The 144,179-nt window shown below is 35.0% G+C and overlaps 4 protein-coding genes across 5 annotated transcripts in view; all 4 read right to left on the bottom strand.

Annotated features, from left to right (window-relative positions):
* The window catches only part of LOC129748237 (probable cytochrome P450 313a4), a 33,860-nt gene extending 26,548 nt beyond the window's left edge, over positions 1 to 7,312 (bottom strand). The window contains exon 1 of the mRNA XM_055742763.1: positions 6,788 to 7,312. Coding sequence (XP_055598738.1) covers positions 6,788 to 7,145 — 358 coding nt within the window. The 5' untranslated portion in view covers positions 7,146 to 7,312. The remainder of the gene's footprint in view (positions 1 to 6,787) is intronic.
* A 10,652-nt stretch (positions 7,313 to 17,964) lies between these two features.
* LOC129741468 (uncharacterized) lies at positions 17,965 to 20,440 on the bottom strand. The gene is made up of 3 exons (XM_055733207.1): positions 19,320 to 20,440; positions 18,446 to 19,067; positions 17,965 to 18,108 (listed from the first exon to the last, which is right to left on the bottom strand). The coding sequence occupies exons 1-3, from the start codon at positions 20,438 to 20,440 to the stop codon at positions 17,965 to 17,967; spliced, it is 1,887 nt and encodes a 628-aa protein (XP_055589182.1).
* An 18,057-nt stretch (positions 20,441 to 38,497) lies between these two features.
* Positions 38,498 to 141,727, bottom strand: LOC129748101 (protein Star). Of its 2 annotated transcripts, none has more exons than XM_055742578.1 (5): positions 141,040 to 141,727; positions 87,721 to 88,217; positions 49,131 to 49,564; positions 48,895 to 49,068; positions 38,498 to 40,030 (listed from the first exon to the last, which is right to left on the bottom strand). In XM_055742578.1, exons 2-5 carry the CDS (start codon positions 88,208 to 88,210, stop codon positions 39,404 to 39,406), a joined length of 1,725 nt encoding a protein of 574 aa, XP_055598553.1. In that variant the 5' UTR covers positions 88,211 to 88,217; positions 141,040 to 141,727; the 3' UTR covers positions 38,498 to 39,403. The 2 variants fall into 2 exon arrangements, with proteins under 2 accessions (XP_055598553.1, XP_055598552.1); XM_055742577.1 differs by lacking the exon at positions 141,040 to 141,727 and adding an exon at positions 121,798 to 123,218.
* A 337-nt stretch (positions 141,728 to 142,064) lies between these two features.
* On the bottom strand, positions 142,065 to 143,154 carry LOC129747808 (WD repeat domain-containing protein 83). Its single transcript, XM_055742163.1, has 2 exons — positions 143,009 to 143,154; positions 142,065 to 142,939 (listed from the first exon to the last, which is right to left on the bottom strand). The coding sequence occupies exons 1-2, from the start codon at positions 143,073 to 143,075 to the stop codon at positions 142,086 to 142,088; spliced, it is 921 nt and encodes a 306-aa protein (XP_055598138.1). The 5' UTR covers positions 143,076 to 143,154; the 3' UTR covers positions 142,065 to 142,085.
* Between the last annotated feature and the right edge of the window lie 1,025 nt (positions 143,155 to 144,179).

Here is a 144,179-nt window from a genome sequence, read left to right as displayed (position 1 = left end):
AAAAAGAATTTTGAATATTCAAAAAAAGAAAAAATCAAATTGTTTTGCTGGATTTTGCAAACTTGTTCAATGATATTGTTTTTCAAACTTTCTTCAGTAATGTCAATAATACTAATAATGATGTGTTTTCCAAATTTTGAAAAGTTGTAGAATTTAACTTTTTAGATTATTTTTCATTATCTTCATCAAAATATTATTCCTTAATTAAATGAAATAAGATAAACAAATTCAGAATCAATTTTTTTATGCAGATTTGAGGCCCTTGGAGCCAAAGGTTTTTTAAAAGTGCATAATTTCGAGAAAACACGCTTTTAATTGGATATGCCTGACCATTTATTTATCAAAAATTTGTGTTTTTTTAGCGTAATAGTGTATATCTAAATAAAATTCTAAAAATTAGAAGAAGGATCTGAGGGCTTCATTTGATAGTTCATCTTATCAATGATTGATTTCATCCAAAACGCAACTTTAGTTCATTTTAAACTTCATAAACATCATATCAACAAAACAAGAGGTGACAGACAAAATCTGACAAAAGATTAGAATTCAGGGCGCTAAAGTCTACAAAGCTTTAAAAACATAGGCTGCAAAATGCTGTTTCATCGGGTGGGCAATTAAATTCATCAATAAGTTTTAAAAACGGTAAGATGTTTTTATTGAGAAAAATCCTTCTAAAAGCTCATTTTCATATTTTGTTTTAATTTTCAAATAAATTTTACGTATTTTACAGATTCGTTGTTTTAGTTTTACTAAATTTTTAAGTCAAACTGTTTGAATAATAGTGATATTTTAAAAAAGTTTTTTTGTGTTTTTCAATCTTGAATTTGTGTGTTTTAAAATAAATATCTTCTCGGAAGACTATAATTTTAAATTTTTTAAAATTAAAATATAGTTTCTATATGTTGTCTATTCTCAATTTATTTAGAGCTTAAAATTTTAAATTACTGAACATTCGCTCGAAAATTAAAAATGTTTTACATATTTTTATTATGAAGAAAAATAATTGAATCGATCATAATTTTTTTTAATTATTCTATTAAAAAAAGTTCTAAAAATATAAGGAAAGCAGCAACTGTAAAGCTAAATTTTCATGACCAATGTTTACTAAATTATTATATTTTTATTATAATTTTAATGGCATGTGCGGCGGAATGAAAACTAGAGAGAATTTATTTTATAGAATTTGAAAGAAAGGTGGATAGACAGGCATTAGTGCGCCAATAGAAAAAAGCTTGATAGGTGTTGAAATTTTAGGCTAGAGGGCATGTTGATGAAAAGCTCCCATGAATTGCTCCCGCCTTTGCTCTGCATTAGCTAACTAACGAGCTCGTTTGAAGTGTGCGTAAAAACACGCTCTCAAACCATTGGGCTCGCTATACATGGGAATTCTCTTTCTGGGTTTCTCATGTATAGTTAGCTAATGCAGAGCAAAGGCGGGAGCAATTCATGGGAGCTTTTCATCAACATGCCCTCTAGCCTAAAATTTCAACACCTATCAAGCTTTCTCCTATTGGCGCACTAATGCCTGTCTATCCACATTTCTTTCAAATTCTATAAAATAAATTCTCTCTAGTTTTCATTCCGCCGCACATGCCATTAAAATTATAATCATACAAATTACGGCGATTAAAACCATATAACATTATTATATTTCACGTGCTTTCGATATTTACAACAAAACTGGGAGTTTCTTATTTTCATTTCTATCAGTTCCTTATTGATCATTCAAGAAATCACCCATTACCCTAATTTTCAGTTTATGCTTTCAATTTGATCATGTTGTTTTCTAAACCATTCAACAGAAAATGAAGAAAAGAATTTTATATTATGATCAATAATCAACTTTTTTTTTAAAACTGCTGAACAATTTATAATCATGGTTGATTTCTAACCTGGTCTTAAATTTTATTTTCGATCGGGTTATGAATCCTTTTTGAATTTGGCAGGACAATTCGAAATTTCAATTCACATTCTATTTCTGATGTTTCAAAAATATTGATTAAAAATTTGTAAGACTGCTAATTTATTTTTAAGCAAATTTCTAGTTCAGAATAAGGATCATAATTTTAAATAGTTTATTAATGACTTACCAGAGATCGCATTAATTGAAAACATTGATTCTTATTGATTTTAAATCGTATTAGTAAAACTTATTATTTTTTCGAGCATTTGTGATGGTCACACATGAGTAAGAAAATAGTTTTGGAAAACAATTTGCTTATTTGTTGTGCATTTTTGGTATTGTTATTATTTCTATCTGAATTTAAATTTCGAAACGAAATATTCTCAGGAGTTCGAATCTGCTATTAGATTATTTGACTCGAGATCTTTGGAAGATCGATAATTTCAACTCAGATTTTCGATTTTTTGGATCGGGAGCATGGAAAAAATCGATTAGATCGGTTTATTTCCGATTCGATCTTTCGATCTTTTAGATTAATTTTCTCCCTGAACTAAGATATTTAGATCCAATATAGATTACCGTTTTAACTTCAAATAGTGTCAACTGTTGAGCATCTAGTCTTAGCTTGACATATTTTTGCTCAAATATTTAATATCCAATTTGTAAATGGTGCGGTCTGGTCCGGATTTCACGGATTTCCTTAAAAACGGCCGATTTTGCCCGGATTTATTCACCTTATTTGCAAAACCTAACAAAAATTGAACTTTTCTAATGTTTTATTTTGCGCCTAAGAAACGAGGCCTATAGCACGACTCAAAATGTCTGCTGATGGGTTTCGTTAGAAATTTAATTTTAATTGAATAGCATCTGAGATCTACACAAATTTGCCCGGATCTGTCTTCGGAGTTTTAGATAAAATAACCCGGCCTGGATACGCGGAAGAAAAATTTTGGCAACCTTAACCAAATCGATATTGGAGTTTGAATGGCTTTTGTGGAGTTTTTGTATGCAGATTTCGAAACATCGTGAGAACCTAAATTTAAACGTCAATAAAAAAAAAGCTGTCGTTTCACTTGTTAACACTGGAAAAGATCGATCTATCAGAGATTGATCCTCCAGGCCAGTTTTTTAGATGGATACGACCGTTTTACTGAATCGATCTTGGAGATCGATCTTTTCCTGAAGATCGAACAATTCTAATCTGAATATAGCAAAAAAAATTGAAAAAAAATAGTTAAACTGTTTTCAGGAAACATTCAGATGTGCTATGAAATTTTCATTGAGATTAATGAAGCGTTACAGAAGTTATAAGTCTTTTAAATGAGACCTCTCTCATAATAACGGCTATTTTGATCAATTGATACTTTGAAATAAATTAGTCGACCGATCCAAAACTTTCAGTATAGTTTAATGCATTTTCAAGCATTAGTTTAATGTTCTTTTTGTCGAAATCGATTCAGGCTCAAGTGTGATATGAATACTCGCTCATTGAGATCTTCTCATCTGTAGATGGTCCGTTACAAAAAAAGTTAATTATTTAAACATCTTTTAGCTCATTTTTCAAAGCTGCAATGAGCTAAAATCTCATGTTGTTATGACATTTAAAAAAAAGCAAAAAAATTTTAACACCCTAAACCATAGGTCGCCAACCTGCGGCTCGCGAGCCGCATGCGGCTCTTTGGATGTATAACTGCGGCTCTTTAGCTCAATGGGTGAAAATTTTGAAAATCCTCGAAATTTTCTAGAGTAAACGGACGCAACATAAGTTCCTTCAGTTCAGATAATATTTTTCAGGATTCCAAAAGAAGCCGAAAACCTACTATAGAACAAATTAACAGCATCTTGTCAGTTTGCAACCAAGTTGAGATTTAGAAATCAGTTAACGTTCATCATAAAAGTCTGATATAGCATTTGGAATCCTGGAGAAATTTCTCTCCGCTGACACGGGAAATTTTCCGTTAAATTTGATTTTCTGATTTAATCGGATAAAAACCAAACATTTTTTAATCGTCAAATAAAGTCCTCACTGTTATGATTATGAAATTGAATTTGTTTTTCTTGAATTGAATCTTTTAAAAATAAATTTGCTTTACCATTTTACCAATTTGCTGATAAAATATGAACATCAGATGAAGATTTTTATAATGCTTTGAATACTGATAATAATGGTTTTGTGCATTAAAATTTCTTTCTTAAAACGTTTTGTTTTAAAAATTTTCAATTATTGAATTCCAGTTCTCAATGTTTCTTTCAAATCCATGAAAAAAATCAAGTTTTTCGTTCTAATTTTGAACATGAGTTCAAGTGAACAAAATTTTCAAGTTTGTTAAAAAATATTTTTGTAAACCGGGAGATGAGTGCTGGTCTAATTTAAGAATTTCTTGTTCATATTTTTAGGTATTCATTTGAAAGAGAAACTCTATTTGGTAAAGAAGCATTTTCTTCCATAAACTTTAATATTCTAACAACTACATCTACATCTTTTTTTATTATTTTAAACCAAATTCATAACCCTACAATTATTTTTAAAACGTCGTAGCTGTTCTAAAAGTTTATTTTGGTTTCTAAGTCTTTATCAGATTTTTTTTATTGGTTTGTTCTATGAAGTGATCACCAAAATAACGTCAAAATACTAAAAGTTTATAAAATCGATTCGTTGAAAAATGAAATACAGCGAAGCAAAGTCAAAGTTTGATGTCTATTATTATATATATAATTTATTATTGTTACGGAGATCCGAGATAGCTATCAAAACTTTCATTGGACCCCAGCATATTTCTACATCATTGGAAAAATCTATTCTTGACGATTCCTAAATTTCAAAATTCACTGAAATACAGCAAATCTGTCAAGAATTAAAAGTATTTTAAAAATATTTTATTGACTGTTTGAAATATTTGAAATTGTTTTGTTTTGAAATATTCAAAAGTTAAAATAAATTATTCACACAACGAATCTTATATCATTAAAATTGGTTAACGTTTTCGACCAGAAAACCGCCAACAAACTACTATAATGTTTAACATTACAAATTCGCAAGTGAAAACTGAGAATTCATTCAACAAATTAAAATATCTGTTTGAAAAAATCAAATAGATTAAATTCCAAATCACTTATTGTATAAAACTTCAAAATATGAATTTGTGATTAGAATTCATAGAAACTTTGACAGAAGGATCAATCTGAATCCATGATATATTTGAGGCTCAGAGGTTTAGACATTATTTTTAAGATTTCATGAATATGGAGAAGAAACAACTTGGAAGGGTTACGATTTCGAACAGAATTGAGAATTTAAACTTAAATTTTCGCTATCGGAAATATATAATTTTAGAAACTTTTTTTTAATTTTATCAGAAATCAAAATGAGAACTAGAGAGCTGAATCGGAATGCTTGTACATATTGAAAAAAATTTAAAAGAAATTTTATAACCACATTTTATAAACCACATCTCGCGACCAATTGTTAAATTTTGTAAAATTTTGACTAATTTTTTTCAATCCGTAAAATGAGTATTTATGAATTCAAATTTGTTGGTTTATTTATTCTAAGTCCCGGAAAATATTTATCGAATTAAAATGATAGTTTTATGCGCATAACAAACAAATGAACCTCAACGGATTTAAACGGATGTTCATAACCCAAAAAATTTAAGGCTTTTTTGTACAATTTGAGGAAACAATAATTATGACAAACCTTCGTATAATTTTTTTAATATTAATTAACATCTTGTAGTATGCATTTTTATGATATAAAATTTTCAATGCTTCTTTTTAATATTTCAACAGAACACATCGAAAGTCTATTTTTTTTTAACCGGGAGAAAGTGTTAGGAAAGAATTGCACCAAAGCTTAAAATGATAAATTTTATCAGGTCACAATGGTAAATCGCCAATATTTCATCGTTATTAAGCTTTTCCCGTTATGAAAATGTATTGATTCAGAAGAAAGAAAATCGCTTCCGTTTGCCAATAAAACTACGAAAATCTGTGACGTTGTGAAAAGAATAATAAAACTGAGTTAACATCAGGATGCAATGTATCTTTGCGATCACCATTATTTGTAGTAAGGATAAAATTAATTGCGGCTCTTCGAAACTTGGACATTTCCTTAATTTGCAATTTTTGGCTTCTGTCTTAAAAGGTTGCCGACCGCTGCCCTAAACACTTATTTGATATTTCAATTTTCAAGCTTGTGATATAGCTCAGTTGGCAAGTCTGTTGTCTCCTGAGCCGATGTCCGCAAGTTCGAGCCCAATAGCAAACATCGAACACAATTGTACAATTTTTCATTAACTATCGCCAACTGCACCGTTGATAAAGTCGCGAATGCCATAAAGATGGTAAAACGACTATAATCGAAGAAAAAAAAATATTTCAATTTTCATTTTTCATACTGAGTCAATTTGTTTATGGAAAATTTCAATTTTTTAAATCGAAGATTTGATAATTTTTTTTTTGATTTGTTGATATTCTTGTACTGTACTGGACTTTTCACACATTTTTGCACATTTTACAGGATTTTTACTTTTTTTGAAAGCCATTCATTCTATCACTATATTATACTTTCAAGGGTTTCGCACTGCCATTTTCCATCACTAAGAATTTGTCGAGATGATTATGCATTGGCCAGGATCAAGTTTGTAAACTATTTTTTTAAATGCGAAAACTAAACCTAGCTCGAAATTTAAGCTTTATCTCACCAATTGCCCAGAATCACATTTTCGACGTTTCTGGAATAGTTTTTCATTAATTTTGAACATTCAAATTAGAAACACTAAATATTTTTGACACCTCAGTGAAACACCCGTGGAAACCCGATTTCATTTCCAAAAATTTTACAGGCTTCCGCAAATTTCTCTTCTCAAACAAATAATTTCTTACACTTGGCCGTAAACAATCCCTGCTCGAATCCAGCGAACCGATACAGGAACGGTTTCTCCAAACAGATCGGGTCGGTCAGCAGCTGCTGCACCAAATCCGGATGCGTCACCAGCAGCAACAACTTGGGTCCAGCCCAGGCCTTCCGGATCCGGTCCGTCGAGGCGTACGTTTGCTTAATGATCTCAAACCGCTCGGTGTCACTTTTGCCCATCATCACCGGTCCATTTCCGACCAGCGGATAGGTCGATTCCATCGTTGGCCACTTATCCGCGAATGCATAACGAACTCGATACCACCAATAGATCACGGCACTCAGAATCGAAACTGTGCTCGTTAGCACCAACCACAGCCACCACATGGTGGAAAAAATGAGCCAACCCAACAACACAACACAATTAACGTTTTTGAACAACCGCGCTCAACGCGAGAAAAAGCTTAGGAAAACACGCGACACGCTAAGCTAAACTGCTCGAGGAGTTGTACGCTTCCAGTTAGCTCGAGATCTGATGGCATACTGCTGGATAAGCACTTCCAAGCGATCACAAACGATGGCACCTGTCTATGACTGAATATGAGGAGACCCATCCGATTCGAGCGCGCGCGACCACAAACTGAAAGGAGCATTCAGTTTTTTTTTTTGGTTCCCCGCAAAAAAACGCATCCACCTCCAAATTTTCAGTTGCAAATGTGATAGGTATTCACAAAATGCAAGGATCACAACATTGTTGCAGCCTTAATATTCTACTTCCGAGTGACGGAAGTCCAATTTTTCATGGCGGACGATCTTGATTTCCAATGTCTGACCCGAACTCATTAACTTGAGAGAATATAATGTCATCCCATTTGAAACCGAATCGGAATCAAATCTGTTGATACAACAATTTTGATAAATTTTTAACGACTGTTGAACAAAAAATTAAATATTCAGCAGCCAAAAAATTAAAGACTAAAACAAATAAACGGTAGCGGCTTATTTGAGAATCTACAGTAGATATTCTGATCGGCCGCCTGCCTCCTGTCGATCTTTATTGTTACCAATCAAATCGTAGCTTATCCGAGTTAATGTTTGGGCAGCCAGCCCCTGGTGCGTATGAATAAATGGGACATTTATTGGTTCTCACTGGTTTCCGATCGCATTAATTTATAAGATCTTTTATCTGTCGTGTTGATACTGTCGTATCAGGATTGAAACATTAGAATAAGATATATGTACATATGCATGTGGCTTCAATCTTAAGTTTTAATAAAGTGAAGAAAGTTTAAATTCCAAAATTAGCTGAGTTTAGGAATTCGACATCTTAATACTCAAATAAGGAAGACAGTTCTACTTTGTAACTTACTGGTACTTTAAACTATGTATACCTAGCCTTTAGAAGACTGCCCAATAGATAGTGTCAAACTTTTTTAGAATTTTAAAACGCCTCTTTGAAGTTCCCGTTTTAGCCCGAATAAAGGTGTGGAGTATTTCAGTTTTGATTTAAAGTTTATTGGAAAACTCTCTGTCTTCAACTTTGTTGAAGACCACGAAGCAATCGCAATGGAACGTCAGAAAAACGTCATAACATTCCAAATTAAGTTCTTTTTTTTTATTAAAAGAATCTACCAAGCTAATTTAATAATTTTTATAAAAAGTGTAATAATAGGAGAAATTTATTTTACTTGTTTTTTTGTAGAAAATATTATTTAGCAAGCTTGAGAACAAGTTAGTTTAATTTAGATTACTTTAGTGATCAAAAGCGGCGTAAGATAATTGTACAATTGTATGCCAAAATGGCTTTTAAGTATTAATGGAATGCACTATCAAATTTACATTGGTTTGCGTCTCTATTTTGGAATATTCGTTGATTTTTTTCTTATTGATGTTTCAATTAACTAAATAGCATTGAACATGTGCTTGCATGATTAGGTAAGACATAATTTCTCACCCTGGTCCCACTGAAGCGATGAAAAATTTTAAACAGGTATAAATGACATTGAGTATTGACGATTTTATGGAACATGAAACATGATCTAACTTTAATCTATATATATAAAAATGAATGTTTGTCTGTCTGTCTGTTACCTATAGACTCGGAAACTACTGAACCGATTTGCGTAAAACTTGGCAGGTGGGGGTATTGGAGGTAGGGAAAGGTTCCTATTGTGGTTTGAGACCCCTCCCTTTCTCATGAAGGGGGAGAGGGGCCTACCAAACAAAAGACAATTTTTCGCATAACTCGAGAACCAATGAAGCAAATGGTATCAAATTTGGCATGGGGTGGTATTCGGGAACGAGGAATATTTCTACGAATATAAGGTACCCCTCCCTCCTCTCAGTGGGGTGATAGGAAGGAGGGAGGGGGGCTACCTTAAATTTTTTCATATAACTCGAAAACTAATCAAGATGTCAGAACCAAATTTGGCATGGGAAGGTATTTGGATACGAAAAATATTTCAATGATTATTTGGGACCCCTCCCTCTTTCCAGTAGGGAGATTTAAAAAGGGGGGGCCTTTTTTATATTTTTAAATAACTCAAAAACTAATTAAGCAAATGGAACCAAACTTGGCATGGGCGGGTATTTGGGAACGTGAAATGTTCTAATGTTTGTTTGAGACCCTTTCCTTCTTCCAGCGGGGATAAAGGAAAGAGGGAGGGGAGTCTCATACAAGTTTTACTGCATAACTCAAGAACTACAACAGCAAATGGAACCAAATTTGGCATGGATCGATATTTGGGTACGAGAAATGCTTTTGTGAATATTTGGTATCTCTCACTCCTTCAAAGAGGTGGATGAAAAGGGGGAGGAGAGGTCTCCCTTACAATTTTCAGTATAACTGGAGAGCTGATCGAGCAAATGGAACTATATTTGGCATGTGAGGATATTTGAATACGAAAAATGTTTCTATTATAAATTGAAGCCCCACTTCTTTCAGCGGAAAGACATAAAGGGGGAAAGAGGGGTTCCATACAATTTTTTTTGCATTACTCGAGAATTAATCGAGCAAATGAAAAAAAAATTTGGCATCAAAAAGTATTTGAGTACAAAAATACTGTTTCTATGTGAAACAATTCCTTTCTTGCAGAAGGATGATAGAATTGAATGTATAAAAAGGGAAGAGGAGGCTTACATTTAACTTTTTTTTTTACAAAATCCGAGAAATGGACATAACAAAACTCAAAAATCAATTTGGTATGATTCTATGATTATCCGACACACCATCCTCCTTTCAGTGAGTAGGTATATGGGAGAAGGGAGGTGAGCTCAATACAAATTTTATTAGCATAAGTTCTCAATTTATGCTAACGAAGCCAACAAATGGAAACAAATATGGCATGGGAAGGTACTTGGTTACGAGATATGTTTCTACGATTGTTATAGACCCTTACGCTTTACAGTGAAGAAAGGAGGGCGCTCCATATAAATTTTTTTGTAAAGCTTAAAAACTTATAAACCAATCAAACTATATTTTATATAAGAGGATTTTTGGGAACGAAAAAAAATGGGTATAATTATTAAAGACCACGACCTCCATTCAGCAGGGGGTGAAGGGAAAGACAGGGGGGGGGGGGCTTTTTTATCAGTTTAGCATAAATCCAGAGGATATCAAGCAAAAACAACCATATTTTATAAGTTAGATTGTCTGCGCAAGATCAATTTGAGACCCTCCAGACAAATTAAATTATCAGATCTTTAACACAAATTTATAGAGCAGGATTCAGAATATTAGTTTAATTTATGTATCTTTGTGTTGCAATTCGTTTTATAGCGGTTGCTTATGAATTATGTTATAATTTGATTTAAAATAATGCCAATAAAACAAAAAAAAAATGTGAATATTTTTTGAAAATATCATTTGATTTTGAAATGTGTAGCATAGCACACCGGGTCAGCTAATAAAATAATAAAAAGAATAACCTGGCAACTTATGTTGTAAATGAGTAACTCGATCTAAATGATTTTACCTTAAAACAAAACAGACGAATGAATTAAGTGCAATTCTCATTCTGTTAAGTGCTCTTTAATACTGATAATGTAGTTGGAAGGAAATTACACGCGATGAAATATTGCAAAATGAATATCTTAAAAATTTGATGTTCTGGTTAAGGAAACGAAACATGAGCTTTAAATTTATAAGCACTCCGTAAAATTTACTACACTAATTGGACTATCCCAATCAAATTTGTTGTTTACCACAAATCCTAAACTAGTAGCTTTTTCCACGAAAACTATTTCATTTCCTCCTTACTTCAAATACGGCGTTTCTGTGCAAGGTTTGAGTTAACAGAAGGGTATTCGATTTATATGCGTTCAACGTCATCAAATTGTGCTTCACCCATTCATTGATTGATTGTTAATCAAGGTTCACAAACCGACAGGTTAGACAATATTACGTTCTTTGTAGCCTGCTCTGGTCGGTCCCCTTTAAGCGTATAGCTTTTGCGCCACTCCGTTTCCGGAGACTACACACCACGGTTTGTTTGCCCGGCTGAGACTCTCTCCTGGGCAGGTCCCGAAGATAGTCCGAAATGTTATAAGGACCGATTCAGATAGGCTGACAATGAATGTGGTGTAAAACTCAAGAAAAGATCTTGGACTCACTTCATTAGAATGCCTAAATCACCCCAAGATTCCTAAAAAATATACGGTGAGAAGTCATTCATACCTGAGTTACTCATCATTGGGCCTCAGAACACTCTAAACCAACACGCTATCGGTCGTGGAACCAGGAAAGCCCAATTCAAATAGACGCACGTGGCGTCGGGCAAGGAATTCGTTACGCGAAAGTGACGAGACATCAAAATTCTTCTACCAAAAACATTTATTAGGAGGCATTAAGAATTGTATTTAAGACGTTTTAGTGTGATTACATCGATGTGTAGATTTATTCTTAATGGTAAGTTGATTTCAAATTGTGTCGTTCATAATGCATGTGTTATTATTCGTAGCGTGTGATGTACATCGAATAATCTTATTAGATCTATCTTCCTCTTACTCTAACATTTTCCTCCTATTCCAGTGCGTGCAAATGAAATCTATCTAGCTTGAACCGTTGGTGCTAACGGGCCATATCTTATCCGGCAGAAAAGCGTAACGCTGCCGGCACTCGAGTGAATAGAGTTGGGCTGTGTGGGCGTCTATAAATTCTGTAATGTATGCATACTTTATGCTCCACACAGCCTAAAATTCGTTTTAAGTTCGGATTTTAACAATTCCGGAAAATCATAATTTTAATTATGCGCAAATTCTAGATGGCGTCATTCATGGACGCTAAGAAAACCCCACGCTGCACCATATAGAGAGCACAGCGTGGTCGATGTCTCGCAGTACGCGCTGCAAAGCCCAAAGAGGGAAAAAAGAACAATGCAATGGTCATCGACTCACCAGAAGATGTCTTATTCTCGGCTCTACTTACAACTCCGGCTCTCGGCTGATCGAATGATGACGTAGCCGACCGGCGGCGATTCGCTCTCGATGATGATGATAAGCTGTGGTAGAGCGTGACGTAGACGGATGGCTAGCAGAACAAATGCTGCTTGCTGATGCTGCTACCCTGGTTGCAGGGCAGAATGTGATGTCGGTTGGATGGTGTGGACCGCGGCGTGGACGATAGCGTGGGTGGCGGCGATAGCTTTCGTCCCGTCGATTCTTCCGTTGATCATCGACAATATCGGTTGACGTATGGTGGAAGGCCTCGTTAGCTGTAGTTTAGGGCGAAAACTATGTTTGGCCATACGGCATAATGGTTAGCCCACGCACGGTTAATGTTCAAGCATATGCACGACTTTACCTGGATCAATTTTCGTGAAATCACGCACTGGTTAACTATGCCCTAATCTAACCAGCTTTATTGGCACTAGCTGGGAGAAAATAAACGAAATTAGCTTCGGAATTAAAATGTTCGCCACTTATGTTACCGTTCAAAAAACTCTAACTTTTTTAAAAGAATTCTAAACGCGATCAACTGACCTCCACTCGCGATAACTGCCGAGATCAAAGTGAACTGCAGCGTGTATCCTCAGTTCAGGGCCAATGACCTCGGACCTACGACCTCAGCGGAAGTACGTCATTTCCCGAGCATTCTTTAGAAATCTTCGGGAAATTTACGAATCTAACGAGCGGCGCGTTTTACATACTTTCTTTGGTCCTATCCGTCTCTTTCCAAAACTTTTCGAACAATTGTCGAAATCGACTGTAAAGAGAGCCATCCTGAGCCACAAATCGACCGACCAGTTGATCGGATTGAAAAAGGGATCGAAAAGAGAGTACATTAAGGCGGATCCAATATAGTTTGGTCGATTTCGAGAATTGGATCTTATGTTCTAAAATTTTCAAACGAGCGACTGCTACATAACTCCAGACTTGATTTACGAAAATTTGGTTTTTGGAGAAAAACCAAATTTTCGTAACGGAAAACATTGAAAATTTTGGCTTATGCACTTTATAAAATGTACTTTGAATAAAATAAAACTAAATACTACTATTTACAATTTCTATAGGCTCATTACATATGACAACAAACGAATTCGGTTCTGACATTCCTCTCACTGTATGCTCACTTGGTCGCTTTATAACGTTTAGCCCAACAGATTAATCTGCCATAAATAAATCCCAATTATTTGGTTAACATTTTCAGCATTTAATCGCAATACTTGCGTATATCCCAATATTTTTGGTTAAATCGCAGCTGCACAAACATACTCCGTAACTTTCCTAACCATAACTGCGAGAGTGCTTCTAATTCCATAAAATCTTTGGACAGCGAAACCTCTTAATAGTTTTCCACATCTTCTCTTGATGTGCAATCATCTTGCCTTGACCCGATAACAAATATTTATTTGTCCGCAACTAAATGTAAAAATCACTTTTACATTACTTATTCAACACCGAAAGCAAAAACTTTTCGGCCAAAAAAAAACGTAACGCTCCAGCGACTACCGCCCAACCCTAACGAGCCGCACGCATACAACGAACCAAAGCGAGCCGTGAGCGAGAAAACAAACGTCAAAACAACCAAACCGTCGCGCAAAGTTTTAGAGATTTTTCTGAGATTTCAAAATGACAACAATTACATAGAGTATAAAGCAGCAAAAGCAAAACTAAAGAGACAAATTAGAATAGAAAAGAGAAAAGCATGGAAAGAAACAATAGATAGTATAGACACAGATATGAACAGTAAAAATCTATGGAATACTGTTAAAATGATAGGTGGAGGAAAACCGGCAAAAAATAACAATTGGCTTCTGAACGATCAAAGCTTAGCAAAAACATTCCTTGATAACAATTACCCAGAAATAGAAGAAACAATAGAATACGAAACAAAGAATACAGAGAAAAAGCTAAAAATAAACTACGATGATTTCAAACAAATAATAAAACATAAAAAAGATCATTCCACTCCAGGACCGGACAACATTTCGTTCTACATTCTTAGAAATCTCAAAATAGAACTGCAAATCAAAATTTTAGACCTTTTAACGGAAGTCCTTGAAACTGGTCAAATACCAAATGACTGGAGAAAAACTAAAATAATCCCAATCTTAAAAGCAAATAAAGATCCTAACCAACCAAGTTCATACAGACCCTTGTCAATGATATCAGTACTATTAAAATTGAATAATTTTGTTGCGAAAAATAAACTGGTAGACCACCTTAATAAAAACAACATAATACCGAACACATCATTTGGATTTAAACAAAATACATCAGCCATAAACTGTATCAATGCAGTGGTTTCAGAGGTCCACGAAGCAAAGAGAGATGGTGGAGTCATAATCGCCACCTTCCTAGACTTATCAAAAGCATTTGACAACGTAAACATCGAAATACTATTGAATATACTTGAGAAAGAAAACACACCACAACATATAATTAATTGGATATATTACTACCTAAAACAAAGAACAACAATCTTAACACTTAGTAACGGAGAACAAATTATTAACACAACAAATAAAGGCTTACCTCAGGGATGCCCCTTGAGTCCGATTCTCTTTAATATTTACACGAAACAACTGCACAATATCACACAACAAGGAACACTCATACAGTACGCGGATGACTTCACACTATTGGTCAAAGCCATAAACGCAACAGTTGCAACTAGAATAACAAACACCATACTTAACAAACTAACAACTGCTTTCAGATCCTTAAAACTTGAGATAAACCCGTCAAAAACAGCATCGATTATTTTTACCAGAAAGATCCCACAAATCATAAATTTGAAAATCGAAAATCAAGAAATAGAGGTTGTGGAAAAACACAGGTTTCTTGGAGTCATTCTCGACCACAAATTAAAGTACAAAGAGCACATACAAGAAACTATAACCAGAGTTAAACGTAAAATAAATATACTTAAAATGATCAGTAGGAAAAAAAGTGGAGCACACCCTAAACAGATGCTTCAAATAGCCAAAGCCATAATAAAATCAATTATTGACTACGGGATAACGGTATATGCCGCAGCCACTAAAACTACATTCCAAAAATTAGAACCAGCTTACCTCTCAGCCTTGAGACTTTCTATGAGATTTCTGAACTCTACACCAAATCACGTAGTATATGCACTAACCGGCGAAATTCCACTAATGCTCAGAGCAGAGTGGCTAGCAATGAAAGAACTAACAAAAACGCTCTATTTCAGAAATAGCCCAATAACAGAGCACGTATCAGAGATAATGTCATACAATACAACTCCCAAAAACGTAACCTTTTTAGAAAGAATAGCAGCAGAAAATAAAAACCTTCTAAAACAATTAGGCCCTAGAGTAGAGGAAATACGTTGCAACAAGATTAAAATAATAGATAAATTACCGAACGTATACAAAAAAGAAACAGCTAAAGATAAACAAAAAATCATTATCACAGAAATGACAAACAATAAATATAAAGATTTCTTTAAGATATTCACAGACGGTTCCATTATAAACAATACAGTAGGCTACGGGTACTACGACCCACAGGAAAGAATATCGTACAGTGGAAGACTAAAGTCAGAATTCACGATAATGAACGCGGAACTCATAGCCGTACTTCAAGCAACTGAATATATAAAAACTAAGAACATAACAGAAGCCGTAATACTAACTGACTCACAAAGTGCATGCACCTTGATGACCAGAAAATCGACAAACAATCATATTGTGGCAACTATTAAAAACGCTATCGAAAATAGTAGCATAAATAAATTATACTTACAGTGGATACCGGGCCACTCAGGGCATATCGGAAACGAGCGAGCGGACTACGCCGCTAAACTCGGAACCACACGCCCACACATAGAAAACCATCTGCTAACGAAAGACGATCTACTAATAACAGCGAAACAAAACACTTTAAAAAAATGGCAAAATACTTACCAAACAATTTCAACTGAAAAAGGAATATTTCATTACGAACACACACCAATAGTAAATCTGAAACCTTGGTTTCACAATATAGTAATCAGCACCCTTGACACCATAATCCTCAATAGGATTAAAACAGGACATACAGCCACCAAGGACCGACTAGCTAAATGGAATTTAGTGAGCTCAGACCTTTGTGAAACATGCGGAACTACTGAAGACCTCAACCATATTCTGTATACCTGTAATAAATTCAATCAATTAAGATCCGATTATAGTATACTAAACAACAACAAACAACTTATTGAAATACTTAAAGATAAAAACACCACAGAGCTTAACCAATTAGTCGAATATCTGCGTAATACAAAAAGGAATATTTAGATACAAAACCTCATACACCTTTTACCCCCTCCCCAAAAAAAAACCACAACAATTCATTGAAAATTGATTCTGGATTTCTAACCCCACACTATGAGAACGAACGGTCGCTTTAAAATATACGCGTACTGTTTACAGAAACAGACAAAAACAAAATCCACAAGACTTGGCATTATGGGCCGATAGGTTCGTGCCAAAAGAGAGAGAAGAAAAAAAAAAAAAAAAAAAAAGTTTTAGCAAGATGCGGATTTCAATAATTCTGCCGATTTTATTGTGCCAATTGGGATGGAGCTGCTACAAATCTACGAGGGAAAAGCGATGCATACTACAGGTAATTGAAAAATGTACTTAATCTGCTTGAATTTCTTTTTTTAGGTGAGCGAAAACGAAATGAAAATTCCGAACACCGAAAATTTGGCTGAACCAAGGCGACCGATATTCCGAATCACCTGAAAATTATGATGAGGTTGGTTTTTCGTTCTCTGGTAAGTTTTAACTACCTAACTAATTTCTATTTTAACTATTTTAGGAGCAATACAACAAAAAAAAAAAGGTTTCCAATTGATGCCGAGTTCCCTGAGGAAGGCAATGACGGAAGCTAACAGCATGAATACCGCAGATGCCAGATCGGTTTCCTCCCAAGCGAGGTCCTCCTGGCAACTGAGTACCCACCCGATCAATTTCCTTCACTACGGATCCCCAGAAAGGTTTGGCATGTCCTCGAGGAAAACAAAGTTTGGGCTACAAGGACTCCAAGTGTTGTTCCCGATTACAAGGCCTGTGCTTCTTGCTCTGTAAAGCTTCTAGCCTTAGCAAAAATGTCCTATATGGCCCTGGCGAAGTATTTCCGCCGTAAAGGAAGGAGTGTTTTTTTTTTAATAATCGCTCAACCACTTAAAAAGAAAAACTGTTAAATCCAAATTCGACAAGCAAAACTTAAAGGCTTGTTTAATCAAAACAAAACTAAAATTAAATTTAATATTTTACTTATAAGTACTCGATGTTAATCTTAAGGAAAATTTGTAAAACTAGTTTTAATTAGAATAGGGAAAAAATATTGTACAGAACAGCTAAGAAAAAAAAATCAAATTGTTATATTAAGGTAAATTAAGCGAAAAATTACAAAATTTTAAGTACTAACATAGTATGTAAGAACTATTGTGCACTTAAAAACTAACATAAATTGAATAGAATTTGAAAGGAAAATAATGGGAAGAGCTAAATGAATATGTACAGGTTAAGATTAGGGAAAATATGGCTTCGGCCCGATTTGCGAGCTCTTCTCATTTCTATTTACACTATTTACATGGTTTTAGGTGCCGTCATCTTATGTCGTTTTGCGTAGGAGTGGTATTAAGAATAGGGAACTGCTAGTCTTTCCGTCTTAGCTATTTTCCAGACATTGTTGCACTGGCCCGATTAACTATGGTTGCTCAACATTGCTCTCACTCGAGGGCTTCTGAGTCTTAGGCGATCAGCGTCCGGATTTCCCCACACTCGGACTCACGCTTTTCTTCCAATAAGTACTGCTCATCAACGCACTCAGGCTCCGAGTTTCTGGATAGGTAGGTCATCGTCCTTCGGATTAACCGTCGAACTCGCTCTTGCTTCTGGTCGGGGGGAAGGCATCTCGTCAACGATGAATGGAATTAGATAAGATTTCCAGATAATTAACTGATCGAATTCCAGCAACTTAAAAGGCTTTCCTCCAGTAGATTGGAATATTTTGTGGTAGGATGTTAGGACCTATAAGTGTGGATCGATATTTTGAACAGTCCAAAGTTGTTTCACTAAACCTTCGTCATCCTAAGATTTAGGTATACATAGCTGAAGTAAAATCTAATTAGTTGAGGCAAATTTCTTAAGGTATTTGCAATTGAAAATTCCCAATCTCTTGCCCTCAGGACTTTCCAAATCATAGCAGTGACTCCCAACCACTCTTCTCACAATTGCTTGGACAAATTTTGGGGCCAGTTTCCCACAGAAACCCTTCCCTTTGTCGGATTGCTCAGTATTTTTTTTAAGAACTGTTTCTCCCACGCTGTAGGTTGCGCAGTTAGAATTCGAACGCAGATTGTAGTAACTTGCATGTTTCTCGTACGCAGTTTTTAGGTTCTTCCGGACGTCGTCGAACAATTGGTCCCTTTCTTCCTTACCCAGTTGACCATCGTTGTTACCAGGAGCATCTCTTAGCTGCCGATATTCTTGTCCATTCGACACTTTATTCCTCCCAAACAGTAGGAAATAGGGGGTGTAGCGAGTGGCCTCGTGCACTGAATTTCGAACCGCGTTAGCAATCGCCTGAATGTTGTTCGCCCACTCTTTATGCTCCTTCTTTATAGAGGCTCTTATAGCTGTCGTTATGACTCGGTTGACTCGTTCCGAATCATTCACCTGCGGATGGTAATAGGGAGTCTTCCAGTGAGTTACGCCGTACTTAGTCAAAAGGTTTTCAAAGGTGCTCGAAACAAATTGAGATCCGTTGTCGGTTAGAATGACCTCTGGGACTCCGAATAAAAGGAATATGAATGTTTCTACGAATTGGCTTAAGGATTCTGCTGAAGCTTCCCTGAAAGGTTGAACTAGGATAAATTTACTGAACAGGTCGGTGATAACTAGGAGGCATGTATTTCTGTTCTTCCCAGAAACAGGTAGAGGTCTTACATAATCCATAGTTAGGAATTGCCAGGGGTATTCTGCTATTTTCTTCTGGCCTGCCATAGGAGGAGTAGTATTTTGATTAGAGGCTTTGCTAGTTTGACAAATCAAACATGTTTGACAAAACTTCTTTATGTCTTTCCGCATTAAGGGCCAGAAGTACCGCTCTTTCACTGCCGCTAGTGTCTTTTCAGTACCCAGGTGAGCTTGGTCGTGAATCGATTGAATGATCTCCAGGTGTTCTGTTTTCTTCGGATACCTCTTCCATTGGAATCTCGGGTCTTCAATACGTCCTTCTACCTTCGCATACTTCAAAATTGTTCCATCGACTACGTGAAAGTGAGGATAATCTGCCGGATTTTTGCAAATTTTCTCCAACAGTTCTTCATACTTTTCGTCTGTAGATACAGAGTTAATTGCTTCCACCGATCTGGACAAGCAATCCGCAAGGATGTTGTTACGTCCTTTCCGATATTCCAGCTCTATATCGTAGGACTGGATTTTAAGGGCCCATCGCAAGAGTTTGGCATTGCCCGTCCCTACCCCCATTGTGAAGAGCCAAGTTAAACTTCTCGCATCCGTGACTATCTTAAAACGTGTCCCTTCCACATAATGACGAAAGTGCTCTATAGCAAGCAGCACTCCGAGGCATTCTTTCTCAACAGCAGCATATTTGCGTTGTGTACTACTCAGTTTTTTGCTGAAGTAGGCAATAACGCGAGGTTCTCCTTCAATGTGCTGAATCAACGCCGCTCCGACCGCATTGTCGGAAGCGTCTGACTCGATGACAAACGGATGGTCGAAACTAGGATTCCCTAGAATCGGAGCTGAAACTAAGGCTGATTTAAGTTCGTTAAAGGCTCCTTCCGCGGCTTCGGTCCACACGAACTTCTGCTTACTTTTCTTAAGAAGATCGGAAATCGGTGTTACTATCCGGCTGTACTCTTTTATAAAACGCTGGTAAAAGCCTGCAAGACCCAATAGTCTGCGAATGTCTTTTACACTGCGTGGTCTAGCATAATCTAGAATAGGAGCAATCCTGGAATTATCGATAGCTACCCCCTCTTCGGTTAACAAATATCCTAGGTACGAGACTTGCTTTCGACAAAATCTGCTCTTGTCTAGCGATATGGTTAGATTTCCCTTGTTGAGTCTCTCTGCTACTAATTTCAGTAACCTCAAGTGTTCAGCGAATGTCTTTGTAGCGATGACAATGTCATCCAAGTAAACGAATACCTGAGGCTCCAGGTCAAAACCTATGACCCGATCCATCAGCTTGTTCATGCTGAAAGGAGCATTACAGAGGCCAAAAGGACATACCTTGAAACGCTACAAACCCTTCGAAGTTCGGAACGCTGTGTAGTCACGCGATTCCTCTTTCAGTGGGATTTGAAAGTACGCGTTTTTCAAATCCACAACTGAAAAGAATCTCGCCTTTCCAAGTTTATGGAATATGTCTCCCATCGCTCTCATTGGATAGGAGTCCTTTTTCGTCCACGCGTTAACTTTACGAAAGTCCAGACAAACTCTGAGCTTGCCATTAGACTTTCGCACCGGAACTAGCGAACTTGCCCATTCGCTTGAGCATTCTTCTATCGCGTCTAACCGTTTATACCTCTCGATCTCAGCATCCATTTCCGCCTGTATCGCTGGAGAACATTTGTAAGCAGGCTGACGGTGTGGTACTGCTTCTGGCTTCAAAATGATCTCGTGGTACAACACTGAAGTCCTTCCAAGGCGATTTTCAGTGGTCACAGGAAACTGATGAATAACCTTGGCTAGCTGTGCTCGTTCTTCTTCCGTTAGCTCGTGTTCAATCTCCAGTGTTTCCGGGGTCGTCTTCGATGGTTCTGGTAACTCTAAGGCCGGAATATCTAGAGTCTCGTCGGGAGTTGTCTGCTTCAGGGCTGGTAAAGTCTCAATCGGTAATATTGTACGCTGAATCCTGTCGTCTGCTGGAATGTCTTCGGTCGTGGATACTGTAGCTACCTTCTCATATCCCCTATCCCCCGCCATCATCGGTTGTATACCAAACGATCTCCAAAAGTCGTAACCGAGAATTAACTTTCGGCACACCTGAGGCACGACAAGAGTTGGAACAACCTTAGTTATCCCCCTGAACTCTATCGGCAGCTGTACATAACCAAGACACTCGTGCGTAGTCTTGTCTGCTGTAACGATCTTTAATGGGCTTGGATGAAGCTTAAGACCGTTTTTACTAGCAATGTCAGCAATGCTAGTCACGCTGACGCTTGCTCCCGAATCTAGCAGCGCATCGTATGATGTATCGAAAATCTTAACCGATATGTATGGGCAAGTTTCTGTATGAATCCGAACTTCGCATACTTTAGAAAAAAGGTCTTCGTGAATAACCTCGTTGGGAACTATTAGGTTCGCTGGAATGCTTTCGTTCCCCTCTGAGCATCCCAGTGTTAGTTTCCCGCTGTTGCTCTTGTAGAACGTGGGTGTTTATCGCAGAATGTAGATATTACCCCAGGGTTCCCACAGACATAGCAAAAGACCTTCTTTTCCTCCCTACATTGCCTCCACAAGTGTCCCTGCTTCCTACAATTCCAACAAAAAGGACCTTCAGAAGCTCTTGGTGCGTGGTGTTCCTCACGTTTCGATGAAAATTCCTCTCGCCTTGTTGAAATTTCCCCTCGTTTTAGTGGAGTCTTAGTCTGATCGTGCCTCGATCCATATTTCTCGTATGATCGACCAATCGCGTTAACTTCCTCCTCGACCTCCTTCTCCGAGTACAATGAATCCGGGTCCTCTTCCACCTCGATATTGTGGACATTAGGCCCCTTGGATCCGATCTCCCGAAAATTTCGCAAAGCTGGATCATTCGCATCGATGCGGCGTGCGTAATATTCCAATTTATTCAGGTCCTTCACTACTCTGCACGCTAAGCGCGATCTGTAGTGAGGACGCATGTTTTCCCACACCACTTCAAACAGTTGCTGTTGACCCATTGGTTCAGAGAGCATGTTGTTGAGCCTTTCCAACTCCATTTTGAACGAAAGAAACGATTCATTTCGTTGTTGCTTACAGCCATAGATCTTAAGCTTTTTCCCTCCATCCATGCCGGGGTTTCCGTACATGTAACGTATTTTTTCTTCAAACTCGTCCCAACTTCGAAATTCGTGGGAGTAGCACAAATACCAATCATAAGCATCCCTTCGCAAAATCGTATGAATTCTTTGCAAAAGGATATTTTCAGAGATCCGGTCCATTCGCGCTAGCAACTTAACCTTATGCAAAAAGTCCTCCAGAGATTGGTGGCGTGAAACCCCGTCGAAGTTTAAGTGCCACTTTTTCATGCGTCTGTCGGCGTTTTGAATTTCCGACTCGCTGACCCTTGAGTGAAATCTTTCCCGTCGACCACGCTGCCCTTCGAAAGTTTCCCCTGTTGACGATACTGGATACCATGAAACGTTGTTGCTAAACCTGGAATTCTCGAACCCTACGTCCCTCTGCGGATTAAAAGTTCTGTCGAACCCTGAACCTCGTCTCCGTTCCTGAGTAACCACCCTCTCTCGTCTTTCGTGCGCGCCCACGTGTCGAGTCTGTCTACGCCTCGGCCCCCATTCATCGTCGTCTGAGTCCGATGTCTCCTCATAATCTACTTCTCTCGAAGATCGATGAATCGGTAGTTTCTCGTAGCGACTCGCCACCCCTCTGACGCGTTCTGTTGAAGCTCTTGGTATGCGGTTTATCATCTCCCTCCCCTCCTCAATGTCACTCTCCTCATTTCCCTGCCTGTTCCTAGCTGACCTATGTTCCCTACGAATCGTAACATTCTCAAACCTATCTCTCTGCTCCAATTTGCCCCAGCCGTCATCGAACTCCTTCCGTCTGAACTGCTCACGTGGCTGTTCCCGCCTCGTACCCTCTGCGTTTTCTGGAGGAGCCTCTGGGCCTCGTTCAGGATGCTGCTGACTAAGTTTCATCCTCGATAACTGCTCTTCCAGTTCTGCGATGCGCTTCAGCATAGCCGTGGACGATTCAGCCTGGTTTGAGTCCATCGTTTGGATCGGTGCTTGGTTGAAAAATGGTTGCTGGACTAGACTGGTCATAGACCTTTTCCCTCTCGACGACATAAACGGAGTTTGTGGTGGTGGTGCTGCCCAAAAATTCGACGCTGATGGTGGAGAAACAACGTGAACCCCTTGTGCTAACCCCACAGAATCCCCTGTGGGGTGGGGAATGATGCGAGTCCTGGAGAAATACATCTGTCCTGATCCTCCATCATCGACCTGTCCGCCTCAACCTCTAGCTTTGGGAGATTTTTCTTGACCGCTCCACTAGACTGAGACTTGTTCAGAACCTCTCGAATTTCGTTAGCCAATTCCTTTATCATGTCCCTAGATTGTTGTTCTGGAGCCGAGCATCTTAGCGTTCGCAATAAATAGTGCTTCAAACGCGAGATGCATTTCTCGTCTGGACCATGCTCCAATTTTTTTCGAAGTTCACCTACTACACCCGCAATTCGGTCGAACTCTTGATCAATAGTGTATGGGGGAGGATAGTTTCTGTCTACATTACTATCTTCCAGAAACAGCTTCCCAAGTAATTTGATTTTCTTATCGCGATCCAACCTCGTCTCACCCGTTTTACCCCGCAAAATTAATTCATAATCCAACTCCTCGTTCGTTAGATGATCGACACGAGGGAATTTCGACGTCATTCTAACGGAAAAATTAATGCTTTAGTCCGAAATGTTATAAGGACCGATTCAGATAGGCTGACAATGAATGTGGTGTAAAACTCAAGAAAAGATCTTGGACTCACTTCATTAGAATGCCTAAATCACCCCAAGATTCCTAAAAAATATACGGTGAGAAGTCATTCATACCTGAGTTACTCATCATTGGGCCTCAGAACACTCTAAACCAACACGCTATCGGTCGTGGAACCAGGAAAGCCCAATTCAAATAGACGCACGTGGCGTCGGGCAAGGAATTCGTTACGCGAAAGTGACGAGACATCAAAATTCTTCTACCAAAAACATTTATTAGGAGGCATTAAGAATTGTATTTAAGACGTTTTAGTGTGATTACATCGATGTGTAGATTTATTCTTAATGGTAAGTTGATTTCAAATTGTGTCGTTCATAATGCATGTGTTATTATTCGTAGCGTGTGATGTACATCGAATAATCTTATTAGATCTATCTTCCTCTTACTCTAACATTTTCCTCCTATTCCAGTGCGTGCAAATGAAATCTATCTAGCTTGAACCGTTGGTGCTAACGGGCCATATCTTATCCGGCAGAAAAGCGTAACGCTGCCGGCACTCGAGTGAATAGAGTTGGGCTGTGTGGGCGTCTATAAATTCTGTAATGTATGCATACTTTATGCTCCACACAGCCTAAAATTCGTTTTAAGTTCGGATTTTAACAATTCCGGAAAATCATAATTTTAATTATGCGCAAATTCTAGATGGCGTCATTCATGGACGCTAAGAAAACCCCACGCTGCACCATATAGAGAGCACAGCGTGGTCGATGTCTCGCAGTACGCGCTGCAAAGCCCAAAGAGGGAAAAAAGAACAATGCAATGGTCATCGACTCACCAGAAGATGTCTTATTCTCGGCTCTACTTACAACTCCGGCTCTCGGCTGATCGAATGATGACGTAGCCGACCGGCGGCGATTCGCTCTCGATGATGATGATAAGCTGTGGTAGAGCGTGACGTAGACGGATGGCTAGCAGAACAAATGCTGCTTGCTGATGCTGCTACCCTGGTTGCAGGGCAGAATGTGATGTCGGTTGGATGGTGTGGACCGCGGCGTGGACGATAGCGTGGGTGGCGGCGATAGCTTTCGTCCCGTCGATTCTTCCGTTGATCATCGACAATATCGGTTGACGTATGGTGGAAGGCCTCGTTAGCTGTAGTTTAGGGCGAAAACTATGTTTGGCCATACGGCATAATGGTTAGCCCACGCACGGTTAATGTTCAAGCATATGCACGACTTTACCTGGATCAATTTTCGTGAAATCACGCACTGGTTAACTATGCCCTAATCTAACCAGCTTTATTGGCACTAGCTGGGAGAAAATAAACGAAATTAGCTTCGGAATTAAAATGTTCGCCACTTATGTTACCGTTCAAAAAACTCTAACTTTTTTAAAAGAATTCTAAACGCGATCAACTGACCTCCACTCGCGATAACTGCCGAGATCAAAGTGAACTGCAGCGTGTATCCTCAGTTCAGGGCCAATGACCTCGGACCTACGACCTCAGCGGAAGTACGTCATTTCCCGAGCATTCTTTAGAAATCTTCGGGAAATTTACGAATCTAACGAGCGGCGCGTTTTACATACTTTCTTTGGTCCTATCCGTCTCTTTCCAAAACTTTTCGAACAATTGTCGAAATCGACTGTAAAGAGAGCCATCCTGAGCCACAAATCGACCGACCAGTTGATCGGATTGAAAAAGGGATCGAAAAGAGAGTACATTAAGGCGGATCCAATATAGTTTGGTCGATTTCGAGAATTGGATCTTATGTTCTAAAATTTTCAAACGAGCGACTGCTACATCTTTACTATTTAAATAGCTGGATATCGTCAGCAAATAAGTGTAGTGCACATTAACTTACAACAATTCTAAGATCGTTGATACAGTGAGCGAAATAAGAATAGCACCACTATGTGTTTTGCTTGTTAAAATATGAATGATTGAAAATTGCGAAAATTTTCTTCCACAGATTGTACTGAATTGCTTAACGGATAAATCAAGCATAAGTTTACTTTTTTTGGACGTAGCAATTGGCGCCGAGGACTAATAATGTGAAAAAGGGGTGCGAAATAAGAATAGAACCACTTGAGTTTTTCCAACAAAAACTAGATTATTTTCAAAAATTTACTGTCTAAAAGTGCTTAATAATGCTTCTATGAGTTATTTGAATAGATAACTACATTTTAGGAGTTTTCCAGAATTCCAAAGGATTTCAAAGGTTTTAAAATGGGGGTTTTAAGAGATGCTCCTCTAGCGTTGAGGAATTAAATATTTGAGCTGTAATTCTTTATCAAATTACTAACTTTCGTCATTAAAATGACGTGAAATGTTGAAACAAACATTTGGGATTAATTTTTAATCAGAAAAAATAGGTTGGAAATCAAAAACTAAGATTTGGTTCAGTAAACCAAACTTTTTTAAAGTTTCAAGTCGTAGATGGCAGCACTATCTTGCAGTTAACACCAAATTTTGTCTCAATATTGATTTTCCAGGTTTATTTAGGCTCATATTCATCATTTTAGTTATTTTCCCATTACAGTTTTGTGGAAGTTCACGCTGCAGAAAGCTTTTCCGGATTTGCAAAAGAATCACCAGCACAAAAATGTACAACCGCCAAAATTCCTGCACATCTCAACTTCCAATTTAATTGCAAATCATACCAATAATACTGCTAGCCGTCTGATCCATCAAGCTGCCTGCATCCCAAAGTATAACTTTATTCTGATAATCGGTCCAAAAAATTCACTTTTAGTGGCCTTGATGCAATTATATATATTTTTTTTTTGGATTTAGTGATCTTAGAATTTCCAAAGCGTTCACACGGTACATATATTTATTTCTTGACCAAAATCGTCCAGCACTCCTTAATTAATCCCAGATATTCGAAAATGGGCATGAATTTGGTTTAATGGCAAAATAGTGCTGCCATCTATGACTTAAAACTAGAGAAATAGTGTTTGATTATTAAAAAACCTTAGTATTTTTGAATTTCAACCTGCTCTTTGGATTCAAACTTAGCCTCAAATGTATGTTTCATCATTTTGCATCATACTAATGAATGTTAATGAAGAAATCAAGCAGTTTTATAAAGTTCTATAGCTCAAATATCTAATTCCTTAACGCTAGAGGAGCTCTTAAAACCCCCATTTTAAAACCATTGAAAACCTTTGGAATTCTGGAAAACTCCTAAAATGCAGTTATCTATTCGAATAACTCGTAGAAGCATTATTATTCACTTTTACACAGTAAATTTTTAAAACTAATCTAGTTTTTGTTGGAAATACTCAAGTGGTTCTATTCTTATTTCGCACCCCTTTCCCACTTTTTTGGTCCTCAACGCCAATTGCTACGTCCAAAAAAAGTAAACTTATATATGATTAATCCGTTAAGCAATTCAGAACAATCTGTGGAAGAAAATTTTCGTAATTTTTAATCATTCATATTTTAACAAGCAAAACAAATAGTTTTGCTATTCGTATTTCGCTCACTGTATAGATTGTGAACAATATTGGCCCTCAAACGGATCCTTGTAGCACTCCAGAATTCACGGGAAAACATCTTGGAAATTCTTCGTTGCTGTAAATTGGTTGCCGTCTGTCCTCCACGTACGAAAGAATTAAGACAACGGCTAGTGGCTTGAATTTAAAATTTCTGTATATTTTTTTACATATTGTTCTGTGAGAAATTGTATCAAACGCTTTTGAACAATCGAGGAGAACTTAAACAAATTTACAACTTTCTTAAAATGATTTTGGTATATCATTACCTATTTTTGGCGTTGCTGTTTTAGTGGTATGACCTGTTTGATATCCAGATTGATGTTCTGTAATCAAATTGTTTGCATTTATATTTGTATTGATTTGTTTTTTTTTAACGATCGAATACTTTTTATAGAGCACATAAGAGGTTTATCGGATAAATATTTTATGATAAGTGGCAGAATTTGATTGATAAATTTATAAAAATTTCGTACAAAGCATTGAAAATCTCATATTCTTGATTGTAGTTGAATTCAAACCCTGATGAATTTGCACGATAATGCTCATAAGATCCAACATGGTCTACAGTAAAACTTCCATGAAACTTATCGTTGATTATATTTGGATGAAAATCATTTTCCGTACTAGATTTACGCTTTCCTAAGCCAATATTCTGAAGCATACTCCCAAACTCTTTCTGTGTCATATGTTGACTAAATTTACTATTGTAGTAGTCGTATTTAGCTTTCAATATTTTCTTGTTTGCTGGATTTCCCCTCGATTTCTAGCGCCCTTTGATGACACCGGCGATGCAGTTCCTCATTTGAGATCCAGTTGCCAGGCCACCAAGCGCGGATGATATATATAATATGATATATATAATACTTGCAGTTTTTGCGTCGTTACCGCATATTGCACCAAGTTTCGTACCCGTTGAATGGTTGAAAATTATTTGATTGGGCAAAATCAGCTCTACAAACATGTACTCAAATATATAAGAATGTCTAAGGATAAAATTTGCTTAAATAAGTTTGCACTTGTTATCAGGGATGCCAACTGTTTTTCAGAAATGTCTGGAAAAGTCTGGATGGCGAACTTTAGAGGTGACGACTTTTTTTTTGGTCGCCAGATTGCAATATTTATTGAAGTGTAGGAAATAATACTTATTACTTGATAATAATCATACATTCTATACACTATTAATGCCTGAAGTGGTGGTGTCGGTACTACTTCGTTCTATGCTTATCTTCCTATTTTACAACCTTCTTCGTGCCATTCCTCACTTTTCAATTACTAATTCTAATCATTTCCTGCCATTTTGCAACGAAAATTGTGGATTTTGATTGTTTTTTCAAAAAATTTATGTCCAAACTCAAAAGTCTGGAAACGTCTGGAGGAAATGAAAGTCTGGATGTCTGGAAACCTAAAAAAATGTCTGACAAAAGTCCAAAAAGTCTGGAAGATCCAGACAAAATCTGGAAGGTTCACATCACTGCTTGTAACGTTTTCTAACATAGAGAAGTTTTACCTACTGTATCACTCCAAAATGTAGAGTAATTATCTGTAGTAATTAAACTTGTATCCTTGGCATGGTTAAGCAAAGTTGCGCACACTCCTGCAACATCGACAATGCCTTAGTAGAGTTTAGTTTAATTAGGAAGCTTTTGGGAAGTTTCGGGAACTGCCGTACATTTTCTCCTAGCTAGGCAAAACGTCAGAAATTTACTTCGCATCGCGGATTTATAGGCTTCATTTTTCCCACATCAGTAAAAGTGAGCATTTGTAGAGCAGTTGATTTTTAGGGGATTCTTACGACTGGAACGAAAACGGAGGGCTAGAATTTCTTGTCCCATGATCTAATATGGCAAACCAAGGATAGGACTCTCCAAGAAATTCAATTTAATTTCAAGATCCTCTGAAGGAAATGACATTTCTTATGGGGACTCATTATAATTTATAGATTTATTAGCTGCTCATCATCATATGTTGCTCATCTTTCATTCTTGATTCGACTTAGTCAAAAAACTATCGATCGGAATCGCGAGGCTTTGAACTGGTTTGGTTTCCAATGCAAGTCGCGTCATTTGCCTAGTAGGGGTAGGAGTAGGAAATTTGCTAATTTCGCATATTTTTTTGACACTTTGCCGATTCAGCAGGCAGTCCGATTGCTTATGCTGATTTTTTTCTCTCTACTGAATTAAACATTGACGATTGTCCCAGACTAATGTCAATGTCAAAACCCAGCGTGTTGATGAAAGGATGCGCATTTTTTTCTGTTTTGGATAAACCTATGAGGTTTGGGTTGAAAAACTGCAAAATTCTTGCAAACTTGCTGACCAGAAGCAACTTTCGTGGAACCTGAGCGATATGAGAATTATGTGAGGCGAGCTTTTTTTAAACGGCTCAATTCTATGGAGCTCAAGTTTGTTTTCGTTGTGCAGGTTGTTTGTTTTCTCGAACGGTCGAAAAAAAACCTCTCCCCCAGATATGTGAAGGTTGAGATGGACTTGAAACTTTTTTTTTCACTCTGTGTTGAGAAAAGTGTCACTTACCTGCCATAAACAGCATTGGCTACACATTATGCGGTATTAGCGTTTTCCAACGTGTTTTTCCTAAGCTCATCGTTTTGTCAAATAGACCTTTACTTCGAGACACAAATCATCAATTGATTGGGAAAACGTTGCATTGTGAGGTTATGAATAATTCATGCCGTCAAATTAGTTTCGTTGTAAAGCTCATTAAAATGATCACTCCAGTCAATAGTAACTACACGCATGATAAGTAAATATGTATTTTGGTGTAGGGTGTGTGTAGCTTTAAATAGTTGAATCAAATTGACCCATAAATGGTTCTACTGAAGGTAAGATGTTTCGAAATGTGTACACAACAATGGCAAACATTGTTTATTTCAACTAAATTTGAAGATCCAGGAAGGAATTCTCATTTCAGGTAAAGACTTTGTAGCTTTAGCGCAAATAAATGAAATTTAACTGCTGAATTTGAAGCTGGGTAACACAAAAAATACGTTTAAAAAGTTTTTTTTTTGTTTCGATTATAGTCGTTTTAACATCTTTATGTCATTTGCGACTTATATCAACGATGAAGTTGGCGGACAAGTCATTGAAAAACTTATCCGGTACAACTGTGATCGATGTTTACTCTTGGGCTCGAACTCACGGACATCGGCTCAGAAAGCAACTGACTTGCCAACTGAGCTATATCACAAGCCCCTAGTTTAAAAAGTTACAAAAAAAACGCAAATAACTCGACATCGTTAAAAATATGACAAAAAAACCCCAGGTAAATGACAAAATGAAGAAAAATGACCAAACGAAAAAAAATACAGAAATGGCAGAAATGACAAAAATGGCAATAATTACAAAAAATTACAAAAATAACAAAAATGATAAGAAAGCAAAAAATGAAAAAAAAATCAAAACTTAAAAAAAATCATAGTTTACAAAAAACGGACATGAAAAATGACATAAATGACATAAATTACATAAATGACATAAATGAAATAAATGACAAAAATGGCAAAAATGATAAAACAAAATATGACAAAAATAACAAAAAAAAACAAAAAAGAAAAAAAAAGACAACAATGGCAAAAATGACAAAAATTACAAAAACGACAAAAATGACAAAAATGAAAAAAAATGACAAAAACGACTTAAAAGACTAAAAATCCAAAATGAAAAAGTAACAAAAATGGCATAAATGACATAACTGACATAAATGACATAGATGAAATAAATGAAATAAATAAAACAAATAACATAAATGACAAAATTGACAAAAATGACAAAGATGACAAAAATGACAAAACAAAATATGACAAAAAAGACAAAAATGACAAAAAGGACAAAAATGATCAAAATGACAAAAATGACAAAAATGTTATAAATTACAAATATGACATAAATGACAAAATTGGCAAAAATGACAAAGATGACAAAAAAAACAAAACAATACAAAAATACAAAAATGACAAAAATGACAAAAATGACAAAAATGACAGAAATGACAAAAATGACAAAAATGACAAAAACGACACAAATGACACAAATGACAAAAATGACAAAAGTGACAAAAATTACAAAATATCAAAAATAACAAAATAACAAAAATGACAAAAATCACAAAAAATACAAAAATGACAAAAATGACAAAATAGGAAAAAAATGATAAATATAACAAAATGACCAAAAATGACAAAAAATGACAAAAAGGACAAAAATGACAAAAATGACAAAAATGACAAAAATTACAAAAATTACAAAAATTACAAAAATTACAAAAATTACAAAAATTACAAAAATGACAAAAATGACAAAAATGACAAAAATGACAAAAATGACAAAAATGACAAAAATGACAAAAATGACAAAAATGACAAAAATGACAAAAATGACAAAAATGACAAAAATGACAAAAATGACAAAAATGACAAAAATGACAAAAATGATAAAAATGACAAAAATGACAAAAATGACAAAAATGACAAAAATGACAAAAATGACAAAAATGACAAAAATGACAAAAATGACAAAAATGACAAAAATGACAAAAATGACAAAAATGACAAAAATGACAAAAATGACAAAAATGACAAAAATGACAAAAATGACAAAAATGACAAAAATGACAAAAATGACAAAAATGACAAAAATGACAAAAATGACAAAAATGACAAAAATGACAAAAATGACAAAAATGACAAAAATGACAAAAATGACAAAAATGACAAAAATGACAAAAATGACAAAAATGACAAAAATGACAAAAATGACAAAAATGACAAAAATGACAAAAATGACAAAAATGACCAAAATGACATAAATGACAAAAATGACAAAAATGACAAAAATGACAAAAATGACAAAAATGACAAAAATGACAAAAATGACAAAAATGACAAAAATGACAAAAATGACAAAAATGACAAAAATGACAAAAATGACAAAAATGACAAAAATGGCAAAAATGGCAAAAATGACAAAAATGACAAAAATGACAAAAATGACAAAAATGACAAAAATGACAAAAATGACAAAAATGACAAAAATGACAAAAATGACAAAAATGACAAAAATGACAAAAATGACAAAAATGACAAAAATGACAAAAATGACAAAAATGACAAAAATGACAAAAATGACAAAAATGACAAAAATGACAAAAATGACAAAAATGACAAAAATGACAAAAATGACAAAAATGACAAAAATGACAAAAATGACAAAAATGACAAAAATGACAAAAATGACAAAAACGACAAAAATGGCAAAAATTACAAAAATTACAAAAATGACAGTAATGACAATAATGACAAAAATGACAAAAATGACAAAAATGACAAAAATGACAAAAATGACAAAAATGACAAAAATGACAAAAATGACAAAAATGACAAAAATGACAAAAATGACAAAAATGACAAAAATGACAAAAATGACAAAAATGACAAAAATGACAAAAATGACAAAAATGACAAAAATGACAAAAATGACAAAAATGACAAAAATGACAAAAATGACAAAAATGACAAAAATGACAAAAATGACAAAAATGACAAAAATGACAAAAATGACAAAAATGACAAAAATGACAAAAATGGCGAAGATGGCGAAGATGACAAAATGACAAAATGACAAAAATGACAAAAATGACAAAAATGACAAAATGACAAAATGACAAAAATGACAAAAATGACAAAAATGACAAAAATGACAAAAATGACAAAAATGACAAAAATGACAAAAATGACAAAAATGACAAAAATGACAAAAATGACAAAAATGACAAAAATGACAAAAATGACAAAAATGACAAAAATGACAAAAATGACAAAAATGACAAAAATGACAAAAATGACAAAAATGACAAAAATGACAAAAATGACAAAAATGACAAAAATGACAAAAATGACAAAAACGACAAAAATGACAAAAATGACAAAAATGACAAAAATGACAAAAATGACAAAAATGACAAAAATGACAAAAATGACAAAAATGACAAAAATGACAAAAATGACAAAAATGACAAAAATTACCAATACGACAAAAATGACAAAAATTACAAAAATTACAATAATGACAATAATGACAAAAATGACAAAAATGACAAAAATGACAAAAATGACAAAAATGACAAAAATGACAAAAATGACAAAAATGACAAAAATGACAAAAATGACAAAAATGACAAAAATGACAAAAATGACAAAAATGACAAAAATGACAAAAATGACAAAAATGACAAAAATGACAAAAATGACAAAAATGACAAAAATGACAAAAATGACAAAAATGACAAAAATGACAAAAATGACAAAAATGACAAAAATGACAAAAATGACAAAAATGACAAAAATGACAAAAATGACAAAAATGACAAAAATGACAAAAATGACAAAAATGACAAAAATGACAAAAATGACAAAAATGACAAAAATGACAAAAATGACAAAAATGACAAAAATGACAAAAATGACAAAAATGACAAAAATGACAAAAATGACAAAAATGACAAAAATGACAAAAATGACAAAAATGACAAAAATGACAAAAATGACAAAAATGACAAAAATGACAAAAATGACAAAAATGACAAAAATGACAAAAATGACAAAAATGACAAAAATGACAAAAATGACAAAAATGACAAAAATGACAAAAATGACCAAAATGACAAAAATGACAAAAATGACAAAAATGACAAAAATGACAAAAATGACAAAAATGACAAAAATGACAAAAATGACAAAAATGACAAAAATGACAAAAATGACAAAAATGACAAAAATGACAAAAATGACAAAAATGACAAAAATGACAAAAATGACAAAAATGACAAAAATGACAAAAATGACAAAAATGACAAAAATGACAAAAATGACAAAAATGACAAAAATGACAAAAATGACAAAAATGACAAAAATGACAAAAATGACAAAAATGACAAAAATGACAAAAATGACAAAAATGACAAAAATGACAAAAATGACAAAAATGACAAAAATGACAAAAATGACAAAAATGACAAAAATGACAAAAATGACAAAAATGACAAAAAGACAAAAAAGACAAAAATGACAAAAAAGACAATAAAGACAAAAAAGACAAAAAAGACAATAAAGACAAAAAAGACAAAAAAGACAAAAAAGACAAAAAAGACAAAAAAGACAAAAAAGACAAAAAAGACAAAAAAGACAAAAAAGACAAAAAAGACAAAAAAGACAAAAAAGACAAAAAAGACAAAAAAGACAAAAAAGACAAAAAAGACAAAAAAGACAAAAAAGACAAAAAAGACAAAAAAGACAAAAAAGACAAAAAAGACAAAAAAGACAAAAAAGACAAAAAAGACAAAAAAGACAAAAAAGACAAAATAGACAAAAAAGACAAAAAAGACAAAAAAGACAAAAAAGACAAAAAAGACAAAAAAGACAAAAAAGACAAAAAAGACAAAAAAGACAAAAAAGACAAAAAAGACAAAAAAGACAAAAAATACAAAAATTACAAAAATTACAAAAAATTACTTAAAATGACAAAAATGCCAAAAATTACAAAAATTACAAAAATTACAAAAACGACAAAAATGACAAAAAATACCGCAAAAAATAACATAAATTTATTAAAAGAAAATCAAAAATTACAAAACGACAAAAAAAAATGGACAAAATGGCAAAAATGACAAAAATGACAAAAATTGCAAAAATGACAAAAATGACAAAAATGACAAAAATGACAAAATGGACAAAAATGACAAAAATGACAAAAAAGGTAAGAATGATAAAAAAGACAAAATGATAAAAATGACAAGATGACAAAAATGAAAAAAAAATGATGAAAATGATAAAAATAATAACAATGATTAAAATGACAAAAATAATAAAAAAATAAATGATTTTAATGACAAAAATTATAAAATTCACAAAAACGACAAAAATGATCATTTAAATGATGATGAAAAATGATAATAATGATAAAAATGATAAAAATGAAAATAGGGTAAGAACACTATATATTGACCACATCTTTGGGATTCAACACATTTGTGGCCAATAAATAATAACGAAAGGTTTTTCTGATAAAATTTTGATAGCGTAGCTTAAGCTTATTTCTCTGCTTCGAATCGATATATTTTTTTCGTGGAAATATGTTTTAAAATTATTATTTAAGCCTTTTTATTCAAAATTTCTTTTGTCCCAATGATTAAACACAATGATTCAAATATTGAACAGGCAATGTTCTAATTATTGAACACGTAAATATTGAATATCATTGCATGTTTTAAGGGTATTTCGCTTGATAGTATCCCTTGCAGGGGCGATTTTGGTTGAGCTAGCAACCAAGAAACAGTTTGTTTATATTTCCAAACACCAATCGATGTTTGTTCAATAACTGGTACATGCATTTCTTTACGAAACGAGTACTGCCAGATTGAACGTTCAATAATTGAAACATTGGCGTTTTCTGTGATTCAATGATTGAACACTTTAATTTGTTAAATTTTAAGAAAATAACGATAATAAAGGCTGCCACTCTTCCAGAAATCATTCAAAAAGACTTAGTTTAAAACACTCATATCATTATGTTAGACGTTTATTTGTCTTTTATTCAATTTTTCCCCCAATAAAAAATAGGCTGTTTTCTTCATCCAGTCGAAAAACCAAGCCAAAATTTGAACACATATTCAAGTTTCGGGGACTGTGGCTTTAAGAGTCCGAGATTCTTGATAAAAATTTGAACATAGGTATAAAATGCTTCAACAGTAGCACAACGATATTTGATTCATTTTTCTACTGTATATTATTGTTTTAATCGGTTAATGTTTTACTTGTGTTCAATATTTGGTACCTGTTCAACAACTAGTGCTTCTACCCTATTACAAAAGAGACAAAAATTACAAAAAATACAAAAATTGCAAAAATGATAAATATGACAAAAATTACAAAAATTACAAATGGCGAAAATGACAAAAACGAAAAAATGAAAAGAAATAAAAGAATTACCAAATACCAAAAAATGTAAAAATTCCAAAAAAATTACAAAAATTACAAAAATGAAAAAAGTGATAGGTATATGACAGCAAAATTACACAAGAATTTAACTCAAATTACCAAAACATGATATAAAAAGAGCTAAAACAATGATAAAAAATTTCAAAAAAGAAACAAAATTTGACAATAATATTATAAATGACAATAATGATTTAATTTTGTAAATTTTCATGCCAGCTTAAATAAGATCAAATATTTGTCATCATTTTGGCTCATAATTTTTTTCTCTTTTTTCCTGGGATGATATCCAATAGTAATAACAATTTTTCAAGCTCGATCCTAGAAAATAAAAGATACAGGCAGTGACAAAAGTTAGTAATCAAAAACAATTTCCACCATAATTTTGCTTATTTGCCCTATTAAGATAAATTTACGAAAAAAAAATAATCTGACTGAGTCCATTCCATTTCTCATCTCCAAATTGAAAGGGACGAAAGTAAGTAACTGTATGAGAAAAAGAGATAAATTCATCAAATTTTAGAGGGAAACAATTCAAAACATGTTACACAAATTGCCTAATAACTTCAAAACAGAAACATATTTGGTAATCCGTTTTCCACAAAAGATGTGCATGATTATTATCTAAAAGATTGCCTAACAACTATTTGTGATAAAGTATCACCCTGAAAATATATAACGAAAAAAACTGTTTTTGTAGGACCATCTTATGAAAACAAATTGTCATAAAACTTTTATTTCAAGTGACAGATTTTGGATTTCTTCGACAAAGTTTCATGTATTATTAAGTTCTACAGTATTGTAGAACAATATAGTCCACTATCTTTTCACAGTTAGAAAATAATTTCCATATCTCAGAAACTTTAGAAACCACCCTAAAATTAATTCTTTCAAAATGACCGCCTTTAGTTGCTATATAAGTTTGCCTAATCTAATATATTAAATGCATTAAACTTAGAGGAAAGACGCAATTAATTGTTTAACGCTAAATTTCCTTTCTAGACCACTGTGAAGTGTAGGATTTCTTTTATGAATTGTTTTTATCTTATGAAACTTTCTTCAGGGATTGATCTCGAATAAGTTGGAAAAATTGGATTGGACAAAACAGTAACATCTGTTGGACGAAATTTTCAGAATTGATTGATGAAAAAATAATTAAAATCACGAGATACGAATACTATCCCGACAACTAAATTATTATCGTACTGACTGAAAATCAAAACTATAAATTTCAATAAAAAAAACTGAGAAATATAGAGCTTACCCAGCGAAAGTAAAACATCATATTTTAAATTAATTTAAATATCACTGTTCCTCATCCTTTTCGGGTGTCAACAAATCGCAGCGGCTAAATCCTTATCAACGAACGATCAAAAAGGCTAAAGGAAAAAGAATCGTCACACCTGACGAGAAATGATCTCTTTTGTGGTTGCATGCATATTCAGAGGAAATTAAATTGTAGTTACCTACCCAAGTAATACCTAAAAACACTTACTGCATGCGTGCTCTTGCACTTGAAAAATGACCAATGATCATCCACCGATGTGTAGTTAAGTTCCGTTCCGGGTGGGTGATTTTCGCGAAGGTTAGTTCAATTACCACAACCAAAACACAAGTTGTATATGATTTTCGCAGGGATTTTCTTTCTGTGAAGATAACTTAAAACTGTGTTTTTTTGTTTAAAATTTTATCATACATTATTACTATCTATTTGTTTAGATAAGACCTCTTTTCTTCACTTGTCGGGCAAACCGATGCTGCCGGCAGTTTTCAATCAGTTATAAAACGGGGCGGGTGTTTCTAATTATTGGTGTCATTTTGATAATGTAATAATAATAATAGTAATAATTCCTACTAAGATAATCAGTTTTTATTTGTTGTCTCCTAGGCTGGAGTTGTTTGCCTCGGCAAAAACTCAACTCGTTCGGTTGTTTTGTTGTTCGGTTCGATTCGATTGATTTTTTTTCTCACTAACAGATAATAAATGTATAAAACTACATTCAATTAGGTAAGAAAACTCTTTTGTTTTTTTTTTTTACTCTGGTAAGAATTCATTTATCAGTTACAACTTTTTTTCAGTACATTTGAATTCGGTTTAACAGTAAATTGCGTAATCCTAGGTAAAATAATGTAGCTCTAGCTAAGTAGAAAAAATAATACATATTAATAGATTCGATTCGATACATATGCAAAAATAATTGATACTTGTTACTTCCAATAAATGCTTCAAAATATTTGATTGCTTTTCATTTCATCAAAATTTGTAGTTTTCTTTAACTGTATGTTTCAAAATAGTTGTTTGCTAAATAAGGGGTACGAATCCACGATTTGTTCTACAAATTATAGTTCGATAGTTTTATTGAGCAATGCCCTTCGGCGATCAAAATTTAGACGGTAAAATTTGGTGCTATTTGAAACCGATCCTGCTGTCGTCATTCAACGATTGCGAAGGGGGGAAAACTAACCTTCTCAAAAATAGTTAAGAGAGCAACTGATGATTACTTAAAAGCTAGCATGTAGTGTTCGTTTCAATAAATATGAATAATTTGTTTCGTTTCTTTAGCTTTTTCTTAGCTCGATCCTGGTGTTGAATCGCTATATATGTAGGTGAGTTTAGTGAACTTTTGTTTCAACTTGTAAATAACAAAATAAGAGAGAGAGAGCTTTCTTGGAATATCTGAATATTCTTTTTTGCTTTTGGGTAAAAACTGGGATACTTTTCAACGAAACATATAAACCCGTTTTCCTCTAGTTTTCGTAATCAGGAATTATTGATTTTGTTCTATCTACAAAGGAAAATATTTGTCGGTGTGTGTTCTTCTTTTTCTGTAAATGCATAACACACCAAAAATTTAAGAGCAATATTTTTAAAAAATCATTAAAGTATAAGCCGTTTCTGGAATGATGAATTGGTAGCCTTTGTTTCGATAAAAAAAAATTTTCGACATGCTGCAATACTACAGCACAAATCCGGCATATCTTTCAAAGTGGCACAGTCCGTTATAGGGATGTGACCATCGGAGGTGAACTGGTGGAGCTCGTCGTTCCAACAACCGTCTCCTCGTCCTGATTGCTTTCTTCTACAACGATCGCACCACGTTCGGTACTGACGGCACTGATTGGACCGAATGCAGCCCCGGAAGAAGCTCCATCATCGCCTAGCAATTCCACGGCAATCGCTGCCAGGGGTTTCAATGTGGAAACTGCTGCCGGTGGACTGGTTGTTCCGGTAGCCTTCCGTATAACTTCACTCTTTTCGCTATTGCTAATTTTATTGCTACTCAAAGATTTAGAGCTACCACTAATACTGCTAATGCCGGCCGAGCTTCCGCTTCCTTCCAGGCCGCTTCCAGCTCCAATGACGGAACCCACCAGTCCAGCACCTTCGGCCACACTATTGATCCGGCTGATACTGCCGCCTCCGGCTCCACCCACGCTAACGTACTGGTAGATAAAGTTGCGATCGTAGCTGCGAACCATTTTGTACGATTTACCCAACAGGAACCGGGTGATGTTCTGCACATACTCGTCCACGTCGATGATGAATTCGTCTTCCTCGTAGTAATGGACCAGATGGATCGAGATCACCTTTACGTGCACCTTATCGAAGGGAATGGTTTGGAGGATCTGAAAATGAAGAGAAAAAAAACGCAACGAAGTGCACACTTGGATTAGTACCGGGCAAATACAACAAAGAAACCGCCTTCGCAAAATTGCCACGAATGTGGCTTGGACGGTTTTATTTTATGAGTGCAATTTTACTAAAAATTGAACCAATTTTATTGATTAGTTTTTCCAAGGTCAACACCATGAAGAGCTTCATGAAGATCAAGATCGCACCAAAACAATTTATAGATTGATTTTTTCGCTAATGTTCCTTTGGAGAAGGCTTAGTTTATACCTTCATATGTTTTTATGATGCGCAAATTAAAAGTTAACGCAGCGTGAGTAAGTTATTTACAGACCGATTTTACGGTGGGCACTTTAAAAAAATATATGAGGCACTTGGGATCAGAGGGGTGCAAGTGATTTTTTATCAAAACTGAGATAACCTGTTTTTTAGAAATTTAAAGCATAGATTAACACTAGAAGACACAAGTCGAAAAAAAATAATATTTCGATGTTTTTAAGCTGTTTTAAAAATAACGTGTTAATGAAAATCCTGTTTCGTTTGGTGTCAGAAGGGTGCAAGTGCACTTGCATCCTTCTGACACCAAAGGATTAATCATTTACACTGAAAACAAGTAGTGGAAAAACAAACATGGAATCATCATCTAGCTCCGCTTTTTAAGATTTTCTACTGGTTCTGACCAGGATAATCCAAAGTCCTCAGATAAAGTTAAGAGAAGTGATGAAAATAGATTCAGATGAAACTTCGTCGGCAGGTTAATAAACATGAAAAATCTCAATGTCATGTAAACGAAAAATTCTAAAAGGATTGTTTTTTATGGCAAATTTAGCTTATGCTAGTGAGGATAAAAGGCAGACACAAAACGCACGTAACAACAATTTTTTGGCAAATATATCTAAGAAAAATCTCTCGGATGAAAGCTCAAGGGAATCAGATTTTTCTGATCTTGATGTCTGATCATGATGTCACATACTATTCCACGGAACAAACTGAAACTTCAGATCAGTTGTTGTCGGAAGGTATTTTACAAAAAATAACATTAAGTCTTTTAAGGAATATTTACATAACAGGGGCATGGTAGAATTGGACCAAAAAAAGAAAAATGAAACATCCACGGTTCTTTTGGAGAATCAGAAGTTGCTGCTGCTGCAGTTGCTAACGAGAATGAGTCCACTTCTGGAAAGTCAACTGGCCATTCCTCAAGACCCCGAAAATGCCAACGAAATTAGACAGTCTGGAAACTCAACTTGCGAAAAAAGCTACGAAACCAAGGGGAAACGTTAGTTGATTCTATCGGAAAAAGCGACCAGTTAAACAGTTGATTCCAATGGATTAACACATAAGCAGATATTCTTCTGTATCCATTAAGGAAAAAGAGAGATTGGAAGTTTTCAACAAATTATGGGAGTTAGGATCGTGGAACTGGTAAACCTCGTTCATTATGAGTTGCATGGAAATTTGTAGCCCGAAAACGCAGAAAATCAAATGTGTGAACAAAAACAAAACATACAGTGTTCTTTACCAGGCGATTTTGGCGGTAGTTTGTGTTAAACGAAGAAAAAGTTATTTAAAGGTGTTATCATGTTTCAGCTTGTGGGTTGAACGGGACAGATTTTCTGGTTTGCAGCAGGGAAGATTAAGAAGTCGCACTATCCGCAGTAACCGATCTGCCTTGGGATTACGATGGAATTTTCCTTTCGCCTAAATGGCGAAAGCGTAATGTAAGTATTTGAAATCGTAGTGCTGTTCTATTAATGTTCTTTTATTTAAAAACGCGAGAGATAATTACCTAGAAACATACTTAGAAACTCAGATAAATTTCACTCAAACGTCATAGTGTAATTCACTTGACCGGTCACTTAAGTGAATTCACTTGACCCATCACTTAAAATTCAAATGAAATTACGAATGGCGAGAATTTACTACATATGTCACTTATTTTTTAAGTGAAAATTATTTTGAGTGTAGATTTCTCATCGACATCACTCAGCAAAATTCTGATTTCTCGAAAAACAATATCTGTAATTCTTTGATTCAACCCTGAAAGTTTGTAACGATTACACAGGGGAACAGTATTTTTGGTGTTTACGTTTAAATAACTGATTTTGTAAGATTTTGGCGCCCTGAATTAAAAACATTTCACAGATTCGGTCTATCACTTCTAGTTTCGGTGATATGGCGGGTGGAAATAATTAAGTGGATCAATTTTGGGTACAATCGATCTTTCATAACTGATAAACCAGCTGGTTTTCAAACAATTAACTACCCTTCATTTAATCAAGGACTCCGATATTGCCAGGATATTTTTGTATCAAAGATACAACGCCTTAAAAAATGAATTCTACAATTTATAGAAATTCCAAATAATAAGATTATAAGCTTTGAAGAAGCTTTTTTGAAAGGAATCGATTGGGTAATCTCTTAGGATGTTGAGGATACCCTGGCTGCATAAATATTTATTACAATGATTTTAATTATAAATTTATTGAATAACAATAATAGTAATAATAATTTATTATTATACAACATTGCAACAGTAAAGAACAATGTACCCAAAATAAGTGATAACTGTTTAACTTTTAATGACTTAAAATTATTTTGATAATTTTTAAGATGACCAAGCGGGCCGCATATAGCTTTAAATTACACCGGGGCAAGAGCAAACGGATTTCACCATAGTTAAACTTTCACAATTCCTAGAAAAATAAATACCGTAAACTGGAGGAAATTTGATCACCGGGGTAACTTTGATCAATATGAAATTTTCCCACATAATCATCAACAACTCAGTTAAAAGTTTAAATATCAGAGGACTGTTTACTACGCTCGAATGCCTATAAATTGAGTTTCAACTGCTATTTAGTAAGATAGTAATTTTGAAATCTTAAAATAACATTATGAAGAGATTAATCACGGTAATTTTTGTTTGTTACTTTGATTTATCAGCCTAGCGGTGAAAAGTGATGTCCTTTTAAGTAGGGACATCTAAAGATTATGAAATTTTTATATAGATGGATAGAAGGTTAGAAGAAATGAAAGATGGTGAAAATGAGCGCTTAGCCTACTAATGTGTGGTGGTAGATGCAACTCTATCTGTATCTACCGCTTCATAGTAGTGGGCTCGTGAGGAACAAAAATTTGATATGTGATGGTAATGCTTCTAAACAAATTTTCAGATGTCCCTACTAAAAAGGACATCACTTTTCACCGCTAGGCCGATAAATCAAAGTCTTAAAATAACTTTCGAAGGCTCGAAACAAACACCTGACATGACATCCAAGCATGTAGAACCAAACGGGCCAATCTATGTGAAAGTTCAACTTTTTTCTATGTAGATATGTGTTTATTTTAGGTAATATTAATAGTCATTTTGTGGTAAATTTTCGATATTTAAAAATAGGAGTAATTTTCAAGAGTAAGCCTGTCTAGGACAAATGGCTATGAACCCTATCAAATGGTAATGTTTGAAGGAAAAAAAAATGGGAATAGTGGGAGGGCAGTGTTTATAATTTTAGCCCCTAAATGTGTGTAACATCAATGTACTTTTTTCGGTTATAAATGTTTTTGAAAAAAATCGTAAAAAAGCACTTATCTCTTAGAAAAAAAAATACTGTAATTGATGTATTTACACCTTCTTTGCAAAATGACAACTAAATAAGATTTTCGGAGACGTTGGGATAAGTTAAAATCATGCTGATCAAAGTTACCCCGAAACATGGAATCTGGTTATGTGATAAGCAACAAATTGTGGCCACTAATGTTGTTTAAATATTCTGCAATCAATGATCATGTTTTATACTCCTTTTCTCGGTATGTGTTTCAAAACTTTAAGGTGTTACAAAAAAGCAACTCTTTCCAAAACACTCAATAATGAATGAAAAAAGTGAATCAAAGTTCCCCCAGTTTACGGTATATCTTCAAAACTTATCAGTTATCGTTCGTTGCATCACTAAAATAGTTCGGTAGAAAATGAAAAATTGTAAAATGTTGGAAAAAAGAAACGGTACAACCTTCCATTTTTGCTGACTGTTGGTTTAACCAAAAGATTGTCATTTACCAAGGCATTTCAGAATTTTGAATATTCGTTCAGATAAGCAGTGTATCGAAAATAAATTGTTAACATATTTGGGCCTACTAACGCGTGAACGCGCACAACTGTGCTCACCTGTATGTAGCATCTTGATCTATGACGAGTGAACCAACGCTTTGTTTACGTTTGAAACATTCGTTTCTCCCTAAATGTCTCAAATTAAAAAAGAAGTTAAAATTCGTGTGTTGGACACTTGGATGCGAGAACAGGGAATCTCGATGAATGAAGTGGCAAAACGTTTCGGCATTTATCCGGCGAGCGTAAAATCCATCATCTAAAAGTTCGGGGAACACTCTACGTTTGATAATTTGCCAGCAAGAGGCAGAAAACCAGGACCATCTGACCCAAATCTGGACCGTAAGGTAATCAACCTCATCAACCGAAATCGATCGATGTCCATACGGGATTTGGCGAAAAAAGCTGAGACATTGATCGGAATGGTACAGCGGATCAAGAAGCGGAACAACCTGAAGACATAAGCCCGGAAGCTGTATCATCGGATTTTGCAGAAACCAGATGCGTGCATTCTCATGGACGATGAAATTTATATAAAAGAGGATTCCAGTACTCTTCCGGGACCACAATTCTACACTGTAGCTATTGAGGAGGATGTGAGTGAGCACGAGAAGTCGATTGAGGTGGAAAAATTTGGCCAGAAAGTGTTTGTGTGGCAGGCAATCTGCTCCTGCGGATTGAAGTCGGCAAGTTTCTTTACAAAATAACAATAAATGCCGATATCTACCAAAAGGAGTGTTTGCAGAAAAGGTTGCTGCCACTATATAAGAAACATACGACACCACCATTATTCTGGCCGGATTTGGCGTCAGCCCACTACGCCAAATCCACTCTTAGATGATTTGAGGATAACGATTTCGTTGAGAAAGATATTAACCCACCAAACTGCCCCCAGCTTCGCCCCATAGAACGATATTGGGCTATTTAGTGGTATGAATAAGGTTTAGCAATTGCTTCGGTAGCTTTTACTTAGCTCGAAATCAATCAAAGCAAAAGTCCAAAGCATTTGCTTAGTTTGGTATGAATAAACATTTGCTTAGCGGATGTGTACTAAAGTCTTAGAACATAGCTTTTGCTTCGAAAAATAGAGCTATCCAACCAGCAGAGTCTGAAGTTTTCTAAAGTAAAATGAAAGAAGACGATCAGAAAATTGAAAAGTACGGCTAAAGTAGCCTTGAAGTCGACGAAGCGGGTGGTGCGTGTAAGAACGACCGGATTTTTTTGTTAATGCATGCTCGTATGTTGATGTTTAAAGAAAAATATTCGAATATTGTCAAACAAAAAATGGCCTAACTTTATTATTTATCATAAGCTCTCCCACATGTATTCGGATCGGGATAATCCGATGTATAAAAAAAATAGGCAATAGGCGCGCATTTTAATTTAAATTTTTTTTTTCAAATCTTAGGATTATAAAAAATTATATAAAAATGAGAGATCTGTATAATGTTTTAAATTATTACAATTTATTTCTTACTTTGAGCCAATTGGGACTTCTTCCACTATAGCCGGATTTTTTTTTATTTGAAATATTTACTAATTGATTTGTTTATTGTCATCTTAGACGAATGATTTTATACAACGACAGGAATATGAAAAAAGTTGGGGTATCACTTCGACTTTTCTTTATCCATGTTGAAAATATCTTTTTGAATTGTTTTGAAGTGAAATATTGCTAATTTGATAAGTTCATGACGTTATTAAAGAATTTTTTATTGGAAAAGTCTGCTACCGAGCATGCTTAGAAAATAAAGCAATTGCTATGAGATTTGTCGAGCAATTGCTTCAGATTTGAGCTTTATTCATACCAAACTAGCTTGTTCTAAAAGTAAAAGCTCCTGACTGAGAAAACAGCTGTCAAAAAAAACTTTATTCATAACAACCGAAGCAATTGCTTTAAGCGACTGCTCGACTGCTCGATTCAGTTTAGCAAAAGCAAATACTAAGTTTTTTTCATACCACCCATTGTCAAGAGAGTTTTCAAGAAGGATGGTAAGGCCAACAGGACCATGGCGGTTTTCAAGAAAAATTGGAATGCTGCGGCCAAGAAGTGTGATCAATCAGCTGTAAAAAACCTAATGAAACGTGTCAAGTCGAAAGTCTGAGAATACCAATAATTACTTTTTTACTTGTATTTCTTTATAAACTGTAAAAATAAGCCTTTTAAAACACTTCCGAACTGTTTCTTTGTTTGAATCATCAATCAAATCAATACAATGAAAAAAAAATGTGTTTATAACTTATTTTCGATACACTCCTTAATCGAATCTGGAAAACGGAACAGTTTTCGTCATCCTGGCGCCACTGCATTGTGGTCGCAATTCCTAAACTGGACGAACGCTTCTCAGCTGTATGGGAAAAATATTCGAACGAACGATAAACCGCCGTCTTATTTTTGAACTCACTTGTCGGTTGGATCGTCGTCAACACGCTTTTCGTGCTTTCATATGGAGCTAGTGTCTCTCGACATTTCGAAGGCATTCGACACTACGATCAGGATGCACATTTTGAACACGTTGAGACATTTGAGAATAAGAGGTCGTATGCTCAAAATTTTATGTAGCTACCTTGGAAAATAGAACTTTTAAGGTATTCGCAAAATGATCGTTATCTCGTCTACAACATGCGAGAAACGAAGTACCCCGAAGTTTCCACACAAATCAAAACTAATGCATGTATGTAGGCTAAAATACAGAAAACGTGGCAGATCAATCAAACTAATTGGAAAATATGAGAATATTAGAAATGAAGTTTGACTATAAAATTAGCTTTCCTGAGCACTATGTATTTCTTAAACAAAACCGCTCTATTCGTATTAGAATCTTGATGATGCTAGGTTATCAACTAAAAAGAAACCAAATCCCTCCTACCGGTTGGGAACTCTTTTTTTGTTTCAAAACTACTGTACGGAGTAGCTCTTACTAGCTGTAATATCGATACAATGGACTAGATGCTTGCACCGACATACAACGAAGCCGTCTGGAGCCTTTCGTACAAGTCCCGTGGAATCTGTTCTAGCTGAATCCGGATCTATTTCGGCTCTTACTGGCCCAGAGACTCAACTAGGAATTCGAATTGCGAAGAAAGCCACTGAACGATTTTTTTTTATTTTAAGAAGAGAAATCACCATGAATTTGTTTTATGAAATTATTTTGCGGCTTTATCGGTGAGGGTTAAAGGGTTGAAATGAAAGACGGATATAAGATCAGAACAAAATGCTGGAGTAGAAGCTTGGCCACTTACTAAATTCTTTGTCTAACACCAATCAACTGTATTGAAGAAGTAGTACCCAATAGAGGAGGCACTACATTTTTCGATACAGTTAATTATGGATGGTTCGACCGTCACGTGAATGCACACGTGCCGAACGGACAATTTTTTTTAGCAGCAATCACATGTAAAAACAAATTTTGTCCGTTCGGCAAGAAAACGTATTGGACCAACTAGACACATTAGATTGAGTCGATTTGGGGTCTTTTTTTATAATTTCTCAAACCATGCGGTCTTAAAAACATTTGGTTCAAAACAAATCCATGATTGTTACCAGAATTTGTAGGTAACATGAGTAAGTTTTACCTTTTATGTTTGTATGTGAAAATTGAATATTTTGTTCTAAAAATCAACATTATTTTTGTTTGTTTTGTATAACTGAGCCTTTGTGCCAATTTATGAATTCTTTAAAGGAATTTTTTGCTGAACAACTTTGTCCAAGACCGTAACTTCGTATATAATGAGAAAGAAAAGTTATTAGCTGTAGAAAAGGGACATGTCTTTTGGCATTAAAAAACAATCAATTCACCTGACATCACTGCTTGTCCTTATAGAAGTATTCCTTGAAAAGTAGTCATTCAATACCACGAGAGACACTAGCAGTGATATCAGTTGAATTGATTGATTGATATGCTTTAAGGCATACCCCTATTCAACAGCTAATAACTTTTTTGCCTAATAATATACGAAGTTATTGTCTTCGACAAAGTTTTTCACCAGAAAATTTCCTTTAAAGAATTTTTAACATGGCACAAAACGCATTGCCAGTCTCGGTTTCACAAAAACAAAAATGATGTTGATTTTTTAGAACAAAATATTAAATTTTCCCATACAGACATAAAGTCCAAATTTACTCATGAAAACATTGCTTAAGAATTTCTTCAAAAAAAAAACATGGATGAGTTTTGAACCAAAACGAAGCTTTTTAGACCCTAGGGTTTGAGAAATTCAAAAATGACTCTAAATCGACTCAGTCTACTGACACATGCTCATCTGTTTGAAAAAAACTTTTACACCGATATACCAGTTTTGCGGAGTTCAAACTACAGTGCAGCATATTCTGATTGACTGTCAAGGATATAAGGAAGCTCTCGAGGAATTCAACATGAAGGAATCTGTGTTCAATATTTTGAAAAAATAAAGATCATACGGAAAAAACACTTTTCGAATTTCTAAAAAAATGTAATATCTTTAAATCACTGTAAATCTCCAAAAAGACACGAATTCCACAAGTATGGTAATGTGTCATTTATGAAACCTTAAAAAAAAGTACGTCCATCCTGATTTATGGGCTGGAATCCCAAAAGGCCGTTTTCATGACGGCTAATATGAGTGCTCGCGGGAAGAGCTCGTGTATTGAACTTTCGCATATGTGAAGCCCCCTATACAAACGTCAGGACTAGGACTCAATATCAGAATTCAAATACCAATGGAATAATCGTCCTTTGAGATCATTTTCCAAAAAGAGGAAAATCCCAATCTTACCTGCAATTCCTGTCCCTGACAGCCAAGACTGAGCAGATCAATCGAGGTCCTGTTGACGGCCAACATCAGTGTGTACACCGGAAAGCACTTGACCCGCGGATGGAACCATTCCGTTTCCTCATCCAACACACTGTTGATCCTCACCTCACTATCGTCGTCATGATGTAACGTCACCTACAAATTATAAATATGGTTTTAGAGTCTCTTACAATCAGAAATAATTTCATCTAAATCACCTCTTTGGGATAGGTGTTCGGCGAAAGGCACGCATGGATGACCTGCACGTTGTCCCGGAAGGCGTTCTGCTTCCGCAGCGAGAAGTACTTGCGTGGGTCCGGTTCCACCAGGTAGCCGCCCCAGTTCATGGTTTCCGCCAGCCAGGGCGCCGTCATCATCGAATCACTGATTCCGGTCAGCGATTGGAAGAACGTCCCGAAGCGCTTGTTCCCCAGCAGTTTGGAGATGAACTGGGCCATCTCCGGGGTCAGTTCGTGCCGATTGGTGAAGTTCAGATGCTCAACCGGAGCCGGAGCGTTCCGCATAAACGTCATCGGGTACTTTTTCATGTGGATATCCCGGACGTACTTGACGAGGGCTGGATTATCCTGAGGGACCCCGAGCAGGTCGTAGTCGCGGGACATATTCAATCGGAACTGCTGATGCCGGATTTCTGGAAGAAACAATTTAAAAGGAAGGCGATTAGAAAAAAAAAATCGATTCAAAAGTAGGGGGCGAAGACCGAATCGGGTCGGTCACGTGGGCTCTGTGGTAAATTTCGAGAAACTCAATTATGGCTTTCGTGTGACCGGGCCATCAATTCCGAGCCTCACGCGTTCGTTGACATTAAGCAGCGTGGATGCTGAATTAATGTTATTCTGGATTGAACAATCAAATCGGTGCCAAAGGTGCTAAAAAAAATTACCATACAAATTTAGCTCGCACAGTTCGATTTATGATGCCGCTCGCAAAAGGTAGAGAGCCACAAAATAATGAAAACTTTATGCTCGCGATTAGAAAATAATACCACCTTTTGAAAACATAATCTAGGAGTACCCAACCAACTGTTTACTCCTTGTGGCACCCGATAGTAAAATGCTCGCCGGTTGCTTTTCTAGGTTAGACGGAATAATTTATCAAATTAACGACAACCGTTTCGTGTAACATTTTCTGCCCTCGCCAGCTAGCCGGTCAGTAATCTTGAGCGTTGATCAAGATTCGATAAATAGTCGGAATTAAGTAGCTACCTATGTTGAATTCTTTCCTTTAGAATATAAATGTTAATAATGAATCGAATTGCAACCAATCATGATTATATGAATTGACAACGGTGTAAAAAAAGTCAAGGAATTAAAATCGTTATTTTAGAATAAGCCTTGACATTGAATTTGAATTTTAAACTCCTAAAAAAATCGATGTTTATTTAAGATCTTATTCTTTGGGATTAACAAAAAAGAACGCTTTTGAAAATTAAAAACAAAAAAATATTGAACCTTATCAGAACTTGAACTAGCAGACTATCAGAACTGTCTTCTGTCTTCTGTCTTCTGTATTCTGTCTTCTGTCATCTGTTTCCTGTTTTCTGTTTTCTATCTTCTGTCTTTTGTCTTTTGTCTTTTGTCTTTTGTCTTCTGTCTTCTGTCTTCTGTCTTCTGTCTTCTGTCTTCTGTCTTCTGTCTTCTGTCTTCTGTCTTCTGTCTTCTGTCTTCTGTCTTCTGTCTTCTGTCTTCTGTCTTCTGTCTTCTGTCTTCTGTCTTCTGTCTTCTGTCTTCTGTCTTCTGTCTTCTGTCTTCTGTCTTCTGTCTTCTGTCTTCTGTCTTCTGTCTTCTGTCTTCTGTCTTCTGTCTTCTGTCTTCTGTCTTCTGTCTTCTGTCTTCTGTCTTCTGTCTTCTGTCTTCTGTCTTCTGTCTTCTGTCTTCTGTCTTCTGTCTTCCGTCTTCTGTCTTTTGACTTCTTTTTCTGTCTTCTGTCTGCTATCTTCTGTCTTCTGTCTTCTGACTTCTTACTTCTGTCTTCTATAATTTTCTTCAATGAACTGTATTCTGTTTTTCTTGTTTTGTCTTCTGTTTTCTGTTTTCTGTCTTCTGTCTTCGGTCTTCTGTCTTCTAATTGCTATCTTCTGTCTTCTGTCTCCTGACTTCTTACTTCTGTCTTCTCTCATTTTATTCTTTCAACTGTATTCTGTCTTCCTTGTCATTGTTTTCTGTCTTCTGTCTTCTGTCTTCTGTCTTCTGTCTTCTGTCTTCTGTCTTCTGTCTTTTGTCTTCTGTCTTCTGTCTTCTGTCTTCTGTCTTCTGTCTTCTATCTTCTGTCTTCTATCTTCCTATCTTCTGTCTTCAGTCTCCTGTCTTCTGTCTTCTGTCTTCTGTCTTCTGTCTTCTGTCTTCTGTCTTCTGTCTTCTGTCTTCTGTCTTCTGTCTTCTGTCTTCTATCTTCTGTTTTCTGTCTTCTGTCTTCTGTCTTCTGTCTTCTGTCTTCTGTCTTCTGTCTTCTGTCTTCTGTCTTCTGTCTTCTGTCTTCTATCTTCTATCTTCTGTTTTCTGTCTTCTGTCTTCTGTCTTCTGTCTTCTGTCTTCTGTCTTCTGTCTTCTGTCTTCTGTCTTCTATCTTCTGTCTTCTGTCTTCTGTCTTCTGTCTTCTATCTTCTGTCTTCTACCTTCTGTCTTCTGTCTTCAGTCTCCTGTCTTCTGTCTTCTGTCTTCTATCTTCTATCTTCTGTTTTCTGTCTTCTGTCTTCTGTCTTCTGTCTTCTGTCTTCTGTCTTCTGTCTTCTGTCTTCTGTCTTCTGTCTTCTGTCTTCTGTCTTCTGTCTTCTATCTTCTGCCTTCTGTCTTCCGTCTTCTGTCTTCAGTCTTCTGACTTCTGTCTTTTGTCTTCAGTCTTCTATCTTCTGTCTTCTGTTTTCTGTCTTCTATCTTCTGACTTTGGTGTTCTGCCTTCTGTCTTCTATCTTCTGTCTTCTGTCTTCTGTCTTCTATCTTCTGTCTTCTGTCTTCTGTCTTCTGTCTTCTGTCTTCTGTCTTCTGTCTTCTGTCTTCTGTCTTCTGTCTTCTGTCTTCTGTCTTCTGTCTTCTGTCTTCTGTCTTCTGTCTTCTGTCTTCTGTCTTCTGTCTTCTGACTTCTGTCTTCTGTCTTCTGTCTTCTATCTTCTGCCTTCTGTCTTCCGTCTTCTGTCTTCAGTCTTCTGTCTTCTGTCTTCTGTCTTTTGTCTTCAGTCTTCTATCTTCTGTCTTCTGTTTTCTGTCTTCAGTCTCCTGTCTTCTGTCTTCTGTCTTCTATCTTCTATCTTCTGTTTTCTGTCTTCTGTCTTCTGTCTTCTGTCTTCTGTCTTCTGTCTTCTGTCTTCTGTCTTCTGTCTTCTGACTTCTGTCTTCTGTCTTCTATCTTCTGCCTTCTGTCTTCCGTCTTCTGTCTTCAGTCTTCTGACTTCTGTCTTTTGTCTTCAGTCTTCTATCTTCTGTCTTCTGTTTTCTGTCTTCTATCTTCTGACTTTGGTGTTCTGCCTTCTGTCTTCTATCTTCTGTCTTCTGTCTTCTATCTTCTGTCTTCTGTCTTCTGTCTTCTGTCTTCTGTCTTCTGTCTTCTGTCTTCTGTCTTCTGTCTTCTGTCTTCTGTCTTCTGTCTTCTGTCTTCTGACTTCTGTCTTCTGTCTTCTGTCTTCTGTCTTCTATCTTCTGCCTTCTGTCTTCCGTCTTCTGTCTTCAGTCTTCTGTCTTCTGTCTTCTGTCTTCTGTCTTTTATCTTCAGTCTTCTATCTTCTGTCTTCTGTTTTCTGTCTTCTGTCTTCTATCTTCTGAATTTTGTGTTCTGCCTTCTATCTTCTGTCTTCTATCATCTGTCTTCTGTCTTCTATCTTCTGTCTTCTGTCTTCAGTCTTCTATCTTCTGTCTTTTGTGATCTGCCTTCTATCTTCTGTCTTCTGTCTTCTATCTGCTGTCTTTTGTGTTCTGCCTTCTATCTTCTTTCTTCAATATTCTGTCTTCTATCTTCTGCCTTCTATGTTCTGTCTTCTATCTTCTGTCTTCTGTCTTTTTATCTTCTGTCTTTTGTGTTCTGCTTTCTATCTTCTAACTTCTATCTTCTATCTTCTATCTTCTATCTTCTATCTTCTATCTTCTATCTTCTATCTTCTATCTTCTATCTTCTATCTTCTATCTTCTATCTTCTATCTTCTATCTTCTATCTTCTATCTTCTATCTTCTATCTTCTATCTTCTATCTTCTATCTTCTATCTTCTATCTTCTATCTTCTATCTTCTATCTTCTATCTTCTATCTTCTATCTTCTATCTTCTATCTTCTATCTTCTATCTTCTATCTTCTATCTTCTATCTTCTGTATTCTATCCTCTATCTTCTGTCTTCTATCATCTATCTTCTGTTTTCTGTCTTCAGTCCACGGTCTTCTTTTTTCTGTCGTCTGCCTTCTATCTTCTGTCTTCTGTCTTCTGTATTTTGTCTTCTGTCTTCTGTCTTCTGTCTTCTGTCTTCTGTCTTCTATCTTCTGCCTTCTGTCTTCCGCTCTTCTGTCTTCAGTCTTCTGACTTCTGTCTTTTGTCTTCAGTTTTCTTCTCTGTCTTCTGTTTTCTTTCTTCTTTCTTCTTTCTTCTTTCTTCTTTCTTCTTTCTTCTTTCTTCTTTCTTCTTTCTTCTTTCTTCTTTCTTCTTTCTTCTTTCTTCTTTCTTCTTCTTCTTCTTCTTCTTTCTTTCTTCTTTCTTCTTTCTTCTTCTTCTTTCTTCTTTCTTCTTTCTTCTTTCTTCTTTCTTCTTTCTTCTTTCTTCTTTCTTCTTTCTTTCTTTTCTTCTCTTTCTCTTCTTTCTTCTTTCTTCTTTCTTCTTTCTTCTTTCTTCTTTCTTCTTTCTTCTTTCTTCTTCTCTTTCTTCTTTCTTCTTTCTTCTTCTTTCTTCTTCTTTCTTCTTTCTTCTTTCTTCTTTCTTCTTTCTTCTTTCTTCTTTCTTCTTTCTTCTTTCTTCTGTCTTATGTCTTCTGTTATCTGTTTTTCTATCTTTAGTCTACTGTCTTCTTTTTTTTGTCTTCTGTCTTCTTTCTTCTGTTTTCTGTCTTCTGCCTTCTGTTTTCTGATTTCTGTCTTATGTCTTTTGGTCTTCTATCTTCTGTCTTTTGTGTTCTGTCTTCTGTCTTCTATCTTTTGTCTTCTGTCTTCTATCTTCTGTCTTTTGTGTTCTGCCTTCTATCTTCTATCTTATGTCTTCTGTGTTCGGTCTTATGTCTTCAGTAGGAAGTGTGAAATATCAATCTAAAAATTGATGATTTAGTATCCTGGTTTATCAATAAATGATCAAATAATAAGTTAAAGATTCTAACTTCTAATTTAAAATTAGTTTCTGACTTTCTAGCTGTTCTAAATATTCAGACTAACTGCCTTTTTCTTACTTTCTGATACTTTGACTTTATGAAGTTCAGATCCTTTCTATGTTTTTACTATCTCATTTTCTAATTTTGATTCTGATATTCTGTTTTTTCTGACTTCATTTTTGATTTTTTTTTTTCCCACTGTCCTTAGAATTGATGGTTTTCTATTTTTTTTTACATACATTTTTATCATTCTGTTTTTTTCTGACTATCTGAATTTCTGATTATCTCATCTTTCTGATAATCTAATAATCTGATTTTATTTATACTTTTCTGACTTTCTGTCAATCAGAATTTGTGGATTTATGACTTTGTGACTTTCTGTCTGACTGATTCCAGATGACAGATTTTTCAATTCACAATTCACAAAAAGTACCTTTTTTCCTAATTGAAAATTTACAAAAAAAAAAAACGAAATTAAAAAAAAATTAAAGCTGGCTGAATTCTCCGGAGATAAAACTTGAAATTTGAACTCGTTGAGTGCAGAATCTTAAAATCAAAATCGGAGGGTAAAAAGACGAAAAAAGTTCATTCTCAGTTCAGTTCTTAGTTCTTAGTTCTTAGTTCTTAGTTCTTAGTTCTTAGTTCTTAGTTCTTAGTTCTTATTTTTAATTCATCTAAGAGCTGTTAATTCTTAGTTCTTAGTTTCAAGAGGGTTTGGGTATTGAGACTTCAGATTTGAACTTAAATGTTGGTTTTAATCATTTATTTTCCCCCAAATCTTGGAAACCACCAACTGTAGGATTTCAGCTGAAAATTCTTGTGAATCATTCTATCCGAACATGATGGATCGAATTTCTGCTTCCAACAGTAGCAGGGGGAATGTGCCAACAACCCCGTGAAAAACGGGGTCAACTAGCGATTTCCCGACAATTTGTTCCGTCGTCTTCCTGCTTTTGTCGCATATCCAAACGAACGACAAGAAGGATTTCTTTTTCCCACTATTAAAGTGCACCAAGTTCCTCCTTGAAGAATATGTACACAGCCACAACACCCATAAACATCCGATACGTTTTTTTTTTCGTGGGGTACCCTTTTTTCTTTGGTTTTTCTGTTCGAAATTTCGTTCCCGGCAACATAAATATTTCGGGGGAAAGAAAAGTGCACTCGCTCCTTTGACCCAGTACTTCTTTTTTATTTCTGGCTCGGGGCCAATTCTACTCTATCGTGTGTTCTATTGCCGGTTACTTACTTTTTGATCGATTTTTTATGCTTATGCTAATTTATGTGAGTTTGAACAGACCCACCTTCTGCTTACTGGCAGGGTTTTCCCCAATCATATAGTGCTAGCTTAAGTCTGGGGAAGATACGGGGAAGGTTCTGAATCAGCCAACCGGTCATGGTGAACAAGTTCCTTCAATGTCTATTGACAAGCCTTCGGTAAGGTAAGGTGCCTTCGTCGTACTTCTTTCATAAGGCGATAAATCCCGGCCGAAGGAAGGTACCAATCTAACTAATTTTTTGTTTGTCTTTAAGAAAAATGACCGACCAAGCATAGTAAGTACACTCACAGATTGTCGGTCGCATTTCCTTTCTGAATGAGGCGTGTGGCGAAAAATACAACAACAAACCGACAAACGACACGAACGCCCGACTCATCATTTGTTGTCGTCCGGTAGTTTTTTTTCTCCAATTTTTTTTCTCAACTTTGTTACTCTATCCACATGAATGAGCGTGTAGCGGCATCGTTGTCGTACCTATCGTCATAGGCATCGTTTTTAAATTCTTCTGTCAAACTTTTCAGTTTTGTTTTTTTTTTTTTGTCGCTTTGCTTTGTGTTCGATGTGTGCTTCCGGTTTAGTTTAAAGTTACTGACTCGTAGTCGGTACCTTTCTGCTGACAAAGCGATATTTGGTGAGTATTTTTTTGTCTAGAATTGAATCTTACTCAGCTCTTTTTCAGTAAATTTGAACCACCTCGGGAAGTTGCGGAGACCAAATAGTAGAAATACTAAAATATTGATATTTCACTCATGATTGAGTAACACCCTATTTTGGGGAAATAACTTCATTTATTTCTTTCGAATGAATCAAGTTAAATACTGCCTGATATATTGGTACGTGTTGGTAAAATTTGCGAAAAAGTTTATTTACAAAAGAATATTTTATTTTCCTTGAAGCATTTTTCCTCAAGATGCTGAAAAATTAGTCCAATAGTACCGTATGACACAGACAGTTTAATCAAGCAAAAACTTTCCCTCTTATCTTTGTCAAAAATACATTTACATTAAAACAAGTTAGAATTCAAAAGGTAGTTAGATAAGGATCGAAAAATGTTTCGATTATCCAAAATAAGGTTCTATTTATCTATGAATTAAAGTATGAACAAATGCTAAAAAAATCGAACGAGCTAAATTGTATGATTCATTTTCAACCATAGGAAACCAACACACCACCCTGTTGCTTAAAAATTCTATATATTCTGTTCGTCGAAATACTTCTGCCTATCCAACTATATTTATGATCGAATGCAAATTTACTGTCATTAATGTCAACATAAATTCTTTTCAGAGAAGAGACATGCTCATTAAGATAATCTATATATATAATAAAAAGCAATTTCTGTATGTTTGTTTGTTTGTTTGTTTGTTTGTTTGTTTGTTTGTTTGTTTGTTTGTTTGTTTGTTTGTTTGTCCTCTATAGACTCAGCCGTCTTAAGAGCTAGAGAGCTGAAATTTGGCATGGATGCTCATTAGGACCAGGAATGATTAAAAAATGTTTTCAGAATTTCGGTCGACCCCTTCTGAAGGGGGTCGTCCATACAAGACAAATATTGTTTTCACGTTATTGACGTTATTTTTTGTCGGATCGTGATGAAAATTTGCACATGGGGATTTTGAAAGACGAGAAATCTATTTCAGTTGATAAATTTTGTGTAAGGGGTCAGCCAAAGGGGTCGTCCATATTAACTGTGAGCTGATTTTGCGATATTGACGTTATTATACATCGTATTCATATGAAAATTGGTACATGATAGTTTTGAGTGACGTGCAATCGATTTGAGGTATCAAATTCAGTGTAAGGGGTCGGCAAAAGGGGTCGTCCATATTAAATTTTCAGTATCTTAGTGATATTGATGTTGTTATACATCAGATTGGGATGAAAATTTGCACATAAGAGTTATTAGGGACAAACAACTGATTTCACTTATCCAAACTTAAATCAGGGGTCGGCCAAAGGGGTCGTCCATATTTACTATTCACTATTGATGCGATATTGTCGTTATTATTCATCGGATTCAGACGAGAATTGGTACACAAGAGTTTTGAGAGATGAACAATGGATTTCAGGTATTAAATTCAGTGTAAGGGGCCGGCAAAAGGGGTCGTCCATATAAACCTTTCGATATTTTTGCATTATCGTCGTTATTATACATCGGATTGGGATGAAAATTTGCACACGGTAGCTTTCAGGGACGGGAAATCGATTGCAGATGTCAAATGTTTGGCCAGGTTTCGACGAAAGAGGTCGTCCATATAAATTAATTTTTCACTGTTTTTAGCAGTATTGACATTATTTTGCAATGGATTGCTTTGAAAATAAGCACACGGGAGTTTTGAGGAAAGGGCAATCGATTTCAAATATCAAAGATTATATAAGAGCCCCCGAAAGGGGTTTAGCTTTTTGGCATTAATTAAGGTGTTGTGCAATGATTCAGTCGAAATTTAAACACGTGGTTTTTTGGCACGGTCAATTGATTACTGATTTAAATTGAGGAGCAAACGAAAGACAAAGCGATTATCCAAAATTTTTGCAATTATTACTCAACCATGAATTCAGAAGTGCATCTGGAAAATGCTTGGCAATTGACTTTCATACTAACTGTTCATGACATATTCCAAGTTGAAAGCGAAACGGAGTTCGTATGGGATCAGCTAGTCTATATATATAAAAAGCAATTTCTGTATGTTTGTTTGTCCTCTATAGACTCAGCCGTCTTAAGAGCTAGAGAGCTGAAATTTGGCATGGATACTCATTAGGACCAGGAAAGATGAAAAATGTTTTCAGATTGATGACCCCTTCTGAAGGGAGTCGTCCATACAAGACAAATATTGTTTTCACGATATTGACGTTTTTTTTTCGTCGGATTTTGTTGAAAATTTGAACACGAGTGTGCTGAAAGACGAGCAATCGATTTCAGGTGTCAAATTTTGTGTAAGGAGACAGCCAAAGGGGTCGTCCATATTAACTGTTCGCTGTTTTTGCGATATTGACGTTATTATACATCGTGTTCAGACGAAAATTGGTACACGAGGGTTTTGAGAGATGAGCAATGGATTTCCGGTATACAATTCAGTTTAAGGGGCCGGCAAAGGCGGTCGTCCATATAAACCTTTCAATATTTTTGCAATATCGACGTTATTATTCATCGGATTGGGATGAAAATTTCCACACGATAGTTTTCAGGGACGGACAATCGATCTCAGATGTCAAATATTTTGCCAAGGGTCGACGAAAGGGGTCGCCCATATAAATTAATTTTTCACTATTTTTAGCAATATTGACGTTATTATACAATGGATTGCCTTGGAAATTTTGCACACGGGAGTTTTGAGGGAAGGGCAATCGATTTCAGATATCAAATTTTATATAAGAGCCCCCGAAAGGGGTTTAACTTTTTAGCAATAATTGCGTTGTTATGCAATGATTTAGTCGAAATTTATACACGTGGTTTTTGTATCCTGATTTCATATTTCGTAGCGAAGACAGACGAAGTGATCGTCCAATATTTTTGCAATTATTACTTAACAATGAATCTTGAAAATGCTTGGCAATTGACTTTGATTCAAACTGTTCATGACATATTCCAAGTTGAAAGCGAAACGGAGTTCGTATGGGATCAGCTAGTATAAGATAAAAGATAAGAGTTGGATATCTTGACATTAAATATCTTTTTCTTTTAACACTTGTCTCTTTTTCATTCTTAAATTACCGATACCACTGTATAAATTCAACTAAAATGTGTATTCGAAAAATTTCTGAGCAATCCTGAATCCAATACTGAAGTTTATTGACAAAATTTATTGGGCAGGATCGAAAAATCCAGAAAAGTCCCAGTGGGAGACCCTAGTGTAGTGAACTTTCTTTCACGATTTGATTTCGTTAATTTTAAATAAAACTTTAACTTTTTCGATTACGATTAGTCTTGAAACACGTCTTTACGTGATGAGATTACCCAAGTAACCAAAAGTTCCATAAAACAGTCTCTTCAAAGCTTACTCAGCCCTTCTCGAAGGCTGTATAGTATTCTATTCAGCTGAAAATTTAAGTTCTTATCCACACTTTCAATTTCTATAATCAAAGCTGAGTAGAAGGCTATTCAGCCTTTGCATGAAACTTTCAGTAAAGAGAAAAAAGGAAAAAAAACAAAGCGTACACTTTTTACGTACTTTGAAATCTATCAACTCTCAAAATCTGTTGTAGGCTAATTTTAACTGTTTTCTAATTTCATTTCATACTTACTTAAAAGTATTGGCATGTTTGAAGATTTGAACCTGGACCTACGTAGTGAGAACTGAACACGCTACCGCTGTACCATGGCCAATGCTTAAATTGATGTTATTAAAAACATCAATTTAAAGTTTTCACTTTTTCTAAGCAGGCTAAATTTAAAAATGTAAACATTTGTTTTCAACAAACTATGCATAACATTTTTTCAAACAAGACCTGCACGATTCGAAATCAAACTAAGTTTATTTTACTTTTAATGATTTGTGTGCCTTACTTTTTCTTTGAAAGAAGGAATAGTCCTTGCGGTTAGTCGGCAAGGTATTTTTTATATAATCCGACAATAAAGTGCTGCGGAATCAGTTTCGAAAAAAATAAATGGAATGCCAAATGGAGCTCGTGAAGAAGTACGGTATTTCAAATTTGTATTTTGATTTGTTTTTTTTGTACCACTAACGATTATTTTGCAAATTTTAGATTCTTGATTGGAGACTAAAATCGCTGTTTTTCAAAATAGATCTGAAAAAAAACGGAAAAGATGCATATATTTGATTATTCTCAGCAGTAACAAATCAAGTAAACGGTTGGTATTTATATTATGTGTGCTTCCGGTCGCATTAAACCCTCCGTGTCACCCAGTGACGACCTTGCTGTAGGTGCGGAGGTGTTGTTCTGTTTCTACTGTGACAATTTTTCTTCTAAAGAAACAATCAAGGAGATTCGGTGTGTGGAATATAAACAAAGAAAATTTTCAAAACAAAATGTAAATAAAAATATCAAACTATTCTGTTCGTTTGGTGAAAAAAAAAACTATACTTTCAATGATTATGATGTATGACCCTGTGAAAGATTAATGATGTTGCTAGATTTCGTCGTGATTCTTTTCCCTAAGCCAAATTTTGTTCAAGTTATGGGCTTCTTTATTTTCCGAATAATCCATATAACATTCGCTGTTAAAAATTGAGAACAACTCCGAAAAGTTTTCAGGAGAGTGTTAAAAACCATCGAAAAGTTATCGACAAAATTCAATACACATGGAGTTCCATAGAAGTTCAGAATAGAACCAATAAGTTCGTTGGGAGTTCAGAATGTAACCAAAAAGTTTGTTAGGAATCCAGAATGGAACCAAAAAGTTCGTAAGGAGTTCATTAGAAAGTACGAGGGATGAAATTGATATTCAAACTACACAAGTCACTTAGAACGCACAAACATGAACTATGATACTTCTAGGGACTATTCATGTTCGTCCAGAAGTACAAATTGAGCACTTACGAGAATCGGTTATCATTTCTCTCGAGTGCCTTTTACTCAGCCAAATGTGAACTTTTATTGTACACGATTAAGTAACTATGTGACTTTTGGTTACTTGGGTAGTTTTCTGAATCCCGATCTGACGCACATTTCTCTGCAATGTCCCACAGAGAACCTCTCGAATGTTCATGCTTTACTCGCTCTCTCTCTTCTGCATGAATTATTAAAGTATGTGTGCTTCATGCATTTTAGCAACACTGAACAAAATGCATACTAAATTATTAAATGAATTTGTTGTCATATTTTATTTAACTCGATCTCCTACACCTAGCTGGAAATCAACCATTCGAGAAAAGTTCACATGGTAAATCATTTAAGAAGTCCTAGAGGACTTCTGAAGATTATTGATTCCTTGTAGTGAGCGATATGTGAGAGGTTTTTTTAAGCTCAATCCGAAGATGTGAATAGAGGAAATGATAAAAAAAAGACAAATTTTTCTGACTGGTTCGTCTAGCTGACTTATAAATAAGCCTGATTTCATTTCTACAAGGTAGAAAAGCTTCCCACCGTTAAATTAAACAAAATACGGTGGTCAAATCGTGCGCAAAATATTTGAACTGCCGGTGGAGAGATATTTTGAAAAAAATCGTAAAGGGCAACAAGCTCAAAGTCGCGCAACACTTATTCCTGTCACAATGAAGCTTTTCGACTTCCAAGCTCTCATCAGACCCCGGCAATGTTATTCAAAGTGTGTGGAGCACATCTCTCAGATTTAAGCTTTTTTCCTCAGATTTAAGGAGATGAAAGCTTAAATCTGAGGAAAAAAGCTTAAATCTGTCAAAAAAAGCTTAAATCTGAGAGATGTGCTTCACACGGATTGTATAACGTTGCCGGGATCTGATTCTGTACACCTTTTGCTGCAGCTGCTTCTTATTAGAAAACAACTTTTTCTTCATTTTTTCCTCAAGATTGAACACTCCGAAATGTTTTGGTAGTGTTTGCTTTAAAATAACTCTGTATCGATGGATCTTAAGTTCCGATGCGTTCAGAGAATTCATGTCCTTAGGTACAAAAGTGATCACCTTGGGTCTAGATATCTCCAAGGCATTATTTGATTAGTGGAACGACCTAGAATAGGTCGATATGGAACGGAAGTCTGCTCTTTAGATTAGTTGGGCAATTAAACTAACCCAAAAATGCCGATCCAGATACGAAAAGCTTCAGCAGAAAATTGTTACCGCAGTTTCAGTCTTTGTTCGGAACAACGATGTTCATCGAACAATTTTGTATTTCTCTCCATTTTTTAGCCCCATTAAAAAAAAACCGACAAAAATTTCCGCTATCAAATTTTTAATTATTAGCAGGCTTTGCTTTGCTTTCCAGTACACGTAAACTATTAATGGTTGTTTCTAAAGAGCCTTCTATTTACTTTAGTCTCTTTAGTCGTTTCCAAAGAGACTACCCAAAATAAATATCTGTTTGTTATAATTTTGTTCGTTTTTACGAAATTTTGTTTTTTAATTTTTCGGTTATGAAGCTTTTGCTAACTTTGCAACCTTATAAACCCAGATTTTTTGTTGTCAAAGTCACAAAGGTTTGATATTATTAGAAACTTCACGAGGTATAAATGGATGATTTTGACATTGAGACCCCTTTGATATAGTTTTATTACAAACTAGCTGATTTTACCCGGCCTTGCTCGAGTTCACAAAAATATAAATCAAAATAAGTCGTTTGAATTTTAGAAATTTTGAAAGCTTTATTTTCATTACTTTTAGAAATTTCGTCTATGATAGGCCATGTAAGTTGGTAGTTTTTTTTAAGTTTTGATTGAGATTATTTATTGTGTTTATCGTTTTCATATTATTAAAAAACTTAAAGTTATGAGGTTTTCTTTGATAAAAATTTAAAATAATTTTCCATGTATGCTTATTAATTCTATCACGAAACACATTTTTACCATTTTTTTAAGGAGGCTTGAATAGAATTGTCTATACATTTTTTAACATCAAATGAGAAAACTGTTTTTTTATCTTTCCCATCCCCCATCTAATGGAAATCCCACTTTTCAACATGGATGATCTCCTCGTAATATGGTGTGTTTAAAGTTTACTTAGAAATTCTTTAAAAAACTTCCGAACCTCGTTAAAGGCTCACTTTACATGTTTCCAATGGTATGAGGGTTTTTTGCTGTTTTATTTCAAACTGTTTAATGATAAGTTTGTCTTTCATGTTGAAATTTCTACTAATAGTTTTTGAATTTATCAGAAACGTATCATCTCGAAACAAAAGTCGCCCATTTTATAATGTTATGATAGAGGTTTTACTTGAGTTCTATTTGATTTTTTCTTTTTTTTTAACACAATAAGGCCGCAGCAAATTTATAATCCTGTTTTCGTCACTCGGAGTTGGAACATCGCGAGGAGGGCATAATAAAAAATAGTGCGAAAAACAAACAAACTGGAATAAATTACACGAAAGCTTATATGCAACAAAATTTCAAACGACATCATTGCACAAAACCTGTGCATCATTTGGCATCTGGCTGAATGTTTAATAAAAATAAAATTAAATTTTCAATCATTTGGGGAAAATTGAGTAAAAGCAACAAAATTGAATACAATCTGTGTGCAATACCGAGAAATCGAGTTGAAATAAAAAGTTTAAAACTAGGATACAAAAGATGTTCCAATCTTTTACAGATTGATTTTTGCTCATTTTTCGAATAATTTATTGATTTTTTAATTAAAGCCTTAAACTTTTTTTATTACCCCTTCGGTATTTTCAAAAAAAAAGTCTAAAGTGGGAGGAGGTAACAAAAGAGGAGTTTGATATTTGTTCCGGTCTTATTTAAATGTACACATCTAAGTTATTATATCATACTTTTTAGGCCTTGACGCCAATAACCTTTCTTCTCTCCCAGCTGACAGAATAACCAGAATTATATGATGAATGAAACTGCATCGGAGTCGATATAGTTACGACGATCCGTGATGCGGTATCCGTGATACGCTATAATTTTCCTTAACAGGGAATGAATAAACCTGTCGCTGTTTAGAGAAAGAGAAGGTTTTAAATCGGTGGTGGTGAAAAATGCGAGACAAGCGGCTTCGGGAACTGATTTGAATAATGACCGCATCCGGTACTCTCATGCAGCTTTCGGTGGGGCACCACCATTCATTGCATTGCATTGTAGTCTAAAAGGTGACGGTGGTTGATTTTATAGTTGCTATTTTGTTTTTGCTTGGTTTCGGAAACCAGTACTAAGAAGGTATATGCTATCAGCAGGGTGGGAAAATGTTTTTTACCCATCAGATTACCCCAGCCGGAGTGAAGGACAGCATAAAAAAAATTACGGTTCCCAAAAGTCTTCCGTGAAATCGAGTTCATTTTACATTTTTAAAGACTTGTACTTTCGATGTCCCCCGATTAACCTTCACCTCCACCAGGGAATGGAGGGATGTTCGCCCATCCTATAATTTGTTGCATGCAGGGGGAAACCTTGTCAACCCATGGACACTAAGTACCCAAGGTATTTCGTCTTGTAGATGCAAAACCGCACCTTATTAATGACAGGATGCATTAATAGCAAATTGCACCGAATGGGATCTTATCAGTAATAACCTCGAATATGAATTGATGATGTTATGCACCAGTAACGGTAAATTTTAGAGCAGCAAAAATGTAGCGAAAACCCAGCATTTTGGTCGCGGTTCCGTTTTGCTGCACCAGGACCAGGAGCTGTAATTAATGTTTGGGTAGGTGAAAACCCGTTATTCGCCTGATGGAAGCTCGTTCAATGTTTCAATTTTCGTGCGAAATATGTGTCGGTGTGGGAGAGTGAAAAGGTGTGTAAACGATGAATTTTCTACAGGCTTTCAACAGAAATCATCGGTCAAACTAAAGCAGCTTCAATAAGTGCTGTGAAGTATGAAACCAAATTGTATTCAAATGAACATTTGAAGAATTCTTTAAAAAAAACATTCAAAAAATTGAAAAGCACATAAATAAAAAATTAAATAAAAAGCAAAACCTAAGAAAAGCCCCAAAAAATAGAAGTAATTAAAACACAAATGATAAATATGATTAAAAAAAACAACTAAAACACACAGTTAAACAAATATATAAAAACAAATACCAAATATGTTGCTTAAAATAAAACAAAAAATTAACAATAAAAATTAAAACAAAAAGTTAAAAACATAACATATATTAAAAAATCAACCTAAAAAATATAAAGATAAATTCTATTTAAAAAAGAAATTTAACCTTAAAACATAATTTTATAAATGTAATTAACAATTTTTCATTTTTTATTCATTTTCATCGTCTTTCATTTCTTCCACCTCTCCATACGTCTATAATATTTCATAATCTTGAGATGTTCTTACCAAGGTTTTTATGGGAAAAAGTTTCTCCAACTTTCACAGTAAGTAGGCGGACGTGAGCGGGACGCCCAATGAGTTCGTTTACCAACATAGGCATATTTGCTCAGCTGTTCTGTGGTGAGTTGGTAAACAAACTCCATGAGTTCCGCAGTTGCAAAACCAAAATGGCCAAAATGAATCGGGAAATTGACATACGGTAACACCTCCTGTATATACAGACCTTGGTTCTTACTCGGATGGACATCAATTTATCATCGATAAGGCCGATAAACTAATTAACAAACATTATTAAAACACAATTTCAATAAAAAAAAACAAATTGAAAAACTGATAGAGCCAATAAAACAAACAAGAAATAAAAAAATATTTACAAAAAGTATGGAAAAGAATAAATATAAAACTAATATTGAAAAATAAGAGTTGTTAAGGAAAATACATAAGAGAATACAGGAAACTAATAAACTGTAAATTTGAAAAATCCAAGTTTTCAATAAATTGAAACAAATTGGACAAAAGCTTGCATACAACATATATCGCAAAACATTGTTAAATCGAGTCATTTTAGATAAAAAATTTGGAAAAAATCTTAAATATAAAATTCCCATTCTTTACAGTTTGGTTTTTGTTTTTTCAATTGTTTGAATATTCGGAAAATTTATCAATTTTTTCAATAAAATACCTTGAACTTTATTTCTTGATTCTTCTGGATTTTCGGAAAAATCTAAGAGGAAGGGGGGGGGGGGAGGGGGTTTGACAAAAGAAGAAATTTAAATTTGTTACGGCCTAATAGTATAAAGAAAAAAGTTGAAAAAAATAAAATATCAAAAAAAATGTTTTGACTAAAAGAAATGAAAAAAAAAAATTAACAAAAAGCCATAAAAATACAAACAAAGAATTTGAAACAAATTAATTAAATTAAAAAAAATAAAAACAAGAAAAAACAAACCAAAAATTAAAATAAAAAAAAACGAAATTTAAAAAACAAAAAATCAACCAAAAATCAAGAATAAACAAACAAAAAAATTTTTTAAAAGATAAACAAAACATTTGAAATAAAAAAAAAGCAAAAAAAAACTTTTGAAAAAATATTTTTAAAAAACAAATATTAAAAATACGTTCAATATTGGCAACACGCTTGAAAATCTACTGTTGCCAAATTTACGGGTTTTTCTCAACTTTTGTTTTTATTTGTTACTAAAACAATAACGCTTTCATCGTTAGCGTTATTTTTAGTCAATTTTTAGTCGTTTTTATTATTTTTAATCGTGTTTTACTTAGCACCATTTTGATTTGTATGTGTTTTTTTATATGTATTTGAAGTTTTTATCATTTTTCATCAGTTTTTGTTATTTTTTTGCCATTTCTACACACCAATTTTTTTTTGCTGGTTTTTATCCCGCTGACTTTCTAGCAAAATTACCAGCAATTTAAACAGCTCGATTGCTGATTTTCCAGCAAACTAGACCTATTGCTGGAAAGTTCAGCAATTTGAAAATTGCTGATGTTAATTTTTAAGCAAAAATGACAAGAACGGGACCGAATGAGTGCTGAGAAATTCGGCAAAAAATTAAAAGAAAAAAACAGAAACGATAAATTAAAAAAAACGAAAAACTAAAAAAATATTAAAAATACGTTCAGTTATGGCAAAATTATAGAAAAAATTGAAAACAAAAAGTAAATAGTAAAATATTATAAACAAAAAACGAAATAATTGTGAGAAAAAAACAATAAAAACATTTCAAAAATTAATTGTTTAAAAAACCAACAAAAAAAAACAATAGACCAAATAAAATAACAACAAAAAACCAAACAAAAAAGAAACAAAAAACCAAACAAAATAACAACAAAAATCCAAAGAAAAAGTTAAAAAATAAACAAACCAAATAATCAAATAATTAATAAAAAAATAAGAAAAAACAAAACAACACAAGCAACACTTCGTTTTGCCAAAATTGAACGGTTTTTTTCTCAACTTTCGTTTCAATTTCTTATTAAAAATAATAACACTATGATCAAAAGCGTTATTCTTCTATTATTATTCCGTTTTTGTTATTTTTTATCATGTTTTAAACATGTTTAGTTCCTCGTTTTTTGTAATTTTTGTTTAATGAAGTTTTTATCATTTGGCATCAGTTTCTGTTATTTTTGCATTTATACACAGCAAATTTTTTTTTTGCTGGTTTTTGTTCCGCTGATTTTATAGCAAAATTTCCAGCAATTCAAACAATTCGATAACTGATTTACCAGCAAACTAGACCAATTGCTGGAAAGTTCAGCAGTTTGAAAATCGATTGCTAAATGACAAGAACGCAACCGAGTGCTGAAAAATCCAGCAAAAAAAAATTGAAAAAAAAACAAACAAACAAAAAAAAATTAAAATAATTAATGAAAAACTAAAAAAAACAAACAGATATTAAAAATTGGTTTGATTTTGGCAACACGCTGGAATTTTTTTTTTTTTCAAAATTCAATGATTTGTTTCTCAACTTTTGTTTTTATTTGTGACTAAAAACAATGAAGCTATGATCATTAGCGTTAGTTTTTGTCAATTTTTAGTTATGTTTTATTATGTTTCAGACAAGTTTAGCACCATTTTGTTTTGTATGTAATTTTTGTTATATTTAAACTTTTTGTCAATTTGTATCAGTTTTTGTTATTTTTTGCCATTTCTAGTCTTTTGTTTGCATTTGTTTATATAGTTCAGATTTTTTTTTATAAATTTTTGCCATTTTGAGTACTGGATGCAATTTTGATTTTTATTTGTATTTGTTGTTTAATTTTATCAACATTAAGGATATGTTTGTTTAAATTATGTTGGGCCTATTGTAGCGGAAAACATTAGATTATGTTGTTGCAAAAAAAACCGTTCGTATTTCGGACATATGTTGCAAAATCGAATGTTTCCAAAATCGGACGGGGTCTGTATAGTAACAAAAAAAAATAAAAACAAAAAATTTTAAAAAACAAAAAAATAAAAAATAGGAATAAAAAAATAAAAAAAAGGAATAAAAAAATAAAAAATAGGAATAAAAAAAATTAAAATACGAAAAAATAAAAAAGAAAAAAATTGAAAAGAAAAAAGGATAAAAACAAAAAAAAAACAAATCATAAATTTAAAAACTTAATTTTTTTTTAAATATAAACAACATTAAAAAATGAAATAACAAAACCAATAAATTTACAAAGCAAGAAAACCAATTATTTTTCAAAAAGATCGATAGCAACAAAGATAAAAACAAATAATTTATTTTAAAAACAAAAGAATACAAATAAACAAAAAAAGATAGCAAAAAATATTGTTTACAAAAATGAATGAAAAAAGAATTTAATACAAATAAACATTAAGTTCAAGAGCGAAAAAGTTAGATTAGGTTGGATTTTTTTACAACGTTGGCACCTTGGTTCAACTTGGTCATGACAGTGAAAGTTTAATTTTCTAACAAACACTAATGTTTCAAAACATAGACATTCAAAATACTAACTATCAGAGTAAACTATAAAAAAAAAAACAAACGTAACTTGAAAATGAAATTACAATCCACGAATCGATGAAAAAAAAATTGCAGAAAAACGGAGGAATTCCAAACACTCAATAAACATACAAAAAAACAATATAAAAACTACAAACAAGATAGTGAACTGTAAAAATAAATAGACAAATAAAATAAAAAAAAAATTGGTAATTTTTTTTAACACGTTGATGGACAGTAGAAACAAGTGAAATTCGAAAATTGACACTATAAAGTGGAAAGTGATTTTTTTTCGAAAACATGACACTAGGCTTCTTCTTGTACGCTGGTAAATGCACAAATGCATAGTGAACTTGAACTTGACGGCTATAGACGCAACTTTCCGTCAACGTGTTAAAAATTAAGCAATCAAAATATGTTAGTTATACATTTACAAAAACTTACAGAATTTCACACCACCCAAATGAAAAAAATCGACACAATCTCTAGGCTGCAACATTGAAACAAAACTAGAAGACTAGTCCTATGTAAACCAACATATAACTAGTAACTAGCCATATCATTGATGGACATGATTCTTACATGGTTATTTTTGCCTGTAACACAGAAAGGTATAATTGCCTTCCATACATATGTATGTTGCTCATTACAGCACCCGAATGGCGCAAATTTCTGTTGGAGGTCAACTGCATCGTTTAATTTGCAAAGCAGGTGCGGGGACCTACAACACCTAGCTTCAAAAACATCCAACCCGAAAATGGAAATTGGAAGGATGAATTTAGTAGGTATATTTTTCCATAAGTTTCTATGAATGATTTTTTAAGAGAAAATAACGAATGTTCTAGTTAAACGGCGTAAGATGAAATTTAATCTATATATATAAAAATGAATGTTTGTCTGTCTGTCTGTTCCCTATAGACTCGGAAACTACTGAACCGATCGTCGTCAAAACTGGCATCTGAGGGTTTTTGAGGCCGGGGATGGTTTCTGTAATAGTCAAAACTCCATCCGACTTAAGGGAGGGGGGGCTTCCATACAAAATTTGTAGTTTTTCGAAACAAATTAAAGTCATGACATCCATTTTCTTGAGATTTTTTTTTCCTTTGGGCGGTTTGTTTTTCGTCTCTATGGTCGAGGCGTCGCGACCCAACGTCGCAAAAGGAAAGTAACGATGGCATAGCATACTGATCAGTGGGAATATTTTGGCGCGTATTTCTCAACCAAGCATATTTTCAATGCAAGGGGTGGCGATATGAAGCCTTGATGTAATTTTTTTTCTACTCAATTTCAAGCTCATTTGTACAGCACATGGTTATGAATGACGCCTAGATGAGACCCAGGTTGACATTTTGCCGATCGATTAAAACATATACCTACATTTTGTTTTGTCAAAACTGTAATTGAAAAGTCATGGCATCCATTTTGTGAGATTTTCTTTTATTTGAGGGGTTTGTTTTTCGTCTCTATGGTCAAGCAAACGTCGTCGTCGCAAGTGGATAGTAACTAAAGCATACTGTCCATTGATCGCTGGAAAAATTCAACAATCAGGCGCCGTTTTCTCAACCAAGTACCTTTATTTCTTATGCACGTGGGAGCCATATGCAACCTAGATGTGTTTTTTTCTTGCTTAATTGCACATGGTAATAAACGACGCCTAGATGTGACACGGATTGGTATTTTATCAATCGAATCAAAACCAATTGAAAGATTTGCAAAAATACTTCCATATTTAGTTCGTGTTAATGTAGGCAGCATTCGACTTTTCATTCAAGAAACATTAGAACATGTTCAAACGTTCAACTTTTTCTGTTAAAAAAAAATAAAAATTATGTTTTCTTCTAGAAATTGTTACTTCAGCCAAAAACACAACTGAAACGAATTTAGAAATGAAAATGGGAGCTTTTTATTTTAAATAATTCTGAAAAAAACCATCGTACTTTTTGCTTACATACCAATTCAAGTACGTACTTAACATGAAAAGTGGTTTTTTGTTACATGGCTGCATAAAAGAGACTTTTTATCCGCTTCGTTTTTGAAAAGCGAGACTTTAGAACTGATATTCAACTGGAAGCAAAATTTTTACGAAAATTTTTAAGTATACCGTTAGAGTGGTCAAAACAATATTTCCTTCTGTAAACTTACACGGTGGGACAAGGGTAAACGTCGAAATTTTAAGAAATTCATCTTCAAAATTATTCAATATGTTGGAAAGATCAGAAAGGGTATTCCGAATGTTGAAACTGAAGCGAATATTGAAAATTCTTAAATGTCTTTGTAAATGAAGGTCATTCCCTTTGAACAGCATTCGTTAAAAGTGGAGTAACAAACATAAATTTATTCTGCAGGAATACTGCAAAAAAACAGGAATTCGTATTAAATCCATTTTAAGCCATTACTCTGACGCATCTGTAAATAAGCATTACATTGACACTTGCCCCAATATACGGGACAAAAGTAAATTAAGAAATTTGTTTTTGCCAACATTTTTGAATTTTTGACTTTCAAAGAGAAAATAAAAAAAACGCTGAGAACTTATTAAGTGATGCAACTGATATTTTTTTAAATATTCATATTTTTGCCGCAGTAAATTTATTTAAAAAATAAAGAAATTTGCACTGTATCTAATACATAACTAATTTAATATATTTTTCATTACCATGATAAGTGCTGCTTGGGTCTCAAGCCGGTTAAATTTGCCTACCATCTTCAAGCAATGGGGGACAAAATTGGAAAAGATGGGAGAGCTCCCATGGAAATTTAAGATAAAGAGCTTTTCAAAGAAGGGACCATATTTAAAATGGTTTTTTTTGGGTACAGAGTACAAATTTCAAATCTTGAAAAACGAGTTTAGAGATCAAGTTTCAGTAAATAATATATACCATCTTTGAATTGCAATTCAGAACTGCAACTGCAGCTGTCATTTCAAAGTTGTTGGTTCTAAAGTATGATGAGGTTTGATTTAAAAAAATGCTCTCTAAAATCTAAATTTGAATAAGTTTTTACAAATTACATTTATTTCCGGAAGGTTTAGCAAAGCACAACGGGTCAGCTAGTTTAAGATATAAATAAGGTGAGAAAAAAATAGGAATGTTGTCATTAGAAACTATAATTGTGATCATTTTCATCAATACGTTGTCTTCAAAAGATTAGAGCTAATAGCATAGTCATTGTCGTCAGCTTTAACAGACAGCCACAATTTATAAATTGAATTTTTATGATAGGTAGTTTGGAATAAAAGCTTATTGAAAAAAATACAAGAATTTCCAAAAATTATCTCTTTTTTAAACTAAATGAAACAATAAAACCAACCTAATGAATACAGTAATTTATTTCCCATCAAGATTGTTAATCCTAATAACACGGTCCGACGGGTTCTCTAAACATTTCCCGTGATTTCGCTCTCGTTCGGTTCCCATTTATCCAGTACCCAAAAAAAAGCCGTCCGTGTAGGATCATCCGAACGAAATTAAATCTTGGGTGTAATTTTCGGCCCTCCCAATTTCTCGAACCCTCCAGACGTTTCCCAAATCAAAAGTCTAAATGTGAGAAACGCCAAAGTTCTAGAGAGATCTCTATCAGCTTGGCTGAGCTCGCGCTCGTCCACGCCCTCTTGAGTCTGGCCGGCGCGTATGGATTACACCATGGGATCTCCTGTAGGGGTTTGGTTAGTGGAAAATTATAGGGAAAACAAGATTGAAAAGATGGCTTGTTGTTTTTCTTTTTATTTTATAAACTTACATCTCTGATTGGGATTAGAAGGTTACGAAGGAAACCTAATTCAATTTCAAAGACTTTTAATTCAAATTATCAGTCCAAACATTTCTTTGAAAAATTACAAAATTATTTTAGAAACTTCAAATTGAAGTTTTTAATAAGAAATGAAAAATAAATGTAAACAAACTCTTTTGTGTTAATTTCTTGAATTAAAATTCAGGTAAACAACCGCTATTTCTGACTTCTGACGTACGACCACACCGGGCGGCGTTTCATATTAAACTTCAATTAACCGAGAGATTACGAGCTCCGGAACGTGATACGCATCCCCAATCAAGGTTTATTGAAATTAGAGCTTCCTTAACGACGCGACGTCTCCCCGAGACCAGCACAACGGGATCGCTCATTCTATTAAGATCGACGACCACGTTCAAGAGGGCTTTTGAGGGAAGCCACGCACCAGTTTTGAAATCTTCGCCGCACCGCGCACCTAAGAAAAAAGACCGAGAAAAATGATTTTAAAAAGTGATGACCGTTTCCCGCCGAAAAAAAAAGTCAACACCTTCCTTCTTTCTTTCAATCGTGCAGGTGCGCGACGCAGAGGTCGTGATTTAAATTACTGAAGCCTACCAACAACGCTGGATTGGTAATAAAAAATCTTCCCCAAGGTGGTGGTGTTTTGGAGACGTCCCCCTTCCATTTTCCCCTTCGACCTAAGACCTTGGTCGTATGTGGAAAATTTTTGAGAATGAAACATGACAGCTGAGTTCCCTTTGGCACCCCCGAGAGCACCGGCTAGCTAACATAATCTGAACTGGGGAAAGAGAAAGACAGGGAGGAAAAAAATAAGCAACAGATGAGGATGCGGTTATTGTGGTCAAGAATCACAAAAACTCCAAATCTAATGCCGTCGCTCTGTTGGGGGGTTACCGTACGGGTAACTCTAACCGCTATGGGTCAATATCCAAATTTGATCTAAATTCTGGAAAATATTCAATCTGGATTCTCACCAACAGGAGAGAACCTATGTGTGCAATAATGCTCAGATTCAAGAAAATGTCAACAACGCAACGCAAGTTGACTGAGACTTCTCACTCAAGCCCTTTATGAAACCAAAACTTGATCTAGTAGCCTGTTAAAAAATGTTCAATGTAATTTGGGAAGTTTTATTTGGTTTCTTTCAGATATATGCAAGGCGGTTGTGCTAGGTGGACAATGACAGTTATTAGAAAGTTCGTTAACGCCGACCCGGTATAGAACCTGATGCCGATAATTCCACCTTTAAGGTAGTGAATTATTGGATTATAGTCTGATTTGTGAGTGTTAAAAGACGAGTCATGTTCAAGTAATTTTAAGCTTTATGCTCACTCTCCCATCAGTTTTTTTTATATATATTTTTTTTGTTTCAGATGTATGTTTGTATGTAGTGGTATTGCAACATTTTATTCGAGAGCTCAAGTTTCTATGCCAATGCTGGCACAGCCAATCATGTCATCTTTGGAGTAGTGCAGGTTTTATCTCATTTGAGACATGAAGTCGAGGGATTGCAGTGGAGAGAGAATTATTTGCATTTAAAATGGTAATGATCAAAATTCCACATCTGCTTAACAAATCGTAACAATTTGCAACAATTAGCACATTTTCACTCTCTCTGAGCACCCGTTTCTCTCATTTTAACTGAAACCTTCTAATTCTCTCTAACAAATTGCAACAAATTATAACAAATTCAATCATTGGCTGCAAAATTTGTTTGATCATTGACGATGATTCTCCGTTTATCTCAGTCCCCTGCATGAAGTTAGTACCAATCGTCATTGAGATTCTGCAAATAAACTTCTTTGGGTATACTAACCACATGCGTGATTCCCTCTTTATCAAAAACTTGATCATCTCGACCAGAGATGCCATTCTTCAGCATGTCAGACGGAAAACGGAGAATAAAAAACGCAGTCCGATAGCAGCAAGCAATGTTTCAAAAATTACTCGGAAGAAACGCTCACGCGTTTCCAATTGGAACAATTCAAAGCCGAATGCTGGTGCCTGTAGTTCCCTAGAGAGTAGGCAGAGCGACAATTCAAGATCAATGTAAACAAGATAAAAAAAAGATACTTACTGATACATAATTGTGTGTATAGATTGAACCGACACTTGGTCATCACGCGAGTCAGCCAGTTAGTCGTTTCAAAATTTAAATAAAAATCGAGCCGATTCAAAACACATCGTCAAAATTATACACGCTCAGAAAATTCTACCAAAAATTGGATAAAATTAAGGAGTTTTGAACGAATTACACGCTCATTTTTATTCAACCATTTATGGATCAAAAATAACCATTTTCAAGCTTTTGCTTGAAACCTGCCAATATTTCAATAATTTTTCTAACTTCCAAATTTAACCATATTAGTAGTTCTCGAGTGATAACCAGAAAATGGTTGATAAACTTGACGATATAATCGCCATTTTAAAAGTAATTAATGGTGCAGCCGAACGCGTTCTTCAATTAATATTATTTTAAATTGATATAGTTTACCTGTCCTTGAAAATCGAATTATCATGAAGGAGTTTCTAAAAGGTAATGGATTTTCTGAAGAAAATCCTTAATTTATTTCAAACGACTAACAAAAATATAACTAATTTCAGTGTGCCCAGTGAGAGCTACGCTTCCAGTTCCAATAATTACGGGAAAAGCTCTGCAGGTTCATCGTCGAAGTCACAGCTAACAAAAATAAAAGCATCGTAATCGGTCCCCGCACTACCCGGAAGGTGTAAGATATTGCAATGAAGAAGCCTAGAATGACGCTCCCGGTAGTTGTTCCGGCAAAAGAGTATCGAGAATTTTCATTCGGATGTGGTATCTTTTCATTCGTACATAATGAAAACCCGAATGATGGCGGAGAAGGCCCGGATGAAGATGCTACATCCAAACATGGTCGAGTAGAAGATCCGGTTTATCATTGGCGGAAACAATCGACTTGCTAGGATCGAAAGGTTGGTAAACAAATGTAAATTCTGAGTCTTGAACTTGTGCTTTAATTTTAAAATCTTTTTAATTCACTCTTAGCATATCCAAACTTGCCTCCACATTTTATCGGAATGTTTTCTCTGACGCGTTGAATTCCGGGTTGAGAACAAAAGTGTCCGATTTTTACGGCGACACCTTGCTAATCAGAACAGTCGAAAATCTGCCTCGGGCAAATCCGGAAACCTGTGAGATGCGAATTTTTATCGAGGATGCTGCTAGTGAGAAACGGTGAGGCGGCAGATAAGCCAGCAATTGAGCTAAACGAGGTGCTAGCAGAGCTAAGAAATGGTTTAGGCCAAGTCAAACAGATTCTAGGACAAAGTAAATTTAAAAAAAAAAATGATTCAGCCTAAAGACAAAAAGCAAATCAATTATCCAGTTTCGCCAACAATCAATTCAGTAATCGTACTTTCAAGCTTCAGTTTGTCACTACAAAATGAAAGTAAGCACAGAAAATTAAGTTATTTTGGCCGCCCCATCTATATTATTGTTAGATCAATTGATATGTAGAAACTATCAGGAACAATCGGTTAAAGCACATTTTAGGACTTAAAAAGGGCTATTATTTGATATCGGATCTGATTCAACCGAGAAAATTTTTTCGTTCAGAAAAAGCGACGCAAATTTTATTGAAATGTTTGCATCTAATTAAAAGTAGAAGTAATTTCTTCAAAACTTCTAAAATCTCTTTTCTTTTCATTTGAATATCCCATTAAGCCCAAGAAAAAATAACCATATGAAGCTTTGTTTCCACATAGCGCTGAGGTTGAAAAATATCCATTTTTCAACTTCTCCTCCAGAATCCCATTCGGTTGAAAATAACCATATTCGAACTTCTCTCCTAGAAGTCATTTTATGGATTCTCATGGAAAACTCTTAAAATGACATTTCCCGGGAAAAGGTCAAAAATGGTTATTGTTTAATCGTAAATGGTTTTATAATTTCTAGCGTGTATATCCAAAAGTGAATCAGAGTTAATTTCAAGTGTGGTGAAATTATATACGGACAGTATCAGAAAGTATCAAGAAAAATAAACTAAAAACAGGTGAATTCTTTTCGAATGTAATCAGCTGAAAGCGACTTTGGAAAACTGGTTGGTGCAAGAAAAATATTCAAGCGAGTTGTGAGGACAGCTTCATTAAATTGAAAAAAAAACACCAATAAGCGAGTGTAGAGAACAGCTTGATAGAAATGAAAAAAATAAACACCAATAAACGAGTCGAGAGGACAGATTGGTGATCAGGCGGGTTGAATGGACAGCTTGATAAAAATAGGAAAAAACCCTAATAAGTAAATTTAGAAGACAGCTTGATGGTCAAGCGCGTTGAGAGAACAGCTTGATAGAAATGAAAAAAAAACACCTATTAGCGATTTGAGAGGACACCTTGCTGTAAATAAACAAACCCCAATATAAGCGAGTCGAGAGAACAGCTTGGTAATCAAGCGGGTTGGGAGGACAACTTCATGAAAAAAACACCAATAATCAAAATCAAGTTTAGAGGACAGCTGGGTGATCAAGTAGGTTGAGTGAATAGCTTGCTATAAATTAAAAAAAAAAAAACAATAAACGAGTCGAGAGGACATCTTGGTAATCAAGCGGGTTGAGAGAACAGGTAGATAAAAATTGGGAAAAAATACACACATAAACTTATTGAGAGGACATTTTGGTAATCAAGCGGGTTGAGAGGATAGCTTGATAGAAATAGGAGAAAACACCAATAAGCGAGTCGAGAGTACAGCTTGGTGACCAAGCGGGTTGGGTGGACAGCTTGAAAGAAATTGAAAAAAAAACATGAATGAGCAATTGAGAGGACAACTTGATGATAAAGCGGGTTGAGAGAACAGCTTGATAGAAATGAAAAAATACACCAATAAGCGAGTTGTGAGGACAGCTTGATAAAAATTGAAAATACCCCAATCAGCGAGTTGAGAGCAGCTTGGTGATCAAGCGGGTTGAGAGAACAGCTTGATAGAAATGAGAAAATACACCAATAAGCGAGTTGAGAGGAGAGCTTGATGATCAAGCGGGTTGAGAGGACAGCTTGCTAAAAATAAAAAATAAAAGTATCAATAAGAAAGTTGAAAGGACAGCTTGGTGATCAAGCAGTTTGAGAAGACAGCTTGCTATAAATGAAAAAACCACCAATAAGCGAGTTGAGATAACAGCTTGGTGATCAAGCGGGTTGAGAGAACAGCTTGATAGAAATGAAAAAAAAACTCCAATAAGTGAGTTAAGCGAACAACTTGGTGATCAACCGGGTTAAGTGGACAGCTTGATAGAAATGCAAGAAAAACACCAATAAGCGAGTTGAGAGGACAGCTTGGTGATCAAGATGGTTGAGTAGATAGTTTTATAGAAATAGGAAAAAACACCAATAAGAAAATTGAGATAACAGCTTGGTGATCAAGCGGGTTGAGAGAACAGCTTGCTATAAATGAAAAAAAAACTCCAATAAGTGAATTGAGCGGACAGCTTAGTGATCAAGCGAGTTGAGTGGATAGCTTGATATAAGAAAAACACCAATAAACTAATTGAGAGGACAGCTTGGTGATCAACTGAGTTGAGAGGACAGCTTGATACAAATTGAAAAATCACCAATAAGCAAATTGAGAGGACAGCTTGGTGATCAAGCGGGTTGAGAGAAGAGCTTGATAGAAATGAAAAAAGCCCAATAAACGAGTTAAAAGGATAGCTTGGAGATCAAGCGAGTTGAGAGGACAGCTTGATAGAAATTGAAAAAACACCTATAAGAAAATTGAGAGGACAGCGCGGTGATAAAGCGCGTTGAGAGGACAGCTTGATAGAAATGAAAAAAAAAACACACACACCAATAAGCGAGTTGAGAGGACAGCTGGGTGATCAAGCAGGTTGAGAGGACAGCTTGCTATAAACGAAAAAAAACTCCAATAAGCGAGTTGAGAGGACAGCTTGGTGATCAAGCGGGTTGAGACGACAGTTTAATAGAAATGAAAAAAAAAACACCAATAAGAAAATTGAGAGGACTGCTTGGTGATCAAGGGTTGGGAAGACAGCTTGATAGAATTAGGAAAAAACACCAATTAGCTGGTTGAGAGGACAGCTTAATGATCAAGCGGGTTGAGTGGACAGATTGTTAGAGATGGAAAAAAACACCAATAAGCAAGTTGAGAGGACAGCTTGCTATAAATGAAAAATACCAATACACGAGTCGAGAGAACAGCTTGGTGGCAGTTTGGAATTCAAGTTCTACCGGAAATCAAAAACCCAGCTCCACGCTGATTCTCGTTGGAGAAATTGTTCGCGATTCGCGATATTCCGAACTAATCGGACTGTCGAAGGTGACTTTTTTAAGTTACTCAAGTCTTTCCCATTTCCCACAAGTTCATCCACATTCTACTACGACTGAAAAAGACAGGTCGTAGACATTTTTTTCAAACGCTTTAAGTTTATCAAGTTTGTAAAGAATATGATGCGAGACAGGCATCCTTCCCGCAGTAGCTATATGTAGTTGAAATTCACATTAAAAAGGCAATGAAACTAAAAAGAAGTCTGATTCTGCAAGATCTGAAATATCATGAAATAGAAAAGAAAGTTCAACTGTTTGATATAAAGTCGAGTAAGACGGACACCATCAGGTAAAATCGTCATGGAAATTAAGATTTTGCTTTTTTCATTGCAGTCTTCTTGAAGATGTGCAGTTTAGGTTTTTTTGGTATCGTCTTCATCTTCGGCATTATCAAAATTCTTTCGTTGATACTGTTTTACAGCTTATTTAAACATACTTACAAATCACAATTTTTTGTATGGTCGGGTAAAACGGCTATTTGGCAGAAAAACTGGACACTGGGTAGATATGGTTAACTTTACCGGAAAGATTGTGAATAAGTACATTTATTTTCGTTTACTTCAGAGTATATATATTTCAAAAAATCTGAGTGCATTCCGACTGACAAATGCTTGTGGCAGGGTATTTTGGAGACATCTGGAGGACAATAAAACAATTGAAATAGGTACCTGTGGAAAATTTTGTGTCCGTTTGACCCAACCATGGTGTTTCAGTCTTTCCTGACCTAAAATTTTTTGACCAGCATTTTTCTGAGCAAAAAATAACTAAACATTTTAAGGTAATTTTTCACAAAATATGGCTGTAAAGAGCTTTCTGTCAAAAATAAATCAACACAATTCGATTGGAATGAAAATATTCTTGATACAAATCTAAATAACTCAAGAAAAAAAACCCAAGGTCAACATTCTGGAGCCCCACGGTTTTCCCCAGCTCACATCAAGTATGAAATGGCAAAAAAGGGAGACGAAAAATCAGAACAACCTGTGTGTAAAATAATCCACTACCGGTGTTAACCATTTTATCTTCTCGGATTCATCAACAAGCAGCAGGTTGGGCTTTTTTTTCTCTCTATAGATGCCCACCGTATTTGGATCACCTAAATTCTGCGTGTTTTTTCTTCTACTTCTTTCTCTCGTTTGTGGTATTTTAGTGGAAGTCGTGGCCCTAAAAAGAACAAAATTCGATCTACCGGATTGGGTACGCTTTTATACGCACCAACTGTGGGGAGCCCACCACACCATCATCATCATCACCGGGGATGGGGAGTTCATTTTTCAAATATTAGGCAAGGTCTATATCGTGGTTGGGTTTCCACTACTAGTAACGTGGTTTTCGACGAGAAGTTGTAAAAGCGGGAATGGCAAGGGAGGATGGCAACATATAATGACTACCAAACAACCACATTATGTGTTGTTGGAGGTCGTGATACCTTTTTTCTTCCTGTGGTTTTTGTCGTTTTCCTTCGTTTCCCCGTACTACCGATAGATAGGGCATTTTTACTCGGTGGACTCGGACGATGGCTTTACCGTTCGTTGGGATCAATGTCTGGCGGTTGTGATTTTGTTTTGATGAGGTCGAAAAGTAGTTAATACTTTGAAGCATGGGTAGAAGCTTCAACATTTGGGAAAGAAAAATTGCAATTTAATCAATAGAAAGCAACAGCATATCTTCTCATGAACTTAGAGCCTGACCACCATAAATTTGTAGGCAAAGTTAGCGAACGATCACGAATATTCTAAAATTGTGGGACCATATGTTACTCATTATCACTCAAAATTCTTAGCAACCTAAAATTGCTCTAAAGTTCATTGTCATGTAAAAGACTAGTTCATGGGATTTTCTTGCTTGAAAGACTAGGCTGCCGAATGCTGCACAAAAAATATCCGTTTTTTACGAAGGCAAGTTCAAACACATTTGGAAAAGGGTTTTGGCTCATTCAGAAGAGAAAAAAACGTCTAGCCAGTCGAAGGGGTTCGAAAAAAGTTTATCGGAACCTTACAAATGGTCATCGGATTGCATTTCATCTGAAAAAGTTTTGGTTGTTACAACAATTTCAGAAGCCGAGAATGAATAAATGCTCAAATTCCAGAGTTGTTTTTTATCCTCATGATTTAACTTCAAAGAAAGATTATGTGACAATAGACGAAGTCGATTTGGGGTCATTTTTAAATTTCTCAAACCCTGAGATTTATAAAATTTCGTTTTGGTTCAAAACTCATCCATGATTTTTTCCATAATTTTTAGGTAACATTTACACGAGTAAATTTTGAACTTTAAGGTTTGTAAATATGAGAAAATATAGTTATTTGTATTGAAAAATCAACATTAATTTGGATTCTCTGTGGAACCGACTTTTTTAAGTAACGTTTACATGAGTAAATTTGAACTTTGGGGTTTGTATGGAAAAATTTAATAATTTGTACTGAAAAATCAACAACGTTTTCTTCCTACGGTCGTTCTGGATCTTCCGAAGGATCTCCTAGTGGGAACCCATTACGGTAAAAATTTTTGTCGATAAGCTCCTTTTCGGCCAATTGACCACTCTGGAGTGGTTTGCAAAAAATAGGGATATCAAGCACCTGTTTGCGATGTTAAAAAATCCAGCGTGATCACTCAATTTCAATTTTTAATTTCCCGATTTTTTCCCTACTTTTTTCCCGCATGGTCTCACGAAATTCCCGATTTTCAAATACCAAAAAAACATCAGTCTTAAAAGCTCCATTCAACGGTTTTAAACTTTTTTTTTTTTAAAGTGTTGATTTCAACAAAATTTTTAACAAAACTCGAAAATCATAGTGAGAAAACGCGCAATGTTTGAAATTAACAGAAATGGTACTGACTTGGGCAATTTATGTTTTTTTTTAAACAGTTATGAATTTAGAGAAATAAAGTAATTTACAATCTGAAACTTCTAGCTTTTTAAAGAATAGAGGTATTTTGTTTCTTCGGAAATTCTGTAAGTATGATGATGAATGTGATGAATATGAATATGATTAAAAGGTGTATTGTAGCAAAAATCATTTTTATTAAATGGCACGTTTCGTATAAATGATTTAAAACAGCCGGAAATAAGAAAAATTGAGTTACAAATAACGTAGTATTTTAATCTTATGTGAATGTATTTCATAAACTTTGTAAAACCCTATGCTTTTCAAGAAAATAGATTGGTTTTTTGAATCGTTTCAACTTAAATCTGGTTTAATTTTAATTGATGGTTCCTGGTTAATTTTATCCATACAACTAAAATGGCACAAAAATTTACATTACTTGCTCCTTAACATGTCATCTGAATATATTTGATGAGTTTTATTTTTACACTGGAGGACAAATTGTCGGAATTCTACCAACCTGATTAGACCTCATAAGCATTTTTTCGAGAAACTTCAGTTTAATGTAAAAATCATTCCTAAAAGAGACAAAATTTATGAAAGGACTAGAATCAGTAGTTTTTAATCCAAGAAAGAAAATGCAGGGTGACCACTCAAAATCAATTTTTAATTTCCCGCATTTTTCCCGTTTTTTTCCCGCATGGTCTCACGAAATTCCCTTTTTTATACAACAGAAACAAACCAAACAAAATTCCGAGTATTGATTTTTGAAACCATATAAACGAAAATCGATTAAGCTTTCTTTTAGTGGTAAATGATCTTTAAATGGTTTTTGTTTCAGTAATGTTGAACTTTTGTTTGTTTTTTTTTTCTGGGATTCTAACATTATCGTGTTATTCATCCCTAAGTACTGTCTAACCTAAAAATCATAATAAGCAGGGTAAGCATTTTTTTTAAATTTTTAAAACTGTTTCACTCGATTCGAAAACACAAAAGATCATCATTTTTATGATTAGATGATTATTATTTTTCAATTTTATTTGTATCTCATATATTTTATAGTATTTTAGTTTTTCGTCCATTAAGCTTGCTTCTCTAAGAGCGTCGGAAAGCACCTTCAATTATTCGCTTCCAGTTCCTTAGCCTCCTTTTCTGCATCTCGCTTCTGTTTCGCTATAGTTTTTTCTCAGGTTTTATTCCATTTTTTTTGCTTTTGAGAACTAGATATATCTCGAGTGAGAATTGCGGACATACTGGATTAACGATTTCGTTACCGTTATAGCTGTAACTCCCCCTGACATGTTGATTCCGTCGTGTACGATACGTTGGGCTGTCAGACTCTCGATTTGATTTCAACTAAGCATTTCGCGTTAACGGGAAAGCCTCTTTCCATCGTCGCGCTGCCGTGAGACAAAATTAGAATTTTCATCAATAAGGTCGTCAAATTGAAGAACTCCTTTTACGGTTCGCCAAAAAGTTCCTTTAAAAAAATGTCCAATGGTTGTGTTTTTCTTCGATATCCCGAAATGATGTTTTTATTGAAGGTATTGCACATACTTGTCCGAATTCGTCCTTAATTTTATCGGCACAAGCTCCACTTAAGTGTTGCTTGTCAACAAGTACTTCTAGACACAGGTCTAAACGTTTTTTGGCAATATCTGGATAGTGTGCAATCACATCGGAATGAACGCACGATAAATACCGAGTGATGGGATAAGACAAGGGAGATGGTATAGCCATTTTATTCAAAAATCCACAGTAAAACGAACGACAGCTATTTCTGAATACAAGGATATCTTTGTCGGAAACATGATCAGACTCTTTTGCTTTTTTTAATTGCCGTTTTAGTTGAGAATCGAATTTCAACGCTTCCAGAAGGTAGAAGATTTATTTTTCGGAGTTTAATTCCAATAAACGTTTTTGATTTTACATTTAGCCGTTCAGGCTTCACAACTTTTTCCATCAATGCTCTTACAAGCTCGATTAAATCATCGAAGAGAAACGGAACCATAGGTGCTTCTGTCTGATACTCGCGTAGAAAGGACTAAACAGTCGAAGCAGCAGTAACATAAACACTTATTTTTGGTCCCAGAAAATTATCATCTGCAGCTTTAGCAACAATGTCGAATACCTTCGACCGGGAAATTGATGGAAAAGTCCGCTTAAAATTTGGATGGTTTTCCTTAAACTTTTTCTCCTCTTGTTTATTTTTACCTCGTCGACAAACCGTTTGAGGTACGGTAACATTTTGGCAGCACGTTCTGCAACGCGTTCATTTCCCACCCAGCGAACGTTACAATATTTTTACGGAAATATAGTTGAACCCGTTACTGTCCTTTACGTTCTCAAAAATTCATCCAAATTGCATTCACTTTTTCTAAGTCCCTCCTTGAACGCTTTATGTACAGTCCACAGCTCCCAATGGTGAGAATCTCGTACGCCGGATTTGAAACAGGTTCTTGAATCTCGCTAGTTAGTTCCTTGAGCAGAGCATTTTCCAATTTACTGCTGGACCATCCATGAAATACTGGATCACTCGTTTCAGTAGATCAGGATTTTTCGAAAAACATATGCCGTATTCGTTTTCATCTGGTGGAAAGATAGTTGTGCACCAACTGCTGTCATCTTCATATAAAAAAAACGCTTTGACAGCACTTGGTGCACAACCGGTGCACCACCAGGATGAAAACGAATATGGCAATAGTTTCACGCCATTCAGAAGGTCATTCGAGCGCGTTGACGATAAGAATGTAGAACCAATATTCCTTGCTTCAACTAGGTTTGTGTTTTGATTCCAGAAGCGCATACCAATATCCATTTGTTGCTTCTGACAATTTTATTTAACGTTTCGTCAAATCCTAATACGAACTCGCTGCAATTCTGTGGTAAATTGAAAACTTCATTCAAAAAATAGAGAGCAATACCGTGTGGAATCAAAAGCTTATTTATGTTCTTCCCATTTCTATTCGATAAGCAATCTGGCTCTTCGGGAACATCATTTTGTTGTTCAATGAATCAAGTTCAAACTAATCGAAACGGATCCAGCTTGGCAGGAGGATTCGTTTCGACCTGGTAGAAATCGGTCGAAGTCAATTAGAAAGACACTGGTGATTAGACTGGCCCATAACGAAAAAAATCCTTATATTCCACGCGGCACCCCCTAGGTTGGTGCCTTTAGGTGAATAAATGACTTTCTGAAAGTTTCAGGTCATTTGGCAGAAGCACGAGCTGGCGCAAAGGACTTGAAATTTGTATGAAGATTTTCGGAAAAATGTATGAAAAATCGCCATGCCTTCACTCTTTGTGTTCTAAAATAAGTTCCCAGTATGGTAGAAAGCTCAGAATTTCAGGAATTGTAGTTCAAATAATGACAAACAAGTTTGTAGAAGATTATGACGCAATACGAGTAGATTGTGATGAGTTATTTGCAATTGAATGTGTGATTGTCGCATTTCTTTGATATAACGTGAATGGTGTATGGGCTAATAATCGCACTTATTTGATCGCATCGTCACACAATGAGAATAAAATATACCAAATTTGTGTCCCGGCAAAGTTGTAGCTTATTTTATTACAAATAGTTGCAACTATGCCGAGGACCCAAATTTTCTATCTGTTATCTAATTGTGTGACAATGCGATCAAGTTAGTACTAATAATCCACCTATATACCGTTCACGATATATCGATAAAATGCGAAAAAAATCACACATTCAATTGCAAATAACTCATCACAGTCAACTCGTATCGCATCATAATCTTCTACAAACTTGTTTGTCATTATTTGAACTACAATTCCTGAAATTCTGAGCTTTCTAGCATACTGGGAACTTATTTTAGAAAACAAAGAGTGAAGGTATGTCGATTTTCCATACATTTTGCTGAAAATCTCCATACAAATTTCAAGTCCTTTGTGCCAGCTCGTGCTTCTGCCAAATGACCTGAAACTTTCAGAAAGTCATTTTTTCACCTAAAGGCACCAATCTAGGGGGTGCCGCGTTGAAAACAATGTTGTAAAAATCATCCCATACAAATTTGGGCCAGTCTACTGGTGATCAACTGTCAATCCATTTCCACTTTTTCCGACCTATTTCGACTTATCTTCATTGAATAGACTTTCAATGAGCCAAAAATTCCCGATTTTTCGAAAAAAATTCCCGGCTTTTTCCCGCTTTTTTCCCGTTGGATTTCAAATCCCGTCTTTTTCCCGCTTTTCCCGTTTTTCCCGAATGGGTGGCCACCCTGAAAATGTCGTCAATCATATTTGCTTTTTTGGTTATGTTCATGAGATTCAAATTGTTGTTTAACATTTTTTCAGGATGATGACGCTCAGTTCGGCCTTGTCAAACCGAACCAAATATTAATAAAAAATTTCACTAAAGGGTCAAAATGTTAAATTCTAGTATAAACTAGAAGATAAGCCCCAAAAATCGCTGCTATGCTACCTTATTAATTGGAAGTTTATTCATTTAAAGTAAGTTTTTGTTCTGAACCATTTTAATATTTTAAGGTTCGTCGATTCACGAAATCTCTCTAAGGTAAAAAACGAATCTCTGACAACACTTCATATGCAGAAATCGATCAGAAATCGGAGTTCTAATTTTAATTACATATTACATAATTACTTGTTATTTTATATATGTGCTTAATTAGTTGATGTGTTTAGTTAAGACATTTCGTTACTTAAACAAAAATGAAGATGAAAGTTTGTGCGTCCCTCAAAGCTTTTCTCAAGATAAAGATAAAGAAAAAGTTGTACGATGAATATGCTCAGCAGATATTTTTTTTCAATTCTTGAAAATTGACGAAAATGAGAAAAGCTGAATGTTAAAGTCTGAGTGACCAATTTAAGATTTCTTATCGACATGAGTCATATCAAATTTTCCGACAAAAATTCGGAATTTTTTATAAGAACCATATCTATAATTCTGTAATTTGACCCAAAAAGTTTCTGTCGTGATATTTTGAGAAATTTCATAGAAAAATTATACCAAACATCCAACGCTGAGATGGCAGTGTTTCCTAAAAATATATTTTTCTCGCTATAAAATATCAATGTGATTAAGCTTCATAACACTTTTGAATTGAAGTGATGACGAATAATTAAAATTAAAATCAGGTCGAATAACAAAGGATTTTTTTTTCCTCCTAACAGTTTAAACCTTTTTACGAACCATGAAAAGACCTACGAAAATCTTCGTTTCTAATATAAAAGAATGCAAATGATTTTTCCGAATATTCGCGAAAATGTTTCAGTTAATTGAAATTTTAAATAACATTTAAAATTTTTGAATTACTTAAAATTGATTAAAAATAAATAATGTCCCTTTTCGATTTCGGCTGATAAAAAACGATACCGAAAAGAAGGATATTCTCGTCATGTTTCTGTCAAATACAGCTCTTTATGCTCCCGGGCAGCTTAAGATGGAATATTTTATGCACCTGAATCCAACTGAATCAAAGGAAATAAAAAAGTTAAGGTTTTTCCTATCATTTTTCAAGCAGTAATTTCTATTCACTTCCCCGAGAGGGGTAAATAGGGACATTTCGTTATTAATTGAGAAACTCGTAAGCTCAAGAACTGAACAACATTAAAAGTGCGTTCATTGTAGCTTCCAAAATTTTAAAAACAAATCAGTGAATATAATTTCGCATTGCAAATATTTTTTGATTTTTTCAAACCCCATTAATCACCTTGTTCATCACCCATCCTTATTTCGGAGAAATGTTACATGTGATGCCTAACTCCAGGGGCAAAATTTATTTGGGCGCGGCTCACTGGAAAGATTTCAAGTTCATATTGGCCCGTTGCTTCAAGAGGTTACTCACCCCTGCTCTAGAGCCTTCTTAAGAAAAAATTTTCTGGCGAAGTTTTGAACATTTTTATAATTTGAATGTGTTGATCGGCCTAACAAAGGTAAATGTTAATGACAAATTATCTCTCCTTGCGTTCCAACAAGTAACAGTATGCGCTGTACGTAAGAGAAATATTGCTGAAATCCAAGCGCACTTACCGGTAGTGTCCATGTAGATGACCAATATGCTGAGCACGGTGGCAAACGACACAATACACAGCGCCACCGGAAGTAACTGTCGGAAGGGGGATGGTCCTAGGGGTGACGTTTTAACGGGTAGCTTAACTCCACTGGTCAGTGTGGACGGCGTCGATCCACCGTTATTATTATTCGTCGGCCCACTTCCCGGTCCGGATCCACCGCCGGAACCCGCCGTCAGCAGTCCGGTGCTTCCGCCGGTCACCGACGACGAGTACGGCAACAGCTGAGGTAGATGGTGGTGCATATGGTGGCTGTGCATGTAGTGGGTGGTGGAGATATTGTGGACGTTGCCGCTGATGTGCTGATGGTGCTTGTGCAGGTTGCTCTGGCTCAGTTGGAGATCGGTTATCGTTCCGGCAATGTTTGGAATCTGCTGCGGTTGTTCTTCTGGGGTTTGTTGCTGGCCAGGTGTCATTTTTTCTTTTGGTTTCGGGACCTTTGTCCTCATTCCATAACTGAAATTGAAAACGCGAAAAAAAATGAATTATTTGATGAGCTTGAGGTGTAGCTGGTAGGGGGAAAAACCGTATCCATGGAACAATCAAGACAAACGGTACTTTGCAAAAACTACTTCTAAGGTAGGACAATGGAAAATATCACAATCTGTTATCTACCCGAGAGAAAAAAAAACTTTAATAAGAACCCTTTTCCGATCATGTTTTGTGTTGCTGCCAATGACGAGGAGAAGCACGCAAGAGAATTCATAAAAAAAAAACTTATGCGGGACGAACGGGATGTTGCCACTTGAAATTGGAGAACATACCGTGGCACTTGTCTTGTCTGTGCAGTTCTTGAACGAAACGGCGGGTGCGCACAAAATAAGGTAGGCAGAACTAAAACCTCTCATTACAAAACCGTTCGCCCATTACCGGGGACCATTTATATGCAGATGTGTCATCCGTCGTCGTCGAACATATTCTTTGGCACAATAATGCATCATTTGGTCCGATCTGATCCGAGACCGGGCGAAAGGCAGCTCTGAAGCTCTGCTGAGGGCAAATTGAGCGCTTCCACTACACTATATGTAGGTACACATTAGAAGATAAGTGCCTTTGTTGTCATCTGATGATCATCAGCTGCTGGATGGGGTGTTATAAGTAGAAGAGGCTTTGAAGAATGCATAACCGGGACTAAACTTGACAGCTGCACGTACAAGGAGCTTTTCATCATAATTGAGGATGTGTGGAATCAGAGCTTCTTATAAAAGTTTACATCCTGTATGAATCTGCTTGAGATAAAAAAGATTTATTTAAGTGCGAAATAACACGACAATCACAAATCTACAGAAAATGAATCCCTAGTAACAATTTGAACTCCAATAGACTTGCTAGCGACGGTATTTTACGAAAGAGTAATAAAGTGTTTTTGTCATGAAGCGTTATTCAATAAAATGTTTGTAAAAATGCCCTGCAAAATAGCTATAAAACCTAAGCACACCCACAAATCAGACTCTACTCCAATAATGATCTTCCTTGGAGGTATAGTTATCATAAAAGTCTATGCCGGTTCGGCACTAACAAGCTTTTTCATCGCTGGAACCGCATTGCTTATGCCTTAAATAAACCGAACACAAGACAAAGCAGGATGGAAAAACTCAGCCAGCAGGCAAACTGTCGCTGTGTGAGTATGTAAACCGGCATTAAAAAAACATTTCTTTGTTTCCCCCTGGCAAACAACCAACGGTTAAGATATTCAACAGTATGCAGCTGTGGCAACAGAAAAACATTTTCTTGTTTCCCATTTCCATCCCCTTCCCATCTCCTTCTTATCCTATGACCAACCCATTCCCATCCCATTCCCATCCCATTCCCATCCCTTTCCCAACCCATTCCCAACCCATTCCCATCCCATTTCCATCCCATTCTCATCCCATTCCCATCCGATTCTCATCTGATTCTCATCCGATTCTCATCTGATTCTCATCCGATTCTCATCCCTTTCTCATACCATTCCCATCCCATTTCCATCCCATTCTCATCCCATTTCCATCCGATTCTCATCCGATTCTTATCCGATTCTCATCCGATTCTCATCTGATTCTCATCCGATTCTCATCTGATTCGCATCCGATTCTCATCAGATTCTCATCCCTTTCCCATCCCATTCTAATCCCATTCCCATCCCTTTCCCATCCTATTCCCATCCCATTCCCATCCCATTCCAATCCCATTCCCATCCGATTCTTATCCGATTCTTATCTGATTCTCATTTGATTCTCATCTGATTCTCATCTGATTCTCATCCGATTCTCATCCGATTCTCATCCCATTCCCAACCCATTCCTATTCCCATTAAAGCTTAATTATCTAATAGGATGAAATCCCATAAAATGTGTTACTTGTTTCGCTTGAATGTTGTGATCATGCATCATTTAGCTTGGGAGCTCGAGTCTTTATACCAGTAGTGCTTTACCAATTGTTTGCGTCGAGCCGAACTAGGTGCCCAGCAAACATGAAACTTGTGCTCTCTTGCATTCTTTCAGTATGTATGAATATGGTGTCAAAATCGTATACTCTTATCGCTTTAGCCTGAAGTTAAAAATTTGTATGTATATTGCCTCCACTTTGGTAGGTAAATACTGTTTTTTCGTGTTCCATACGATCATTCTATAATGTATATGAAACGTATAACAAAGTTGTTGAGAAATATACCTTCAAAAATGTTTGCTGGGTGTACTAGTAGAAGTAGGGTCAAATTAGTATAACAGTTACCCAGACGTCAAAGTAGATCCATCAGAAAGTGACCTAAGGTAACTTTCGGATGGATATAAGCTCAAAGTTCAATGCTTGAATTGAAACTTTTTCATTTCTTATTGCCAATACTTATGTAAAATGTTACTATGTGAAAAGCAAGAATAGAAAAGGTTTTTGATTATGTTACACAATCCCGTTCGCAATCTGCGCATACAGGAATAGATAGTCTTTCTGATCAATCCGCCGCCTTGTTTACTTCGCCCAAGTAAACCGCTGATCTCGAGCATAAATAAAGTTGTTTTGTTTAAGTGAAACAGTTTCGGTTAACTAATTCGCGTTCCGAAAAGTGTTCCGGTCCCAAAACATTTGGTCCTTCGAGCCGGATTACCGTTCGGAAAGTGGTCCTTGAACAATAATCGGACTTAAGTTAAGATTGGACTTATCTGGATAGCAGCAAAAGTGTGAACCATTTTGGGTTCTAAAATCGCCATCGCAATTAGACGCTGAACTGAAGTGATTGTTAGTGCGAACAAAACAAGTGTATTCGCTCAGAAAGTTGGCTTGGCTTGGATGCAATTAATTGCATTGTACTTCGCGAAATCAGAACAATAAGTGGTTTGGATATTCGAGGCCCAATTACCATCCGTGAAGTGGCGTACAACTCCAATCGACACCCTGGTGTAGACTTGAAGTTTGGGAAGCAGATTAAAGAGCAAAATTATAAAACGGAATTGCCAGAACATATGTGCTGTGGAATAAAACGCAGAATTGGGTGTGAATTGTTTTTTAGTTGCATGAAGTATGTGTCCTGTCCGTTAAACAAAGGTGCAAGTAGATTCTGGTCAAAATTATTCAGTACTGGAGGATTGGGTCCAAGGTGTTTGAATTTGTCAGAAAATACAAGTTTGCTTAAGAATGTATCTTTGCGTCAGAAATCTGAATTGTCAGAAATCAGGTTTGAGTCGAAATCTTGTCAGAGTTAAATCTGAATCAAAAATGAAGGTTGTATCCGAGATCGTCTCCGAAACTTGTCAGAATTAATTCTGAATCAGAAAATGAACTTGTGTCGGAATTCTTGAGTGTTTGTTGTCAGAAATCTTGTCTGAAATTTGTCAGAATTGAGGCTGAGTCAGAATTAAAGCTTTTGTCAAAAATCTTGTCCAAATATTGTCAGAAATCTCGTCTGAAATATTGTCAGATAAATTAAAAAAAAAAAGACATACACCGTCTTAGCCGATTTAGGCTTTACAGACTGAATAAATGACGTGGACAACTTAAGATTAACATTTAACACCTAGTACCGAGATGGGAATCGAACCCATGTCATCAGTGGACCAGCGGTTACCGTATTACCACGCTAACCACTCGACCACCGAGACGTACAATATTTGGTCTGAAACTTGTCAGAAATTGAGTCAGCTAACAAATCGTCTGAAATATTGTCAGATAATAAGCCTGTGTCACAAAACTACACGTCAGTTTGAGAACTTGTCTGAAGGTACAAGTTTAGATTTGTCAGAAATTCGAAGCCTGAGTCAGCTCATATTAATTCTGTATTGGGCGAATCGGGTTCAAGGGTGTCTGATTTGTCAAAAATTGAAAATCGTTCGATGTTTTGTCAGAATTTAAGTATCAACTCCTGAACTTCAATCGTTATTAAGCCTACGTCAGTTTGTGTCAGAATTTCGTCAGTTTTGGACATATTTGGTCCAAGGGTGTCAGATTGTTCGGAAATGGGAAACTATTCTCTACATTTGCCCACTTTTGGGTTGAATTGCTGCTTTTTCAGCTCTGCATCAGAGTATTTGAATAAGTTAAAGTCGATAGTTTGGCACATGTGCCAAAAACGAACAAAAATTTAAAAAAAAAAGTACTCATAAATGCCAAAAATTATTAAAAATTTCATAAAATCAAAAAACAAATACATACAAAAGAATAAAAAATGACAAAAAATAACTAAAAAATGATGTAGAAAAACAAAAATATCAAATATGGTTTTAAAAACCTACATAATAAACAAAGCAAGAAAAGTGCTTAATGGATCGGAAACATGATAAAAAAAATAAAATAAAATAGTCAAAATTTTACTGAAAATTATGTTAAGGATAGTAGTTGTAGTTTTTTTGTAGGAATAAATTAAAAACGGAGTTAAAATATCCGTTCGATTTTGGCATCATCTGATTTTGGCATCACGAAATGTTCGATCGAGCATGTTACCAAAATCTAACGAGGTCTGTAAAACAGTTTGTACTTTTTGGTGAAAAAAAAATTAAACATTTTATAAAACTCTAAAATGAATATTTCAAGAGTTCCATAAAGCGATTACCATCATTTCTTGTGAAACCTAAAATATCTTTTATATGAAACCATAAATTTATTATTTCTTGACAAATTGACTGTCAAAACAACCATTACATAACTCTTATAAAGAAAGAAGGCTTCGAAAACGCTTGATAGTTTTATGAAAAGAAAATTTCTCGGGGTATAAAAGTGATAAGAAAAATTTAAATGTCAAAAACTGTTTGGAATTATTTATTGTTAATCATCATCAGTTCAGTCATGATTTCGTGACTCTTGGAATTTATGAATGAATTGATTTCAAAATATATACGATTTTCGTTACAAAATTAAAAAAAAAACAAAACAATTTTTTTTTGATAGGAATATTAGTTCGTTTTTTTAAATTGCAAATAACTTTAATATTTATGTACTCAATTACTGCCGTCATGTTATATTAAGGTTGCCAGATTTTTTTCAGCACGTATCCAGGCCGGACAAATCCGAGCAATTTTATATTAAAACCTGGCAAAATTCGGCAATTTGATTTAAAAATCCGGGCAAATTTAGTCAAAATCCAGAAAAAACTCAACAAAAATCAAGAAAAAAAATTCCATCAAAATTCATCGACAGATTTTAAATCGTATTAAAAGCCCCCAAAAACCTTTCATGATTATTTTTATAAAACTTGCTCAAAAAATTTCTTATTTCGAGGCATAAATAAAAAAATTTTACAACACAATTTGTTTTTTTTTTTCTGATTTGCCAAGTAAAGAGAATAAATCCGGGAATTTTTCAATGAAATCCGGGCAACCGGGCCGGACTGGACAGTTCCCAAATTTAACATTAAATATTCGGGAAAACTCGGATAAAATCGGGCAATCTGGCAACCTTATGTTAAAAAAGGTTCTTTCTGAATGATGTTGAAATTCGATTTACAAGAATTTGTGCAAATCAATTCATAATTTCAATAATTTTTGGATATTTTATCAACTATGCAAGGTAAAGCAAAGCCAAAAGCGAATTGTTCTTATCAACATATTTTTCAGTTCACCGTCAGTGCTGCTAGAAATCTATAAAACATTTTGCTTTCCTATTATTCATTATTTATTCATAATCCAATTGCGAATCAAGAAAAAGAATTTGTAATCATGTGTTCGATAGAATTCGATGGCCGGAAAACATACCAAACATATGATGGATGGTGGTGGGAACAAATAGAAACTGTTGTTCAAAGAAACGATTTACGAACATATAACATAAACTAGATTTCCCTGATTGCAGTCACAAAAAAGCAATCAAATATTCAACTGCTCGTTTATACCTTGTGAGTTGTGACTATCAGGAAAATAAAATGAATAAATAATAACAAATTACAGCTGGAACACTTTAAGCCTAAAATGTGTTGAATAGATGAAGTGTTAAGTTAGACTGTATTAACATAAACAAGTTTCTTCATAGACATCAAACAAATTTGAACTTATTCAATTTTTATTTAATTATACATTGAGCGTTCTATTACATTTAATAATTCAACCCTTGCAAGTCTACAATTACCAATTGGGTCGGCCGTCGATTCCTCACAACCCGAACCGGAAGAAAATAATTAAACGTCATAACCATCCTCCCCGTTCATCAATCTTGCACCCATGTCTTGTATGTTTGTTTCTTCCTCCTCAGACAGAACTAACATACCTACTAGCTACAGCTGATCCCGGTAAACGACACCCCGATGATACATATCATCTTCAACTCATTAATCTTATTACACACTGGCAAACCGAGTAAGTTACATCGAATCCGAATGTGAGGTCTGGCTGGCGTGAATCTCCAGATATGGGATCGCTAATGGGAGATAAAACGAATAAAAAAAGCCCAAGAAAGAAAAAAGGTTCAAAACCATGCCCTAGCTGGCACATACGAAGCTGCTCGCTGGCCCAATAATGATGAAGCATTCCGAGCGAGAGACCGGCGAGGTTTCCGCCTCATTGCTACAACAGGTAATAAGCACCTGTGTGTCATTCTGGCGATTTTATCAATGGCCAAGACTGATCACACTCTTCCTTAAAACCTACATCTACCTGCTGTGAACTTCGAGGGTTAAGGGGGAAATGAGAAATTATAAGCTTTTAAAAGGTATCTTAGACTGCAAAAAAAAAAAATAAAATTATGTCACATATACCACAATCAGACCTAAATTATAACGATGTAAATCACAAAATTAAACAATGCTTTAATTTACATCGATAAAGATTAGATTTGTTTTCGACCAGGAAGATGTTTTGAATTTATAATTTTCTGCGTTCTGCAGGCAGATAATTCCCTTGAGAAAGACCACAAATAATGGTCGAAACGTTGGTTATTTAAAAAAAATTGTTTGATTGACATCTCAGACCATAAAAAGCCGAAAATTGAATGCAAAAATGGGTAATGAGCGATCTTATTAATGCGTTTCATTTTATTTTGTTTTTTTTACATTTTTATAATTTTCTTTAATTTTTTTTAACTTGTTTTTATTTTTGATTTTTTTCTTTTAAGTTAGTTTTAATTTTTTTATTTGTTTTTATTAAAAACTTTTTTTTGATTATTTTTTTTAATATTTTTCATTCTTTTAAACCTTTTTTTCAATTTTTTTATCTTTAGGGGAGATGGGGGCATAATGGCCACCTTAAGGAAAACGGTTATTTAACCATAGAAAATAGCTATAATATGGAGGTTACATTATTGTTTCGTGTACAGACACTTGAAAAGCCTATTCCCTAACGGGCTGAAACGTGAAAAACTAGATGAAAACGTTAAAAAATGCATTTTAAAAAATTTTGCCAAAAGCTGAAAACCAGCCACTGTGGAGGCATAATGAGAACCCCCCCTGAGGCAGTATGAGCACCATTAATCAGAGCAAGATGTGCGTTTTTGCCGGGGAATCTAGCAGCGAATTCAATTCGATGAAGTCAGGTGAGTCGTAGATTCATCAAACAAAGCAATAACAAAATAATCTAGATCTGTTTGTAGTATACAAACAATTCACGCACGCTCATACATTAAGTGCTTTGTTCGGAGGATGATGCTACTAGCTGTATAATGTAACAATAAAAAAATCGATCATGAATTGTGAATGGAAAAAAAATCACCTCGAACAGAAATCTAACTCTAGTCTTTTGATTACCTCTCCGACACCTTACCAATAGGCTAAATTGTCGGATGAAAACTAGTCAAATCAATTTTAATTCGCTGCTAGATTCTACGGCAGAAAATGCTCATTATGCCTCGATAATATGGTGCTCTATATGCCCCTAGCCAACAAATTTAAGTAAAAACGTGTTTTAAAATTGACAAAAGTGAAAAATCAAAAATTTTTTGATGGTAAAAATTGAGAAACAATGTGTACATCATGTTGCAGTGCGTACATTATAGATCAAGGTTATTTTAAGATCATAAGAGCTTATTTCGTGGTGCTCAAAAATTATAATATTTTCGTAACTTGAGAATCAAGCTAGTTTTTTTAAATATCTCTGTAAAGATGATAAGGAGATTCCTTTTTTTGTAAAAAATTAATACTATAGGAAGTACGAAACAAATCCTCATGAAAATTTATTTAAGAAAATACGCACTTTCGTAGAAAAGCGTAGTTCTCATTATGCCTCGGGTGCTCGTTATGCCCTCATCTCCCCTACATATTTTTTATTAAAATTTCATAATATTTGATAATTTTCCATTTTTATTACGTATTCCATTTTTCTATTTTTGTATTTTTTTTTCAATTTTCAGTTTTTTTTATTTTTGTTTTTTTTTTCTTAAAATAAGTTTTAATTTTCATATTTTTTCTTAACATATTTTTTTAATTTTTTTTTCAACATATTTTTTTTATTTTAAACTAGCTGACCCGGTAAACTTCGTTTTACCTTCTAAAGTATAAATCGTAATAAATGTTTAATTTCATCTACACGTCCTTAACTGCATCGTGCTCGCGAATAGATTCTTATGGAATTCGTAACAAATAAAGTTGAATTTGTATTGGGACCACCTTCCATAAAAAGTGAGATCCTTGAAACTATTATACAAACCATCTCTGACCCAAAAAACCCACGGATACCAAATTTCACTTCATTCCGACCGACCATTCATACGTGATGTTGTTACGAAGAAAATGCCTCCATTTTTATATATAAGATGTGAAGAGAAAATTTTGTATGGAGACCCCCCTTTCATAAAAAGTGAGATTCTTGAAACTATTATACAAATCATCTCTGACCCAAAAAACTCTCGGATACCAAATTTCACTTCATTCCGACCGACCATTCATACGTGATGTTGTTACAAAGAAAATGCCTTCATTTTTATATATAAGATTTGTTTTTATTTCACAAATTTTGTTTACTTTTTATATTTTTATTTTGATTTATTTTTTTCCATTTTTTTTTTAAATTTATTTATTTTTTTAAATATATATTTTTTAATATTTTTTTTAGTATTTTTCTTTTTTCATAATATTTTTTATTATATTTTTTATTATATTTTTAAATAAGGGAGAGTGGGGTATCGTGGGCCATGGGGAAACGTGGGCCACTTTTAATATCTCAGATGTGTGTTGAGATAAAAATCTCAAACCAACTGTCATCGTCGTCGCTTTGCGTGAGCATATATTTCTATATGTTGTTGACTGAAATACGCATCATATGCTTCTTTTATTTATCAAGCTAAAAAAAGTTAGAAAAATTTACTTACATAATTAAAAAAACACCCGCTAATTTCATCGATGGGGAACCTAAAGTACATAACAAAAGTATGCTCATACTCTTATGATCTTAGTTTTGTCATGATCTTTCACGTGGAAAAGTAATTTTTGATGAAACATCAATAAGTCACAAAAACGCAATCAATTTGCAAATCATAGCTTGTGGGGAATCGTGGGCCATACATCTTGAATCACCTATATTTTTATGTTTTCTACACATTCAGAACTTTAAATACGTTTTTCCTATCTGTAAAGTTTTTTTATGCCAAATGAAGAGTTATGAAAAATATTTTGTCCATCCTATAAAAGAAATTTTTCCAAAACGTTCGCGAGCCAGGTTTTGGAATCTATGCGATCATACACAGCTCTCTTTTTCATTTCATCATCTGAAATTGCTTTTAAATAACGAAATGAATTGGGAAATCACAGTTTTGTGTCCACTCATAAACTTTGCATGTTATTTGGTCAATTTGGATTTGGTGGCCCACGATTCCCCACCATTTTTCAAAATCCAAAAAGTATTGCTTTTTTTCAAACAGTCAGAATTAGGGGAAAATAGCTTATTGAAAAAATTTAAAAAAATGCCTTATGATATCTTGAAAATGAAGAAAACCATACCATTTTTTATTTTCATTTTATGTTTTATAATAAAGAAGTTATGGAGCAACGAAAAAAAGTGGCCCATGATTCCCCACTCTCCCATATATTTTTATTTTTGTTATCTTTTTTCTTTTGTTTTTTTTTTTTTGCTATTTTTTTATTTTCGCTTATTTTTTTAATTTAGCTTATTTGTTTATTTTTGCTTATATTTTTGTTTTTGATTATTTTTTTTTAATTTTTTTTTAATTTCGTTATTTTTGTAATCGTTTTCGTTTTTATTTTGATAATTTATTTTATTCTTGATATCGTTTTGTTATTTTAATTATTATAATTATTTTTATTATTTGAATTTTTATTATTTTTATTATTTTTTTTTATTTTTTTTTTCATTACAGACCCCGTTCGTTTTTGGCAACATTCGATTTTGGCAACATCCGATTTTGGCACATGTTTAAAAATCGAACGGTTTTTAGAAACAACATTACCGTTTAGTTTTCGTTATAACATGATCAATTTAATGTGGACAAATACCATTAATACGGTTTTATATTCTAAAATGGTGATAAAATGCAACAATAAAAACCAAAGATGAAAAATTCAAAAAGTTAACAAACAAATTCAAACAAAACACTGAATATGACAAAGAACAATTAAAAAATGATGAAGAATGACAAAAACAGCAAATATGACAAAAGAAAACAAACATTATAAACAAAACAAGAAAAGTGCAAAATGCATAAAAAAAAATGATAAAAAAATTAAAAATTAAACAAATGGTCGGAAATTGACTAAAAACAACGTTTTTGATAATAATAATAATTATTTTGTAAAAATAACTGAAAAACAAGATAAGAAAAAAAACCGTTCGATTTTGGCAACATTCGATTTTGGCAACATGAAATGTACGGGCGTGTTGCCAAAATCGAACGGGGTTTGTATTTTTAATAATTTTAATTAGTTTTATCATTTTTTAATTCTTTTATCTTTTTTTATTATTTTATTATTTTTGTTTTTATTTTTTTTTGTTTTTATTTCTTTTTTTTTTATTTTATTTTTTTTTAATTATTTATTTTTTTTATTTTGTTTTATTTTATTTATTTATTTTTTTATTTTGTTTTATTTTATTTATTTTTTTTTTGGTTCTTTTTTATTTTTTTTATTTTCTTTTTATTTTTTTTTTTTTTTTTAATTTCTTTTTATTTTTTTTTTTTTTTAATTTCTTTTTATTTTTTATTTTTTTATTTTCTTTTTATTTTTTTTTTTATTTTCTTTTTATTTTATTTTTGTTTTATTTTTCTTTTTTCTTTTTTTTCTTTTTTTTTGTTTTTTTTTTCTTTTTTTTTCATTTTTTTTCTTTTTTAATTTTTTTTTGCATTTTTTCTAATTTTTGTGTTATATGTTTTGTAACTTTTTTTTATTTGTTTTATCATATTTTTATTTGTTTCATCATTATTTTATTTGTTTTATCATTTTTTTATTTGTTTTATCATTTTTTATTTGTTTTATAATTTTTTTATTTGTTTTATCATTTTTTTATTTGTTTTATCATTTTTCCAATTTTTTTTATTCTCTTTTGTGTTTTTTTTTTTTTTATTTTCTTTAGCATATTTTTTTAATTTTTTTATCTTTTTTTATTTTTTTATCTCTTTTCTAATTTTTTATCTTTTATTTATTTTTTTATCTTTTATTTATTATTTATCTTTTTTTTCTTTTTTTATTTTTGAAACATTTTTTTTTATCTTTATATCTTTTTTTTAATTTTTTTTATCATTTTCTATCATTTATTTAGTTTTTTTTAACATTTTTTTTATTTTTTCATTTTTTTTCATAATTTTTTTATTTTTCATCCTTTTTTTTTTATTTTTTCAACATTTTTTTTTCATCTTATTTCTTTATTTTTTCACCATATTTTTTTTCATCATCTTTTTTTTATTTTTTTCATCATTTTTTTTTTCATCATTTTTTTTTATTTTTTTATAATTTTTTTTCATCATTTTTATTATTTTTTCATCATTTTTTTTATTTTTTCATCTTTTTTTTATTTTTTTCACAATTTTTTTAAATTTTTTCATCGTTTTTTTTTTTTCATTTTTTCATCATTTTTTTTATATTTTCGTCATATTATTTTTATTTTTTCATCATTTTTTTTATTTTTTCATCATATTTTTTTATTTTTTCATCATTTTTTTAAATTTTTTCATCATTTTTATTTAATTTTTTCATCATTTTTATTTAGTTTTTTCATCTTTTTTATTTTTATTTTTTCATCTTTTTTTTTAATTTTTTCATCATTTAAAAAAAAATTCATAATTTTTTTAATTTTTTCATCATTTTTTTCAATTTTTTCATATTTTTTTATTTTTTATTTTTTCATTATTTTTTATTATTTTTTCATAATTTTTTTTTATTTTTTCATCATTTTTTTTTTTATTTTTTCATCATTTTTTTTTTTTTTATTTTTTCATCATTTTTTTTAATTTTTTCATCTTTTTTTTTATTTTTTCATCTTTTTTTTAATTTTTTCATCATTTTTTTTTTATTTTTCCATCATTTTTTTTTAATTTTTTCATCTTTTTTTTATTTTTTCATCATTTTTTTTTTATTTTTTTTTATTTTTTTTTATCATTTTTTGATATTTTTTTATCATTTTTTTTATATTTTTTTAAAACCTTTTTAGTATTTTATTATATTTTTTTTATTATTTTTTTTATAATTTTGTTTTATTTTTTTAATAATTTTCTTTTTAATTTTTTTTTTAATTTTTTGATTATTTAAAAAAAAATTTCATTAATTTTTTTTATTATTTTTTATTTTTTTTATCATGTTTTTATTATTCTTTTATTTTTTTATATCATTTTTTTATTCTTTTATTTTTTTATCATTTTTTTTTATAATTTTTTTTATTTTGTTTTATTCTACATAAATTTTTTGTTTTTTTTTTGAAAACTTTTTTTTATTGTTTGTTTTGTGTTTTTTCAGTTTCCTATATTTTTGTCTTTCGAATGTGTTTTTTTAATTATTTGTTTTGAGTTTTTTGTCTGTTTGTTCTTGAATTTTTGAGTTATGAAGAATATTGTTTGGCTAGTGTTTTGAAATCTATTGTGGAAAAATAATTTGAGTCTAATAGAACCTTCAAAACGCTTTTATCAGTGCTCCCTTTTTATTTTATTTTTTGAATCACTTACATATTTTCAGATTGTGATGACAAAAACGTTATCATCTTTTGAGACTTTCATGGTTTGTAATGTCTTAAGTGGCATAAAAGCATTCCAAATTTTTTCGAACCTCACACAGCTGATTATTCTGCCAAACCGTCTCTAGTTTGTGCTCTATTAACTTCCTCCAGCACGACGTTATGGCTTCTGAAATCAACAACAAAAAAAAGCAGAAACTTCCAACCAATTTTTAAACTCCCAATTGGAGCTTACACAGCGAGTGTTTGGAAAAGTCCCATGGCATTATGCCAGCGGAGGACCATAAAGTCAGTCATGGTGCCCAAAAGAGGAAACAAATTTGTCCGATGGTAATGTTGGTTTATGTTGATGTTGTTATTTTTTATTCTTCCTCCATTCTTTCCGGTAGACAACAAATGCAGCAGCAGCAGCATAAGACCTTCTAACAGGGCTGCTGCTGGCTGGAAAAACAATGAAATCTGAAACCGTGTAGAAATGGAAGGTACACAAATAATGAAGAATAAAAATGCTCACGGAGAAGGAACATCGGAGCCTCCGACGGGAAAAAGAAAACACCGGAACAAAAAGGTCATATACGTGCCATGACGGTGCTTGGAGCGTCTTTCTATCGGAAAGAAAAGAAGAAGTAACAAATTCCAAACGTATGGTTCTTCCTCGCTGAAGTAGACCTTTTTTGGGGAATTTCGTGTTTTATTGAGTGATTTGAATATTTGGCAACTTCGCCCTACAAGTTATACCTATGTACTAAAAGAAGTAATTTAAATAAATTATTCAAATAACGTTTCATAAATATTATGACAATTTTTATACAGACCAGCAATGGCTATATCGAAAGCATGATACAACAAGCAAAAATCGTTTTGGTTTGAGAATGTTTAATTCAAAATAATCCAAATGTAATAACTGAAAAACTTTTTAGCAGCTCTTAAGCAAACCTGAATAAATAGGATTTCATGCAGTTCCGAATCTAAGGAAGAACAACCAATTCTGTATACGAAAAAAAACGAGAAAAAAAAGCATTACAACTTCCTCAAAAAGACACCACGAGCGGAAGGAAGTAAAGACCTTTGAAAAGTAGGTACCTACTGATGAGAAGCGGCAAGAAAATGAATCTGGAAGAAACAGCCGCGCCGCGCTGATTGGTTGCTCGCAATTACGTACCTAGTATGGTAGCAAAGAACGAAGTAAGAAATAGACCGATCGGAACTAAAAAACCGGAAGGAAGTAAGCATATGTGTAGAACAAATAAACAGATGAACGGGAAGAGACACCGGATCAAAAAAAATGGGAAAAAAGTAGCGACGAAACGACCGGAAGAAAGACGGAAGAACAGCTTGATGCTCGGAAGATTTGTTTGTTATTTTTCGAAGGTTGAATTGTATTTACACCAATGCAGTGTATGACAGCCCCCACCTGTGCCGAAACGGGAGAAAATCACAAAATACGAGCTTAATACCTGCCAAGATCTTAGGATTACCAGTTTTGGTGCGAAGCCAAGATAAAAAATTTAAAAAAAAAATCTCTCAATATACTTTGACTGGAAGTTGTAATTAATCGAAGAACTTTAAAAAAATGTTTTTCGATACAGATCAAACAATTTTCTTTTCATCAGGATAATGCACAGAGTGGTTTTATTCTCACATTCTGCACCATCTACAGTTAAAGTTCAGAAATAATGCTTGGTTGAATCAGCCATGTGAATCGTTTGCCTAATTCTATCAGGATTTCAAACAACCTGTAATCAGACATGTCTGATAAACCCGCATTCGATTGATAAAAACTAGACAACTATATTCAATGCAGAAAAGACGCCAAATTTTAACTGATTTGTCCAACAGTGTTTCCGAGTAGAACAGATTCAGTTGTAAGATTTGTAATTTTTTAAGAAATAAGAAACTGACTTAAAAAATCATGAATTTGAGGAGTTTAAAAAATCGATAAACTAACGTTGAGGTGAATAAGAGTAATAGCACCACAACTTGTGTCTGGCAGCTTAAAAATGAGGCCCTCCCTCAGTATAACTAATTCCCGACATCTTTCGCGTTCGCCATTAGACAACAATTAGCGCTCGCAAACATGTTTCTTCTCATCTCCTCACGGTGTGCCAAAATACGTTATTAAAAATAAAAAATGACCACCAAAACGGCACTCGACATTCGAAAGATATAGTATTCAGGCATCTATCCTGAAAATTTGGAAATGTTTCATCGGGCTTTTTTGAAATTAGAGCGATTTTAAATTTTAAGTCAATTTGCATTATATTTCCAATGGGGTTTTTCGACCTTAAGTTCTATGACCATGGATTTTTCTGACTACACATATTTTATGACAATCATCCAGTTCAATGACTTTATAGAAAATTTCATGCCCGACAACTTTGTGGAAGACCGGAAAAAGATTTGAGTTGATCCTGCAAAATTATTGGCAATTTTCTAAAACTTTATTAGACTGATTGAAAATTTTCCATGTTTCTTAAGTTTTTTTCAATTCCTCTTCACTAAAAAGCGAATTTCTTTCCAGGCGTAGTTTGAATCGTTTTTGGGTCTTCGATAAAGTTGTTTGGGATAGAATTTTCAGCACAAATGTGTATGTAATAGTAAATCTATGGGAAATAGTCATCATACGAGCTCACAGCTCTTTGAAACCAACTGCTCCTGTATCTGCCCAGAATGTGTTCGAAATGAAAGTTGACAACAACTTAAGCGTGAGGAAAACCTTTAGTATTACACGAAACTTCCGTAAAATGGGTATACATTTTGAGCCTAATCTTAAAGAAAAGTTAAGCTCATATAACCGGCAATTAAAGGATTTCTTCGAAATCAAGAAGTTGGGTGACATGGGAGGAAACGAAAGCGTCAAAGAAGCACCTGTAGTATACTGCGTCGATGTAAAAGAAATTATTTAAACGATTCGAGACTCGCGAAATATGACTGATGAAGAACTAATTTTTAAATTTGGAATGGACGGTGGAGGTGGTTCTTTTAAAATTACTTTGTCGGTGATTTCACTGGGACAGCAGTCCAAAGCTGAACGTTTCAAGGATGGCGGTGTTCGAAGGTATTTTAGAAATAGTTATGAACATTAGGCTTTAAGTATAATAACGTCAAATTATTTAATCAACTATTGGGCTTTTGATTCTTGCTCTTGCCCCAAAACTGGAAGAAAAATATGAGAATATTGCTCCAATTTGGAACGCGCTACAGTTGCAAGACATCGATGGATATGTTGCAGGAGATTTAAAAGTCAGTTGAAGCAACGAATCCAGAGCTAGGAGAATTGTGGACTGCAAAGGCAGGAGTGAGGCAACTCCAACAAACGGTTGGTTTCACAGGGAAAGCTTGCCATAATCTAAAGGATTCCTCAGATGTGCTTGAAGGTAATTTTGATGTGCAAGAACATTTAAAGGTAAGTAGAATAGATAAATAAAAAAACACTTAAAACTTAAAAAATACCGATATCGCAGGCACTGAAGCTGTTCCAGGAGATTTACAAGGCATGCTTTAAGGAAAACTTAGATTCCGAGTACACATCACTCATCGATGAGTTTTCTACAGTGTGGGAGAATCTTAAACTGCCAAACTCTTCCAAATTCCACATTCTACGATTCCATGTAAAGGATTTTTGCGAATACACCGGAAAATCGCTGGGTGTATTCGGAGAGCAAGCCTCGGAGAGTGTTCATCATGATTTTTCAGAAACGTGGAAACGATATCAAACCCCCGATACATCGAAGTTGTACTATGATCATCTCTTAAACGCTGTAGTGGGCTATAACAGTGGTCATCTGTGTTGATTTTTAATTTTAAATAAAAAAAATCGTTTATTTTTATTGTTGAATCCAAGAAGGTAATCAAAAATGGCTATTTTAAAGCCAATATTACGCTATTTACCTTGTTCGACTAAGCACATTTTAAGCACGAAAAAAATTGTTGAAGACCCAAAAACGATTCAAACTACGCCTGGAAAGATATTCGCTTTTTAGTGAAGCGAAATTGAAAAAAACTTAAGAAACATGGAAAATTTTCAATCAGTCCAATAAAGTTTTAGAAAATTGCCAATAACTTTTCAGGATCAACTCAAATCTTTTTCCGGTCTTCCACAAAGTTGTCGGGCATGAAATTTTCTATAAAGTCATTGAACTTGGTGATTGTCATAAAATATGTGTAGTCAGAAAAATCCATGGTCATAGAACTTAAGGTTGAAAAACCCCATTGGAAATCTAATGTAAATTGACTTAAAATTTAAAATCGCTCTAATTTCAAAAAAGCCCGATGAAACATTTCCAAATTTTCAGGATAGATGCCTGAATACTATATCTTCCGAATGTCGAGTGCCGTTTTGGTGGTCATTTTTTATTTTTAATAACGTATTTTGGCACACCGTGCTCCTACTACACCTAAGCAGGTACGTTGTTCCGATTCAGCAGTAGCGATTTCTTCCGATTCCCTGGAAACGATGGTCTCTGCGCCGTAACAAAAAGCTGCCGACTGCTTTTTCTGCTCCACAGCAGCAGTACCATCATCGTCTATCGATTTAGGTTTGAAGGCCGTTTTCGGGGCTCCAATGGAATACTTTTCTGAGGCTGAGGCCTTCGGCTACTGCGTTTCGAGCCGCTCTCCTCGGTAAGCTTCTCACATTTTCTCCTGCTGTTTTACGCCGCCCGCCGTTGGCGTAAAACTTGTGGTGATGATTTCAAAACGACGAAGACTACGTCGCTGATCTTTTCTTCCTCCGGATGTGAAGCCGGGAGGAACAATGGCAAACCGACAGAACCGGATTTCATTGGATCGTGTAGTTGTTGTTGCTGCTAGTATCTGATCTCCCTAGTCAATCCGTCAAACGTGTTAAAGCGAGAGGGAAGGGGTTCCGAACTTCGAACGACGACGACGTGACACAGTTATAATGAGATTGTGGCTAACGATTGTTTTGCCCCGTGCGCGAACGTGCTCTTCCCGTGCTAGCTGAGCTGGCTGGCTGGGTCGATGATGATCTTATTTTCGAGACCCTTCCTTCCGATGCGATGGTATCGTCGTCGTTTGCTTGTCTTCATGTGCCGAACCGACCGAGAGCAAGCAAGCGAGCGTTCGGCGGATGCTGAGGTGATTCGCAAATCGTTGGCATCCGTTGGTACGACATTTGATGCATTGCAGTGGGTTTCTTTTTCTATGTTGGTCTGTTAGGAATCAATCGGTCTAATTAATCGATTCGAAAATTTAAGTTTTTATAAATAGATCTATCGAGCTGAAAAATTAAGATCAGAAAATCTTCCATAACATCAAGACAAGGCGAAAAGGGTACTCATCGAAACCATTATTTAAAGCTATAAAAGCCTGATCTTATTATCGACATTTCATATCAGCGAGAGAAAATTAGAGGTTGTGTGTAGCACACGATCCTGATGTTAAAGTAGAATTTTGACACCTTCTTTTGTTAATGTTATTCATGATTTAGTACTCTCGATTAAGGTTGAATAATTTGCTGGTTCAGTAACCTGTCCCACTATTTAATCCCGATTTTCATTACTATCCAAACTAAACTAACCTAATTATCCCGATCCCAATCCTGATTCTTAATCGGGGATCCTGAACCCTGATTCTGGATCCTGATCCTGCAACTTCAACCTGGATCCTGAATCATGATCCCTAATCTGGTTTCAGATACGGATGCTGAATATAGTTTCTCTAAGTATTCCAAAAAGCTTTGATTAAGACTATTTCAAGAGTTGCTTCCAATTTTCTCCATGAATCATTTTGTTAACTTTCAAGTTCCCCTATTCTGATCCTGACCTTGGACTCTGATCCTAGATAATCATCACGGGACCTGACCGTGGTCCAAGACAACGATCCTCATCGTGGACGCTACACATGGAATCTGTTAGTTGATTCTGATTCCTTCTCTTAATCCCCATCCCAGATTCTAATCAACCTGGAACCAAGATTACAGAACCTGTTTTAGATCCCTAGTGTATCCTGATCTCAGATTCTGATTCTGATCCTGGATCCTAATTCTGAATCCTAATCATAGATCCTGATTCTGATCCCGAATTCTGAATATATAGTTCTGACGTTGAATGATGGATACTGATCCTGATCTTAGACCTTTAATTCTGTTCCGAACACTGATCGTGGATCCTAATCCTTGATTCTGATCCTTATCTATGATCTCGGAACCTGGAGTCGGCATCAGAATTCCGATCCTGATCCCGGATCCTTGAAACTGGACCATTCTGATCCTGAAACTGGATCTTCATCCTGAATTTTTCTCTCGGGATCTGATCTTGATCCTCGTTCAGGTTGATAAGCTAGATTCTGACTCTTGAATTCTGTTACCACTGCATATAATCGTAGATTCCGATTTAAATCCTAATTACGGCTTCTAACGCTAATCCAGAGATTGATATATACCGATCAAGGAATTCTGATTCTTAATTATGATCCTAGATTCTTATTTTTGACACAGATCGTTATCCTGAATCCGGATCCTGGATTCTTATACCGATCTGAGTACCTGATTCAGACCAAGGTTATCCTAATCTCAGATTCTGTTTCTGAATCCTAATTATAGATCCTGATTCTGATCTCGAATTCTAGGAATTAAGTCCTGACCTTGAACTTGATCCTGACCTTCAATTCTGATACAACACTGATCGTGGTACCTTATCCTTGATTCCGATCCTTATCCTTGATCTCGGAACCAGAATCCTGCATCAGAATTCCGATCTTGATCGCGGCTCCTTGTTGATTCTGATCTTGAAACTGGATCTTCATCCTGAATATTTCTCTAGGGATCTAATCCTGACCATCGTTCAGATTAATAAACTAGCTCCTGACTCTTGAATTATGTTACCACTGCCTATAATCGTATGTTCCTATCAAAATCCTGATTTCAGATTCTGAATACTTGTTCCTAATTCTTAATCTTGGAATATAACATTTTCAAGCATTTTAAACATAGACTGCAAGAATCAGGATCTTACTTTTCATGATTTCGATCATTAGTGGCCAACTTTTTCAACAGGCGGGCCAAATTTTAGAGATTCGATAGGCTGGCGGGCCACACCATCATCTTTTTAAATATTCACAGCAAACTAATAAATAACTGATTTTTTATGAAGATATAATAACATATTTTTTGTTTTCATTTGATTCAATAATATACAGATATGAATGAAAGACAGAATAATGAGTTTCGATACAATTTTTTACTGAATCTATTTAGATTGATTCTAAAAAAAATTGAAAAATTATTGAGAGCTCGTTTCTTGGACCAAATTATTATTTTCGTTACCTACTAAATTAGAAACATTTTACGACAGAAATAGCAGTTATCCAGACCAAATTTAATAAAGATAAATGTATGTAATAAGGAGCAACAGTTATGTCAAAAATATGAGTTTTTAATTTAAGATTCAAACTTCTGTTGGCTTCACAAATGCCCATTTCAGATGTCGTTACTTAATCGGCAGCGCTGCACAAAAAATGAAAGATCAGTCATTATTTCGCAAACCAAGTTTTTCAGACATTTATTTTAAAATTATTAATTCAAAAGTTAATCAGACCTCCATCATTGATAGTTTAAAATCTGAACTAACTTCATCAATTCCGAATGCAGTTTATATAAAATGCGTACTATGAAATCGAATTTTCAAACAGTGACCGCGGCTAGAGAAGCATTCCAAAAATCCTTGTCTTCAAAAGTTGACACTATCCAAACAGATTTTAGAAATTTGAAGTAGGCAATGAAATTCCAATATAAGAGGTGTCTGAACTAAAAATCGCAATTTTTTTTCCCGGAAAAGTTGCAAAGCTGGAAAATCAGTTGGACAAAGTGAGTAAAAATATGATCTCTAAAAATGTCATGATTCTAGGAGTCCTATTTTTCATGAATGAAAATACGATTAATTTCATTTGCAAAATCGCTCAAAAACTTGGTACTAACCAACTACCTACCAGAACTAGACTAGAAAACTAGACTCATGTTAAAAACTGCTAAGATCTGGACCTCAAAACTCAACACCTTCGCCTAAGCGTAAAAAGGTCTGAATAAATATACAAATTTGTGAAACATTTAGTCTAGTTGTCTCTATCTTTTACAATGGATACCACAGATATTGTCATTTTTAGGCAAATTTATCTCTTCATCATATTAGAAAAGCTGTTTTTTTTCTAAATTTTGGGAGCGGTGTTTTAATTTTTTTTAGCAATTTGCACAAGTTTATAAGTCATGATTTAAACACAATTTTAAATAAATCATAGATCTAATTTTGAAAATGACGGCACATTTTTAACATGAATGGAACAATTGATTCAACACAAGAATAAAAGCAAGGATTTTCAATGGTTTCGAACTTTTGCGAATGTATCATCGATATGGGGACAATTTTATTATCTGACGGGTTTGTGACAAGCTTCCTAAATTTTCCGTAGGATTGCACAATTTGTGTATTTTTGCGAGTTTAAAGTTCATGGTTTTTGTAGATTTCAAAATTTATTATTTTTGAGGTATTTGATATAAGGTTTTTTCGTCAAACATAATATTTGAAATCCACAGAACTTCGTAATTTTTCAGCGGATATTATAACATGGCACATCAAAACGCAGTGATTTTAATAGCTTTTCAAATAAAATATTTAAAAAAGTTAGTTGTGAAAAGTCTGTTAAAAAGTACCGTTTGCAAAAATGAGGAAATTTTAAAATTTAAAAAAAATGTGGACACAGTCTGCGCAAATTGTCATATAATGTATCTATTTTTATTTACAGTAAACATTCAGTTAATTTCAATGGAAGCTAACAAATGAAGTAAATTCCCTGTTCTAAAATGCCAAAAAAATACTTAACTTTGACAAATAAGTTGTTTAAATTGTAGATTATTTTGTTTTGAAATCCGGTATAATTTCGTACTAAATTTTACACATTTTTTTTATATCATTTTGCTCTCTCCATGAAGCCTTTCTAAACCATCACTTTAAAAATAATGGTGAGAAATATTAAATAAGGAGAATTCATCGCCTTATTCGAAATTACAGTTTGTGTATCAAATATTGGAAAATTAACAAATATACAGGTTTTTTCAACTTTAAAAGTCGGAATTCTTAAAAGTTTGATTTCATGAATGATTTTTTTTCACAATTTCTTTATTTGAAACGGTATTCTTGAATGATTGATACAGATTTTGATAACCTTCATCTCAGAATAGTACAGAAACCAAGAAAAAACCTCAACTCTTAAATAGAACTAAGACCACATTTAACATTTAGGAAAACAGCTTTGCGGGCCACAAAAAGCCAGCCGCGGGCCACATGTGGCCCGCGGACCATTGTTTAGCCACCCATGATTTAGATAGTATTTCAAGACTAGAGCACCCGTTTGAAAACAAACAGGTGGGGTTTATGTGGACTATGTGATACCGTCAGATGCCTCTAATTAGGATGTTCTTAAAAGGCGCAATTTTCGTTGAGCAAAATTCCTTCGGGAAAATCAATTTCAACTACTATAGTGTTGCTACAGATTTTTTGTTTTGAAATTCGAAAGTTTTACTCGGTTAAAATTCTCGGTTCTCGGTTAAATATCCAGATTTTTATTATATTGTTTTTTTAAACAAGATCATAGTGAATAAAAAAATTGATGTAAAGCCCTGAAACGTCTAACACTTGTTTTCCAAAATTGTCACTTTTTTCTATACTCCATAACTTCTTTGTTATACCGGATAAAATGAAAAAAAAAATGTATTGTTTTCAACATTTCTAACGTATCATAAGGCAATTTTTTTCAATTTTGAATAAATTATTTTCCCCAAGTTCTGACTGTTTTAAAAAAGCAAACCATTTTGAGGATTCATTCACAATTCACCTCTAGATTCACAAGATGAATTTCAAATAAATAACTGAATAAACAATTCACATTGAAACTTAGATTCAAAAATCGTTTCCAAATTCGAAATTCAGATTCCGAACTTAGGTTCAAAAAGCAGTAATCTGATTCGGAATAGAAATTAAAAATTCAGATTCAGCTCAATGTTAAGTTTTACAATCAAGATTAAAATATCGATGTGAGAATTTTATTACATTACAGGCGATCGCAGTTGAATAATTTTGATTCGTGATTCAAAATTAAATTTTATATTCAATCCGAGTTAGTTCGGAACACAAATCAGAAGAAATCACATTATTAAAATTTTGATTCTAGAGAAAACTAGATTTTTTATTTTTTTACTAATCTCTAGCTTTTATTTCTAAATATTTTGAATATTTTTACAAAGCATGAAGTTTGACAGCTCTCTCAAACAGATTTTCCAAGTAAAGGGCCTTAATTTTATAGCTCAAAAATTTCACTTTAACATGCAGGAACCGGTAAGATGGTGACAAATTAGCGATTTCATACGACTTTTGGAAAACATTGCTATGCTTTTTAAATTGAACAACTGCAAAACCCCAATAATAATCAAGAACCTCCCTTCAATCGCCTAGCGTCAATTTACACATTTGGGAATTTTATACAGCAATTCATTCCAAATCCCAAGGTCGTTTAGCCACTTCCGATAATCAGAGCTGCTATAAACACATCCGGCCACTCGTGAACTACACTTTAAAAAAATTCTTCTAACATTTCAGCTTGAAACAATGAAATTATCATTGAAAATTTTTACGGAACAAAAAGAATAAAACCTTAAAACCTAAACTGCTCCATCTTGAACCAGTTATGAGACATCCTATTTCGGGTCACGGTTCTTTATGAATTTTGGCTCTAATCTTCCTACGAGACGTCCGTCGAAAGGGGCAAAAAGAACACAGAGAGAAAAAAGGTCCACAGATCGATCCCCGGTAAGTTTCGGTAACACCTGTCAGGCTTCATTCGGTCGTTCTGCCTCCTGCCATGCCCTGAACAGTTCTTGTTACACGATCCACAGGCAAATGTGGAACTCTTACGTAGTAGTTATAACCTGCCGTACATTATCGTGGCGCAGGAATCTAGATTAGGGGCTTCAGATCAGCTCAGACTGGTACTGTACCTTTCTTTCGAGGGTTTTTTCCTTCTTGAGCTGATTCGTTCCATCCGAAAGTTTACTTTCAAAGTTGATCTCTCCTTTTGAGTCCCTTATCGGCCTTTTCGGGTTCCCTCTCCCTCTAATGATGCTCGCTGATGTTGGGCCGGGCACGAATTCGTCCACATATCCCATCAGCTCGGCGCGTATCTGGAGCTGTGCTAATGATGATCATCTTCGGAGCTGCTACTAAAGGCCAGCTGGCTCAGCATCCTCTATTCTCTATCCGATCTTCCATTCGTACTTTGCCTTGGCTTTATTTGTTACACTTTGTAGCTAGCTTGCCACGAATAATGGCAGCAAACGGGGTCGTGCCATATGGTGCATCCCAAAAAAACTGAATAATGCATTCCGGGGTGCGTTTTTTCTCCTTTGCTTGTTTCAACCGTCTGTTGTCCATCTCGGCTTCTGGACCAGGGATGGCTTTCTGGAACTGGTGCAGAAGATCACGACTTGACAGATATAAGCCACATGCCCCGGTCAGCTTGTATTGTTCTGCATTCATCTTTGCCTTAGAAGATTTGCACCCGTAGGACTTTGTGTCTCAAGGTTGGTTGAATTATTTTGGCTCCATCTCGTTTGCTTCAGTTGAAAATTTTCAGCACTTTAAGAAAGAGGATATTTTAGGCTCAAGTCTCAAGTTTATTCGAGATATCCTTGATTTGATCAAAGATACGTTTATTCTGCTCCAGCTAATGATACCAATTTTTAAAATCCCCGGGTGGTACGGATATACGCATGATACGCGTGGTGCGCAACAACGATCGCCAATGATGGGAAGATGCGCACGATCTGTTTCTTTTCTTATTCCTCCATTCACGCGATCATCCCGCTGGAACCAATCATCATCAATTGAAGGTTCGTTACGCGTCAAACAGTAGCGCGGTTTATGTTTTCTAAGTAAACTTTCCGCTCGCCGCGTTGCTACCGGATTTCTGTTCATGAGAGGGTCCTCCGCGAGATCTCTCGGGCGCATTCGAACGCATCGGAAAGGTTGAAAAACCAACAGATCATCGAATAAAAATATTATTATTACACAAAACAAACTTCCCTCGTGGGAGAAATTTCCCCGCAGATGGATCCGTGCTATCTGGAAACCTTCAGCACCGGTTAGTGCAACTTTCAACATGGGAACCAGCATTTATCCGGACAGTTATTTATGACAGAAAGCTAAATTCCTCGGCTAAGAGATCTTTCCGCTGCAATTACCAATTCCTAGAGAGCAAAAAGACACAAGCTGCCACCGAGTCTGAGACGGCTCATTAAAAACCGCTAACCCAAAGTGTCACACGCCGGTCTGGAGGCGGCAATTAAACCGTCACTATCATCTCCCGTCATCAGCTTGCTCTTCTTGAAAGCCATCACCAGTCACTTGTGGTTGTTTGTTTCAATCGAGAGGACTCATTTTTCCTCGGAAAAAATGACCGTCCGAATCCCGGATGCCTTCTAGCATTCTAGCGTCGGATGGATGATGTGCGGTAATCATTTTTCCATCATCCTGCGTGATCCCGAGGGTTAGGGTTTCGCAGCTTCCAGCATCCTCCAGCAAGCATCGAAGTGGGAAGGCTGACAGTGACCAGGCACTTACATCCAGTTGCCATTGCTGACTTTTTCGACTTGTTGTGTCGAGAGTTGTGCCCTCATTGCAGCAGGAAAAATGCCATTAGTGGATGGTATTTGCAAGCTGTTTTGTTACATTTCAGACAATCATGGACCTAAAATCTAAACTCTAGCGACAAATTTCAAATTTGCCGTAAGACCTCATTCAGAATTCAGTTGAAACATTCAGATTCGAAACAATGCATGTCCCTCGAAACGTTTGAAGAAAACCGTACATTTCCACTCGAAATGTTCAAACATAACTTACAAATTTAGGTTGTGAATCGAGGTGGAGATTTATGAAAGTGCGGCAAAATGTAAACAATTTCCAAATAGTTCTCCTATTCTGAAACGCTAGTAGTGAGTTGCTTCGAATACGAGCATAGTTTCTGAAAAGGCAATGAAAACAATCTTGCTCGCCAACATCAATCCACCAAATAATGATGCAATCATCTATCTGGAGTGAGGTCGAACAAACAACTATTTGACGGACGGGAAAGTTGAATGCGTTGGAAGTGTTATGGATACCGGCTGCTGAATGTTAGGCCAATATACTGTGTTCTATCGATACATAAATATTTTTCGTTTGTTGATACAAATTGTTTATCTTTTTGTAGAAATTTATGTTGAAATCGTAAGAACAAGAAATCCTAGTCTCTTTGAGATTGATAGCTATATCTAAATAGACAGCTTTTAACCCTACAATTTACTGGAACTTTTCATAAAATAAATCACAATCACAATCCTTTTTTCTTATCCACTGTAAGTGTTAAAAAATAATGTGTATGTTTTATTTTTTAATAACATAGTTTTCAACCTCACGACCTTACTTGATGAAAATAATTTCCCGGACATCCCACTTTCGCCAGATCACGATCTACTTGGTCTGACCACCTCGCTCGTTGCGCCCCTGCTCGTCTCGTTCTTACCGGATTTGTAGCGAATACCTGTTTTGCAGGACTGTCGTCTGGCATTCTCGCAACCTATCCTGCCCGGCGTATCCGGCCAGCCTTCACTACCTTCTGGATACTGGGTTCGTTATAGAGTCGCGCGAGCTTGTAATTCTCCATCACCTGCGCACTCCGTTCTCATGCACACCACCAAAGATGGTTCTTAACACTCGTCGCTCGAATACTCCGAGTGTACGGAGGTCCTCCTCGAGCAATATCCATGTCTCGTGCCCGTAGAGAACAACCGGTCTAATGAGCGTCATGTATAGGTTACACTTCGTGAGATGGCTAAGTCTTGTCGACCGCAGTTGATCGTGGAGTCTATGGTAGGAACGATCATTCGCCGCCGGATCTCATGGCTGGTGTCGTTTTCTGCGGTCAACAGTGTGCCGAGATAGACAAAGTCTTCGACTTTCTTCAGCTCGTCGCCGCCGATCGTGGATAAGCAGACTCAGTCGGTTTCGTACCCGCAGGCCAGAATATACTTCGTCTTGGACGTATTAATCATTAATCCAATTCTTCCTGCTTCGTATAAGTCCACCACCGCAGATGATCTGCCAACTATGTCAATGTCAAAGTGACTGAATTTGTTGAAAATCGTACCCCACATTTCGTCCACCGCTCTTCGAATAACACCTTCTAGCACCACGTTGAACATCATGCACGATAGACGTTCGCCTTGTCGAAGCCGCCTGCGCGATTCGAATGGACTCGACAATTCACCCGAAATCCGCACCCAGCACTGCGTTCCATCCATCGTTGCCTTGATCAGTCTGGTCAGCTTCTCGGAAAAGCTGTCTCGTCCATGATTTTCCAAAGCTCGTCACGGTCGATCGTGTCGAATCCAGCTTTGAAGCTGATGAATAGATGGTTCGTAGAAGACTTGGTGTTCACGGCATTTTCGGAGGATTTGCCGTAGTGTGAAGATCTGGTCCGTCGTAGACCGTCCCTTCATGAAACCGGCATGATGACTTCGCAAGAATCTGTTTACTTTTGGCTTTAGGCGGCGGAGTAGGATTCGGGACAACCCTTTATAGGCGGCATTGAGGACATAGCAGTGATTGCTCAGCAATTATCACAGTCCAATTTGTCACTCCTTCCACTCCTCCGGTAGTTGTTCTGTGTCCCAAATCTTTGTAGGCAATCGGCCTATTTGACCGGGCTCATTTTGATAAGTTCAGCTGCGATGCCATTTTTGCCAGCCGACATGTTGCTATTCAGTTGGAAAATGGCTTCCTTAACTTCACTCATCGTTGAGAGTGGCTCCTCTACGCTGCCGGCGATTTATCTTTCCTTGCCGTCTAGATCTCCTACATGTGCGGCGCCGTTCAGGTGTTTATCAAAGTGCTGCTCGGCTGCTTCACCCCACGATTGTCCGACAAGATGCCTCCGTCCTTATCGCGGCATACTTCGACTTGCGAAACGAAGCCTTTGCGGGATACATTGAGCTTCTGATATAACTTTCGTGTTTCCTGGAAACGATGTAGCTGCTCCTCCTACTCCAGGCGGCGCTTCTTTTCCTGGAAAATTCGGACTCACTACCCCCTCCACCCCACCCTCCTACACTTTTGGTCGTACCGACAAGTTCGTTCCACATGCCCGATGACGTTTTCCGCATCACTGATGATGGCTGTTTTGACGGTTTCCCAACAGTCCTCGTGAGAAGCTTCTTCAAGCCGACAGCGCTGCTTTTAGCGATTGCGCGTAGTCTGCTGCGACCTCAGGTTGCTTCAGTCGTGTATATCTTACCGTGTTGATCACTACGGACAGTTTTGGAAGCATCTTCAACATTACCAGATAGTGGTCTGATTCGATGATGGCCTCAACTGGATCTGACGTCGATGATGTCCGAGAAGAGCCGGTTGTCTATCAAAACGATGTTAATCTCTGATAGCGTTTGGTGGGAGGCTATCTATTAGTCTGAGGCCGTTTTCGTTGGTCAGCTGGTTCGGAGAACGTTTGTCGACAACGATAGGCAGTCTGGATCTGGGGGAAATCGTAAGCCGGGATCCGTAGTGCCCAACAGAAGAGTGGCTAGCGCTCTTAAGCGCAACCACAATCACTCCGTTCGAGATGTCGCAAATAAGTTGGGAATATCATGGAGCATGCATGCATGGAGCTAAAAAACTATCCGGGCTATCCGAACTTATAAGAAGGTAGTAACTCCACATCGCAACGATAAGGAAAACCTTACGAAAAAAACAAGATCTCGGAAGCTGTACACGACTTTGTTGACAAAGTTTGATTGCTTGATAATGGACGACGAAACCTACTTAGAGGCAGACTTCCAACAGCTTCCTGGACAAGAGTATTATACAGAAACCGGAAGAGGAAAGGTGGCAAACATTTTCAAGCATATTAAACTACCAACGATATCCAAGAAATATCTTGTTTGACAAGCTATATGTACCTGTAAAATTTTCGTTGCAACCAGGATCATCGACCATGGAATTTACGTGAAAAGCGTCTACTGCCATTCCTGAAGAAACATGGCTTGTCTGTGCTGTTTTGGCATCCTGTCATTATGGAAAAATGGCCATGGATTGGTATGACGCTAACAACATTCAGGTTATGTCCAAGGATAAGAACGCCTACAAACTGTTAGCAGTTAGAAGCATTTCAAACAAATTGACGTTCTGCTGCGAAACAAAGTAGATAAGGTGACGGTATCAAATCTGATGGCAGGCGTTAAACGAAAGGACCGCTAATTTGGACTAGATCGACCAGAATGCTAAACTATTTTTTTCTGTCTTTTATACATATTGAACTTCAAAGAAAGATACTTTGATTCTTTTTATAACCAAATAATCGATTTACACCCCAGCTAACATGCAATCGTAATAGTAATGCAATGATAATCCAAATCGACTAAATATTAACACATTTTCAATAACCATCGTAAACACGTTGGTATTGAGTGATTTTCTATCATTTATCTACGACAAGCTTTGCTAAAAAAAAGTTGAATCGGATATCAGTTTTTTCTCCCAAAAGTTGAAAATCCACTTTTGTAGCTATATGCTGGGATGCAAATTAATTTGCCCACTTTTTAATCGAAATATGCTTAAAGAAAGGATGGTGGGAATTGTTCTTGGTCAAAGAATTTCAACTTAAGTAGCAAAAGTGCAGAAATTGTGGAAGCATCGTCTTGTGTAAGTATCAAAAGTAACATTCTTGATTGGATCAAGTTGTACCTGATGAATATGTGACAGTCAGTGATGTCAACCTTCCAGATTTTGTCTGGATCTTCCAGACTTTGAAGACTTCCGCCAGATATTTTTTTTAACGTTTCCAGACTTCCTGTCTTTTGTACAATTGAGAGTTAAGCAGAATTATCATTAGAGATCTGGCGACCAAAAAAAAGGTCACCGCCTTTAATATTTCGCCATTCAGACTTATCTGGACATTTTTTAAAAATCTTCCAGACTTTTTTGAAAAACAGTTGACAACCCTGGTGCCCCAGAAGTACTCATGTAGAGCTTGGTTGGCTGTAGCCGTCCTAGACAGGAGTATTTTTCCGGCTGTAAATTTCGAGAAAATTTAAAAAGCTAAATTATAAAAAAAAACTAGATGAAGTTGCCTATCACTCAAAACATTATGGACACGAGGGAACTTCTACTACCAATCCGGATTATCCTGAGTAGCAGATATTCAAAAGAGGTTTAAATGATGATATTGCTGAGTTGAAAGGGCGTCGATGTAAATCCATTATTGATGAGATCTATCCTATTTTTTTCATAACAGTTTTGCTAGAAAATCATTCTAAAATTTGATCTACCTTAAAATGACATTTTCAGCAGATTATGGAACGTTTAGGCGTGATTTTGGATCTTGGATATTCCGTTGATTACTTGGCTCAAAGAACATGCAGACTAATAGTTCCTTGACTGCAGTCGAATATTGACCATTAAGGGGAGCCGAGTTTTTTTTTAAATATAAATGCAGCGTATTTTGAGGACGTGAAATTAGGCTTTTCAATAGGAATTGATAAAATTTAGATTGTGGTTATAAGTTTGAAGAAGTAGGTTGTATTCAAATTATTATTATTACTCTTCAATCTTAAAAAATTCGTTGCTTTTGAGTCGATTATGCTAAATATTGTCGTCAATTAAATGAGGATAGGGCGTTGTCAGAGACGAGCTAGTTTTTTGTTATTCTTCTTTATATAAACTAAACCGATTACTTAGAGCCAATTTTCCTCAAAACGAGATAGGTTGATGATCTTGATACTTAACAAAAAGTTAAACTGATAAACTTATAAATTAAAAATTAGAGCCAAGTGTAGGGTGAATAACCTAAAAGTGTTTTCTTTGAGATGCTAAAGCAGGGGTCAGGGAACTTTTTGAATCATTACCCAAAAAAAATTTTATTTAAGTTGATATTACCCCATGACGAAGAGCAAAAAAAAATGTATCCGTAAACACTGAGTGAGCTCTCAAAGCGTGTTATTTGAATGCCTCAGGGGGAAATTTTCATTTCTGCATATGCCGCTAAATTCTTTACTTTCGAAATAAAACCAACAAATTCATAAAATTGAAAATTGAAAACTTTTCATTCACAAAATATTCACTGTTACCCTCAAGAATTTCACTTTTACCCCATTTGGGATAATTTAACCCGGTTCCCCGACCGCTGTGCTAAAGCTTTTAAAGGGCTCTAGAAGATATCTTTTTTTTGTTTGAAAGAGGTAAATCCAAGAAACAATTCGACTTTTGGCTGTCCAATTGAAAAATCGTTTTTTTATTCACTCTGTTGTGTTGTGAGCCTACTTGGTTGAATGATTCAACTGAATCAAAGCAATTGCTATCGAAATACTGGTATATGAACTTTTCATTTACCGTGGTTGAATGAAAAGGAATCTTTCGATTGCTTTGATACAGTTTTTTTTTTTTTTTTTTTTTGACAGACATGGTAAATTTTTAATGCCGGTTTTCGACCCTCGTGATGTTTAAATTTCTTTTTCGGACTGTTTGACGTTCAAGGCAGAATTTGTTAAAACTTTCACACTAGTCAAAAGTGACTCCTAATCAAATCCTTCCTCCCATTCTTCAAACAAAATTCTTTGCTAGGATGCAGAGGTAACCCCGGTCCTAAAGCACGATATTAATCTGTCATCCTTTTCTACCTATTCCAAACTATCTCTTGACTACTAGGACATGGCCGGCGCCTTTATTGACGGTTCAAAGCGAGAGGGCACCAGTTTTGGACATTGGGACTGTGATGTCAATCCCAGACACCATTCTTTTGACCTTTGATCGAAAATTAATGGCCTCGGTCAATCAGTAGCAACCATTGGCGATGTGAAACTAGTTCTTCTGAGCCGCGCCAGCGATCATGGAACTCGAAATGTATTGATCGTTGCTAAAATTTTATTTAGGAATCAATTAAAAAACATTTAATTCCACTGTCCAAAAATGTATAATGCATTTCAGGTTCAATGGTTCAAGGTGGATGTGAGTAGTCAATCAAGCTAAGCTAAGCTAGCTTAGTTCAAAACTTCTCATGTAAAGTGTCTTTAGAAGTGCTTCAAAGTGGACATATTCCTTTAATTTGTTTAATTTAAATATTGAATTCTTTCCGAACACAGTTTAGAGGCCCATTTTCCGAGTGAATATAAATAAATAATAGCAATTCAGAAGCGATTAGATCTGGATCTAATCGCTGGATCCAGCGCTTCATGAATGACATTGTATTTTTTTAAAATAGATCAAATTATCGTGAATTCGTGTGCCTGGTTCATCCTCCATGGCAAGCCCAAAGCTTCTTCAGGAGGTTCTGAAACGCTTAATTAACCCTAATCCGCTCTTGAGGGTCAATATGACACTACTGGCAGTTTGACGACTTTTTACTTCATTCGCGTGAATCCAAAAAAACAATTTCTTCGGGGACCCTCAAATTCTTCAATCTTCAATTTTGCATCATAACTTTTTTATGGACACACCCTGAAAGCCCCGGAAAAAACTCCCTAAATGGACCTTGAGTGTCGATTTGACACTCCTCGCTTTAAACCGCTATAACTCTCTTGTTTCTCGACCGATTTTTACAAAATTCATAGTTTTGGAAATCTCGTAGTGTAACTCAAATATGATCCTCAAACATTATTCACCTACAACTCAACAGATTTCCGTTATTCAAAAATTAAAATCCGAAAAACATGCTTCGGGAAAAGACTGTAGACCAGCTATGGAATGCTCCAAAAATTTCACTAACTGTCCAAAAAAGCTGAAGTTAGAAGCTATACTTTGCACATAATGATATTTTTTTTTTTTTTGATTTTTTTTAGATCATGGCCACAAGACATGTAGAAAAGTGGTTTCAAAGACGTACTTAATCAATGAACCGTCAAAATTGTTAAAGTCACACCAGATAAATTTTGAAAAGGGAATTGACGTAATTTGGCACATTTTTGCATTTTCAGATTGTTAAAATATCGAGCACAGAATTTTTGAATGTTTTCCAATATATTTGCAATATTTTCAGATTTTCTTCCACTAAAATTTAACTTTGAACTGGATTTTGAGTATTTTAACTATAAATTTGGTAAAAATCCGTTGAAAAACCAGAGAGATATATTGGTTTTAGTCAAATTGACCCTCCAAGGACTGTAATGGATTAAAATTTCAGGGACGGATGAGGGTTAAAAAATATTATAGAACCTTCAAGTTTTAAAAGGACTTTTATAGGATTTATTTTAAATAACTCATTCTTTATATTGTCTTAACGACTTTTTAATTAGAATACAAAAAAATCAGTGCAAACCAATCAGACTCGGATTATTATATGTTGGCATTAATATTTCTTTATTTAATAAAACTTAATGATTTGCTTGAAGAAGGTACCCCAACAATTATGATTCCGCTATCAATCAAGACAAACTACGGACATTAATCTGTTTCAATAAGGCACAGAAGCAATAAACCGTGCATGTAGGACTAATAAAAACTTACAAGCTGAAGATCGTCATTTTGCCTGCCGCTGTCTTCCTCCGACGTGCTCACAAGGTTTCTGTTTGTGATGATATCCTCCTCCTCGCCGTCGTCCTGCTTTCTCCTGCTGCAGCCACTCTATCCTTCGGCTTAATCGTGTTGACAAATATGTTCAACGTCGTTGTTTCGTTGTACCCGGATTAAGCCCGTACAACAGACAGAAAAACTCCGAAGGCAGCAGCAGCTACTGGTGTTACGCGACGACGCGACTCGAAGATCTAGAGATATGCGCACGACGAGAAACGTGTTGTTTGTAGCAGCTAGATTACTAGTCAGAGCTGCTAGCTCCTCGCTTCTGATGGCATATGTTTGAAGGTAAACAAATCAATCTTGTTCGTTCCTTTCGACGGTAGTTGTTTGTGAATGAAACTTGGTCTTCCCCGATTGAAGAACAAATGGTTTCACTCCTATAGGCGCGCCAAAGTACCCAGCTGAGATCGTGTAGCTGTGATCTTTTTTTTCTTGTTTTTTTTTCCAGCAGCTTAACCGGTTCACAAACCGGGCACAAATACTAAATGCGCTGTCTTTAGAAGCTGCTGGATAAAGCACTTGAGGCGCAACACAACTTCGCGCGCGGTATTGATCAATGATTGATTGAATGAGTCAAACACCGATCTATTCTCAGCAATGGTACTCGAGGCTCAGCGCTGCACTTTTCCGGCAACTGCTGAGATAGGTACCTCAACACAGATCACACCACACTTTCGAGCAATTGCTGTTGTTATATAAGCTGTGCTCTGTGACTCAACTAAGCCTTCGTTGGTTGTAGGCAGTTAGTTCAAGTTGCACCGCCCCGAAATCCCAGCTCTCAAAAACTTTTCCGAATAAACTCCGGCACTCCGGCGTTTCGATTTTTTACCCGCCGCCGCTCTAAATAGTTGGCTCTAAACCGATCCGACCAAGAGTTCAAAATATTTCACTTTCAACCGCGAGTCGGTCGGTCTTCGATGACCCACTAAAATTCGTTAAAACTTCGCGGCCGTGGCGGAACTTTCTTGAGGCGCGCGCCAACTGCCAATTTCCTCCCAAGCGTATTTACCGGGAGAGACAAAAGAAGAAGAAAAACCCAACCCAACTTAAACGGAAACCAATAGATCTTCGAATGCACCTCCGAATGTTTCGCTAAATCTAAATTGTAGCCTTAACGCGCTGCTGAATCACTTCCAATCATGCAAATCGGCTCGGCACGCAACTAAAACGTTGTTCTAAGGGGGGGGCGGCGAGCCAATAAAATAACCTATATCGTATGTATTTCTTGCAAGAACCAAGCTCAAACACTGAAGAACTTTCCCGATCGCCAGCCAGAGGTTGCGTTTGCGATATCGAGCGACACGAAAAAAAACGTCCGGACCCGACGGAAGTAGAGGTGCTACTAAAGAGCGACTAGCAGACTCGAGACCAGCCAACAGAATAGGGCGACGAGGCGGCAGAGAATAAGCGCAAACGATCGACACTGTGCCCAGGCCTGGCGACAGAGGATGACGAAAAGCACGGCGGAAAAGGAATTACGGATAGCGAAAGAGAGACTACAACGAAGTAAAGAAAAAAAAACTCCAAACGCACCTTCTCAACCAACAACACAGTATAGAGTAGAGTGTGTTAAAGTATAGAAGTTTTGAATCGGATCCGGGACGAAGATGGCGCAAAAGCGATGGCGGATGGAGGTGGTGGAAAATTCGAAAAATAGTGGAACGGAACGGAAAGAAACGCGTCGCGACGACCGACGACGACGGTAGGCGAAGGCGACACCAGCTAGCCAACAGTCCAGCTCCAGAGAGAGCGCTCCAAGCCAACCCCAAGTAATGAGACATGAATGATTTTTTTTTTACAGTTGGCGCTCGTGTTCTACGGATTCCTTGGGTAAAAAAAATAAATTTCGTGGTAACATAAAATTATTTAACTATTTATTTAATGCAAGTCCTACAAAGAATAAAATCCTTCGAAACATGATAAAAATTTCAAAAAAATTAGAAAAGAAAAAGAAAAGGAATAAAAAATCATATCTGTGGTCAAAAGACAAACAATCACAAAGTTTTGTAAAAAAATATTTTTTTTATTTTTTGTAATGTTTTTCTTTTATTTTTCTAATTTTAAGTAGATTTTTCAAATTTTTCTAATTTTGTAATTTTTTTTTTTGCATTTTGTGTCTTATTTTCTTGTATAGTGTTTACGTTCTTTGTACTTTTTTCGATTTTGAAGTATTTGTCATTTTTGTAAGTTTGGGCCTTCGTGGTCAATTTTGTCTGTAGCAATTTTTGTCATTTTTGTCATTTTTGCATTTGAGTCATTTTTGTCTGTTTTGTAAGTTTCTGTCATTTTTGTCATTTCGGTCGTTTTTGTCATGTAGGTCGTTTTTGTCATTTTAGTCAGTTTTGAAAAATTTAGTACATATTTTTTGTCATTTTTGTCATTTTTGTCAATTTTGTCATTTTTGTCATTTTTGTCATTTTTGTCATTTTTGTCATTTTTGTCATTTTTGTCATTTTTGTCATTTTTGTCATTTTTGTCATTTTTGTCATTTTTGTCATTTTTGTCATTTTTGTCATTTTTGTCATTTTTGTCATTTTTGTCATTTTTGTCATTTTTGTCATTTTTGTCATTTTTGTCATTTTTGTCATTTTTGTCATTTTTGTCATTTTTGTCATTTTTGAAATTATTGTAATTTTTGTAATTTTTGAAATTTTTGTAATTTTTGAAATTTTTGTAATTTTTGTAATTTTTGTAATTTTTGTAATTTTTGTAATTTTTGTAATTTTTGTAATTTTTGTCATTTTTGTCATTTTTGTCATTTTTGTAATTTTTGTAATTTTTGTAATTTTTGTAATTTTTGTAATTTTTGTAATTTTTGTAACTTTTGTAATTTTTGTAATTTTTGTAATTTTTGTAATTTTTGTAATTTTTGTATTTTTTGTAATTTCTGTAATTTTTGTAATTTTTGTAATTTTTGTGATTTTTGTAATTTTTGTAATTATTATAATTTTTGTATTTTTGTAATTTTTGTAATTTTTGTAATTTTTGTAATTTTTGTAATTTTTGTAATTTTTGTAATTTTTGTAATTTTTGTAATTTTTGTAATTTTTGTAATTTTTGTAATTTTTGTAATTTTTGTAATTTTTGTAATTTTTGTAATTTTTGTAATTTTTGTAATTTTTGTAATTTTTGTAATTTTTGTAATTTTTGTAATTTTTGTAATTTTTGTAATTTTTGTAATTTTTGTAATTTTTGTAATTTTTGTAATTTTTGTAATTTCTGTAATTTTTGTAATTTTTGTAATTTTTGTAATTTTTGTTATCATTTTAATTTTTGTAATTTTCGTGGTTTTTGTAATTTTTGTAATTTTTGTAATTTTTGCCGTTTTTGTCATTCTTGTCATTTTCGCCTTTTGCGTTATTGTGTCATTTTTGTAAATTTTTTTCGGTTTTGTCATCTTTGTTCTTCTTGTGCTTTTTTTCATATGTGTTTTTTTCAGTTTTGTCATTTTTGTCATTTTTAAGTCATTTTCAAGTCATTTTTAAATAATTTTTTGCATGGCCGTAGGAACGGGGGGGGTTTTGGGGGTTAAACCCCCCCCATGAGGGTCCAAAAATGCCAAGCAAAATGTTCTTCTCTAAACGAAAAATTCCAAATTCGAAATCAAATTTTGATAAACGACTAAAATGAATCAAGAGTACGAGATTGTTACTCAGCAACTCAGCAACTTAAAATCTTATCCCAAGTTAATAATTCTTCTACAGTTTTTCAAAAAAAATTCTAAATTATTGATTGAAATTAAGCCCCGAATATCGAATTATAAGACTAAGTATGCCAAATCGCCCAGATTTTACCCAAAGTTTTACACTCTATTTGCAAAATAAAACAAAAATTTAATTTAAGTCATTAAGATTATGTATTTTGCGCCTAAAATGATTGAATTTCAGTTTAGATCATCATTGAGAAAAATCCTGATTAGAATCTTATCCTTTCGGACTATGAAAAGCAAATATTAGAAATTACAAACCATTTTCAAGATTTAAAATTTTGAGTTTTGATTCTTATGAAGAATTGGATCTAAAGAAAGGTTCATGGTGATCCAGAATTTAGAAATATGAAAAGGTTTCATCAGTCGCAATTTTCCTTCAGATTCACAGATTGAAATTCGAATGCAGAACTGAAGAAAGAATTTACATTCATAACCAAAAATTAGAATTCAAATATGAGATTCTGGTTGAGAAATCCATCTAAATTTCGCTTTTTGATCCATAATTAGTTAGAATTATTATCTGGAACATATCTCTGGAATTCTGATTCCGAACTCAGGTTCCAAAGGCAGTATTCTGATTTGGATTTAAAATTAAACATTCAGATTCAGCTCGAAATTGAGTTTCATAATCAAGATTCAAATATCGATGTGAGAATTTTATTCAAGAATCCAAGGATTCAAGGATAAAACTTTATTTTCAAACAGAGTTAGTTTAGAACACAAACCAGAAAAAATCACATATATAAAATAAAATTTTGATTTTAGAGAAAACCAGATTTAAAAAAAAAAATCAACTGAACACATATTTTACTGGTTTTTTGTTAAGTATAATTATACTGCAGATTTTTCTCAAACTAATTTTCAAACTCAAATCTTTAATTTTAATCACTCGAGTTAATCACAAGAGTAAATAAATCTGATTTCAACCGCAATTCTTATCTCTTACTTTTATTCCTAAATATTTGTTTTTCTTTACCACTGCCTCAAATGGCCATGCTTGTGATTAAAAAGAACTAGCTTACTTACTAATTCAAGAAAATTTAAAAAGTGTTTCTTTAAAATAAACTTTTTTTTAACCTTCTTGAAAAAAATTGACAATTTCTAGGACTTATTTTCGAAAGTTTGAAGTTAAAATAAATTTCTTACTATTAATGTAAAATAACTCATCATGTCATGTAGTGTATAAACTACTCATCAATATTTGCTGTTAAAATCATCTTCACCTTAAAAATCTGCACAAATTTCAATTTTTCCCCAGTGGATTGTTTAACAATATTAACACATGAGGGACAGCCAAATTTCATACTAAAATCATTAGTTTTGTTCAAGTTTGCATCTAGAAAATTTGATCCGAAAATCTAAGATTTTTATCTCTTTTTTTTTTGAAAATTTGATTTATTTTCATCAACAGTTAAAATCTTTGAATTTGCAAAATAGTTTGGAAGATTGGGCTTGTTTGATTTGAGTATAGAATAAGTTATTTTCAAGGAAAGGAAGACTCTCCTAAAAAAGCTTAATTTAAGTCCAAATCAATCAGACCTACCAGACGCTAAAACAAATTCAATGATTTTAACCATGCTTGTCCAACACCTCGCAAACAGAACAGAGCAGAGAACGAATTACACTTTTATCATTTCGGTTCCCGAGTGCACTGCTCAGCCGATCAACGTTCACTTATCTTTTTGCCGAGTGCGCCCGAATGCGGTTGCTCTGACGCAGCGATGCCACACATACCGATTTTCCGGTATTTATACCGATTTTTGATCAAAATTTTGACCAAGAATCGGTATATACCGATTACCGATTTTTGGCAAAACATACCGATTTCATACCGATTTCTAAGATTTTAACTCAAAATTCATTCCAGTTCAACATTCCCACTTCATTCACCCGTAGAAAGAAGACAAAGTTCGGTAGCTGGCGTGGCGTAACTTTGATCTGTACAACTTTTAAAGTATTCTGGTACTCAACCTCAAAGCCAATTGGCGATGGGCGCGCCTGCAATCCCAGTATACGATTTCTCATGTGTCAAACAGGGAAAGCAATAGCCTTCACTCCAATTTCACTCCGATTAGCTGTCATTCTTATGGAAATCTGTGTTGGAGTAAAGAGCAAGCTTTATTCTTTTAAGCAGGCCCAAGCTCAATGGACAATGGATATTTGACCTTCTGCGACTGCCAATAGAAGTTTCTTAAGGTCAACCTTAATTGACGATCGCATTAAAGCACTTGTCTCGTGAGATGCTAACTTTTCAAGGAAAAACATACAGCGTTTGAATATAATCCTGCATGCCTAATGCAATCAATGCAATCATATACACGGTTTATAATATCATCGGTATAATCTTCAATCCTTCTGCATCTTGTTAGCCAAATAACTGATATCATAAGTACCTAACTGCCGAGATCGCATTATTAAAGACCACGCCAGGCAAAATGGGTACTTTCAGTTATAGTCAAACTATGTGTTTTTAATCTTTTTCGAAATAATACCTTCTTTAAGAGCACATTTCTCATTTATTTTCGCATAAAATTCTTGGATTTTCATATGACTGATGCTTGAATTTTCATAAAATAAAATTAATTTTTCATTGGCTATAAAAAAAATTGAAGCAACAACTCTCTCAACTTTCTGCAATCATTTCTTTCTCTAATCGCTAGAACTCATATCTAATACTAAAAGCTGAAATGGCCAGATTGGCGAAAATCCATCAATAAAACAAAGAACATCATGATGCAACTTAGGCCCATATTTACCCCGAACATCAAAAAGCCATTGGATTTGTAAGTGCTTACTTAATTGAAATTTCCTTTAGGTTGACCTAGTTCTATTGCCTTATCGAATTTATCAAATGTACATCCCATTTTAGCCAAACATCATAGTCTCAAGTTTTTACTTAATGTATATGCCTAAACAACGTGTAGCCTGAAGGTGCTCGCCATGCTCCTATTTTTCTTATCAAACGGTAACTTTTAAAATAAACTTCCATTCAGTTATGAGTACTGGAAAGAAATACTTATTTCGGATTTTCTGCTGAATTTTCATTTGTGATTTTGGCTTTCGTCAGCAAAAGCAGAAAATTATAAAATTAGAACAAAATTGTACAAGTCATAACAAACATAAAGTTCTGTTAAAATTTCAAAACCGTCATTTTGTGTAAACTAGTGTAACCTAGAACCAAGTTACGGAGAAAATGCAATAATATATTTATTTAGCTAGTTTTGAACTAAACATGAACATTCATAAGAGTTCTTAGACTTGCTGTTTATTGCAAACTTCTATTTAAAGAAAAATACGTTAGGAAGTTGAAAATGTAAGCATTTTTGAATATCCATCTCAAATACCGATTTTCATACCGATTTTTAGGATTTTCATACCGATAAAAGATTTTTTTGGGTTTCAAAATACCGATAGAAATGTGGCATCACTGCTCTGACGGTCGGGTGGATGTCGCTCGCTCTAAAGAAAAGAGAAGGAGCTGGCTAGAAAATTGTGCTCTAGCGACGCTGCTGAGTAGCTCAGTGTATCAAGCCAGAAAGATTTCAATGCAGGAATGTTTTCTTCAGAAAAGCCGTTATGCAGAGCGGAACAGAGCATCAGTCGAAGAGGTCCAATGTAGGTTTAGGTATGAACTATTTTTGTAGGTAGCCGGGTAGGGCACTTCCTGGCAAGTTATTTGAAAAACATGGGGAATACCGGGTCAATAATCTGAAATTTTCCATTCCAAAAACTGAGCAATATCCGTCAAAATCTGAGGAAATTCCAGACATTTATCTAGTGAAGAAAAACGACTTAAATTTTTTTGTCGCAACACATCAGCAGTGTTAAATTTAAGTTTAAAGCATACGAAGGAAAGTTTTGGTTTGATTTTTTATGAAACAAACTTTCACAAATCCAATTTTCAACAAACAATTTTAAACTGAATTCGATTTTCTTGTTTCATTTTCCAAATAATCAGGGCAAAATCCAAGTAGTTTTTTCACAATATCCGGGCATCCGCTAATTGCTGTATACTTAGGTTTATGTACTTTAAAATCGTACGTGGGTAGCATTAATTTACAAAAGCAGCGATTCGCAAAGTAACATTTACTAAAATTATCCAAAAATCTTTGTCTATTAAACAAACCGTAATTATGCAGGGATCTGGAACAAATTTTAGTAATAAAATGCAAAACTTTCACAAATCTTAAAAATTTAGGATTTATCTTCCTTTACCGCTACGTTTTTGATATTTTTCGACCGAAGAAAGCTTTCGTAGCTAATCATTGATCCTGGTGCAGAACATCAATCTAGAGGAACTCGCTTAGGAATGACCAGATAGGTGTTTTATAAAATTTAAAGTCGAGAGATTCAAAAATAGCGCGATAATAACAATAACTTTTAGAAAAGCATTTTTCAAGTATTTTTTTTTTTAATTTAACCGTATCTCCTTGGGTAAAGATTGTAGAACTTTGACATGTTAAACAAAGTTGTGTATTTTATTGAGATAAATAACTTTGTAGAAAAAACATAAGCTCTAAAATGCTTAACAAGAAAGTTATGATTTATATCACGCTATCGGTGGACCTCTAAACTTTATTTTTTATATCAAAATATGCGCTATATTATACAGAGCAATGTTGTCGAAGACACCAGCATTCTATCTTGACTACCATTGGTGTTATTAATTTAGTTCCGTTAGATTTATGTTCTGCATTGTAAATTCCGACGCACTTCGAAACATCGATCCAGACGCAACCGATGAAGACAAACCGAGTTTTCTGGTAAGCGTCTCTTTCGCCCGAGTGCGAACGAATTTATCTGCACTGAGAACGCACTTCATCAGTTTGCTTGCTTCTCTGGCCCACACTTGGGTGGACGCTTGGTCGCTCTGGAGGTAACTGAGCATTTTTACAGATTCTCCGTTTGGGAAGAGCACAGCGAAAAAAATACACGCTCTTACTCTGAACGGGCTAATCTGAGGAGCGATGCCAAGCATGATTTTGACCATCGATGGAAGCAAATTTAGCTCACCTTTCAGGCTTAGGATCTATTTTTTTAAAGTAAAGATTTAATTCGAATACTTTTAATGTCATAGTACTTAAAAATGAACAATCATAAAGTCACAAACATAATTTGCTTTATTTTTTTTGTATTCGTGTATTGTTGGGCAAAAAATCATAGGTAAAAATCAGTAACCAAAACCCCCCCCCCATGAGTCGGTTCTTCCTACGGCCCTGATTTTTTGTCATTTTTTGAATTTTTGTTTTTGGTAATTTTTATCTTTTTTGTAATAATGTCAAAAAAATTGCAAAAACGTGAAAAAAAAACTTTAAAATTCATGATTTACAGGAATCGATTATTGTAATCCAGAATGTTTGAGAATAATAAAGATAAATTTAGACAAAATAAATCTCATATATTCTGCATGATTTTTTTTTCAAATCAAGTACAGTGTACTTACATAAAGTTTTCGCGTTTATAGAGGTTCTGGAAGAATTGTTTTTCGTTAAAGTGGTTTTCTTAAATCCAGTCAAAATAGGTACCTTATCAGGAAGTAGTTGAAAATATTTTGACTGAACGAAGTAAGAGCATAACAAATAACTTTTAAAGAAATTAATTTTGAACCAGAAATGAGAACTAGAATTAGGGATCAAAGTTCTCAAAAAGTCGATTTTTGGCCAAAATTTTTTTTCTAGATAACACCAGATCTCGACATTTTAAAGTCATTTGGCATCAAAATTAAAATTCCGATTTTCCCGATTTCCTTTGCTCTCCCTTTTAGTGATTTTTTATGGTCAAATACCAAAACTTTGTGCTCTTTGAGGCATCCCTAAATTAAGTCCGATTCAGCTGAAGTTTTGCGCAAGTCAGTTTTGACGTAGAACACTATACATTGAAATTTGCGAACGAATCTCGCATTACGAAAAACGCCTCATTAAGAGACATCACATCTAATGGATTATGACGTCATCACCAACGCCTGCTTTGATGGGTTTTGTTTTTCCCTATCTACGAAAAGTATAAAACAAAGGGCCCGTCGGTCGACTTGGTTTCTTTCTCTGTTTGCCTTCGAATTTTATGTCACATAGTCGATTATGTTGCATGATCGGATTATGTTGCATGATCCGATTGTGTCACATGGTCGATTATGTTTCATGATCGGATTATATCACATGGTCGACTATGTTGCATGGCCGGATTATGTCACATGGTCCGATTATGTTGCATGGTCGGATTATGTCACATGGTCAGATTATGTTGCATGACTGGATTATGTACATGATCCGATAATGTTGCATGATCGGATTGTCACATCTTCGATTAGATTGCATGATCGGATTTTGTCACATACTCGATTATGTTGCATAGTCAGATTGTGTCAGATTGCATGGTTGAATCATGTCACATGGTCAGATTATGTTACATGGTCTGATTATGTTGCATGAAGCGATTATATCACATGGACTGATCATAATACTTGCTCAGATTATTTCTCGTGATAAGTTTATGTCACATGGTTAAATTTTGTTAAATGGTTGAAATTTGTCAGTCCTAAATTGCCATTTTAACACTCATATTTTGATCATGACGAAAATACACCATAAGTTCTATGACAACAGAAAATTGCGTAGTTCTACGTTTAGCGGTCGTATCTAAATTACTACCTCCTCCACTTTTTTGGGCCAATCTAGAAAATGTACATACACTGTATCAAAAAATTGTTCGTACAGCACGTACCTTGACATCCAAACAATCAAAAAGTGCACTTTTTCAGTCAATAAAAATACTACAATTACATCATTCGCTGCAGAAACTAGTCCTTTTTGTAGATCAGTATTAAAAATGTTTATGAATTAAACCTTAAAAATAATCCAATTCATTTTGTATAGAAAGACCCAAAAACGACGTCAAAAAATTGTCCGTACACTGAGGCCTTTTTCAAATATTAGTCAAGTAAACAGTTATGTGTCAGTCTGTCAAACGCAGAAACGTGAGTTGAATCTCAGCAAAGACAATTTCCAGTGATCTGAGCGATAAATACGGTAAAATGAACTTTATTTAGCATAAATCAGTAGATTTCAATAATTTGTGGATTAAATTAACAGGAAAACGTCTGCTCCTAAAAAAAAAAATATTCGTAGACATCCGGAAGCTGATTGTTGACCTGAAGAATGACGGTAAAAGCTTGTCGGAAATTTATTTATTTACTTGTCTTCGAATTACGCATAGAATAGTAAAATGGGCATGATCGTCGGTTCAGTATGTCCTTCAGAACTTTAAAAGACTAACTCCCGGGAGACTAATCGTATAAGCTGATGGTTGGTATGATCGTATTTTCGGGTCAGAACCAAACAATCATATTTATATTCCTGTAGACGCGTAATATGACTGATAAATCTATTTATTTTTCTCCGTGAATGAATATCAAGTTTCCGGTGCCATTTGCGCTGAAAGCACCCCACACCATTACATGGCCACCACCGTGCTTAACTGTCGGTCGCAAATTTTTCGGATCCAATTCAGTATTTGGATTGCGCCATACTCTTACATGTCCGTCAGAGCCAAAAATATGAAATTTGCTTTCGTCAGTGAATATGACGTTCTGCCAGAAGTCTTCCGGTTCCAGGACATACTTTTGAGCGTATTAACCTGTATGTTTTCAAAATTCTTCAGGCTGTTTGCTAGTTTCGGGGCACTGATTTTAGGATTTTGACTGATTTCCCTGACAATGATGCTATGGTGACGATCCGTAAGCTTCAGTTTGCGGCCTCTTCCTGGAGTGATTTCCAGGGTATTATGTCCAGCAAAACCGGACTTAACCAAGAGGAACCAATATAGAACCACGCTAGTACTTATAAGAAATAGCCAAACGGGAGGGCTCGGATAAGGCACTAAAGACAACTAGTTAGGTTATAGTCACGAATAGAAGTGACCTGTTTATTCCAATTTGACAACGAGCTACAAAAGGCACTCGCAAGAGTGCTTCACTCATCTTTCCATTCTCCCGAATGGAACTCAAAGGGATTAGCTCGATTGCTATAAAACAACTTGTATAATTCTGGATACTACAACTCCTCATCCCTTAGGAGCAAACTATGTGTAGCTAACAAACTTAAATTTGTATTTTTTTTTTTTCTTTACAATTAGGTATATAATTCATTTTCAGAACGCATTTTGAACTTATACATGCTTAGATTCATTCTGTTTCAATAATATAAAAAATCATTTATCTTCTTTTTCTTTGCGATTCTACTCGATTTCCTTTTCGGCACATTCTTTTCATGACGCGTAGGGGCTGCCAAGTCATCTTCCTCCGCAAAAATAAAAGATTCTGAGGGGAATCCGTAGAAATCGTCTTCAGAATCATCGGCGTTATCCCTCCTCCTTTTGCTGGAACCATTGCTTTCACTGTCGGTACTGCTGGGTAAAGTTTTTTGAACGGAAACTGATGTACCAGTATTTTCATGGGACAATCCAAAATCATTGCAATCTTCGAAAACGATCCTTCGTGTAGCATTGTGATGAGAGTTGGGGACGATTTTAAGCTGTTGTTTATGGGCTGAAATTGCCCGACCGCCGACCAAAATCTGTGAAATTGTAGGAGAAAGCCATTTTAGAAAAGTTGCAGGTAACCATTTTTTTATATCTGTAGGTTTAGGATTACGATAGTAAATCAGATTTCCATTCTTCACTTTCAGAAAAGGATCATCTACCTTAGGCAGCTTATGTTGAACAACAGCATTGTTATGCTCATCATTTGATTTTGTTAGGTTATTTTTAAAGCTATTCTTAGGATTGATTAGATCTAAAAGTGTTTTAGGTTTGAAAGCAAATAACCGTTCAGAAGGAAAAACACTATCGGGTTCTAGACAAGTATTTCTGTAATTGATTAAAAAGTATGAAACTTGATCTTCAACATCTAATCTTTTTGTTTCAGGATCGAGGAGAAATTTCTTTAAAACGTTTTTAACTGAACGCACCATCCTCTCTGCCTGCCCGTTGCTTTCCGGATGGTATGGTGGACTCTTTAAAATTTTTATTGCTTGTTTTTCTAAAAATTTCACAAAATACTCTGAATTAAAAGGTGGACCACCGTCTGTAACCATCACTTCTGGTAACCCATATCTCGAAAATATTCTTAGTAAAATACTTATAACTTTTTTACCATCCGTTCCGAATTTCATGTGCTCCAATTCTATCCACTTACTGAAACTGTCAACAACTAGTAAAAAGGTCTTTTGTTGAAAATGGAAGAAATCTGCATGGATCCGGGAAAACGGCTTATGTGTAGGTGTCCACTTCGAATACTCCACGGTTTTTCTAATTGGCGTCATTTCCATACAAATTCTGCATGATTTCACGTAATCCTCGATGTCCTTATTCAAACCGAACCAATACACCGTTCTCCTTGCCAGTTGCTTTATTTTGCTCATTCCAGAATGGTTTGTGTGTAGCATCTTCAGCATTTTTTGTTTTAAACTGGAAGGAATTATTACTCTGTCCTGGAATAATACGCAACCTTCTACTATTTCCAGATCATGATGCAAGGAGTAAACGTCACGAAACTTTTTGTCAATTCGTTCAGGCCATCTGTTTTTTAAATAATGTATTATCGTGAGAATAAATTCGTCCTTGCTGGATTCCTTGGCAATCTCTTTATAGTCGATAGGAAAACTGTCAGAAAAATTCAAACTCTTGACATATTCTTTTGCTAACTCCTCAGGTACCTCTTCTGCAAGAGGGAATCTAGAGCAGAAATCTGCGTTTCCCATTTTAGTGGATGGCCTGTAAATGATCTCATAATCATATATGGATAGTTCCATGACGTATCTTTGGAGCCTAGTAACTGCCATGGTATTTCTTCCTTCCTTGCCTAAAATACCTATTAAAGGCTTATGGTCTGTATAGATTGTAAATTTTTTCCCATATAAAAATTTGTGGAACTTTTTCACAGTGCTAACTACCGCAAGAGCTTCTAAATGAAGAATTGGATAATTTTTTTGAGCATTATTTAACGAAAAGGAAGTAAAACTGATGGGTCGTTCTTCTCCTTTGATCTCATGAGCAATAACACCACCAAGTCCGTAAATGCAGGCATCCGTAACCACAACAACAGGTTTATCAGGGTCAAAATACTCTAATAACTTAGGCTTCAGTAAGAACTGTTTACAATCGTTAAAAACTTTTTTACATTCTTCAGACCAGATAAATTTTACGTTTTTCTTTAAAAGTCTGTATAAGCAGCTGATACGGCTTGAAAGATTTGGTATGAATTTTGAATAATAAGAAACTAAACCTAGAAAAGCTTTCAGCTCTGTTATATTTTCTGGAGCCTTTGCTTCTCTAATTGTACGAATTTTATCGGAACATGGAAGAAGGCCTCTATCCGTCAAAACATGCCCCAAAAATGGTAAACTGTTAACGAAAAATTTGCATTTTTTTAAGTTAACCTTTATATTTGCCTTGGCTAATCTTTCCAAGACTAAAAAAAGGTTCATCTTGCATTCTTCCAAATTTGTTCCCGAAATCAAAATATCATCCAAATAACATACGACACTTTTCAAACCCCGAAGTACCTGATCAATGACTTTCTGAAAAATTGCTGCGCTGGATGACGCTCCTTGTGGTAATCTTTTGTAAACATAAAGCCCTTTTATAGTATTTATTACCATTATTTTTTTTGAACGTTTCGAAAGAAGCAGTTGTGTGTAAGCACCTGCCAAATCCAAAGAACAAAATACCTTTGACCCAGAAAGTGTAGCGAAAAGATCTTGAGGTAATGGTAATGGGTATGTATTCGGTACGATGACCTTATTAATAGAGACCTTGCAGTCAATAACTAAACGAATACCTTGGTCTTTTTTAACTACTACTATCACCGGAGAAGCCCATTCGCTAGCTTCAATTGGCTCAATAACACCATCATTTTCCAACTCATCCAGATAATCTATTACTTTCTGTCTCAACGGTAGTGGAACGTTATAAGCTTTTAAAAATCGGGTTATTATCTTTTAAAACCAGATCGCCAACGAACCCCTGAATGGGTTTGGAAAAATCTTTATCAAATACCGAAGGAAACTTACTTTTTATTTCACCAACAGTAAATTCTTCCTTAATCGCGTTTGAATATCCAACTGTAAATCTTGAAAAAGTGTCTCTCCAGCCATCGTAGAACAAATCCAACCAAGATCTTCCCATGAGTGGAATGAAATCGTTTTCGCAGGAAAGGACCACCAGGAAAAGCTGCTTGCGAATTCCATTAAGCTGTGCAGTTACTCGAATCTTTCCTAGAATTTTCAGTTTTTTTCCGTCAATTACGACCAAACGCTGATTACACTCCTGCAGGTCGAATATTCCGAAAATATTTTTGTATAACTTTTCTGAAATTACTGATTCTCCGGAACCACAGTCTATTTCCATTTTTAACCGTTTATTTTCAATTAAGACCTCAGTATAACATGGCTCATTAATGCGGTTAATGGATGATACCATCATGCAGGAAATATCATCATCGCTTTCATCTAGATCCTTTTTGAGACGCTTGAATAGACCAGAAGAACTTGATGCTTTAGGGGAGTCACAAAAGTTTACCACCGACTGTCGTTTACGTGGACTTCTACGCCTAAGACGGTAACAAAATTTTCTTGTGTGGCCCGGCTTATCACAAAATGAACATACGTACTGAGGTTTACTATTTCTTCGATTATCTAGTCTACTGTCACTCCGATCACGAAATGACCTACGATCTCGACTATTACTGTGACTAGATCTATATTTTGATTTAGGAGGTGATCTAGATATTCTGCGGCCCAATCTAGCTACCAAACTACCACGATTGTCTAAACGACTGTTCAAATGCTTTGCTCTGTCTTCAGCCAATTCCTGGTTCACCACTATCTGTTCCGCCTTCGCTGCCGTCAAATTTTCCTCATTAAAAAATCTTTTGCGAATCTCGTCATCTCTTACCCCGATCAATAAAAGGTCTCGAATATTCCGCTCTTTCCCTTCGCCAAAATTACATTGTTCCGCCATGTACTTTACATCAAGCACAAAATCAACATTCCTTTCCCCCTCTTGCTGTCGACGCAACCAAAAATCAAAACTTTGAGCTACGTCCGAGCTCGTATTATCATAACATTTAGTTAACTCGTCTATAATTTGCTTGTATGTTAAATCTTGTATGGCTTGGCCCGCAAAAATTAATTTAATTTTAGAATATACAGCTTGCCCACAGACAGCCAAGAAAGAAGATTTGAAACGATCCTCTTTATAATTGTTATGAATAAAAATCCACTGTAACTGTTCCACATACTGTTTAAAAGGAATTGATCCTGGTATATAAGGCTCCATCGTAGCAGCCAAAGACATCCTTAACAAGATAAATGTACAAAACCAACAGCGCGGTGAAAAGGGGAAAAAAATATATATATAAAAAAATAAATATCAATGTTTTGCACTCGTCAATAAATAAACTCAATAAAGAATAGAAAACAAATCACGTACCTGTACTGAAAAAACAGCAGTCGTCCAACCAACTCGAATGCAAAACTAAATCCAGTCAAAATCCAACAGCGTAAAAAACAACTCTGAGTTGCAGTTTCTACAAGCTGTCCCCTCAACAGCAGCAACTCCACAGAATACAACAACAGCAGCTCCAAACAGTACCCCAACAGCAACAACTCCACGGGATACAACACCAGCAGCACACCAGCAGTTTCCTCTCGACTGTAAATTCGAAGCAATTCTATGCTTGTGAGATTCTCGTGCTTTTTTTTTTACACACACAAAAATCTCACTGGTGAATGACTCGGAAATGCTCACTGCCAGCTCACCTTGGTGTCTCACTCACAAAACTTGGTGTCTCACTAACCAATGATTCAAGCGTTTGCTACTGCCGAACAAAATGGCGATTAAAACGCGCTGTGGAAAGATAACAATTATACTCTAGAACAAAAGCCAAAATGGCGGTGCTCTAAAACACAATGCTCTTTTGAAGAACAAAAAAAAACGTGCATTAGCAATTTGAGTTTTGCTGCAACCTAAATTACACTGCGCACAATTAAAAAATCTAGAAAAAGCGTATAATCCACTTTCCAGATCACTTAGGTAAAATTACTTACAAAACCGTCGAAAAAACACGTTTCGTTACTACGGAAAAAAAATTCCAAGTGCACTTTCCAACCAGCTCTCCGCTAGAACTTAATCCCGAATCGTCGCCAGTTATTATGTCCAGCAAAACCGGACTTAACCAAGAGGAACCAATATAGAACCACGCTAGTACTTATAAGAAATAGCCAAACGGGAGGGCTCGGATAAGGCACTAAAGACAACTAGTTAGGTTATAGTCACGAATAGAAGTGACCTGTTTATTCCAATTTGACAACGAGCTACAAAAGGCACTCGCAAGAGTGCTTCACTCATCTTTCCATTCTCCCGAATGGAACTCAAAGGGATTAGCTCGATTGCTATAAAACAACTTGTATAATTCTGGATACTACACAGGGAGTTAGTCTTCTTAAAGTTCAGAAGGACATACTGAACCGGCGATCGTGGCCGTTTTACCATACCTGCAATTTCGGACAAGCTTTTAGCGTCATTCTTCACGTCAGCAATCAGTTTCCGGATGTCAAGGGGTATTTTTTTGTGAGGAGCAGACATTTTCTTGTTAATTTTTGTGGATTTAATTAACACGAAAATGTCTGCTTCTCACAAAAAAATACCTCTTGACATCCGGAATCACGAAAATCTACTGATTTATGCTAGATAAAGTTCATTTTACCGTATTTATCGGGCAGACCACTGGAAATTGTCTTTGCTGAAATTCAATCACGTTTCTGCGTTTGACAGACTGACACATAACTGTTTACTTGACTAATATTTGAAAAAGGCTTCAGTGTACGGACAATATTTTGACGTCGTTTTTGGGACTTTCTATACAAAATGCATTGGATTATTTTTAAGGTTTAATTCATAAACATTTTAAAAACTGATCTACAAAAAGGACTAGTTTCTGCAGCGAATGATGTAATTGTAGTATTTTTATTGACTGAAAAAGTGCACTTTTTGATTGTGTGGATGTCAAGGTACGTGCTGTACGGACAATTTTTTGATACAGTGTATATGATCGGTTTTTGACCCATTTGGCTGTCGCCCCTGTATACATAGGTGTATCCAGAATAAGAAATCAGAGTAAGAATATTTCAAAATTAATAATTCTCTGATCAGAATTTATGATTAAGAATCAGAATTTAAAATTAGATTCTGAATACATATTTCAGAAGCAAAATTGAGAATCAAAATTTAAAATCAGAACCAAGATTAAAAGAAATAAAAAATTCACAACTCGTTATTCAGAACCTGAAAGAAGAGAAAACTCAAATTCAGAGTAATCAACCAGAAGCAGGATTCAGAGTAAGTGATTGCGAATCAGATTTTAAGTCAGAAATTTAGAGTCAGAGTTCAAAATCATAAATTTAGCATCAATATTCAATATTTGATCATTCTTCTATTTTCTTGCCGATGCTAATTTTAGCATGGATGGAAAGTTGATACCCAAGAACGCCAAGAACAGTAGACACACTGGTACCTGTTGATATTTAGTTCGATGATTTCCGATAAAACCGCAAACCTCAAGGCTGCGTAGTGCAGGGACGTGCAGGATATGTGGAAACTACGGCAACCACCTGGCCAGTAGAAGTCACGTCACGAACCAAAGGAAAATGTCAACAAAGAATTCCCGTTGTATGTGTTGAGGGAATCAATCAAGTGTGGGTGATATCGCGAAGTTGCATTCCATTACTGGTGTGCGTCTGTTCGACGAGTATCGTCATCATCAAAATATAATCATCATCCATCATTACACGCTTATGATGTTTTACAGGTTTTATATTTTTTGTTTCGGTTTTTACAAATTAAATCGCAAACGTTCCTCCTTTTGATCCAAAAAAGAATCCAATAGCTTCTATGCATTGAAATTTTTAATTAGACTCATTTTCTTAACTAGGTTCGATCAAAACGAATCCAACGCGAGCATTCTTTAAACGAACGTTGGCCTTAAACGTTACGTTTATGGAAACAGATTTTCCTATCTCGTTATTTGCAGGCTACCAAGAAAGGCTTTTTCTGTAGATTCCAGTCTGTAGCCTCTGTAGCATGTTGCATGTTTTCCAAAACTGGTAAACGCAAGTTTTACCCCCATTTTGAGGGAGTTATTTCATGCAACTGTTGCTATAATGGATGGTTTGCTACCAACTCAACACCAACACAAGTGGCGATGTTGTTGCTGGTAAAAAATTGTGATGATGTTTGCTTGACTGACGATGATGAACCGCAATCGGAAACAATGAGGATACGCTTCCCCCGAATGTAGGTATCCTTTTTGGCATAAATGCTGCCAGCAATAAACAAGGTAGGTAAATGAACCAGGGATATTGTATATCCAGGACATTGGATTCAATGGGAAAAGTAAAATGCGAACTTACCTTGAAACAGCAAAATCCAAAATGTTGGTTTGATCAATCGTTCACGGTCCAGCCAGCAATGGTAATTCTTCACTTTCTTCCGGGGGACAAAAAATAATCGACAAATTACCTTTAATTTAAGGTAAACCCTTTTTGATCTTTAGGGTAAAGAATACCCACGATTTTCCTCTTTCCGTAGTCAACGAACCTTGAACATGCCAATGGCTTTCGAATCACTTGGGATGTATTCCGTCTGGGTCTGACTACCACAAATATGTCGAAACAAAAATACCCCCAGAGAGAACCGCAAGATTTACCACTCTTCAACACGGATGATTCCAGCCAGACCGATTTCGTTTTCGATTTTTTTTTGCAACTTGTGCAAGGGTCACTTAAAATTCGGAATTCGAGGCCTTATTTTCTCACCAGTAGATCACGACTTTTCGAGGGTTCTTCTTTTGGTGGCCAGTTCGAGGTTGTTTTCAACTTACAAACGAACAGAAAAAAATACACACGAAACCGAAAATCGCCACAGCGCTTCAACTTTAACAAATTATTGCTCTTCTCTTCCTCGAATTAATTTCGATACAATAATGATGGATGCGTGCTTTTCCCAGTCAGCACGCAAATAAATAAAATTCGTAGAAAGAACACCTCGGCATCGCTACGCTGCGGGCTGTTCCACTGCTCTAGTGCGAGATGAGACATCAAATCGTACAAATGAATGTGCAACTGTGTTGATGAATAGTTTTTCAAGTTTTTCCATTTTTTTGGATAATCCATTGGATGATATTGGTGATGACAGTGTGGCGATGATGAGGATGATGAATGATGATGATGCGGGAGATGTTGATTGGCAGTATGAATAAAACTGTGTAACTTATCGAAAAACTTCAAGAAATCGCTTATAAAGGATGATTGCTAGACTGATTGATTTAAAAAAAAATACAAAATCGATACGGATTTGTCCAAAATTTTACAAATTAAGAATAGGAAAAAACGAAAAAATATGGTCATCAACAATAAAAAACGTTATACAGTTTTTCATAAAAAAAAACTTTATTTATTCATACGAGATCAATTATTGTTTCGGGTGTGTCTGATTGCAGCCCCCAAAGCTCAACTTGACGCTTCTTGGCAAACATGATGTCACTTCCGGTCGGATGTGGCGCCAACGAATGAACCACACCCGAATCCAGCATCTTAAGCCGTTTAACTTCCTTTTCTTCCAGCAAATCCCAAATAACCGCACTTCCTTCGGCTGAACCAGAAATTATTTTAGAATCCCCATCAATAACGGCACACTCTATATGATAGTCTTCGTTCTTGTGACCTTTATACTGGGACAAAAGCTCCCCTGTATCGGTATCTACTAGCCGAATCGTGCTATCGACACAAGCCGCCAAAATACATTGTCCGTCTTTAGTTTGCACAATGTGTGCTATCGGAATACCTATGCTATCACAGGTGAGCTCACCCATTCTTATATCGTACTGTCGTATGGATCCATCCAGCGAACCGGATATGATCTTGTGCTCGGAAACAACCAACGATGTAATACAATCCTTTGCATCTCGCATCGTTTGTACCGGTTCCAAGCGGCGGGTTCGAATGTCCCAGCACATAACGGTATTATCGGTAGAACCGGAAACGGCTATCGAAGATTCCTCATTGAAACGAACACATTTCACCGCTCCGGCGTGACCACGCAACCGCCGCACCGGAAGCCCAGTTGACACATCCCAATAGATGACGCTTTTGTCCACCGAAGCCGACACGATAAAGCTACTGTCGCAGCTTCCAGCCGCATCCATCACCTCACCGGCATGGCCTCCGTAAGTCTTGAGGAGCAAACCGGATCCCGGATTCCAGAGCTTAATTTTCTTATCGGAACCACACGTTAGACAGTATGAACCATCAACTAAAAAAAGGATTTTTAAATGTACCAACCCACAAGTAACCTAGATATGAAAATATTACAATTACATACCATTGTATCGGACGGCACGTACTGCTCCCTGGTCACAATTTATCGTGTTTTTTCGTACTAATTCCATGTTTCACAAACCATCGGCGGAATGTCCGGAAAATTCAGCGACGGAAAAACGATTTGTTGATAAACATTTCAACGCCCCCTCCTCGTACACACTTTTTGGAATTTATATAAAAACGTTTATTTTTAATGCAAAAGATTTATCGTTTTGTTTTGAAAACGAATCGCCCATTGACTTCGGACCTAACATCCACTTTCAAAATTCGAAACGGCAGTTTTCATACAAAAAACTTTTTATTGACTAAATGTAATGACAAATTTACAAAAACCATGAAATTAAAAACCAAATAAAAAATACTATAATAAAAATATTTTTAAAACCTAGAAAAACGACAAAATTACAAAATTGCAAAGCTTTCAAAAATAAAAAAAAAAATTAAAAAAAATAACAAACAAAACAAAAACTACAAACATTTTTTTTTATTTAATATAAGTTTATTATAGGCCTATTAATTAATACAAAGTTTATCTGGCCGATGGTCAATTTTATTACATCTATTTTTTAAACTAAGGTTGGGTTTTTTGGGTTTAGGGAATGGGAAAGGGTTGGGTTTGTTTGGAAGCTTCTTATCTAGCGTAACATTTAAAAAGGGCGAAACTAGCAGTTAGCTCGAAACGAGGAAAACGCGTTTGAAAATTCGGAACACCTATTCAAATCCTATTTATAAAATCGACCACTTTTTGTTCAACAAAACCAAAAAATGTGCATTATATTCACTTATTGTTCGATGGTTATCAAGAACTTTAACTTTTTTCACGTAATTTCAGAATTTTTCGAGTTTCGCCCTATTATTGTTTTCGATTTCAATTACGCCTGCAAGTTTCGCCCAATTGATCGGCCGTTTTTGTTTTGGTTTTGAAGTTACGCCCATTCATCCTACACGCAAAAACTAATTAGGCCGTTTTGTCACACACGGTCAACTCAGTTACGCCTTTTGGCTCTACACGAATAGAAAAATTCACTCCATTTTGAATAGGCGTAACTTCACGTTCCAACGAAAATGCATCAACAGGAAGTTTCGCCCAATTGAATTTTATCAATTTTTTGAAAGTTTTAAGTAATTTTAAGATGAAACCGCGTTTGATAGGTAAAGTGCAACCGCGTGCA

The sequence above is a fragment of the Uranotaenia lowii genome, chromosome 2 (genome assembly GCF_029784155.1).
Source record: "Uranotaenia lowii strain MFRU-FL chromosome 2, ASM2978415v1, whole genome shotgun sequence".
Classification (NCBI taxonomy): Eukaryota; Metazoa; Arthropoda; class Insecta; order Diptera; family Culicidae; genus Uranotaenia; species Uranotaenia lowii.
Note: the sequence above shows the minus strand (reverse complement) of the source record. Positions and strands in the feature narration are given on the sequence as shown.

Coding starts and splice junctions, on each gene's coding strand:
- LOC129741468 (XM_055733207.1), bottom strand. CDS start 20,440: ATGAACAAGCTGATGGATCGGGTCATAGGTTTTGACCTGGAGCCTCAG. Junction 19,068..19,319: donor CTAGCGGCAGTGAAAGAGCG/GTACTTCTGGCC, acceptor TCAACCTTTCAG/GGAAGCTTCAGCAGAATCCT. Junction 18,109..18,445: donor CAAAATTTGTCCAAGCAATT/GTGAGAAGAGTG, acceptor CCCCCCGACCAG/AAGCAAGAGCGAGTTCGACG.
- LOC129747808 (XM_055742163.1), bottom strand. CDS start 143,075: ATGGAATTAGTACGAAAAAACACGATAAATTGTGACCAGGGAGCAGTA. Junction 142,940..143,008: donor ACGTGCCGTCCGATACAATG/GTATGTAATTGT, acceptor TCCTTTTTTTAG/TTGATGGTTCATACTGTCTA.
- LOC129748101 (XM_055742577.1), bottom strand. Junction 49,069..49,130: donor CGAACACCTATCCCAAAGAG/GTGATTTAGATG, acceptor TATAATTTGTAG/GTGACGTTACATCATGACGA. Junction 40,031..48,894: donor GTCAGGGACAGGAATTGCAG/GTAAGATTGGGA, acceptor CTTCATTTTCAG/ATCCTCCAAACCATTCCCTT.